This window comes from Aplidium turbinatum, chromosome 13 (genome assembly GCF_918807975.1).
Source record: "Aplidium turbinatum chromosome 13, kaAplTurb1.1, whole genome shotgun sequence".
Classification (NCBI taxonomy): Eukaryota; Metazoa; Chordata; class Ascidiacea; order Aplousobranchia; family Polyclinidae; genus Aplidium; species Aplidium turbinatum.
The window spans coordinates 22,337,836-22,470,778 of NC_137484.1; the positions used below are offsets into that span (position 1 = coordinate 22,337,836).

The window sequence follows — 132,943 nt, forward strand, 5'->3', positions numbered from 1 at the left end:
TCATTTTTGCGTCTAAATCGTAAAGCAAAACTGTGTAAAAGAAGTCTGTAATGAAATATGATATTGTGCACCTACTGCATCTATTGTGTAAGATATTTTCTCTACACTGCGGATAGGGTTGCCAGAGGTTAATATAAAAAAAAGCCCAAGCTTATGCAAAAAGTAGCTCAAAAATAGCCCAATTTTTTGGGGGGTTCTAAAATGGAGCCCAAAGCAAAGAGATTGGCGATTATACAAAATTCTTCCGGAGCGCTTGATCATCAGTCCCAAATTATAAGTATTTTTCCAGTTTTTCACATCTTTCAGACAGATTGGCAACCATGCATTCACTCAACAGTTTGTTAAATTACCGTAACTACAAACAAGTACTGGTACCACACCAAGTAACACAAAAAATGGTTTAATTGCTTTTCGTGATGAGCTAACGCATCAAGAGTGTTCCCCTCAAGACCATCAACACTTTTAATAACCTTCCAAGGTCGATCAACGTAGAAACTATCTTTTCTGTCTGTTTTTTTACTTATATAAATTGTTAAAAAAAAATTCACTAGCCTTTTTTTCTCATCTTTCTACATTTGTAAAAACTTTATTAACGTGTTGCGACCATATGCTGTTATAGTCGTCATTTTATTTACGTTGATTTTATGTAACTTGTGACCTGCTTCACTGCATAATTACATTCAGCGTTTTCTGGTACAGACGTTGGAATTGATTACCACCGCACTGCGCGTGTAATCAATTGAGCGTTCTGTACCACGTTCCTTAGTTGATTGTTTGGCGTTTCTTTCTTACTATATATTGCGTTGCTTTTATACACTGAATCAGTAAGTACAAGACCAGCTCAGTGGCCGAGTGGTTTCGCCTTCGGCTCTGGTGCTGGTAGATCTGAGATCGATTCCAGGTCGGGTCAAACCGAAGACTTTAAAAACGGTACCGATTGTGTTCTATCCTGCATAGCGCAGTGAGAATGAGTCGGGTAATAATGTGATAACATCGTAAACCTGATACAAATTAAAAATAAGCCCTGTCCCTGTCGCTAAAAGACCTTAGCTGTTGTAGAGCGACAATAAATAAAACCATAACATTATTATTATTAGTAAGTACAAGAGGTAAATCGTTTTCTCACTTGGTTGGCTACTATTATTATTGCTTATTTTATATTAAACGTCTGGAAATACAACATATGCCATAACTAATTGTCCTGCTTTGGCATCATGCACGTTATAGCGTCCGTGTTTTGTCTCTTCTACTTTTTTCTAGACCCCTGCTATGTTTGACATAATTATAATTATTGTTTTGCGTTGTAATGATCAGAAATAAAAACAAACTGAACTGAAGTCCACTGCAGGGTTACCAGATACTCAAGCTATAGTAAGGCCAAATTCATTATAAAATAAGGCCAAAAAAGGCCAAATTCTTTATTTAGCCTACTTCTATTAATACAATTTGGGTAGAGAGGTAACTCTTTTAAACCATAAACAGACATAACTAAGCAACAACACTACATTTAACATTATAAAAACAAAAAACAACAAGCGAACGTTTTCGGCTAGTCATATAGCCCTTTTCAAGCCTATAAGAAAAATACATTATTGAAAGAAATGCTAAAGAATCATATAGTATCACAGCAAAAATATGTTTCTTATAGGCTTGAAACAAAAAACAACAAGCAAACGTTTTCGGCTAGTCATATAGCCCTTTTCAAGCCTATAAGAAAAATACATTATTGAAAGAAATGCTAAAGAATCATATAGTATCACAGCAAAAATATTTATATTAATAGTAGTGTTGTTGCTTAGTTATGTCTGTTTATACTTCTATTAAGGCTAAATAAACGCTAACAACTTAATTAAAATATTTTTTTGTAAATGGCATTTAACGATCAAGCATAACAGAAAATAATTTAGCACTGTCAGAGCATAATGGTTCGTTTGCATAATCTGTTTAATAAACAATTACTGTAGTAGCAGAAAAACTAGAAACCATTATCACTTTAATTCATCATCAGCATGCCTTATTAACTGTATACTTACTCATTTTCAATACTTGGAGAATAGGCTATATATACCTTAACCTTTCAAAAAAATGATTAAAATATAACTGTTTCTGATAAAATTTGTTCTTTCTTCTTTCTATTATTATTACTATTACCCTGGTCCCTGGCCTATAATATATAAGTTTTTAGATGGTTTACAGAATCAGTTGCTTACACCTTACTATGCTGTTGGTACTATAATGTACTGACTAAGCTAAGAGACTTCACTAATTAGGCTACTTGGCAATAGTCCCAAAACCCGGTTCAACTCAATTGAACCACCCTGTCCACAGCTAACACATTCTCTACTCTCTATGTCTCTACTTAGTAATTAAAACGGATATAGTTGAGGCTTTAAGTGATACTTTTATTTGCAATTTACTTAAAATAATACCTTCTAAACCGGTCAAATTTGCAGCCATAAAAAGGGCCAAATAAGACCAGATTTTCTGGCCTTATTTGCAACAATTTTTTTAAGCCAACTGCAATTTAAAAAGGCCAGACTTTTGGAATTTGGCCTAAAAAAAGGCCATTTGGCAACCCTGGTCCACTGCATTTTCATGAAAACTTGGATCACTTAAGTTGCCAAAGTTGCCAGATATTAAAGCCTAAACATGCATATTTTTGAAAATTAGCCTCCAAAAACGCTGCTCCTCAATAAAATAACTACGAATTAGGTAAAAATCTCAAACATGATACATTTTTTAGATAAAAAATTATAATATATTTAAAAAAAAAGTAGCCCAATTGGGCGCCAGCCAAAAAAGCGCGCCCAACGCGAATTTTTTGGCGCCTGGAGAAATCAAAAGCAGCCCAATTGGGCATAAAAGCGCCCAATCTGGCAACCCTAACTTCGGAAGTTCTTTGAAGTTCTTTTTATTTATTTTGGGAAATATTTTGGTGATTTCATATGCTCTTACAAAACATTGCGGTTCCAAGCTTTTGTGACGTAACAATGTACTGAAATCATGGCCGTAATTTGCATGACAAGACTGAAATGCGTTGCCGGTTTCATTTTGCTTAGTTGTTATCATTTGTAGATGCACCCAGGGGCGCTGGAAGCGGGGGGCGGAAGCGGATGCCCCCCTGCCCTCAGTTCTGTGGATGGAGGGCAGGGGGGCAATGGTGCCATTTTAAGGTCATATATAACCTATAAGGGACTTCATAAGTAATTCATATGACTATATTCATATGACATAAGTTCTTCATATGACTGGATAAGGGACTTCATACATGTAGTGTATTCTTGGATTTGTCAAAAGCCTTCGATACTGTGGATCATGCTCTACTGTTAAAAAAAATTGAAAACTGTTATGGTATCAGAGGAGTTCCTCTATGTTTATTAAGAAGTTATCTAAATAACCGTTCACAATATACATGCATAAACAATACTATATCTAATCCTGAACATATATTATGCGGAGTCCCACAAGGCTCAATACTTGGACCTTTACTATTTTTACTGTACGTAAACGATATGCCATTGGCTTCTTCTTTTCAAACCACCCTGTTTGCAGATGACACCTTGTTATCCATGTCAGCAAATACACTAAATGATCTCCAAAGTAATGTTAACAAAGAAATTGGCTTCGATACAACAAGCTTTCTTTGAATTATTGTAAAACTATGTATATGCTAATCAAGAAAGGAGGGAATAATATAAATGAAAACTTTGCAATATCTATCAATGGAACCCAAATCGATCGCACAGACAATGTAAAATACTTAGGTGTTATAGTTGATGACAAAATGATATGGACACATCACATAGAAAAACTGACAAAACAATTGCGAAAATCTATTGGTCTTATGTATAAGATTAAGCATTATGTAGATGAAAAAACACTGATGATGTTATACTATGCTCTTATATATACTCATCTTCAATATGGCATCACAAGCTGGGGTACAGCTGACTCTTCCAATCTTAAAATTCTAAACACCTTGCAAAACAATGCACTGAGATGAATAGCCAACTGTGACTACTATACAAAACTTTCCCCCAAATATAAGGAGTTTGATATACTCAAGATAGAGGATATTCATCGACTAGAACTAGCAAAATTTATGTTTAAAATCCACCATAATATATTACCAAATCATTCTGAAAACATGTTCACAAAATCTAAAGACATTCACAAGTATTCAACCAGAAGTGCTAAGAAAGAGTCTATATATATTCAGCAAATAAATTCCAATTCTGGGAAAAAATGCATTAAATATGCTGGAGCAACCTTGTGGAATAATATCCCAAAGCAAATCACAATGTTGTCGTTTTCTTCTTTCAAAAAGGAATATAAAAAACAACTCGTTTCAAATTACTAAAACTGATTTTTGGCATTATTTACATTGTTGGCATTGATAAACTGATTTAGGCTACTAGTTAGGCCTGTCTAAAACGTTTTTTGCCTAGACTGGATAAAGTGCAGGCCTTACTTATTAGAAGAAATGGTGTATTGAAAACGACAATAATAAAACGAAACAAACAGTTGCTTACCGAATTCTTACATATTCCCTAGTCACTCCAAATCTCCAGTTCTCCAGTTTTATAAAACGATGACCACTCCAGTCCATGCCAAAACGTAAAAAGAAAGATCAACTAGCAAAAATTGTTAATGCATGGCCGGGTCACTCAAGCATGAAAATAGAATGGAGCAGAGATACAACAATAATATTAAATGGGCGGGGAATCGTTTCTAACAAGGCCTACTGACCCATTTAAGTGTCATTTTGTGATTAGCCTATATTGTTGCTTTAGGCTACTGTTGTTGATGGCTATTTTTTTTCCTTTTTTGTTGTTGTTGTTGTTTTTCTTCGTGTTTGTTTGTTTTTTCTGTACTATTAATCCAATTATATATTGTATCCAGTAAAACATCCCATGTGGGGACACCTTGACTTAGATAACCGCATGTTTTTTTCGGTGCCTCCATGGTGTAGTTTCCATATAAAAAAAAGCTATTTGTTATATCTCCTGATGTGTACATTGAAAATGAATGTGGAGCTATGCCGAAAATAAACTTGATTGATTGATTGTAAGCTACTGCAAATTTTTCAATACGTTATAACAATTTTAGCTATTAGCTTTAGCCTAATTATAATATTTCATTTCTGCCTCAAAATAATATTCACAACACAAAATTTTGTATCACAGTAGGTAGCCTAATTAGCCTACATCATCATAACATAGCATGATGCCCTCCCGTGCCATTGTTCTTTATATACCGGCACTTCTATCATTACTCGATGATGAGCTGATGGATGAGCATTGAGCATTATTGCTACCGTCTCTTATTTTAAAACTTAAAGAAAATGACCTTTCAGCAACAAAAGTGCCCTTTTTTCATAATCCTGCCCCCCCCCCTCCAGTCAAAAACCGTTCCGGCGTCCCTGGATGCACCTTTAGCTAGTAATAATGCTGCTTGTACTAGCCTACTTTAACTAACATTCTATTGAAAGCTTATGTCCTCAATGTAAGTGACAAAGAAAAGTCTTTGGGATAGTGGTAACACTGTTTTATCGATGTATATTTTAAAATTTTGGGTTTTGCCATCTTTCCCTTTTGTTGGTGTCAAATTCGTATGTTTACTTTGCCGTTCTGTACATGTTTGCGCCAGCAGCAAAAAATAAATTGAATTTGAATTGGATGCCTCAGGAGGCAAGAAAAGCTTTCCAACTAGTGATATCCATTGTCTATTATGGTGTCATCTTGATCTTGTTATGTATTGTCAATTTGTGTATTATATTGTAATCATAGACTCCTTTAGATAATAGCCATATTGTTGAGAAATACATATTATGATGTTTATGTAATAGCATATTTTGTCACAGACTTCTTTCAAACAGTTTTTCTTTACGATTTAGACGCAAAAATGGGCAAAAATGACCAAAATTCTGTGAATTGACCTTAAAATATAATATTTTGACCTTGAAAATGACCACAGATGGTTTGAAAGTAACACTATTGAACTCGCCATCCTCAAAAACCCTAATAGAGAATCCAAGATTGTGTTTCTAGCTTCTCTAGAAGTCATTTCAGCCCAGAACTCAAGTTGATCCTTCAGACTCAAGTTAAAACCCCGAGATCGCAACATTCCAGTCCTTTACTTAAGGAGTTTTTGGTTGCATCTCTACTTCTATAGATCTCAGTTTATGCCGCTCCAAGTCCCTCTGTTGAGTTAGAAAACCGATGTGTTGGTTTGAATAGTTGTCCATGAAATTTTAAGTTGGCTAGGCCTAGCCTATTCTTGATAAAAACCACATTTTTTGCAGCTCCAAACTTTTTTCGGATATTCGCCGTTATCATCTAAGTTGCAGCCAACAACCTCACACCAAAATTGACCAAATGAATTTTAACAAACAAACTTCAAGGATTTCGAGAGCATTCGATCTTTAAAAACATGTCTGATGCCATGATGCTGAAACTTTTCTTTGGTAATCCAGGCTAGACCTACGTCGACTTTATTTTTCTTCAGATCGAGTGCTTGGATTTAGTTTTAAGTCCAAATAATTAAATTTTTGAACATGTTGCCTACAATTTTACTATCACTGCAAGAAACGCAGATTGTAGTTTAGGAAGACGTTTGTATGCTAACAAAGCTTTTATTTTGTTAATGGTCAGTTTTAGTCCATCTTTAGATCTATAGGCCTAATATAATAGAGTTGAGCTTGGAGTGGAGTCGGATTTTGCCCGATTTTCAGTGAATAGAAGGGGTTCAGAGTTTTTTTTTTCACAAAAGTTTCGGAGTGGATTGGATTCGGAATTTGGTTCAAAACCTTTACATTTTAGTGAAATCAAACAACTTCCGTAGCTTATAGTTTTGTGTGTAGAAATAAAAAGTAACTAGCTTAAACAAGAACGGTCCAATTATTTTCGACCTAACAGTAATGCTTATCGATGTGAGCCACTGAAAGCACTTTCGTGCCACCGGCAGGGGCGCCGGAACGACTTTTAACTGGGGGGGCAAGATTACGAAAAAAGGGCACTTTTGTTTACTAAAAGGCCAATTTTTTTCAAGTTTTAAGATAAGATATAGCGACAATGCTAATCTATCAGCTCACTATGTATTGAGTAATGATAGCCTACAAGTGTCCGGTATACAAAGAAGGGCATCATGCTATGTTATAATAATGTAACCTACTGTCAAGCCTTAAAGCAGCCTGCGGCCATGGCTGCTAAGTAGTGCTTGAATGACCGCCGGTGCTTCTGTAGCGATCCATTATTTCAACATATAAGTTTTCCTGCCTTTTACTAAAGTTTCTGTAATTTTCCATGTAAACTGCTCCGGAAGTAAATAAGAAAAAGGGTGTTCCAGACGGTTGTTCGCCTGGTCAAACGTCATGTAGAAACCGTTCGGGTCTACTGAATATTACGTCATGGAAATTCCTAAAACATGAGCCAAAATTGCACCATCGTCCGTAAGATCTGGGTCAAACCTGTTGAAACCGGTTTAAACATGAAATGTTGCGTCGCCTTTGAGTTATCACAAATTTTTCTGATTCATTCTCGAAGTTGTTTGTTGGAAGTCGGTCGCACATTTAACTGGTTTATTTGGTGCTTGCTAGCTGGACAAATTCTCCGTCTTTTATCCAAGTAATCTGTATCGTAGTGACAGTTTTAGAGGTGTAGGCATTGCATACCCATTTCGATAGCCGCGGGCTAATTTTACAGAAATACACTGTTTGAAAAGAAGTTCAAGTGTGTGTTTCTTCGGTCACTATATGCAGACAAACGGATTCGGGAACTTTATGTTACAATTTTCCCACGAAGAGATTATGGTTTACCGCTGTGACCATAAAAAATAAAAGACGAGTTCTTGTCAGTTGGTAGGTCAAGAAGAAATTAAAACATAAAAAATAAAAGACGATTTTTGTCAGTTGGTAGGTCAAGAAGAAATTAAAGCAAAAAATAAAAATAAAAGACGATTTTTGTTAGCTGGTGGGCCAAGAAGCACTTGAAGGCATAAAAATAAACGACGTGTTTGTTGTCAGCTAGTGCAGAAGAACTAATTAGAAGTACAAGAAATAATAAAAGAAGATTTGTTGGTTGGTAGTCTACACTCTTACAGAAGCAAAGAAAAGTAAAGACATTTCTTCTCAGTTTGGTACTGAAGAAAAATAACTTTGACTATCATTGGCAAGAAAGAAGATTAAAAGACAATCCATCTGTGCTTGTAGATTCAAGTGGAAGAATCCAAGCAAGTTTTGTGGACTTTAGGACTTCATACTCGTACAGCTACGGTATCGTGCATTTAAATTCTTTTTTGTATTTTAATGTCTTTGCAGTTAAGTTTTTTATAACTACTGTAGCCTAATAATTTTGTGTGTTTGTGTAACTTAATTTTTTTAATTGTTAAGTTTAGCCCCAACATTTAATATGTCTACACTCGGTGGCGACAAGGACTCGACCGCCGTAGACTCGACTGAGTTTAAGCCTGATGATGTTCTTTGCGGTCGGGCAGGCCATTCTGGGGAGGGACCCATTAACGATGAGGCTAAGTCAGTTCGAGAGGCCCGGCATCTTAGACGGGATATTTTGACTCAAATTGGGAAACTTTCTGTAGCCCTAGGTTCTTTGAGTGATAAGCAGGAACTGTTAATTTTTAGATCTAAGTTATCTACTTTAGAAGAGGAATTACGGCATTTCCATGCTCTTTTGACTAAAATCTTTAACTCTGCGATCTTGGCAGAACTTCGTGATAGGGTAGACCCCGAATTTAACTCGTTAAAAAATAACTTTGAACAAAAAGAAAGTGAGTTCTCAGATATGTTGGATGCTGACATACATCCTGAGGATAGCCCCTCAAATGTAAGCACTAGGATGTCTATGACTTCGTCTCGGATAGTGGCACAAATTAACCTGCAGCTAAGACGAGAGGAGCTCCAGATACAAGCTGAGGCTTAAGTGAGAGCTGCTGAGGCTGCCGCGAGAGCTGAGGCCATTCGAGCTGAGGCTGCCGCGAGAGCTGAGGCCGAAGCGAGAGCTGCTGAGGCCATTCGAGCTGAGGCTGCCGCGAGAGCTGAGGCCGAAGCGAGAGCAGCTGAGGCCGCCGCGAGAGCCGAAGCGAGAGCTGCTGAGTTCGCACTCAAAGACGCTCAGTTGAGGGCTGAACAACGTAAAGAGGTAGTTTTAGCTGAATATCGATCAGAGGTGGGCTCTCGGCGTAGCTCTAAGAAGGGCTCTTCTAGGCATTCCAGAAATGAACATCAATCGCAGTTTAATTTACATAACCTTTTCCAAACGCCCGTTCAACCTGTGAGTGGACCAGGGCAATCCACACGTTTTCCAGCTGTTTCAGGAGGTCTCGGGGCCGCGGCTAAGGGTCTTCCGAATGCTGTAGAGCCAAGGTCTGCGAATTACAACCGAACTCCTCCCCCAGAGCGTACAGGTCACGGGGCCGCCATTAGTAGTAATGCTTTGCCCCCTTCACAGTTTTCTGCGCCGCTAGGTTTTGATCGCCCAGCTACACGTAATTTGGGTGGTTGTGAGAGGCGTATTGCGTCTCCTGATTTCAACGTGTGTGAGGATCGTGGTCGGGCTGTGCATGTGACTGAGCCCACTCAGCCCCTTAAGGGATATAGCTTGTCTTCTCCCGCTAAATCGAGTTCTCAACAGCAGGATTGCTTTTTTGAATACCAAAATAGTAGGACGTTTTTCGATAAGGCGGCCTTGATTGGTTACGATGGTAATAATATGCCATTTATCTTCTTTAAAAATCGTGTTACGGCCTTAATGGCAGCTTCGCCCTTTAAGGGGACTTGTTTGACTTTGTTACAAGCAGCTTGTGTTAGGGCAGCTGCGCAAACGATTGCTAATTTGGTTTCTGACACCCCTGGCTTGTCAGAGGAAGACAGGATAGAAATGTCGTTAGCTCGCTTGTCCCAGCGTTTTGGGGTTCGTGGAGGTCTTTTTGCAGAACCGGAAATTAGAAAGTATCGCTATGGTAGCAAATTGACTTCGACCTCTTCCAGTGATCTGAAAGAGTTTAAAGATGAATTATCGCAGTGTTTGCTTTACGCGCAAGCTTATGGTCAGCGTGACAAATTGGAAGGACGTTTTGTTTTGGATTTGGCTAAGCGACTCCCGTTTGACGCTAAGCAGCGTTATCTTGACGTTTTAGGTGATCAGTATGGTGGCACTAATGAGCCTACTTTTCAGAGTTTGTTCGAATTTGTTGTAGCCTACGGGAGGAAACGCGTAAGTCGACTGATTTTAGCATTATGCTAATGGGCGATTCTGGTGAGTCGCAGCAATTTAAAAAGTTTGGCAAAGGAAAATTGCCTTCATGTCCGGTTAGGCAGACGTCCGTAAAACCCCATGATGATGTGATGTCAGGGAGTTCGCAGTACTCGACTGCTGTTGGCGCACCGCGCGGTGGTGAAGCCAGACGTAAAAACCTACCGGCATGCATTTGTTGTTCGTCACGTGGTCAAGTTGAATATCATTTTTTGTCTAATTGTAAAGAATTTTTGCGCTTGACACCTAAAGATCGGAGAGATGTCATTGTGAAAGCTGGCAAATGCTTGAATTGTTTGCGCCAGCATATGGTTAGGGATTGCGTTCATGCAAATAACTGTCGTAAGTGTGGGCCTAACAACGATAGGAAACACTATTTTCTTCTGCATGATTTTTATGTGACGTCACATGATTCTCTGGATTCTGTTGGGAAAGATGATGCTCGTGCCAGAGTTCCTGTGCGTAATGTTAAGATTGGAAATGTTAAAGCAGCCTTTAACCGCGTTACTGCTGCTCGTGTTTTGAATCCAATGACTGGCAAATCGAAGTTGGTGTATTGTCAGCATGATCCTGGTTCGCAGTTGACGTTTGTTTCGAGTGACTTGGTGTGTGAACTTGATCTTAAACCGTACGATAAAGCGTCGTTTAAAATGGATACCCTGGCTGGTCAGAAAGCTACTTGTGCTGACCTTGTCAAACTCAACATCCAGTCGTTAGAGACAGATGAACTGTTTTGTGATATAACTTCGGTGGTTAACCCAGCTTGGGCTGATGATGTTAAAACTTTACCGCATAAACAAGATTTAAATGGTTTCCGTCATTTTCATGACGTGAATATGTTTCATTTGAATGATTGTAGTACTGTAGATGTACTGATTGGCAACGACAACGCTTATTTGATGTGTGCAAAAAAAGAGCGTGTTGGTGAAAATCGTAGCGAACCGCATGCTTTACTCACTCCTCTCGGTTGGTTGGCTTGTGGTGGTAAGTCACCCTTAGAGGAAAGCGTTGCTAAAGTGTGCAGAGTGCAGACGTCTTCAGAGTCGGATGTCATCTCTGGCTTTCAGCGTAAAATTGAGTCTCGTGATATGGAAATAGCAGACCTGAATAAAGTCATTCAGGATTTGACGTTGCAAAATGAAACCTGTGAATTGTCTCGCAATGATAAGTTGGCTAGAGAACTTGTTGAACCGAATATTGAGTTGAAAGATGGTCGATTTGAGATACCTGTTCCGTTGAAGGAAGATATTGATCTACCTAACAATTTTGTGTTGGCGTCAGATAGAGTTGCTGCTTTAAGGAAGAAAGCTTTAAAACAACCTGAACTTCGTGATTTCCTTACTGACACCATGAAAGATCTTAAATCAAATGGCTATATTGAGCGTACTGGTGAAGCAGGAAATGTCAAGGGATTTGAATGGTATTTACCGTACTTTGTTACCTCACAATTAAAAAAGCGCATTGTTTACGATGGCAAGTCTGAATTCCGAGGAACTTGTGTTAATGATGTAATGTTTTCGGGTCCTGACTTGTTAAACCCTCTGGTAGATGTCTTGGCTAGATTTCGGCTTGGTAGATTTGGTCTCATGGCTGATGTGACTAAATGCTTCTTTCAAATAAAGTTACCTGAGTCGCAAAGGGATTTGTTTCGTATATTGTGGTTTGAAGATGATGACCTTGAAAATGGTAGGATGGTACCATTTCGTTTTTGTGTACACCCTTGGGGAATAAAGAGTAGCCCGTATATCGCTTGCTTGGCTATAAAGAAAATGATCGAGCAGAATCCCAGCAGTGCTGGTGAATTGACTCTCTGCAATATTGCAAATAATATGTACATGGATGATTTTATATTTTCGGCTGATAGCTTAGAGGAAGCTCAGCAAATCACTCATGAATCAATTGCTTTGTTTGATAGCCGTGGGTTTAAACTTGGTAAGTGGAGTGCTAACAAGGAGGCTATGATTGTCTTGTCAAATTTGGATAATGAGATGCTTTCACCTTTGATTCGTGACATTGACTTTCAGACTGAAAATATGACTTTGCCATCAGCGAAGACATTGGGTTGTGTGTGGCAAACCGAGTCTGACGAGATGCGTATCGCATGTTCCTTAAAGCCCTTAGCTAAACACACGCGCCGAAGTATGCTCAGTCAGCTTGGACAAAATTTTGATCCGCTAGGCTTTGGAGCGCCATTTTTTCTAAAAGCACGCCTTATACTTCAGCAATTGGCGATAGACAAGTTTGATTGGGACACCGAGGTCCCTGATAGCTTTGTTAAAGAGTGGGAGTCGTGGCTTCGCTCTTTGGACCTGCTTAAGGATTTTTTGTTACCGAGATGGTATTTTGCAAACTCTGGTGTGTGCAGTCCGGATGATATTGTTTCATATCAATTGCATGGGTTTAGTGATGCTTCGAATCAAGCTTTCTCTTCTGTTGTTTTCTTACGTAGACTGGTTAACGGAGTTCCGAGTGTGTCTTTCGTTCTGGGTAAATCTACCATTGTTGTAAAAAATCAGTTTTCTTGGCCGATAGCTAGGAAAGAGCTTGTTGCCGCTTTGAATACAGCAAGACTCGTGAAGCAGGCCTACGAGGCATTGAAGATGCCCGACTGCCTTAAGTATTTTTGGTGTGATTCTCGTACTGTGTTGCAGTGGGTTAAAAACCCTGATTTACGTTTGAATAAGTTTATTACGCGTCGAGTTGAGCATATTTTATTGTTGTCTGGAGCCCAGGATTGGCGTTTTTGCCCTACCGATATGAACCCAGCTGATGTTGGCACACGGCCAAATCTTATTACAAAGAAAGAATTTCGAGAGTTGTGGTTGAATGGTTCTAGTCTTCTCTATCAGTGTGAAGAAATTCCATCTGTAGAAAACGCCACTCCAGTACCTGTCCATAGCCTATACCTTCGTGACGAAGAGGGGTCGCTCGACGTTGGACAGGGTGGCCTTCACAGATTGATCGAGGCCGCACCTTCTTTGTATGTTATGAAAAAGAGAATCGCTTATTTGGTTGCTTTTGTTGAATTTTTGTGCTGTAAAACGAGAAAGCGTAGCTTTGTGAAGCCAAAACTGGATGCATCTTATCTTAACAGTGCTTCAGAGTTGGCTGTGAAGTTTGTTCAGAAGAGCGTGTATGGCGATGTGGTACATTTAATGACCAAACGATCGCCGGATGCCCTTGAGGAAGTGATAAAGCGAGGTAGTGTTGGCGATTCGCAACGTGAGAAGGAACGCTTGAAAGAATTACGTTCACTTAAAAAGTACAGACCTTGTGTAGATGACGCTGGTGTAATCCGCATTGAAGGGCGCTTAAGTAATTCTCCCGAGATCTCTCTTGAAGCAAAGCATCCGATTGTTTTGCCTTCGAAGCACCCCTTCACTAGGCTTGTTGTACTGTCGCATCATAATGGAAATGCGCACTGTGGAGTTCAGCACACTTTGTTGTCTACGCGACAGAAGTTTTGGATCGCTAATGGTAATGCCTCCGTGAAGAGGTATCTTAATGACTGTGGTGTATGTGCGATTGAGAAAGCACGGCCTATAAGGCAGCTCATGTCTGATTTACCTTTGTCTCGCACAACTGCGCATAGGAAACCCTTTTTTGATTGCGGCTTAGACTATTTTGGACCTTTAACCTTTGTTGAAAGTAGAAGTCACAAAAAAGCTTGGGGACTCTTGTTCACATGTATGGCATCTCGCGCTATTCATGTTGAGCTGGTTACGTCATTGTCGCTGAGTGATTTTTTACTTGCCTTTACAAGGTTTACAGATTTACGTGGGCAGGTTAATGCTATCTATTCCGACAATGGAAGTACCTTTCAGGCAGCATCTAAGAAGTTACCCGAGTTGATAGAATCAGCTGAATTTCACAACGCCCTGAGACAGAGAGAGATAAACTGGGAATTTATACCTCCGTATGCTCCGGCGCAAGGTGGCGCTTGGGAGGCAATGGTTAAACAATTTAAAATTGCATTTTTTTCACATTTTGGACTCTTCAATTCGTAAGCCCAATTTTATTGAACTGCTTACGTACACAGGCAGTGCCGTTCGGATCGTGAACGAACGCCCTTTGGTACCTTTGAGTGACGACCCTAGGGATTTTACTGTCATCACCCCTGCCTCACTTTTGACCCCATACTTAGACCCATACTGTGCTATGGAGCCTGGTCAACTTGTAGTGGTAGGTTCTCTCCAGGACATTGGTAAACGTGGGAAGTATCAACTTGGGAGGGTGCATGAGGTAGTTCCACAAATTAGGAAAGGGAAGCCTGTGGTTCGTAGAGCTAAAGTTGCCGTCTGCAACTATGATGAGAGTACGGGGAAAGTGAAAGTAGACTATGTGTTGAGGGATATTTCGTGCCTCGCCCCCGTAAAGAACACCTAAGTGTTAGGGTTTGAGCCTGGTTTTGTCTGCGGTGGCCGACACTTGTCTGAGCCCAGAACAGTCGGTTATTATCGCAACCATTGTAGATAGCGTCATTTTTTGCGTGTACCTACTACCTATGGTACCAATTTCATGTATCGTCGTGTTTATTCTTATTGCTGTTCATTCTTCGCATGCCCTTTGTATTTGCGTATTAACTTAAACGTGAGTGATTCAAACAATTTGTGTATCATGTGTTTTTATTCATTGGCTCACAATTGTCGTCAATTCTTTTTTAGTTATGCCATGTCAGACTGTCATAACTAGGGGCCGCTATGTTCCAGACGGTTGTTCGCCTGGTCAAACGTCATGTAGAAACCGTTCGGGTCTACTGAATATTACGTCATGGAAATTCCTAAAACATGAGCCAAAATTGCACCATCGTCCGTAAGACCTGGGTCAAACCTGTTGAAACCGGTTTAAACATGAAATGTTGCGTCGCCTTTGAGTTATCACAAATTTTTCTGATTCATTCTCGAAGTTGTTTGTTGGAAGTCGGTCGCACATTTAACTGGTTTATTTGGTGCTTGCTAGCTGGACAAATTCTCCGTCTTTTATCCAAGTAATCTGTATCGTAGTGACAGTTTTAGAGGTGTAGGCATTGCATACCCATTTCGATAGCCGCGGGCTAATTTTACAGAAATACACTGTTTGAAAAGAAGTTCAAGTGTGTGTTTCTTCGGTCACTATATGCAGACAAACGGATTCGGGAACTTTATGTTACAATTTTCCCACGAAGAGATTATGGTTTACCGCTGTGACCAAAGGGAACACAAATAAAATGGTTTGTTCGTCCTTTGACGAGAGCTCTATCAAATCGGACGAGCTCACACGAAACCAGCTCACATCAAACCAGCTCAGTTAGACCAGTTCAGCTCTCAGAAAACATTAAATTGATTGTATGTTTAGTTAAAAATGTAATGATTTGTAATAATGTTTCTCTGTTCCGTAATTTCAATAATGTTTCCCTGTTCTGTAATTTCACTATTCTGTAATGTATAAATTCAAATTGTGTTAGAGACCTACAATATTATATGAACACTAGGGTGGCTCATTTTCCTTGATGTTCTTTAAAATTTTTGTCAGTTTGGAATAATGTTCCATTTTGCTCACTGATATTTGTAAACCAAAAATTTTTGTTGGGTTTTGACCTTTGACCCTGGTTCACCCAAGGAGAAATTCTGAATTTTTCTGAAAAATTACTAAATTTCGAAGTGGTTTAGCAGTATCTGAAGAGAGGATTTCTCAAAATTTGACCACGTGATTTTGACGTCACTTCCTCTGTTAACTTCCACGTGGAACATCTTCATCCTACTCCAAGTCTGAGAGTCACTAATAGTGCATGCTTTTAGTGTCATTTTAGTTGATTTTACAACCTTTTCGCAGTCAGTGAATCTATAACATCGACCAACAAAAAAAATTTGTCACAAAAGATAAGAGTCATTTTAGAGTATTTCAGAGCCCCTGATTCCGAAAATGCACTTAGTTTTTTCGAATTGGCTCTAGTTTTCGAGATATTCGACAATGAAAATATTTTTGAAATCGTTTCTGAAAAGCTTTCAATTGGCAAATTACTTATTTTCAGCCCTGTTTACCATTATGATGTCATAATTGCACTTGTCTAGTTCAATTAGTTCATATTGCACGAAAGTTCAAAACGCAAGCAGAGGTTGAAATGAACTGTGTTTAACGTTAGGGAGACATAAATACTCAATGAAAACAGTTGTGAATCAGTAGGCCTACATCACAAGAAAAATATCCCGAAAGTCATGTGTTTATGAATGCAGCTTCATATTGAAAAGGTAGGCCTACTGAAATGGATACTTGTAGCCTACAAATGAAGTTTTATTCCAAGCCTTTGCTAAGGCCAAGTCTTTGCTGCAAGAAGTTTTTTTCTGGTCTATATAGGCTAAATAAATGGCATATAGGCTAATAAAATATGCCTTTGACAAGTAGGATGCTCTACAAACAACCCAGATATATTTTGCTGCACGAGGCAACGCAGAGGACCAACACATTCTGCGATAGATGCAGCGCTATATAAAAACAAGCATTATTATTATTACTTGGACATGAAGCTGGGTGATCAAGATAAGTCCTGGGTTCCTCCTAAAGTATGCAAACATTGCACTCAAACCCGTTCCTTGGCTCAAGGCTAAGAAGTTCAGAGTGCCATGGCATAAAGAGAGCCGTGGAATCACCATGAAAATTGATATTTCTGCACGGTGAGGATGTTCGAAGGAAGTTGGAACATCATGTTTACATGGAGTGTGCAAGGGAGTCATTGCATGGACGTTGCTATTTCTGTTTTTTGTTTGCCCTCTCTAGTTTCAAGTGGTGATTTGCTTGAAACAATAGGAAAACGGGCATGACTGAGAGTAACCTCAATACCTTCAGTAATGTTTTGGAGCAAGGTCAAGTTTTTTTCTCAAAACCATTTCTACCACCTACTGTAGTAGTTAAAGATTTAGTTATCAAAAGTGGTAGCTGCAATCTTGGCTCCTCATCTCGATCAACATGGCATTCTTGACTCCAAGGCCAAGATTACGTTCTTCCGCAGCAAGAATAAAATTCTAAGTAGCTACTTTATTGAAGAACATAACTTTGTATTCTGTAATTATATAAATGGCCTTCGTACCTTGATGGGGTGTTGCTCAGTAGGCCAATCATAATAAAGAGTTGCGTTTGTTCATCGATAGCTTTGTTTTGTTTGTTTGTCTAGTTTGTTAAGCAAAACAATGTATGCATTTTGTTTGTACTTAGTAGCTTACTTAGTAAGTCTGAGACTGTTGAAATCAACAAATATATTAATGCAAAACGCAAGTTATATATTCTACATCTTGTATCCTCAGGCTTACTTCACATCATATTTTGATTGTTACTAGGCCAGTAAACGTTAAATAGCTGTTTGTTTGGGTTGTAATCAACGTGATTGGTTCCAAATAGCGTTTATACAACTCAGAAATGTGCCTGTTATTACTTCCAGTTTTGTCTATGTAGTAAACGACACGACGTTAAATCTATAGGGGCTCAAAATTGCGAAAAAAATATTTTTGCTGTAACTCAAAAACTAAAGCCAATTCGAGAAAACTTAGTGCATTTTTAAAATCAGGGGCCTCGAAATACCTTAAAATGACTCTCACATGTCTATAAAAAAAGTTTTGTTGGCCTGTGAAAATCGATAAACATCGTCATATGATTCAAGAAACTGAAAGCAGTAGATATTTACTACGTGAAGAGTGCACAAAGAAAATTATATCTGAAATGTGGTAGAATTCAACATTTTGAGAGTAATACATGTGTCAGTGTTCATGGAATTGCTAATTAAACCACTTTGCTTGCTACAAGTTTGTGTTACTGCCTCTTATTGTGTCCATTAAGATGCTAGAGTGCATTAGAAGATAGCGGGTGAGCAATTTCAGGAATAAGTGAAAATTCGATATTTTGAAAAAATTCAAACCAGGTGAACCAGGGTCAAACGTTAATATTTTTTTGTGAAATTTGGTGTAGGAGATACATTTACCAAAAGGAACAATATTCCAAACTGACGAAAAATTTAAAAGAAAAAAAATTTTTTTTCGAGATTTTGCGCCAGCCTAATGAACACCTTCTGATAACTTAAAATTATAATTCGAATAACAATTGTGTGGAAATTAGTTCATGGAGTCAGATAGCTAAATTAGATAGATAGAAATTTCATCAAGCAATTAGACAGCTTTCATCTTAATATTAATTCAACTTATAAACAAACTATCCTTATACGTTAAATATAACCTAAAAAAATATAACCACACTACCTACTCAATCAGCCAAGTTTGGCCGCGGGTCTCTTCTAGCCAATTGTTTAATTTCGCAATAGAATGATCGTGGATTAACTGTCGAAAATATGTAGTATCAAAGAGTGATGCAAAATTAGGTCGGCGCGTTGTAATCACCACTGTTGCATTGTGCGGAAATATTTGTTACGGTATTGATGGAATATATCCATCTGCGATCACCAGCGCTGTAAGTCTTGTTTGTAATTCCCGACGTTTATTTTCACAAAGTCTTAATCCGAAGTGCTAATTTACATCGGCTGGCAATATTGTCGTTTTTATGTCGATTTGATGTTGTCGGACATTGAATCGTTGTTAAAAAGGAGAACTAGGTTAGTTGACATCCCAGGGGAAAACATTTTTTGATCATATTTTGCAAAAATTATGATTCTTTTAGTAATGTCCTTCACATCATTGAAATACTTATTTTATTACCTTGCCGTCATCGTCAACACATGTCGAACGTTGTTTTTCGTTGCTAAACAGAATTCTAGGTGAGTGGCGAACTTCTTTAAAATCAGCCACATTGGAGACACTCGTGCGAGTATCGTTAGATGGTCCCGCAGTAGCCTACTAGATTACAATCCAGATAAAACAGTTATTGCGTGGTGCAACGATTCTATTGTACTTGTAGGACTTCGCCCAGGCCCAGACTTCAACAACGCTATAAGTCATCATTTTAGCATTGTTGCAAGTTTAATTCTATTTTCTTGTGCCATCGTTAATTTTATTTTGTATTTTTGCCTCCAAGCACGCAGATTTGGCCGCCGAGAAGGAGCTTCCTATAGGCCACGACGGCTGCCGGAAAAAAACGAGTTTTAAGGCCTGCAGCCTACTGTGTTGCAAAGTTTTGTGCCGTAAATATTATTTTGGGGCAAGAATGAAAGATTATAACTAGGCTAAAAGCGAATAGCAGAAATTGTTATATTGCAAAATGTGCAGTAGCTTACATGACTTTAAAAGGGCACCATTGCCCCCCCTGCCCCTCCATCTTCAGAAAAATTGAGGACCCCCCACTTCCGGCGCCCCTGGCCACCGGTTGTCTACTATAAAATTGACAATGAGCTTGCATCCCAGATTTCCTGTGCTATTTTTTGGCATTGGCTATTGGTATCACGTTAACTCAGGGTTTGATTTTGAAGTGAAGTGGATTCAAAGTTTAAAATCTTGAAATTTTTCGGAGTCGGATTTGAGTGGAGTTTTGTTTCATAAAGTAAGAGTGAAGTCTGAGTCTCAAAAACCACACTTCGCTCAACACTGTGAGATTGCTTATTTGAAAACATGAAAGCTCATTAATTTTAGCTGCCGTTTTATTTTTGATATGGTGACCAACAGTGACGATCGGTGAGGGAAAGCAAGGAAAGCAGTGCTTACCTTAGCAAAAACTATGCAAAATATAATGACTGAATTCTAGGTTTAACTTATTATTTTTATCAAGTCTATTTTAACTTGAAAATTACTGTATTCGTGACTAGAATTACTCGTAACGCTTGTGAGTTGTCTAAGTCCTCACCAAACCGCATGTCTTGCCTATAAATGCCAATTGACGCAAACGCTTCTGTCAGAAACAATCACTGAGGCTCTAGGTAAGCAACTATCAAACTTGCTTTCCCAGATTCAAAAATGTCAAAAAACGCCTTCGTTTTAACCAATCCTCACCCGTTTTGCAAAACGTCACCAGCTGCTTAGCCAATCAGATGTGTTATGGTTATGGTAGGTTAGTTGTGCTTTCCCAGTGACGTCAATGCGTACATTCGCTAGAGCGACTAGACTAACTCGTCAGAATGGTATCTCGTCACGGTACCCGCACAGCATCATAATGCCAATAAGCTTGTTGCTGTTTTTTGATGTCTCCTTGCCATGTACTTTAGCCTACTGTACTAGCTTTCATAGTCATGCCTTTGCCCTTTTTACAGCGTTGATATGACGTTACTTTGCCAATGAACGTTCAGGTGCGGATGCAATATTTAGTTTGTTAAGCTTCTATACGCAGGAGGCAAACTTATCCAGCTTTTTGTACAAATTGCTTGCGGTTGTAATGTTTAGGCCTAAGTGTTAGTTTTTGTAGTGTAGGCTTAACTGAATATCTGAGAATGAACATTCATGACGAATTAAACATTTAGACAACTATTATTCCATGTCTAACACTGGATTTTGGTCCTGCAATGTTAAAATTAAGATTGTTCATGACCTCTAAACATTAAATGGATGTAGCCTATGATCACGACATAGGCGAAGCACAATTTGACAGATTTTTATTTTTGATTTGTTTTGGAAATGCTCTCAGAGCGCACCAAATTGGAAGTGTTTTTCAAAAATTTCTGTGGGAAGCCCCCCAGACCCCCCGCTGGAAGTGTTGCCTTCAGCAACACGCCATCGGGCTTCGCCCGACGGTTACGTCCTTCGTGCCTACTACCTTGCTGCAGCATATTTCCAAGTTGCTTTCCCAACGGTTTAAGCCACCGAACGTCACTGGTGACCAATATGATATTGTCGGTTACTTGGGCAAGTTAGGCTATAGCCTATATTGTTTGTGATGTGTGAATCACATTTTCAAACTAAAACAAATTTGCGACAACATTTTGCTTGCGATAACCTTGTAGGCTATATTCCGGGAGCTATATTCAAGATAAATGTAGGCTACCACAAAGTCCTCTATCTCATCGGACTACTAGCCTACTTTAAAGTGGTGAGAGAGTTTCCGTGCCCCTGTGACCTCTAGAACTGTAGCCTACTGGCGGGAGCAAACGGTTCCTAGAAGGGTTACCCAAGCCAAATTGGTCGAAAAATGGAGGCTAGACAAAACGTTGTCCAAAGTAGGCTACCCAAGTCCCCAACGGCGGATGAAGTCAACCAAGAACCATGCTCAGCAACTGTGAAAGCTGTAGCATGTCACCAGCTCCAATCGTCTTGGCCTGCCTTGCCATTGGACAAATCTTGTCAAGCTTATGTGTGCGCCATCAATTCTACGTTAATCAACCCTCGCACAGACGTCTTCACAAGACTTTATGGCGAAGGCCGTCATCCTGGAAGTCGAGAGATAACCATCACCACAAAGTCCAAATGACAAATTATCATGTTGCTGATTGCGATTTTGGATATTGAATCCTTTTTAGTGTACCTGTATAATTAGTAGAGTAAAATTTACAGCAATATTGTTTAGAAACCTTGATAGGTGAAAGAAAAAATAGAAACCTTGAAAACCGAATAACCTTGATGGGTGTTTTTTTGCGCGAATACACTGTGATAACACCTTCCCACAATGCATCTTTTTTGTAATACTGCCATTTTTTGTTTCATGAAAACAAAAACAAAAATTTTTCATTTTGATTCAATATACTATTTGTCCCTAAATATTAAGTAGCAAAAATAAAGAAACATTCAGCCAATATTTTTTTATATATTAAAATTAAGAATCTTTTAGTATTTTGATTCTATCAGTATATTGTATATTTGTATATAAACTGAACTGAACTGAAATGTAAGATATTAAGATGTTATCAGGGCTTGAATTTTTTTTATTAATCTGGCAACATCTTTTGCCCTTGCTGCAATTTTGATTTTGCGCCTTCACATTCACAAAAAAACAAGTGATTGACCTAGTTTCATCATATGTTCCACTGCAAGTACACCTGTTGAAGAAGGAAGAAGATATGTCGCGTGGAAGACCGAATATTTCCTTATTTGTTAGAAATATTGCTGATGACGTCAGGTAATAACCATACAATTTGTGGTTAATGTGTTGCTACTGTACGTTTTGTTTCTGCTCTTCTAAAATTAAAAATAATCACACTCTAGCCTACTTTCACTGCTTGCAACCATAAGTTTCTAATCACTGTGCTAACTTTAGCTGCACTGGTATTACTGTTTAATGCAATAAATTTGTCACCACTTAAAATAATTAAAATACAACTACTAAGACAGGGATTAAAGTTTTGCGGTGGCTATTCTTACCGTACCATATATTATGAATATAGCCTCTGAGGCATATTCAAGGGAAACATAACCTCAAAGACCAGTGGCGGCTCGTGAGGTGTGAAAGTGGTGGTGCTGCAGACGAGCTCAGCCCGTCTGCGTCTTTGCCGAAGGCGATTAAAACTGCGGGGGGTCTGGGGGCCTCCCCCAGAAAAATTTGAAAAATGGCACTTACCGTATTTGGTGCATTCTGTGCGCATCTTCAGTTCTAAATTGTAATGAAAAGTCGAGATAAAACTTTTGCGGTTTGAACTTTTTCGTTTTGTTGGTTTCGTTGCTGTGTATTATTTCCACTATATCGTTTCTTTTGTATTAAGACAAGTAAAAATAAATTGAATTGGTGTATTGGCTGCAGCCATTATTGTGACAGAAAGCGTTGCTAAACACTTTTGCAATGTATTGTTCTGCAAGTAAGTTAATATAGGTCGGGGAATCGCCAAACACAAGTAATTAAACTACCGTAAATCGGTTCTAAAAAATAGTTAAAAAAGAACCAAATAACCAAACCCCAAATATGTAGACAAACACCTTTGAAAATGGGCAATTTTTTGAATTTGGCGATAAAATCGCCAATACGGCAACCCTAGGCGCGCAGTTCAAGACAGCGCCAAAACGACGAACGTTAGCATTGCCAGACTGATAAACTATGTCATTGTCACATGACTTTGACTTGGTTTGTTTGCTTTTATGACGCTTGCGCTTCGGTGCACAGAAAATCGCAGCGCCTGACAGAGCGAAATGGGTGCAACCTAGTTCATACCTTGAACCATTCGTACAGTCAGTTCGTACCCTGAAAAGATCGAGAGAAAAAATTAAAAAAAGCCGAAGTCGCTGATCGCAGTTTAATAGCACAAAGCCGAAGTCGCTGATCGGAGTTTCCCCAAACAATTTGAAACAAACTTGAGGGTTAGCAGAAACTGTGGTTAGCGGAAATTGCAAAACTGCGGGAAAATGTTTGTGGAATCAACGAGGGTTAGGGTTAGAGCATAGATTACTCTATGGTTAGAGTTAAGGTAAGCGGAATCTGCGGAAAAATGTTTGCGGAAACTGTGATCAGCGAGGGTTAGAGCATAGATCACTCTACAGGCCTCGAAATTCACGGCGGACACGGCGGTCATGTCCGCCGTCACAGCATGTGATGTCCGCGGGAAGTACCCTCTAGATCAGTCATATTTGTCCGCCGAGAAATATCGCAGAAACTGGCGATACAAATCGTCATTGCATAGCACGAACAACTGTTGCAAGAATATAATTTGCGCTCGGAATGCGAAATTATCGCATTCCAAGCGCGCATCTAGAAAAAGTTAATACTGTATCTCTTAGCTTCCATTCAAGCAGAAAAACTTTCGAATTTTACGTTGCTTCAACGATTGATGACATTGAATCAGCGTAACAGAGGTGAATTTTTAGCTAAGAATTGATGGGAGTACCGGTACTTCTACACTAATCACGCGCAACTTAGTTCAAGTCTTATGTCACAATGTCTGGCTTTGATCTCCGAGTAATATTGATAAGGCAAGGTTGGTTACAAAGTTAGATTATAAGAGTATAGGCTACTACAGCAAGATGCCGCAAAACTTAAGTTTTGGTATTACAGTAAGAATGAAGAGGCCCAGGGAAATTTCTGAAAGTGAGAATGAGGGCGATGAACCTACTACTAGGAATTTTAGTGGTGATAGACGCATATATTAAAGGAACAACGAATCTAAGGATTAGCTCTGTCAAAGATCACAACACATCGTTTACCCCAAGCCATCAATTTCCGGTCATCAAGGCCATCGACAATATGAGTGACAAAAAAAACATCAAAATTAAGAGGTTGTTTGAAATCGCATATTTTATCGCTAAAGAAGAGCTCGCATTTACGCTTTTCCCTCAACTAGCCGGTCTGGAGAAAAGACACGGAATAGATCTCGGTATCACGTATCTTAACGACAAGCAGTGATCTCGTGGAGATTGGCGCACGTCTTTAAAGATCGATGTTATTGAAGCTCTCATCATGCGCATATGTTTGAATGGCCTTGACTGCGCTGATTATAACTCCGAGCCTGCCGTGGTCTCGTGGAATACTGATACTATTTTGGAGCGGCGACCGCATCACGGAGAGGGGAAAATAATTGTGCTTTTTCTAATGTTTTGTTTATTCTTTTCGTCACTTTCGCTCACATGTCACGCAAAAATAAACCTAAAGAAAAAAGCCTAGTGAAACTTTGCACATTAGAAAATAGTAGCGTTACGCGTTAGTGTAGAAGTTTTCCGACTCGTGCCCAGAGCATTGTGACGCAAGAAGCCACACGACCTCGTTCGGTGGAAGTTAATCAGTTATGCGGCGGATTATTTTTTTATTATTTATTTGCATCAGACACAAAAAGTCCATAGAATTTAAGTTTTTAACAATCATCATATTATCATCATCATCATATTTAGTAGCTACACGGCGTCAAGCGCACGTCGTTGGTCTGATAAAAGTCTTTCAGAGTGACTTTGCTGAAATTTTAAAAAGCCTAAACCGTAGCTATGGTTCTCAAATGGCGAAGACTTATCAAGATAAAGAGATTAAGTATGACAATCGACGTTAAAACTGGTGTGTCCGCCGTAAGACTTAATTTGTCCGCCGAGATAGCTGCTCAGACCGGACACGTTTGTCCGCCGTCAACAAAAACGAATTTCGAGGCCTGCTCTATGGTTAAGGTAAAAGTTAGCGGAAACTGCGGAAAAATGTTTGCGGAAACTGCAATCAGCGAGGGTTAGAGCATCGATTACTCTATGGTTAGAGTTAGGGTAAGCGGAAACTGCGGAAAAATGTTTGCGGAAACTGCGATCAGCGAGGGTTAGAGCATAGATTACTCTATGGTTAGGGTAAAAGCGGAAACTGCAGAAAAATGTTTGCGGAAACTGCAATCAGCGAGGGTTAGGGTTAGAGCATAGATTACTCTATGGTTAGAAATTAAAATTAGGGTAAGGGGTAACGGATACTGCGGAAAAAATTTTGTGGAAACTGCGATCAGCGAGGGTTAGGGTTAGAGCATAGATTACTCTATGGTTAGGGTTAGCGGAAACTGCGGAAAAATGTTTGCGGAAACTGCGATCAGCGGACTTCGATTTTGAGCTATTTTTTCTCTCGATCTTTTCAGAGGAAAATTTTAAAGCGATTGCGAAAACTGCGATCAGCGACTTCGGCTTTTTTAGTTTTTTTTTCTCGATCTTTTCATGGTACAAACTAGGTTGCATCCGAGTGAAATCATAGCGGTCAAGCTTGAGTGGAAGTCATGTGACAACGAGGTAGTTTCCCTCTCTGAGAGAAACTTTTTTTCTTTCTCTCTCGCGTTTCCAGTCAACAAAGGGAAAGGTCTGCAAGCCTAAACAAATTTGATAAAAATAATGAAAAATCACGACGTGTTTTCCGGGCAGAATGCGCCCAAAAAATTGGTGGAGCTGCAGCGCCATAGCACCATTACACGAGCCGCCACTGTCAAAGACCATGGCTACCATATATCAGGGTTGTTGGTATTTTACCCGACCCAAAAAAACCCAGGTGGGTTTTTTTAATAAAACCCACTTAAAAAAAAAAAAAAAACACAAAAAAACCCAGAGCATCATATTTGTCCAGTTTTTATTGGAAAATTAAAAAAATTTACAAAAACACTGCAAGGCACTTACAACAAACTTTAAATTGGGACTTAAGGATGTGATTGTGAAGTAATTTCCAAGAATAAATTCAGTGGATATTGCACAGTACACAAAAATCAAGTAATGTCACTTTGTGTATACTACACTAAAACTCATTTATGCAAGAAGGCCTTATAGTTAAATTGGTGAAAGTACTACTCTACTGTAGTCTGTATATATGATGTGAAATGCAATTTAGGAGGCTATTTACCAATTACAGATTCTGGATTCTAACGCATGGCTGTTTCAGAGCATTTGCCTAATTGGCCACGCAATCGCTCAATTGCTGATCCATTACTAACTATATATATATAATATATATATAAATGATAAAAAATATTTAAACATGATGGCATAAATGCTCCTTGCCTTCAAATCTAAACAAATGATGCAATAATGTGATTTCTACCACAGTAGCATCAACTTGGTATAGAAATCAGTGGATGATGCAACATCCAACTTGATCTTGAAACTAATGGATGATGCAACATTCAAGCAACAACAGCCCTAGTGCATTATTTTATTGAGTTATGCAAGCATGTAGGCTACTGTGAGTGAAAGGCACTTCACTCGTAAAAAGTAGTTTTGAGGTAAAATAAGCATGAATCTACCTTTTCTGCATCTTTTTTAAATAAAACCCAAAAAACCCGGGTTTTTTTAAAAAAAACCCGGGCGGGTTGGGCTTTTTTAAAAAAAACCCGGGTTTTTCTCAACCCTGATGTCTACCAGGAAAAGCAAAAAGTTGGGCTGAATACACGGATGCAACCTAGTTCGTACCCTGTTCGTGTTCGTACCCTGAAAAGATCGAGAGAAAATAGAGTAATCTATGCCCTAACCCTCGCTGATCGCAGTTTCCGCTTACCCTAACTCTAACCATTGAGTAATCTATGCTCTCTAACCCTCGCTGATCGCAGTTTCCACAAATATTTTTCCGCAGTTTCCGCTAACCCTAACCCTCGAGTTGTTTGTGGAAACTTTGATTAATGACTTCGGCTTTGTGCTATTAAACTGCGATTAGCGACTTCGGCTTTTTTTATTTTTTTCTCTAACGATCTTTTCAGGGTACGAACTGAGGGTACAAACTGTTCAGGATACGAACTAGGTTGCACCCGAATACACTTCCTAAAAAATTGAATTTTTACTTTTTCAAGAGGAAAGTGCAATTTCCTTTTAATTCTGCTATGTTATAAGTTATTTAAAACGGATGCAACCTAATTCGTACCATGAACAATTCGTACCGTCAGTTCGTACCTTAAAAAGATGAAGAGAAAAAATTAAAAAAGTTGAAGTCGCTGATTGCAATTTGCGCAAACATTTTAAAATTTTCCGCAAACAAAGAAAAACTCTTAGGATCATTACCAGAAATTTTAAAATGTTTGCGGAAACTCCGATCAACCCTAACCCTTTTAAAATGTTTGTGGAAACTCCGATCAACCCCAACCCTTTTAAAATGTTTGCGGAAACTGCGATCAGCGACTTCGGCAAACCCTTAGGATCATTATCAAAAAATTTTAAATGTTTGCGGAAACTGCGGAAAAACGGAAACTGCGATCAGCGACTTCAGCTTTGACTTCTATTTTTTTCTCTTGATCTTTTCAGTTTGTTTGTTTGCGGAAACACCCTAAACCCTAACTCTTTTAAAACGTTTGCGGAAACTCCGATCAACCCTACCTATTTAAAATATTTGCGGAAACTGCGATCAGCGACTTCGGCAAACTCTTAGGATCATTATCGGAAATTTTAAAATGTTTGCGGAAAAACGGAAACTGCGATCAGCGATGTTCTATTTTTTTCTCGGTCCTTTCAGTTTGTTTGTTTGTTTGCGGATACCGATACGTAACCGATACTCCGATACCCGGGTCTGCTACTATTCGGTGAGTCTGATTCGGTGAGTTCCTAACCCTAAAACGGCAATGATAATGAGGCTACGGTACCCGATAATTTAAAAAAAAAATGAAAAAATCCCCTGTTAAGGGATTGGACTCACCGAAACGGGCCATTCCGCCGATACCGGTACCCTAACCCAGGCCTCGAAATTCACGGCGGACACCGCGGACATGTCCGCCGTCACAGCATGTGATGTCCGCGGGAAGTACCCTCTAAATCGGTCATATTTGTCCGCCGAGAAATAACACAGGAACTAGCGATACAGATCGTCACTGCATAGCACGAACAGTTGTTGTGAGAATATAATTTCCCGCGCATCTAGAAAATGTAAATACTGCATCCCTTAGCTTCCATTCAAGCAGGAAAACTTTCGATTTTTACGTTGCTTTAACGATTGATGACATTGAAACAGCGTAACAAAGGTGAATTCTTCGCCACGAATCGATGGGAGTACCGCTACTTTTACACTAATCACGCGCAACGTAGTTCAAGTCTTACGTCACAGTGTCTGGCATTGATCTCCGAGTAATATCATAAGCCAAGGTTGGTTATAAAATTTGTTAAGTTTTGGTATTACAGTTGAAAAAGAAAAGGCCCAGGGAAAACACGCAAAAATACAACACGAAAAATAAATCTAAAGAAAATATCCTAGCGACACTTTGCACAGCAGAAAATAGTAGCGTTAGTGTAAAAGTTTTCCGACTCGTGCCCAGAGCATTGTGACGCAAGAAGCCACACGACCTTGTTCGGTGGAAGTTAATCAGTTATGCGGCGTATAGCAGCTACACGGCGCTTTGACTCTTCAAGCGCACGTCGTTGATCTGATAAAAGCCTTTCCAGAGTGACTTTGCTGAAATTTTAAAAAGCCTTCTAATAGTTCTCAAATGGTGAAGAATTATCAAGATACAGTGATTAAGCATGACGATCGACGCTAAAACTGGTCTGTCCGCCGTGAGACTTGATTTGTCCGCCGAGATAGCTGCTCAGACCGGACACGTTTGTCCGCCGTCAACAAAAACGAATTTCGAGGCCTGCCTAACCCTTTTAAAATGTTTGCGGAAACTGCAATCAGCAACTCCGGCTTTTTTAATTTTTTCTCTCGATCTTTTCAAGGTACGAACTGACGGTACAAATTGTTCATGGTACGAATTAGGTTGGACCCATTTGAAACATTAAGCAAGAGATTTTTTAGTTTGGAAGGATACATGAGTGCATTTTATTTTAGGCCTACTGTGTCTGTCACCCTATAAGTATAAACCAATCTGCTTTATGGGCCAAGTTCCTTACCTTTCACCCTGACAAAGCTATTGATCCAAATTTGGTTTTATTTTGTTTTATTTTTTTTACCTAAACCTTTTTTTTTATTCAGGCCTGAGGATCTTCGACATGAATTCGTGAAATATGGCCCCGTATCTGATGTGTATATTCCTTTAGATTATTATAATAGACGTCCAAGGGGTTTTGCTTATATACAATATCCTTTGTTGTTTCAATATTACACATATCTAACCATACTATAATTTTATGCAGTTTTAAAGTTTTCTGTGGATTCTTAAAGTTAAAGAAAAGTAAAAGATAAAAGAAAAGATTAAAGAAAGAAATAAAGATTAAAGGCAAAGCAAAGAGTTCTTGTTTTTGCTCACTTTCCAAGCCAACTCTCATGTGGTTGTTACTTGGTGAGGCTCATAAAATTACAGTAATTGGTGGCAATCCATCAAACCGCATGCAAAAGTATCCATTGGGTTTAATCACTTAATTTTGATTTTTTTTTAATTAAGTTTATTGCTTAGGAGTTTAGCAATTGATCACTTCCACAGCTATCACCTGTTTGTGTGATAGAGCATATGATTTTTATTTGTATTTTATTCGTATGGTGCTGTTTTGCATTATATGAAAAAAGTGCAAGTAAAAGCATGGCCCAACCTGCCTGATGTGCACTGAAATAATGGTGATAAACACAATCACATGGTGAAAGACACAACACAGTAAGATAAAACGTTTCTGGCTGAAGCGTCAATTATATATATTGGGGGGTGCCATGGGATGCCTAGTTAGCCTCAAAGACAACTCCTGTCTTCCTTACATCAACGCCGTACGTTTGAAGACGTGAGAGATGCTGAAGACGCCTTGCATGCTTTGGACGGAAAATGGATTTGCGGGCGATACATTGAAGTACAATTTGCAGCAGGAGATAGAAAAAGTAAGTTGATTTAAATTTTTAACTACACCACTAACAGATTGATAAATGTCAAGACAAGTTGTTGGTTCTGAATTGGCTTAATGTCAGATTTGCATTTTGCAATCTAATGGTGAAAGATTTTGCTTTCAGTTTTGTTTCTTTCAAGAATTTATGCCATTATCTTAATTGTATCTTATTAAAAATTAAATATATACTTAAATAAATTACTTAAATATATATATATCTTTAATATCAACTTAAGCTTTGTAAATGGAAGATATGGTGTTTAAAAAATGCAAAAGATTGCGCCCATTGAGTTTTTTTTTAAACTTTGGTTCTTGTTTCTTCATATACTTTTTGTTGTTTTATTAGGTAGGTACTGTGTATCTGTTTTAGCCAATCAGCCCCCTTGATAAAACCTCAGACATAAAAGCTGGGTATCATTGTTAACATCAGGTAGTAGTTTAGTACAGCCACCAAAAGAGCGCAAGTCAAGATGGACACTTGGACAGTTTCTTTCTGGCAACAATTTTATTAATTGTTCTGTATCAAGTCAGATTCGGCCCGTATTTCAATGACTCTAGACATACCAAAATCACTCTGACTCCACTCCCTGGTTATATCTTTATGCACTGTGTGGACCCTATTTGAAGAAATGTTACTACGTTGTTTTGAAAATTTGTTAATATGGCGCAGTGAGTGCTACTTGATGCAGTAGAGTGTTTTTCATTTGTTGCAATGTTTTTGCATTGTTGTTTTTTTTTTCAGCCCCAGGGCAGATGAGAAACAAAGATGATTCCCCACCACCACCACGGTATGTGACCATTTTGCTTTTGCTTGAAACATTGTTGCGAGTTGCATGCATTCAATGTTTGTTTGGTACACAATCCATTCTTTATATTCCCATAAAAGTACAGCCTATATTGCCAAATGCTAATTTAGGGTCTCAATAATCATGTGTTAATATGGTGGACATTTTCCACCATAAAGGAATGTTTTTAATACAGCTAAGATCTGAATGCATTATCATCAGACGAACTGAAGTGAATTTTAGTGTCATCCCAACCAGCAAATCAGTCCTTTTCTTCACTGGCTTAACGTCTGCAGACGAATCAATGTAAAGAATTTTGATTCGCTGGCAGGGATTTAAAAAAACAACTTTGGTCTGTTTCATCTTTTTTTGCATCGAAGCCACATTTATTGACTCAAATAATAATGCGTTGCTCCTCAGTGCTTTACAAAGCAGACATTGTCAATGCAGCTGTATAGAGGCGCAACTGAATGCATTATTACCCGAATCCATTCCATTGCTCAGTGCCAAGCAAGAATTAGATTCAGTACCGTTTTTAAAACGTCTTTGGTATGACCCGACACTGCCTGATCGAACTCATGCCTACCGATTCAGAGGTGGGCGCACTAAGTCCCCGCACAGTTATTGATAATTTTGGAAATACAAGCAATCATGATTTGATATACATTGTAAACCTGCTATGATGTTCCAGATATGGCCGATCACACAACAGAAGGTCTTACAGTAGAAGCCCCCGACGTCGGTACACCCGCTCCCGGAGTCGTTCCTATGAACGACGACGATCCCCAAACAAGAGCAGGTCACGGGAGAGGGAATATCACAGACGAAGATCACCTGATAATGGTTATGAACGAAACAGCTCAAAGTATGAAAAGTAAGCCAAGTAGGTTAAGACTTCAACTCGTTGAGTTGGTGCATCACCAAGCCAGCTAACTTCACGAAATCTATGGATTCCCAAAGCAAAAAGAAGTATTAAAAGCAGCTTTGTACCTAGAGATGTGAGTCGTTTTGCAAAAAAAATTATTTTGCACCAACAATCTGTCTAAGATTTCAGTTCTGGGACGAGATTTGTGCTTTTGCTTCCCTGAAATAACCAGACATGGATAGGTTACCAAAGCAAAACTTCGTCATCAAAAATCTTGTTTTGACTTCACCAATGATCCACGAGGATGTTGTACATTGTACTAATAATGTACTTGTACAGTGTCATGGAATAATCAAAGAAATAGAGATGCCACACTAAAGTGACAAACTTAAGTTTATTAAATTTAAATTGAAAGAACTTGGATTTCTTAATTCAGTGTGGTGCCTCACTTTTTTTCGCCGATAGGTTAACTTGTATCAGTCGACTAGACTGCAGATTCACCAATTAGACTTTAAAGAGCATCATAATGATGGCTATCTCTCGTCTTTGAAGATGATGGTCTTGGATTTTCTTTCAGGGTTAATTAATTAATAGCAAAATCCTGTTGACTTCTCGATGGGCCAGTACGCGTTTTCGGGTCAATTAACTTCTAGTAAAAAAAAACTCTGATCTAGGAATTATGGATTAAACAACTGGCAGCGGTACTGGCATAAATGTAATCTGTAAAAGTAAAATGCGGAAAATGTGTCTGGGCAATGCCAAATTTATGTATGGCTTATTGAAAAGTCGCAAAACGTTCGACTGAAACTAATGAATCACGTGACTGTTCAGGTATGATCGCCGAAGTCCTTCCTTCGAACGTGGTTCTTCACCACCTCGGGAATACTCAAGTTACAATCGAAGGTACGTTTTGTTGGCTTCTAACCGAGTTATGTCATTTGAGTCGTTAATGAAATCGCCAACGCACCGGCCTAGTGGTTTATTATCGAATATTTATCTCCAGCTTATCAGCGGTTGTACTCATTACGATTGTTGTCTATCTACGGATTTTTTTCTGTCCACAGTCATTGAAACTGGGTTATGATCACATTCTCTTCATTGCAGGCGCCGGTCAGAGAGCGAATAGAAAGGACCAGACATCAGCAGCTCTGTTAACTTGAACTGTATTTTAACACCAAACTCAAACTTGTCACAACGTTTCTTTGTTTATTGCTTTGTGATGTCACCAAGACGAGGTCGGACCATATTTTCAAAATTTTTCTTGGTTTGGAAGTAGTATCACAGCTTGCAACTTCGTAACATACCACAGCCTGCCGCTTATTACGGCAAAATTATCTGAAACTAGTTGATCCACAATGCAAATGGTCGTTACGTGATTTGATACATAAAAACCCATAAGTAAAGTATCATTATACTCATCTTAATGGTTTAAAAAGTGAACACAAACGAACTTGGTGATTTTATTTAAGTGTTTTACCAGTTGAACATGAACAATTTGCATGCCCTTAACAAAATAATTTTCTGGTTTCATGATTTGATTCAAATTTTGCCAACGTTGGTAGAGGTATGTCATAGCTCCTCGAATATCTGCTTTTGTGCGGTTTGTCAAAAGTGTTCTCACGTTGTCGCTGTGCTATTGCTGGGAAGCAGGGGTGGCACATGGCTTCAAGTCTCAGCTCCTGTGGCGTTTTACTGTTAAACCTGAAGATCCCTTAAGCCGGAGCGAAGATAAGTGCAGACTAGCCAAAGCTTGTTGCTTTCCTGTAGGTTGTTGCTCATAATCGTGCGCGTATTTGTTATCTGCAGACCGCTGCAGCAGATGGAGTGTTTTGATCGGTAGACACCTTAAAGATACAGATTTCCCTATGAAACAACTCACTGCAGCTCTCGTGACCCTTCTAGCAATCAGAGCATTGATTCTTGCTTTGAACTTTTAGTAATTGAAAAAAGCAAAGGAATGGCAGCGGTGGGAATCGAATCTACGTCATCAAAATTACCTCGTGGCTGCTGCAGCCACCTGCAGATTATATATACGCTAACCGTGCATGCTTCGATCTCGACCTTTGTAATAAAAATTTCACGTAGCCACTAAAGTTGTCACGTCCTGTCTTCCATGAGTGCCGAACCAATGTTTTTCAGTGCGCAACTGCGCATCTCAGAAACGTGTAGTTAGTAACGTGCGGTAATAACACGTACAGTTGCGTAATTTGGTAGTGTGGTTTGAATTGAGCTTGATCCCTTCCCCTAAACGAGTGCTTTCCAACCTTTTTCAGTTCGCGACCCACTTTTGATGCAAGTTTTATTTTGCAACCTAAAAATTCTAGTTTTTCCAACAGTGTTTTTTAGCAAATGAAAGGAAACCTCATGCAGGAAAAATGCAATAAAACGATCAAAGTGCCATTCCATCGCTTAATTAGCGAAGTCATTGAAATCTCGATTAAGTCATCAATTAAACTACATCACAATGTCTATTATGACGTAAATGGTTTTGGTGCAGTGATGGGGAATGACACTTCGACCATGAGTTGCCATAGCGTTTTTATCCAGGTGGAAAAAGATATGTTACCACCGCGTCAAACTAATTCTAATCTAGTTTAAATTCTACTCCAGTTTGCGAAAACTTAGCTAGCTCTAATTTTAAGTCTAGTCAGAGGTAGACACCCGCTACTTTTAAAGTAGCGCGCTACCGCTACTTGGGCCAAAGTAGCGCGTGCTAGCGCTACTTTTGTCTAACTCTAAAATTACACTAGGAAACACTCAAGTCCCTGGTGACGCAAAAATGACCTTGAAAACGAATGTTATCATTCGTTTACGCTGTCATTTTAGCGTCGTTATAGAAAACACATTCTAAGGGAAATTTATTGTTACGGTACGCATCTTTCAAAAACACGAGCATTTCAAAATGAGAGTCACTAAGTCCTGCTCGCTTTGGCTTAAAGCACATCTTTTCCAACAGAGAAAAGTCTCTCCACCGCAGCACTGGAAGGAATGGGGGTGTTGTATATTTTAATGAACAGATGTGTTAACTCGGTATTCGAATAGCTCAAGGACTTGCTCCTGTCCGAAAAAAAGGCGTCCACAATATTGTTGCTTCCGTCTTACCGACGCTTCACGGGATGACGCAAACACTCCAAAAAATACATCCTCGGAGTCTCGACTGGTGTTGGTGTCACTTTTCTCAGTATCAACCTGGCTTGATGTCTCCCGCAACAGTCGAATTACATCTGTCTTGACTTTTTCTCGCAGTGCGTCAGCATCATCCGTGGAAACGTAGTGCAGAAATTGTAGCCACGACGTCTTGAAGGAGGAATGAAGACATGATGCCACAACGCATTTTATGTCGTTGAAGTACTTGTTGAATCGAGAAAGAAAAGACCGAAACTAGAAAAGACCGAAACTTTGCAACCAAGCCGATTATATAGCTGCTTGACCGCGCCAGTATTGTAAAAAAACAAGCATTTTTTTCAATTTAAATTAAAAAGTAGCGAGAATGCGACTGAAAAAAAGTAGCGCCTCTTCCGCTACTTTGGAATAAAAATAGCGCCGCTACTTTTACCAAAAAAGTAGCGCGCTACTGCCCACCTCTGAGTCTAGTCTAATTTGTAAAAATTAGAATAGCTGTAGGCTAGATATAATTCTAATCTAATTTCAAACAGCTAAAAAAATCCTAGTTGTCCAACTCACAGTCGTTGAAGCGAAAAAAAGGGCCGAACCTTGACTTAGGCGAATTGGTGTAAAGCTGAAACTTTGCACATTGTTTCTGTTGATTATGTACATTGACCAAAAAAAAATCCCCGTTAAAATCTTTTGGTGAAAAAATGTTATCCACCTTTTTTGAAAATCCGCCATTTTTTTTCAAATTGGCGGATAAATAAAATTTAAATATTTTTCCAAAGTATCGTCATACTACGGCTTCTTTAAAATATGATATTATCATTGTCACGATTAATAAGCAAGTAGGTACTCAATAACAACTATATTTGACTTTAAACGAAGTGACATTAACAAAATATTATATAATAGCCTAGGTACGCTATAATGTATAATAGTTCCAAAAACGATAATTTTGTTCACTTGTAGTCAGGTAAATATAGCCTATGGTTTGACCCCAAAAAATTCCTGCAAAAGGTTTTCCAACGGTTTTTTCTAGTATTTATCATCAAGAATAATATATTAAAAATCTAGGAGAATCAGAGCACCGCAAAGTTGTCATTTTCAAGATGGCCGCCAAAAGAGTATAATGACAATAATTCACCTAATATTCATGCTAGAGCTCTAATTCTGGCGTCTATCCGTAGGTTTAAGGTGGTAAGGAATTCATTAAAACAATTCAAAATGAAATTAACTAATTAGTTTAATGAAAAGACTTATTAAGTTATACGAAACAAAACCAAGAATCGCAGACCACTTATTAAGTTATTTACATTCAGTTGCTTATTCATCCAGTAACGACTGATTGTAGCCTACGTATTGTCACAGGCATCAAGTTGCACTGTCCACATGCTGAGGTACAGGGTAGATTATTCTGCCTACAGCTACATCTGGCAGTGCTACAGGCAGTTGTGCAGTTGCAGTGGATAATCTATAAAGAGGGAATCTGGGTCCGCATTCATGTCCGACTCTGACTCTGTTGTCACAAACTGACTGCCTTCCAGTTTCCAACCCCACTCGCAAGTTTCCATATCACTCTCCTGTCCTAGCCAGACCATTATTTGGTAGTAAACCCTTAGACAGTTGACAGACCCTTTAGACCTGACAGACCCTTTAGACCCTTAGACAATTTTGTTGATGACTCAGTAGGTTGTAGGTGTTCTGGTGTCACAAATGATTGGGAAGAGACGACTTTTTTTCTTAGTACTCTGTAGTGCAATGACGAGAGGAAATCCGTCCGCGTGCCCCCAAAAATCACAGCCATCGCTTGACAATCTTTGTTCACAATGGATGCTGCTGTCTGCTTTGGAAGAAGAAAGTAATTGGCACAGTCTTTCAGAGTAGCATCACCCTTTAGCCTACCAGCTAGTGAAAGACAGATTTTCTTACCCACATCAAAGATTCTTGATGTTGTGTCACATGCAGTGCAGGCATGTAGAAAAAGTAACTGGGAACATAATTCTTCACCCATCACCATTTTCAGTTCGTTTATATGATACACTTTGTCAGCATTTTTCTTGTCGGAACGAAAATATAGATCTTTGTTTGCTTGTTGCGCATAATGAAGAAGCAGGACCAACAGATCTGTGTCTTCTCCAATCAACGTTGTCGAGTGTTACACTGCACTAACAACAGTAGTCTTCGCAATCGGAACATCAGCATCCCCTGGGGCAATGGGGCATTGATCACTTCGCAGCCTTTAGGCTACCCCGAAGTGTTTTACTGATCGATTAGGTCGATCATTTTTTTGTTTGTTCGTGTACATTAACGTTATCTTTGGCCACAACACCATTCACAATATTCCTCAGGGTTTGATCCTGAGAAAAAGGCACATAACCAGCCAGTGATGTCCTCTGCGCTTTATTGGCAAAGCGGAGTTGCATGATTTCAATCCTAGTCTTCTCTGTGATGTTGAGTTGTGATATGTTGTGCCTTAGAATCATACGGTTTGCTTTCTGACCCGGTGTCAAGGCAGCAATCATTCCCATCCCGTGGAAAGTCCCCTTCCTATCCAAGGTGATAATACTATGATCAACATTGTCAGCTGCAAATAACAATCAGCTGCATTCTTTTCAAACCTCAGGACTTCTGCTTAAGAAGAACAATATCCCATATAGTGTAAACTGTAAAGTATCAACAAGAAATCTCGACCTGTACAAATGATGTCCTTGAACAGCAAGACCAATTTGCAATGGTGCAATCACCGCTCGTGGTCTGATGATCTGGTCGGTCGAGTGGTGAGAGCGACAGCTTGGCCAATACTTGCAACCTTTTGCTTTGTGTCTTTTCCTACAAATAAGGAACCCAACAGTGTTCGCAAAGTTTCAGGCAAGTGGGCTGCATTAGAGCAGGACCGAGATTGAGTGCCGGTGGCGTAGCCGAGTGGTGAGAACGTCTGCGAGACTTTTGAAAGGACGTGCGTTCGACACCGCTCCAAAGCACGCGGCTGTGTCTCGGCAAAGACACTTAATGGCAAGTCAAAATAAAGGGAGCAGCTGACTCGAAAACTATATGTCACTTCGCTGCTTCCTATCGTCTTTTGTATCGCATCTGTGATCGCAGTGTTACTGTATGTTATGTATCGCAATGGGCGCACATAAAACACGATTACTATTATTATTATTGAGTGCGTCTATGCTTGGATAGCAGATGGAACATCATGTTTGATGAGCCTTGCCGCAGTTTTAATTATTTCTCTCTTTTGTGACTCTTCATTATCCTCATGCCTTGTTTTTAGGTAGCCTAATGAGATCGGAGGATTTCGGATGTCTTTTCTCTCATAGTGACAATGTCATGAAGGCCCTGACCTTCAGCCATATAAATAGATTCACCGTATACTGTTTCTATAATTGGGTCTTCAGATATTTTGATCCATAAGGAAGGCAATCATCATTTTCTAAAAACTCCTTCATTTTAGATCTGAGGTCTGATATCGTTAACTTTTTTTCGTCATTCTGTTCAAGATGGGAACACATCTTTAGAAATGCGTGGTCCTGTTCCTCATCCTTCGGTCGCCCAGATTTTCGACGTTTTACCTCAGGTACTCTGCCGCATTACAAAGTTACGTTAAATCCATATATAAAATTAACACTACAAGAATGATGGTATAAACCGTCTGCAGCATGCAAATCGCCACCGTAATATTCCATACGACCTTTCACGGCGAATGACCAATCGTCAGAACGTCTCTCACAACACTCTAATAGGCTATAGTCCTTGCAAAAACATCTGTTTTAACAAAACTAAAGCCAGGTCTGTCCGTGAGAACTCGAGTCCCACAAAACAGACAATGAGTCTTAGTGCCGAAATAGACCTTTTGCACATTCAAAATCACCAGAGCGTGACGTTTGAGTTACGCGGAGTCTGAAAGTTCAGAATCGCTTTTTTTCTACGGTTTATGAAGGCGTTTCTTGTTATTGCAAGCAAGCGTGAGGTCGCTGGCTGGTTAAAGTAATTTTTTTGTGTTTATGAATTGTTGTATGTTATCGGTACAGTGGCGTAGCTAGGGGGGGGCGGGGGGGGCGGACCGCCCCGGGCGGCACGTCTGGGGGGCGGCACTTTCAGACAGGACGTTTTTTTTTTTTGTTGATAATGCAAAAGTACACGGAAAATAAAAGCAAACAGAATGGCAACGTTCAAAACAGTGGCGTAGCCAAGGGAGAGGAGGGGTGTGGGGGTTACAACCCCCCTTTGGCACGCATGTGACGTCACTATATTGAGAATGATGCTTTCAGTCTCCATGTCTCTAAAACAAAGTTTGCCTAATTTTAAACGAAACTCCATTAAAAGAGCGAGTTTTGTCAATACCAAACATTCAAATATCTCAGCCAGGAATTAGCAACAAGAAAACATAGAGACTTAGCTTTATTAAGTTACCAAAAAATTCCCAAGAAAACATGATCTTATCCTTTTGCTATGCCACCGGACAGCACCATTTTACAGGAATATTTATACCAGGGGATTTATACCCACATTTTTGTTGAAAATGCTCTCAGAATGCACCAAATCCAAAGTAATTTTTCAAAATTTTCTGGGGGAGGCCCCCCAGACCCCCCGCCGCTGGGTGTCGTCTTGACGAGGACGCCGTCGGGCTTCGCCCGCCGGCCCTTAAAACCCCCTCTTTCAAAATTACTGGCTACGCTACTGGTTCAAAACATACAATAATTCCACTTTAAGTCAATTATAAAAATTTCATTTTCACATGCTTTTACTTGAAGGGGGCGGCAAAATCTGAATCCGCCCCGGGCGGCACATTCCCTAGCTACGCCACTGTATCGGTACACTTCAGTTCTTGTTCGTTTTAATCATCGTGTTGGCTAACAGACTGGGAAAGGCAATTTAGGACGGCCATTGTGGAGCATGTGCATTTTGACCGGGAATTATGGATCACGTCAGTGGTACCTTGTCTTGCAACATTTTATTTTCATTCTGCATAACATAGGCCTATGCAACAAACCAACCACACTTCATTGGTGATGCCAAGCATAGTCACTGGTATTTTCCTGTCAAAGATATGAAATTGACGAATTTTTTTTATGGCCCGCTCTCTACATGAATGCGATGGCGTGCAATACTTCGTGTATTCAAGTTCAACACTTCGTCTTCACTCATTTGAGGCTTACCTAGGAAGGGTGAGATATTTAAATGTAGACCAATACCATGTATGCTAAATCTTTTTCTATAAGAAACCCTTTATCGGCCATAACAGCATCATTGAAGTGCAGTTCATTAGCAGTTATTTTCTGCTTCAAAAGGTGAAAAATCCACTCCTCTGACATATTTCTTTGTCACTTACATTACCAGTGTACAACTGAGATACAAACATAATACCCCCATTTCTTGGATCAACTCCCACTAATCTAATGCCTTTGTAGTGTTCGTACTTTTATAGTTCGAGTACGTTTGCGACTGACGGTGAAGTGATCGAGCATGGTGTTTCGAGACGTAGCCTACTTCAGTGCAGTCGATGACGATCATGGACGGTGCTTGTGTAGCCTATTCCTTTTTGAAGTCTGGCTTCATAGCTGCTATGATAACATCACGATGACGGAATATGTTCAAACTAATCAACCTTAAATACATGAGATGCATTCATGAATGAAAAGTACGGTGTTCAGTACCGTACGAATGCAGAACTAATACCAAACCTTGTGCTTAAGTCTGTATAAAACAAACCCAGGCGAAGCTTCATCAACACCACGAAAAAATCAATCTTCCACCGCTAGTCTATGTAGCCTAGATGCAGTGCTCCTGTATCATTTAGAGGTATTTCGAAAGTAGCATCGTCATCAAGTTCTGCATCAACATTTTGATTTGCATGCTTAGCTTTTGAAGCTGTATATAATACAGGAAATTCTTCCTATCTTTGCCTGGGAAGATCGCTTCCAATACAGTAAAGAACTGGTCGAAGGTTAACACTTCTGTAGCCTAAGTTTACAACTTAAAAAGAGTTTTATTTTCTGGAAAATTATACTGAAACAATGATACACGCCTGTAAAGACCAAAAAACAACAGCTCAAGCAAACGTTAAACAATTTATTCGCCTGCAAACCACGCCACTAACCCTATCACACAGCATTGCAAACAGCGGCTAGTCGTTCATGACTCCAACGTCACGCTCTGTTGGTTTGTTATGCAAAAGGTCTATTGCCATCAAGAATTCGAACACTTCGTTTCCTCGTGACGCAGGACTATACGACAGTCTATGTGTACTTTTCGACCAACTGTCGCAACAGTGTTGTCCCCTTTATTAGTACTGGCAGCATTAATTCCATCAGCACTTTTTTGATGCAGTATACTGGAGGCTTCAGAAGCTTGAATTTTCTTGTCACAAATCGTAATTTCTTTGCAGGTATTTTCCCTGAACCCTTTTCCGTGTATCCGTAAACTTCCTCCGCCAATCACGGTGGACCAAAACTTTGCCAAATGAAATAATTGCAGTATGAAATTTACTTTTAAATGAGCACCAACACTAACTTTATAAAAATTGAATAATTCAGTATTTGTACATCCGCCATTTTGAAAAAAATAGCGGAATTTCGAAAATAACGGATAACTTTTTTTCACCAAAACATTTTCACGGGGATTTTTTTGGTCATTGTACACAATGAACAGAACCAATGTGCAAAATTTCAGCTTTACACCAATTAAGTCAAGGTAAAACCCTTCAACGACTGGACTAACTGTAGTCTTCTCTGGAAAACGCTCTGCTGCAAATATGACCCTTCCTGGATTCAACTTGGAAACCACTTGGCAAAAACTGGCCAGAATAAGCAAAATTTGAAGTTGATAGGCTACAGTAGAACTCGGTAAATCCGGATCTTTGCCTAATCCGGATAAAACTGGAAGTACAAATGAACAAGTCTTGATAGAACCGTCATCGGTTAATCCGGATGGAATTGCCGGTCAAATCGAATCCGGATTAACCGAGTTCTACTTATCACTACTAAGCCTATGGCAAGATAAAATTTTGTTTTTGCAAACCAAATTGCATGCAATGGTAACAATGTGTGTGATTCCAAAAGCGCCGCGAGCGATTGAAAAAACTCTCTGAAAGCAAGTTGCTTGGACTGCAGGAGGACGTTCTAAACTCTAAAGAGACAAAAATTTACGTTATTTTGCATTCAATCAATCTAGAAGTTTGTGTTGTTCCATGCTGCATTTATCATCTTCGGTTACCATCAGCTTAGTGACCTTCGTCTACAGACGTTGTATCAATGTAAAAAATGGTTTGTCGCTTCTACCTTTCTCTAGACCTCTGTTACGTTTGTCATGTATTGTTTTTCGTTGTAAAAACAAAGTAAACTGAATTGAAAAAACGACTGATTTGCTGTCTGGGTTCGACTCTGGTGCTGGTAAATCTGAGATCGATTCCACATCGGGTCATACAGAAGACTTTAAAGCGGTACCGATCGTGTTCTTTCTTGCATAGCCCTAGGAGATGGGAGGGCAAGGGGGGGTCGCTCCCCCGCTAAAAAACGTCGCAACTTTAGGGAACGTTCAAATATTACGTAACACCTTCGAGGGGGAGGGGGGGTTTATGCAAAGCGTTACGTTAGCGTCACATCGGGGGGGAGGGGGTTCAAGCAAAACGTTACATAACGCTTTCGAGTACGGAATGGTAGTTTTTGTGCTGAATTTGTAGTGAAAAAGCGTTACATGGGGGAGGGGGGATTGAAAAAAGCGTTACGTTGGCGTTACATGGGGGAGGGGGGGGGTCAAAAATTCGGAAAAAAAGCGTTACGTAATATTTGAACGTTCCCTTAGGCCAGTGGTTCTTAACCTATGGGTAATTACCCACATGTGGGTAATTTGAAGATAGCAGGTGGGTAATCAGCTGAACCAGAATATATACGGTAGAATTATAGATGTAACAAACAATGTCACAGCTGTAAGTGGTAAAGTTGCTTTATTACTTACACTTTTTTTGATGTTTTGAGTCCCTTCAAAACAACCAAACAAGCACAGTGATATTTTATCTTTTTTAAAATTGTTTCGTCATAGTAATTTATTTTCTCATCATTTTTGTCGCCAGTTTTATGTATTTTATTTTTGTGACATAATAATAAGATTTTTCTTGTATAATCAGTTCAGTTGTTTTATGAGCAAGCTTGATGGCTGCGTTGCTGTTTGAAATAGTATAGCTAAGCGTAAATTTAGAGTTAGTGTTGAGACGAGCGAGCTATATTCTTTTGAAGATGAAAGCTTGGGAAAATTCTGGGAAAAGCATATCCAAAAGTTGCGCAAAAATCACTAACATTGTTGACTATGTAGCCTATATATATTCTACTTATCTCTGTGAATCAGCAATTTCAAGTGTTGTTGCTTTGAAATCAAAATCCTGAAACAAGCTGTTAGATCTGGAGTCAGATTTGAGTTTTGCAGTATCCAAAATCGCACCCAATATTGCGTCGATTGTACACAAAAAACAAGAACAAATGTCTCACTGACGACACTATTGATGTCGTTCTTTGCATTAAATGTTATTTTTGTTAAATAACGCTGCTCTATATTTTTAATACGGCAAAATAGATAAAATCAGATTTTGGGTAAATGGGACTTTGATCTAGACAGAAATGGGTAATAAGGGAAAAAAGGTTAAGAACCCCTGCCTTAGGCAAAAATGTCCAGTAATTTGGGCATCAATCTTATGATGTTTCGACCTCTCACCAGTTTACAAACTTTACATAATTGTTATAATTTATGAGCTACATTGATATTTTCCAATGAATCTAAAATGTGTTATCATCGATTTTTATTAAAACATTGTAAACTGAAAAACCATACCATATAAACTTAATAACCATATAAAACTAAAAATGAGCCGTGTCGCTATACGACTGGAGCAGTTGTAGAGCCACACTAAATAAAATCATAACATTCAGCTTTCGCAACATGCTTTTCTGGACCTGTCTTTCGCTTCTGAAAAATTCAAATTCTCGAGTCGATTGTATTAAATTTTATTCCTTAAAAACACAATATCATTGTTCATCGACCTCGTGACGTCATGGAGGCGAACGCAGGCTGCGCGGGAAAATGGCAGTGATATGGTTCGTTGGCTGCACGCCTGGTGATCAAAAACTATCCAGTAAGCAAATCAATCCTGTTTCACATCGATTTTATGTCAACTAACGTTAAAATAATGTAAAACGAGTTGAATTTGCTACCTGGGTCAATCATATTCCAGACAGCGAAATCCGTCATATTTGTAAAAAGGATTTTGCTGTCTGGAATTCTCGAAACATGGTTGAAATAGCACTCAATTCCTGCATCAAAGCTTTGGGAGAAAAGGGATCCAGTTAATTAGCAGCGTCGCATAAACAGAACAGGGGTTGATGTCACCCCAACAAATGGTGTTAACCCACTTCTATAAAAAGCCCCGAAGTTCCCTACTCCACATAGATTGATGCGTTTGCGTCACTATTAAAAAAACATGGGAGTGGGCAAAAACAAATTCAGAGGGGCACGAGAACTCAGAGACCGATCCATGATGTATTCCGCTCAGAGAAACCAATTTCATATGGAAAGCACAACACAGTGGACGTCATGAATGTAAATCTTTTGATTTGAAGAAAAACACGCAATACCATCTGCTTTGGTGATAAATTCTTGCAAGCGAATCAAACAAATAACTATTTGCATCAGAATTATAGAAGAGCGCCTAAGTACGAGAAAAACATAAATAAAAGAAAATGAAAAAGGTATTTTTTTACTTCATTCCGAATAACTTCTCTACGTCATCGTGACGAATATTTCATTGAGATTCTCAAGTGTCGCTACCTTCTCGCGTACGCAAAAGCTAGCGCGGCAGCCGCTGCGGCTTCAGAGGTGATATTCTGGGGTAGTTGGGGCGATCCTATTAAAAGTCCAGGGTTTCGATAATCAACTTGGGACCCATTAGGTCGGGAGTGAGGGTTCAACATTTCTGGGGTGATCGTGTGTTTGCTGGCTGCAACCGCTTCCTGGTATTGACGCAGTTGCTGCATAGATGCAATCTGCGCGACGTTAAACATATGGAACGCTGACGTCACAGCAGCAGGGTCTGCGGCCAATATCGGATTGGGGTTGGTGATCATAGCGAGACCTCTAGCGGCGACTTCTTGCTGCTCTTGGTGTTGGTTTTGGTGGAAAGAAGATTCGGCCAAATATTGTCGAAGGAACAACTCATGCAGGTCTGGTACTGATCCTGGAGGTAAGGTCATCCCAGGAGGAGCAGGACCACCTGGCGGCAGGGTGGCACCGATGTTTTTCATTCGTTGTAGGATGAACGGGTCAAGTACGGCGGTGGGGCAGTCCTGCTGAACAAAGGGACGATTGTGACTCGACAATGACGAAGGCATTTCTATCGGCCCATGTCCAGTACGGCCACTTGTTGGCTTTTCAGGTAGCGAGGTCGGTGTCTTCACAGCGGGATGTTGAACTCGGCCTAATCTACTGTGAGGATCTTTACCTAATCCCCAACGCCCTTTCTCAGGCTGCTGAGAAGGTTCTTCCTTTCTTGAAGGTAGTGTAGCGTTGCCAGGCAACGAGACGCGGTAAATGTCTTTGTCGTTTTGCGATCGGTACGACCCCTGTCGATGGCTGGGGTGGCTGATGTGGGTCAAGTGGGGCTTTGAATCTATAGTGGAAATCGAGAGGGAATTTCTGGCATCCCTCTCCTCCTTAAGAAGCTGGGGGCGAGGTCCATTCGGCTGAGGAAGTTTATTGTTTGAGGTAAGACGGTCGACGGAAAAAGACGACGAGAACGGTTTACGCTCTTCCGGTTCCACGGGACGTTGCAACATCATCTTGGGAGACCGGGACCTCGCGAGCCGATCGTTTGTGGGAGGAGATCGAGAGTGGTGACTTCCGGTGACAACGACGTCATCAAGCGGTCGTCGTGGGATTCTTTCGTCATAATGACGTCGGTCAGAGTGGGGTTCTTGTTTGACAACCCCGTTCGGGGGAGGATTATTGAGCTGACGCTTCACAGCCTCCCGGTGGGTCTCCAGCATACCATTCGGTCGATAATATCCTTCGCGCGATTTGCTCGCTCCTCTCTCGGAAGGATGGCTTGTCCTGATCGAAGGGGAAGATTGTCTTTGAGATGCAGATAATGCATGAGCCTCTTCCCTGCTTCGCGCGACGCTGTGTGACGTCATTAGAGCGTTTCGTCTCTCAGAGTAAACAGGTTGCCGATCGCCTGTCGATCTGCGGTCACGGTCCAGGTCGCGAGGTGATTGTTCTTTAAGAGAGTAGCGATAATCAGATTGCTTGGGGGGCAAAGGTCGAGATTCAAACACGCTTTTCGCCCCGATGTCCCATTTGCTTCCAGATATCAGAGGAGGAGGTTGGGAGTCTGGGCCGATATGGGTCCTCATTTCCCCACGAGAAGGTTCTTTGTTTTGGAACCGAGATGTGGCTTCATCTGAAGGAATGGACATGAGATTTCTGATGTCGTAACTGCGGTTGCTAGGTGATGGGGTTGTCAGTAACGAGACAGGCCGGGGGCGTTTGGGGCTAATCGGGGAGACATTGCGGTTACGATGGTCCTTGTCGGTGCATAATGGTCGTTTCTGTAAAACAAGTAGTCGATTAGAACGTAGTAGGGTTACTTTGAACGAAAAATATTTCTTCAGAAGCAATAAACAAACAGTAAAGAAAATCCATCAACTTCTAAAAACTATGATTTTTAGTCTGGAATGATGATTGTGTTTCCTTAGGGGTCGTTTCTAAGACAAAACGCAGTATTTAAAACTTGACTGTTACCTGTAACGAAAAGCGATCTGATTGGTCAGAAACTTTGTCGCGACACGCATTACTGCTTTCGGGATTTCGTGCGCTTGACTGATCAAGCGTGTCCAACTTCGGCGTAGATGACTTGGTTGGGACGTATGGAGGTGGAGCCATACTAAGTCTCGGGCTGTGGGTGAATACCGGAAGGATAGGGAGTCTGGGGGCGACCGATGATGGGACAACAACGGGGTGCTTTGGAAGGGCTTGTATGGGTTGGAGAAATCGTTGATGGGTGACTGAATGGCATGCAGAGGGGGATAATAAGGTCAACTTCTCAGCGTGGGAGCCAGTTAGGTCAATGACGTCATGGTTTTGAAAGAATTTTTGACTGGTTGCTTTACTTTTCGTGGGTTTGATCAAATCTTCTCTGCTGCCCTCTAGCGGTACACCGGACTTAGTTCTCTTGTTCGCTAGAAGTTCAATCCGAATGACGCTGTCAGCCAATGACTCCAAGTTCATGATAGACGGCGCCGCTGTAATGATGGCGGCCGATCTATGGACAATAGGATTCGTCGAGAAACCGCTGGAAAAGGACACCGCCTCACCGCTAGGTGGGGTCATCGGAGCCGGAGTTGGTTCAGGAGTGCTTGATACTTTAGTCTCCAAATTAAGGTTCGACTTCAGGTCAGGGGAGCTGGTGGGCTTAGGAGGGTCTGAGGTGGGATCTGGGGTGTTGATTTTGGCCCCATTGTGAAAGTAAGCATCTCCATCAAAAGTCGTTCGCCCGTTTAATGGAGAGTGGTCGGATTGGTTCTGCAAGATAAAAAAGTAGTTGTACTTGACGAAGAGGAGAAATCACCGATTGCACTAAAGACTCCGCAATCAAGGACAGAGCGCTACTACTCGATTACCTTCTGTTTAAAAAAAAACGCTTCAGATGTATTACATCCCAAATAAAGACCATGGTAATGCATAACCCAACTATTGTGCTATTTACGAAATTAAAGTATTCGTTGTGAAGCACTGTACACAAAAGTATGTCAGTAAAACACATCGGCTAGTTAATATTGACACCAAAACATAAGCAAATACAAAACTGTCAAAATATTTCTTACAAGTTTGAACATAATGTTGTTTTTAAAATACGTTTCTCCCCCCCCCCCCTTTATTGAGAACCTAATCTTCGCATTCCCCACAGCTTGGAAATAGGGGACTACCAGGGGTATCAAGTAGGGGACTACCTTGACCTTTTTACCCCTCCCCTTTTTATCATACCCCACACACATACTCGGTTGACCAAACACTACCTCTTGCATGGCTGTTTTTGATGCTTCGTCTGACTCCGACTTCGTTGTCGTGGCATCAGTATCTTTTTTTCTTAAAGTTTTCCTCAAATACTTCTCCAATGGCAGGAGCAGCCTGAAAGAAAAATAAGCAAATCAATTTGACTGCAATTAAACAAATACTTTCTTTGATTCGCTTTGCTTCGACATGACATTCATCATCAGTTCATTTCTTGTGGAGGGGTTGGATACAATGAGACAATTTTCAGTCACGAGCAGTTTTTGAAGACTCTTGATAATTCAACTGTCTCACTTCTTCTGCCATGTCATTACTCGGCGTCATGCGCGTATTCCTCGATCAAAGAGGTTCTCAACTTGAACCGTGGTATGGCAATAAAAGTTGAGAAGTCAGTGTGGGCATTTATTTTGAAAGTTACAGTTAAAGCAAAAGCGCTAACACTTTTACATGTAATGGATAACACTTTTTGTTTAACTTTTGCTAAAGTTTTGATTAATAAGATACACAACATTACATAAAATTGATGTAAATGAAATCAATTCTCACTTTTCAAAATGCTTCCTCGTACATGTAGCCGCACTAGTGCAGGAGGGGTTTCCCCCCATCCGATCATACACGTGTTTCCACAATCTTTTTGCGGTTATCTGAAAGAAACGTCATTGGTGTGAATGACGTGACAATGAGCAAATCAAGGAGCTCACCGCGAAGGAGACGCGAGAATATTCCGCTTGTTTGTAGTTAGTTATATTCAACCAAGCTCATTGGGTTCAAATTATTGCACTTTTCTCATAGAATCGAACATTAACAAAGGGAAAGCGAGAATAATTGTGACACGTTGACAACTCTCAACAGCTTCGAATTGATTTATCAACAAGAAGAACTCACCATTTCGTATCCGCCAAATTCTTGTGAGAGCTTGAAGAATGTCCACAGATCAACTGAAAACAAAAAAAGTTGATGAAGATCAAAAAGTTCTGGATTCGAAACACGCGCGGCGTAGATTCAGTTGAAGCAATGACACAATGACGTGAAGACTGAAGCAATTTTTAAACCAGATTTCACATTTCTTATAATTTCACTGAAATTTTGGGAAAAAGTAAAATCTGAAATAGTCATGGAAGAAAAAATAATTCTAACCATGATTTGCCAAAATAACTTTTAAAAGATTCATCAGCTGCTTTAAACTGAAGGGCGTAGTTGCATCCAAGTTTGCAAAGTTGGATTAAAAATGTTGGAATCCGACTTTTGAGTTACATGAAGAAGAAATTCGAATTTCAGGAAATTTCTTTCGACTATCCCGGACATCAAATTCCGTAATTTTGATGTCTGGGGTCGTTCTGGCTACGTCCTTTTCATAAGGTTTCAATGCAAAAAAGGGAATAAATCTTATTACATTGATTCAACGTCTGCAAACGTTAAAACTGCTGTTCGGGAAATTCTCCAAGCGCTCAGCTAGCATGAGGCGATCACAAGAGGGCGGTATATAATCGAGGAACAATCGTATCGATGCAAACGCGACTGGTGTCAATGTTGGCGGCGATAAATTCCTTTGCACAACCGATCCGTTTATTTCTGACATGGCAACAAGACGTTTGTCGCAAATCCACCGCAAATCTCTTTCCAGTGAATAGAATTAAGAAATATAATTAGAAGTAAAACCTCTTCATAGAACCGTGCAGCGAGTACCAGGACAACGGTGGCCAAAACATGCTTAGAGTTGGATGATTTATATAGAAACCAGTGCAGGTTGTCACGTAGACCCAAACAAAAATCACATTATGGTGTTTATTGAACTTTTTAAGGACGATTTGTACTTGACATTACATGTTAAATGCTTCTAAGATGTGTAAAAATCAAATATAGATTTAAGTATTTGAAAACTGGCAATGAAAGTAAAAAAGATATTTCACAGTTTGTAAACAAACACGAAGCAATACCCATGTACAGCCTGGTACCACTAAAGTCGGCTTATGTCTATTTGATTATTATTGTGCATATAAATATGAGAAGGCCAAAACAGATTTTGTTTAAGTCAAATTTACAATTACTGAGAATTTTAACTATTTTTGCAGCACGGCCTCCACAATATCATCGTGACTGTTAATCTGAGCGACGATCAGCTTCAAATGGGATTTAATTATTTGAATAGCCGTAGCAGGGAGTTGTTTCTTTCAACAAACATTTTGAAACAGCCATGTCCAATTGTCCATTGTCTTAGCGAAATTGTTCGACAGCTGAATATTGTTCCCTTTTATTTGGGAGCAAAATGATTTCAATAAAGTTTTGGACAATAAAATGAAAAACGAAACTAAAGCTTTAGAGGATGCTGAAGTCAATATATTCTGGTCTTGGAGATATTGATTTGAGTTTAATCTTTTTTTATAAGTTTAAGGTTGGAGCGGCGTGCAACAAGTTGAACGGCTTTGAGCCACCAAGGTGCTGTACACTTTGGCGTTTTGCAAACTTTCATCATCATCATGAAGTTCCTTCCTCGGACTGAGGGTTGGAAGCAATGCGCCATTGTTCTCGACCATGAGCTTTTCGTATCGCACATTCATTATTGTGTTTCTTATTGCCGTAATTTTCATGGTCCCATTTTTTAAGTTTGTTCATTTTGTGATGTTTAATGACCAAATCATTCTTGGTCGGCCTTTGATCTTGATTTGCATGGCTTCTTTGCTCATTTATCTACCCTTTTATTTATAATAAATTAATTGTAATAAACTTCGTCGTTCTGTGAGTCCAAAATATTTCAATTTCCTTCCTTTGATTAACTATTTGTAACAAAATTTTATTCGCATAGAATTTGGATAACACTATGCTTGGTCCCTTTCGCTTCCATAAAAAATCAATATTAAAAAAAAACATTTGTAACTTTTATCAAAATGATTTCCTGTTCTAATTTTTTTTGTACTATTTTCCTAAAGATCCAAAAAGAAACGCTTTTCCCGGATCCTTTGCATTTAACAAACAAACCGATGCATTTTTTAAACGATTTAACTGCGACATTTTGTTAGGGGCAAACACATAAACAAACTTTAGGGCAAATATTCGATTGCTGGAATAGACGCTATGCACCCTCAGCTCTGCTTCGAAAGCAAAATTACATTCATAAAAAAGTTATAAGAACATATTGTAGACATAATCTTACGTTTTTTGAATCCAAGTGACGGAATCCGTTCAATTGGTGTGTTTCTCTTCTGCATGAACTGGTGAAGTATATCGAGAAAAGCAGATTTATTCTCCGGCAAATTGCCGTCGCTTAGCTCGCGAAACATATTTTCTTCCGATGTCGACAAATCTATTTCTTTGATGCTTTGGTCATCGACAGTCGACATTATAGCCGAGAAATCGAGAGGAGATGGCGATCGTTGTCCATATGGATCGTTGGAGTTGGAAGCGGAAGATAAAGACTCAGTGGGAGATGATGCTTTGAAGGAATTTGCTGGATGCTCCGAAGGAAGACTGTTGCTTCTGGAGGAACCCGAAGAAGATGTTGATGATGAAGATTCTAAAGAGTTTGATCTCTCAAGAGGAAAGTTAGGTCCTCCCTCTTTATCAGATGAAGATGATGCCTCGGAGTCTTTAACTTTGTGATTCTCCACCAAGCTGTTCTTTATCGCAATGCTAAGTGCGGTGGTTCGATGCCCGACTCGACGTTTCGACTTCCGCTTAGAGAGGGGATTACCCTTTGATGCTCCCGCAGCTTCGGAGTCGTCTGCAACGGAATTGGATCCAACAATGGCTCCTTGATCTGTCACTGGTGACGTGGGTTCGGATTTAGAAGCGGGATCAGGCGTCTCTCTTGAGGTAACCGCGATTGGAGTCGGTGTCCGTGTCGCACCACGACGCAGTCGTTTCGCTGATTTAGCAGTGACCGAGACGAATCTGTTGTCGTACGGAGTCTTCTGCGGTGATTTGCGCTTGCTTCTTCGTCGGCCGCTGCTTCGTCGCGCCGATGATAAGTCGTCGGGATTGAGCTGTAACAAAGAACTTGAATTCAAACCGTGCCTTTTTCTGACACAACTATGACGTCACAAACAGGACAACAACGTGAGAGCAAGCAGATTTTCTGCAGCGACTAAAGTTAATTGAAAGAATGCAAAGCACGAAAGCAGGCCGCGCACATTGTTGCGGGAGACCAAAACTTACGTTTAACCAAAAATTAAACCTTGCTTCGGCCAGCAGAGACTGCTGGAATTTGAAGTTTGTTAGATTAATTTTTACCCTTGTTTATTTATGATTAGCATCAAACATTTCACGGCTATTGATCCCATCACCTCTAACGTTCTAGATTTCTTTAGATTTTTTGTGAAGTGTTTTCAATAAGGATTTATCGTGTGTTGTGCTTGTGCCTAAAAATATAGAATGCCCTCGGTCGAGTTCAAGAGATACAAATCCAGCAAGGAAATAAGTGATTAAGAAACTATCAGTACCCTCTCAAGTACATGTACTCCACACAAAGTGAAAATTACATCACTATTGACTCTTTTTTCAAAGATAGTGTAATGTCTAAAAAAACATTCTTAATAGCGGACAGTGGCCAATGTTTCGATCTTACAGATTCTTCAGCGCAGTGAAATGAAAGTAGAGAGTTGTCTTGAAGTTTCGGATGAGATGATGGTTTTCAAGAGTGATTAATATGCCCAATAAGAATTGATTTAATTCTTAATTCCCGACTACAGCGAAATATAACTTTCCCGCCAATTAGAAGGTGCGATTTTTTTTATCTAAGAAAAGTAAAGTGCGCCCATTTTATATCGATTAATCGCCTGCAAACGTGTCACGGGAGGCTTGGGGGAGGGACAATCGCCCACCCAAAAAATTTATTTTGGCCTCCAAAAAAATATGTTTTAATACTGTTACAACGTTTTAATACCATTGCAATTCATGTGGAATGACGTTTACTCTTCAACAGTTGCTGACAACCACGTAAAATTTTCATTCTAGCTAAGTCACTGTTTTGCTAGCTGGAGAGTCATAACTCATAACTCAGACATTTGAAGTCGATATATTAGCAACATACATCCAAAGAGAATGTGGTAGGCAACACTTGCTTGCGTAAAGAAATCGTTGTTTGGATGAGTCAAATCAAAACAGTTTGCCATATATAAGCGATTGTTTAGTAAACTTTGTTTTTTTAAAGTAAACAAAGCTTAAAATGTGGACCATGGAAAACAACCACGTACATTGTTACTTAACAAGAAATTCAAAAACCAGTTGCTACTTTCTCCTATCGTTAGTGCAGCATCTCGATTTGAAAAATAAAATAAAACTGATAAGATCTTCACGAGGGTGAAAATTTATCACTTATTATCCATTACTTGTGAAAATACCACGTGAAAAGAAATGAAAGATTTTAATGCAATTACAACTTTCCCCAGCACGAAACCAGCTTTACCAGTAGTTTGGAATACAATGCAGCATGTGATTGCTACAGTGCGCAGTCACCCGAAGATACAGTGCGCATGCTACAGTGCGCAGTCACCCGAAGATACAGTGCGCATGCTACAATGCGCAGTCACCCAAAAACCAACAATGTTTTGTTTACGCGCAGGAAGCTCTGACTTGTGGCAACCAAACCAAATTTTAAACAATACTATGCTTGAAAAGTACTGAATTTTGTAGCTTTTTAACGTCAGGTGATAATCGATCCAGTCAGTGAACTCGTATTTTTGTATTGTTTCAACATCTGCAGATGTTTAATTGATGTGAAAATAAACTCATTTGCAGACTGAGATACACCACATAGAAAATTATCACGTTTTTGTTCAATTTTTTTTTTTTAAATTGTAATTTGAATTCTTAAATTTCACATAAAACAAACAAACAAGCTCAAAGATCGATTCCGAATTCTCCTAAGGACAGGCGACTGTTTTTGGCATATCAAACGTCAAAAAACGTTTAACAAATGAAAACGTCCAAGCTTCTGCAAGTTGATATATTTGGAGTAACGAACTGTCTCGATCGCTTATCAGGAAACATGGCCGAGTTTTGAGAAATCGCTAGAGCAAAGTCAATAGTACATACCAGGAAAGGACAGAGCTTGAATGTTCGTGGAATTTGGAGAAAATTTAAAGTCATTTTTTTTAGTTTGAAATTGGTAATATTTTAGTAATCTCTTATGCGAAATTCGTAAGTGGGCCACAAGTCGACTGACTGCAACAAATTGAAAATCGCGTCATGAAGAACAGAAATAAGGTTTGAAAATGAATAAGGAACAATAGGAAAAAAAATCTTGCAAACTCAACAAATAAGTTTGAGTCAATTTCCTTAGCCAGCTGTTCATCTAGTGCAGTGGATGAGAATGGAGGATGATGAGGAAGCATGGAAAAGATCTGCATGATGTGTTTGAAACAGCAACTCTAGCTCAAAGTTTAGCTTCCTATTTACTTCGATTATACATATTGGATACAACAATCATCATCATCACTCGTTTGTCACATGTCAGTAAGACCTGACGTTTATTCCCCCTGGTAGGGGTTTTCTATTTCTGACAACACCCTCACTCTGTTTCGCGGTTGTTGGGAAGAATACCACCCATAACAACCCAGTTTCCTCGCATTGATGTCTTTGCCCTCCAACTATCTACTTCGTTTTAGGCCTCTTAATTTTTTCTCCTGAGCAGAAATCTTTTACAACAGTAGGCTATACGTAAGAAATGAAAATTCATGTTCATTTGTAGCGTTCGTTTGGTTTGGAAGCAAAGTCATGTTGAACCGGTTGCATCATTTAGCGTTGCATTCAAGTTTATGAAGATGTTTGAAAGAAGATAAAGAGTTGAAAGAAGTGAATAATAAACTTTAACAAAACCCACAGTCTCGCCGCTTACAATTATAATGTGATGGAAATGAAAGAAAAACAGAGAACAAAAGAATACAAAGCAACATTTCCAAGGAAATGAGCGGTTAGAACAAAGCCAAGGCTGAAGCTTCTTAGAATAATTTACAAAATCAGCTTCCAAGAAGTTTTACCTCGACCACAATGTATAAAACAAACGATATATACCAATGACGGTCTGAATGTTGATTTTACGTATTTTAATAGGAAAATAACGTTACTTGCTACATGGCCACCTAAAGATACGGCCTGATTTGTCACATTTTGCAGAAATTTCCAGGTTTTTCTAACTTTGGGCGAACGTTTAAATAAATTTTTCTAAAAATTAGATTTTACGCTTTCTTTATTCTTTTCCACAGATGACACAATAGGTTTTAATATCCTCACATGTTGAAAAACAAAGAAAATTTGATTTTGTAAATTTTAGTCAGACTGTTAATTTTCAATAACAGTCTGATTTTGCGTTTTTCAACTTACTTTTTCTCATTTGCTACTGCTTCCCCAAGGCAACAAAAAAGTTTTTAGTCATTAGGAAACCGCAAAAAGTAAAAACATCTAAAAAAATATCAGTCAAGCACTAGCAGTAGCTGTAATCAAAATCTGCAAAATGTGACAAATCAGGCCGCATCTCCAGGTGGCCATGCTTGCTATAAATTTGTGACAAAAAAGTACCTTGACACAGCAGCAAAGGGCCGTTTTATAACTGTGAGGTTGTGTAACAGCCTTTTGCAAGAAAAACGACTGTGAAAGATAGACAACTCAGTACTGGGCATGGTGCAATTTCAACAGCAGAATTTAACAGCTTTTTCAACTCTTTGATTTTCGTGTTAAAATGAAGTTTTGACAGACGTAAATACGCGCCCTTGTGGTACTAACCTCCAAAAACGAGCCATATTGCTGTGTGCCACTCACAATGTGTGCTGAAGAGCATGAAGGTGTGAAAGAACGTATCAGCCTGTCTAGTTTCTACTATCAACAAAATTCTATCAACAAAATTAAAAAAATCAAAAGTAGAATCCCTCATCTCGTGTTTTGTCTCCAACATTAGCACTGAAACCAGTCGGAGGGAAGACTCTGAGTTCAACGCTTTTTATTGTTCCATTTTAGTTGAAAGATTATTCGATCGCTGTCATCGACACACAAACACTAGATATCCAAGAAGACACAGCGACTAAAAATAGAGTTTATGGGTGCGTGCTAGACAAGTGTCAGGTGTGTGTCGTGCATGGGGTGTGGCGGGAAGAAAGGGCGGCCACAACAGAAACAAGAACCAAAAAACGTTGTTGGAACTGATAGACTGGAATTGGCGTCAAATCTAATTACTAAAACCTTAAACTTAACAATGGCATAAGACTTCTGAAAACACGAACTCATTACAAAATGTACGCACAAGTTAAGCACTTTCCACGCAGCAAGATTTTGCTCACGGCAATTATTTTAGGTTATTAATTCAATCCAGTAAGTAGTTTTTTTATGATCTATTAACGTTATGAGAAGAACATCGTTATTGAAGGATTAAAAAAAAGAATATTTTTGTATGTTTGCTATGCACAAGACTACAAGACCTACTACACATAACCTTCTTGTGTGTTTAACATAACGGCTATCACTCTCCTATATCAGCGATAAAGCAGAGGACATTGTCTGTCGTGTTTTGTTGGATTTTGCCCATAGGCAAAGATCAGACCTTGATTTTTAGAAATTCCAAAAACAAAGTTCATTATTTAGACTTCAATTCTCATTATTTAGACTTCAACTATGGCCACCGCATTATTGTGATCACCTTTGTAAAAAATTCAATAATTTTCAAATTAATGAAATATTGTGAAAACAATAAACAGATTAAGAATCATCTACTGTAATAACTCTTCCTGGTATTTAAAGGCAAGAACTTATTCTTAACTTTTAAATTAATGACGCATCAGCAGAAATGGACGCACAATTTTAAACTTTTGGTTTGAACTTTAGTGGTATATTTCTTCATCAATAAACGACTTGCCATTTATCAATGCTGAGTATTCACCTCTAAACACTTTCCACTTGCACCAGTTAGAAAATTTCTGCTTGTTGGCAAACCGCAAGACGCACACAATAAATATTTTCTAAAAGCTTCCGTACGATAGTTTCATAAAATCGGCTTAAATTTTACAGCAAGGAAAAATATATTCAATTCTGCATTTCTTCTTCAAAACAATATGTGGTAGCTTTGTAAAGGGATTCAAGCTATGTCGGCTATCTGGCAACTAATCTAAATATAGTGAAAGTGATGGTAGGTGGTGTTACATAATAAGGAATTAGAGATAAGCGCATCTCGTGCGATAACCTTACAACCCGTGTAATTTACGTTTATACCGTAAGTACATCGCGCTTAGCATGTACCCAACACGCTGCAGAAGATACTTAGTCCAACGAAGATGCTGGAAGCCAACAAAAAACAAGCTGTCAAGTCGAAAACCCTCGATTATCCAATTCAGTCTGAAGCCACTGATTGTCTTGAATCAACTTCGTTGCTTTCGTCGTCGAAATGTTTAGTTTCCAAGAAAAAAAATGTTTCTCATATCTCATTTGGTCTTTATGAAACTCTTCTGTTGTGAATAAATTGATCGGCTCAACCATACCTTGTGGTAAGGCGGCCAGTTGTTTTCCCAGACAAATTTACTTCCGTCAAAAGTAGTCACTCGTTCAACTGCTGTGAGAGTGGCAAAGAAGCGACATGGGAATCGAACCTGGGTCTTTAGAACTGAGGATTTGTTTATGCCCAATTCCCTAATGACTGGCATAGGAGGAAGAATTGTTCAATGTTTTTTTTATTGTGTTCAATGTAAAACCGTGCAGAAGTGGGCCCACTTATACACTTTATTTGTTTTCGGGCAAAAACCTAAGTTGGCCATAAACGCTTTAACTTTAGAGTTTAAATTGGCTTTCTTGTTCTTAAGATACGTGTTGCATGAGCAGTTGTTGGGACGTTCAAAAATACATATTCAAACATGTTTGAGAAAAAGTCATTTAGACGAAAAAATTTGTTGTCTAAATCCATTTTGTTATAAAATTCAAGCAAATTAGTTTCGTTCTGTGCTCAAAGCTAAAGACACAGCAAAGGGCCTCACAACGTGGAATTTGACGTGGGTACTGGGTAGTCTCATTCCAGGTACTTCAAAAATGAAAAATATTTGCAGATTTAATTCCTGATGAGGAACACGTATGTGTCGAAAACGTTTATGTTAGATATTTTGTTTTGTATGTAACACATTATGTTAAACCCGCTAAGGTTACTTTGTTTTGCTTGTCTATGGTTCAAACAAATATTTCGACACAAACGCTCTTACGGAAAATTTGAATTGATTTTGTTGGTTTCAATAGTGAACAGTTGCTTTTAGCCCAAAGAAAGTTTGTTGCAAACACTTTAAACAAACAGTACAAAAAAATTATACTGTATAATACAGTAGATAAGCTATTTTGTATAGATTTGTTGCAATAATGCATGACAACCTTGTAAAGGAAGTAACTAATCCCATTACTAACATCTCTTTATGACGCATAGGAATAGGATATTCATTCAAACATAAAAAACAAAAACAATAATTTTTATAATCAATCCATTAGTTTAATTCACCAATCTAGCGGTAAGTTAAACGTAAAACTATTCATCATTATTTCAAGAGGCTGCTGATGCAGCAAACATTGTCAGTTGCAAGGTAACCTACAATTGCTGAAACATTCGCACAACGTTCGAAAGGTCGTCGGTTCGATACCGAGAGCATGCGCTTGTACCTTGGCAAGGTACGAAATAACGTGCTTGAAGGTGGACACTAAAATTAGCTTCATAACCCTAACGATGCTGTAAGCACATGGCATTAAACAAAATATGACACAAAAATTACCAACCACGATTTAATAAACCGTCAAGATTACCTTGTCCGAAAGAGGGTTAAAGTTCTCGGAGTTTCTGGATCCGGTTCGAATCCCCACTAAAGCACTAGCTTTCCTAACTTGAGTCTTCGCCGTTGGAAAGCTGCTTGGTTTTTTCGCCTTTTTTCGCGGGCGTCCTTTAAACACAGGCGCTGCAAACAATATAATCCTCAATCACCAAATTGTGAACTAAACTGCCAAAGCTAAATATAGAAAAAATGAAGCGGCCGACTGTGGAAAATTAGCAATGATTTTGTTTTCTAACCTAAAACCTTGCACAATAATTCCGCTGTCGGCTAATTCTCAATCTACACATTTCACTATGACGTCATCATGACGTCAACATAAACTATTGTTTCTTCTTTTAGCGCCAAGTGTAAACAGAAATTTTTTCACTGTCGCTTGATTGTTACAGTAACTTATTATGACATCATAGGTGTGTGCCAGAAGAAAACTAACAATACTGGTGAACAACTTGCATTCTCTTGTTACAATCAAGAATTAAATTTATGCGATTCTTTTATGACGACTTGCCTCCCACAGTGCAACGAAATGCGGCCTGCCTAGTTGCTATCTCATATGTGCAATGAAAGGAGTTGGGCATGGCTTTAGGTGTTCTGTTCAAAAAGAAAGAAGTAATGGTGTTCCGAGAATTCGACAATGTCTGTGAGACAAACTCACTACACAGCCAATTATTTTCTCGTCTCAGGCGAGAACGGTTGTTTGCGTAGACTACAACTGCGCAAGGTAGGTTCACTTGGCTGAGCAGCCATAAGCAAACACGACTTTTCTCAAAGAGTAGTGGGTTCAAGTCCAACCACACTTGACATGATGCAGGGCGAAGTTTCGCTTTGACCGCGACCGTCGCTGAAAACAAGCTCAAAAGATTTTTATATCTTCTCGCTAGCGGCGAGATTACGCGATTTTGTGATACTGTATCAATTTTTTTATCTGCAACAGAAAACAGCGACGTGAGATGTTTATTCAAAAATACTCAGCCAACAGGTCAGTTTTTTTACATTGATTCAACATCTGCCGACGTTGAATCAATGTAAAAAAATGACTTTCTGGCTGGATCGAGACGCACTGGTCAAACCTGAATTGAGAGAGTTTTGAAATCAACTTTTGAAAATTGTTTTCACTCAAAGCGATTGGCCGAAAGCAATATTCAAAATTCAGAGCATTCGAGTTAAGTTTTCTAATTGAGATTTCATTTTTTACGCTTCAAAATAGCAACACGAGTATTTTGAACAGTCTTTTATGAGAGTGAAATTTCCTTTTGTTTTGATCAAAAAACTTCGTTTCAATTTCGGCAGTCCAGTCTTGAAAAAAAACAAAAAAACGCTGTTGTCTCGTTGCTTGGAAAACTAAAAACAGCCTCCACAGTCCAGTGCCACTTCTGGTGATTACCCACTTAATGAATGAACGATGCTTGCTGGGAGCGGAATGGCCCGTTTCGGTGAGTCCGATTCGGTGGGTCCGATTCGGTGAATCCGATTCGGTGAATCCGATTCGGTGAATCCGATTCGGTGAGTCCGATCCCTATTCGGTGATTTTTTCAATTTTTTTTAATTATCGGGTACCGTAGCCTAATTATCATTGCCGGTTTAGGGTTAGGGGTTAGAGGTTAGGAACTCACCGAATCGGACTCACCGAATTGGACTCACCGAATAGTAGCAGACCCTGCTGGGAGAGCTTCCCACTCCTTTATGGTTCGTAAAAGTAGTAGGCTATGCCTCTCAATCGATCATAGGCTATTTAGTGCAAAAATTACATCTGGAGAATGATTGCGGTCATTGACCATCTCAAATTCAGAGTAGCCAACAATTGTTAACGAATATGTCACATGCGGTCAAAGATCAACCTTTTTCGATCTTGTCACTGGGAAGTCGTTGCATCCAATAAAGAACATAGTGACGTGTTGATTATGTCTTTATGGCGACACAAACCAATAAAACATAATCGAGATTCCCTTGTAATTAGAAATTAGTAACTTTGCAGGGGTTGAAAACGCCACCAAAGGCCTTTGTCGTGCTTTTTGCAAAGTCAAAACAAAACTATTGGCTGTGAAAATTTATAATTGGCAAAGCTGCATGTGTAGATTCTCCAAACTTTCTGCACACTCATTTCTCAAACAGCAAAATCCGTCATTCTTACATTGATTCAACGTCTGCAGACATTGAATTCACTGACTAGGTTTTGCAGGCGTTGAATCAATGTAAAAATGACAGATTTTGCTGTCTGGGAAGAGGTTGCCCAACAAGTTCCGAGAGAAACGAGTATTGTGTTCATAACGTGATCTCCGTGTTTTCCTAGAATTTATAGCTTTGAGGCTGTCAAATATTTCACTACTTTGAGTCAGGTTACCTTTGTGTGACCTTCACGGATGTAAAATGAGGTAAAATCTTCAAATTATTTGCATTGTCCCACTTCTTTGCCAAGTCAAAAGTCAAAGTGCTCTGCCTCTATTCCAACTGAAAACAATCTCTCCTGCTCTCGTTTTTTCAACGTATGCCGATGTTAAACGAACTTCAACAAGACGTACTTTAATAGTTGGAGTTTTTGCCCCCTTAGGCAGAGAAGAACCAACATAAATTCTGAAACCGGGAAACTAGATCTTATACTTTATCAAAATATGGCACTTGCATTCAAATTGTGCCATAGCTCTGCATTAAACTTGACAGCTCTATGATACGTTGATTGCGCTTGTTCCAGAAGTTTTAAGGCAACGGTAGTTATTTACTTTCTTGTAGACTGAAAAATACTATCCGGTACCTCTGACTAGGCTAAAATACTCTAACCTGCTCTACAAGACTTAATCAGGAAAATTTGCTACTTTTACATTATTCCAGCCGGTTTAGACGTTGATTCAATGTAAAAATAGCAACATTTGTCGGTTGGTGAGGCATGCATGTAGAAATTAAGCGGCCACTTCCGAGTAAGATTGTAATTTTTTTTTATCAATTTGTTGTATAAAATGACAATCTCAATTAAGATGTTGCTCACCGAGTTCTTCACAGATAAGATCGTGCTCAAATAACTGAGGGTAGTCGAATGTGCCTCTGCAGAAGACGAGCCGTGTACGCGGATTATCGCTCGTGTACGCCCCAAGTGTGACCAGTAGATGAGCGGCTCCGGGCCTCGATAACCACTTTTGTTCCGTCCCCTCGATCCGCTTCATAATCGCCATATGCCGACAATACGCCGTTAGACTGAGCATCAAAACTTGAGCCTTGCCACCGCTATGCGAGCAGGTTGAGCACTGATACTGAGAGTCGGGCTCAGATGCGACGTTGCTCCGAGGTACCTCGTTCGAAACCCCATCAGGCTGGTTTTCTTTTGTCGAATTTACTCCGTAAAATTTATGCTGAGAGCACATTCCATTCACTGTACAAAATCAACAAACAAACAAATGATATCTTCTATTCGAATAAGCTATTACAGTAGAATTTGCCTATAGTGACACCTGAAGGGACCGCGGAAAAAGTGTCACCATAACCGAAGTGTCACTATAGCCGAATTCTACTTAACTGTTGCGTATGCAAACGGGACTTTGCAACAGGTGTCTCTATAGGCGAAGTGTCACTATAGCCAAAGTCACTATAGGCGAATTCTACTGTATATGCTATTATTATAATGACATAGATTCTTTTATAAATTGCGATAAGAGATCACACTGTTGCGCACGTGCCTGCATTCGATGAATGCAACTTAGTTGCACTTTCCTTTGACAACGCGCAATTTCGCGTTGTTACTAACTTTTCATAAATAATCATCCTAACTTATTAGAAAAATGTATGTTAAAAAACGTCCTTGTTCATTTTATCGGCTGTGATCAAGTTAGTTTTCATTTCACTGCAAGGCGAGCACATGTAACACTCAGATAGACCACATTCCATATGAACGTGATGGTTTGAAAGTAAATATCATTAAAAATACAACTGAAAGAATTCTTGACATATGGACCTATCCTACAATAACAACAGATAAATTAATCATTAAAAGTTATGGTACGCCTGAGGCTAACATGCGTCCTTTAACAAAAATTTGAATGTAATGAATGACATCATAAGCCTAATTTTATATTCTGAATAGTAAGCAAAATCTATGTGAGTATAATCAAAGTGAAAACTACCTGGTATCAAAGCTTTTCGTTCGCTTTTTACATCAGACATATTGACACATGAGTGCGCCAAAGAGTACCGATGAAGCGGGGTTCTGGCAACCTGGGTCCCACATCCGTTAGGTGGTGTCTGCAGAAGAAAAAACACTTGTTATTGTTCAAATAATATATGTTCTCACTTTTAAATAAATGAAACACTTGAAAGTAGACAAAAAGACTCAACCTAAATCTTCAGACAGCAGATCTAAACTTGGACACTTTGAGTTATAAAAATAAAAATACAAAATATCAGCTGTCATAAAAATATGGGAAATAATTCTTAGTTAGGCCGAATCTTGATTTAATTTAAGCATTAAAAGCGTGAAAAATACATTTATTTCTATCACTTTACCATCCAGCATAAGAGGTTAACAGTCTAAAAAAGATTTCAAAAATAAATCGATTGATTGCTTGAAGACATATACAACTTTATGATAACAATCTATCAATCTTTAGCAAGCACAATCACTTGTCAATGTTGTTTTTGTGTGTGTAACAAAGGTAAGCTGAAACCGTGGCTGAAACCATGGCGCCCTCTAGTAGAGGCCACGTCATCGCGCGTACTTCAAACTGACTGACGGCCTATTCGAAACGTTACTTGGTTCTAATAAATACTGCGGCACCCACCAGCACCAATGGAAGGGGGCTCCCATAATTCCATTCTTTAGGTTCAACAATCCACGATGATAAATCGTTTATCCTCATCACTATCTTCTCCGACACAGCCAGCACTTCGTCCTGGGAAGAAACACAAACATTATGTTGTTAATAATGTAAAAATGAATTAAAAACCTACTATTCGCACATGAAATTGATTTTGATTGTGGGAATGCATTTCATTTGTCATGTTAGTTGTGTTATTACATTCATATACTTTTTGTTTATTCTAAAAATAAAGTTTTTCAAGAAAAACGTCCTTTTTTACGTTATTGGTTTGTGATTAACAGTTTAGCATTCTGCAGTTTCAGAAACCTTGTGAAAAAACAAAGTTGTTATTTTCTTCGTAACCGCAGCCCGTAGTTCGTAGCCGCAAATCGAACACTTTTTGCAAAATATATAAGTTGTTATCTTCTACTATATTTTGCAGAACTTGCGGCTACGAACCGCTTGACTTCGTCGCTGAAAATTCATACTTTTATTTTGGCCATCATGACTTTGCGTTTTACGATCTTCAAACCAATTTGTTGATAAAAAAAAAAGAATTGTCCTTCATTTCACCATGCTTTTCTTTTCTGACAAAAACAATAGAATAGAACAGTACCTCAACGCCATGTTAAAAAATATTATCCCAGACTGATATAACTGGAGTATCAAGTACATGAACGTATTGCGGGTAAAGAAGTCGAAGAGTCATGTTCGCTCTTGGGGCGTTATCTTGGCCATTCGTGAAGGAATTTTTGGCATTTTCGTGTTGAAATGATCGATTTAATAAAAGTTAGGGGAGTGTAAAGTAAACAGATACGATCAAAAGTAAAGAACTTGAAGAAATCCCCATCCAAGTCAACGCATGAAACGGTCGCACTGGTCCACTTTGATACAACAAAGTAGTCAAGTAAAGATGATAATTTTTACTGAGATCTAAAATGGCTATTTGCGACTTTTCAAATATTGATGAAAGATTTCAAAAAAGTATTTTGATGTTCAACCTGCAGATACACAATGAAGGCCAAGACCAACTGGTTCATTAGCTACGCTCCACTGTAGAACAATAAGAATTATCACAATTTATGTTTTATATTTATATGATTCCTACGCCACTGATGGGTAGAAGATGTGGAATCAGAGAAAGTCCCAGAGAGCAAAATCCGTCATTTTTACATTGATTCAACGTTTGCAGACGTTAAATCAATATAAAAATGACAGATTTTGCTGTCTGGGTAATTGCAAATAAAAAAGCAAACAAAATTTCCAATATGCGCCAAACGAGATCAAAATTCAAATGTTTGCTTAAGAAAAACATGGAAAGAAAATAATCTTGAATGGTCAAAGGTCATCCAGCAAAAACAAGTGTGAAAAATCAAGCATAAGTTCAAGAATGTACAAGGTTAGTCCTTTGCACGAAACAAACTTATCTGTTCATGAATAAAACTTACAAGATTTACACCGACGATAATAATAAAGCAGATTTGATATTTTGGTTAAATCAAATCGAAATCCTGTTTTCATGGAACCAATCACCTTACAAAGGAAATTCCGAGAAATGAAAATCGCACATTTTCAGAGAAAAAATTAAGAAATGATTCGTAACATAATGAATTTGAACCTTGGGAGTAACGCCCAACAAAAACAAGACGCCAGAAATAGCGAGAGAACGAGAGTTTATCAAGTTAATCTACTTAAAACAGCAAAATAAACCACAAAGATGAAGAACCCACAAATGTAATCCGAGTTTATTAAAACAAAATCCAATTTACATATTTCAAAGTGCGCGGTTTAAATATTTATTGACTTGATCAATTTATAGATTTTTTAAATGAAACGTCACAAAACAGGGTCGATGAAATACTAAAAATACAAATTAATTTAATCCAACCTCATATAACCCTGCAGTTTGGGTTTAAGACGAAGCGTTTCAGATCGCTAGAAGACAACATTCTTCAGTACAAAATCATTTTATTGACTTCAGCTACCAACAAAATTTCATACTTTAAACCTTGGTACCCAGACCTGTGCTAATGCTAATGGGATTTACTAAGATTTTTGTTTGCAGTAATTTTTTTAAATGTTGTTTCTTGTTCTTTGTGTTGCGCTTTAAAACTTTATAAGAAAATACAAATGTTTGTTCTTGTCAGTTTTTGTGAAAGTTATCGTTTCAAGTTCGACCACAACTTCAATAAAATTACATCTAAAACAAAATCTGGCAACCCTCAAAATCTGGCAACAGTAAAGCTGCGGTCAGTCTGTAGCCTACTAAACCGAAGAGTCGGAGCCATATATTCTACGCCTGACTCCACAGCTCTGGGAAAAATACGATTTTGACAGAAGGGCCTGGTTGTGGCTAGCACGACTAGAAAAGAAAGGATTACACAACTCAGCTATGCTGATAAGCGCCTTGTTTTTGTTTTGATCAGACTATAAAAGGTTTATGAAACACGGAATAACCTTTCAAGCACACCTTAACTTGTAATTAATAACATAAATTCAAATGTCTATCTAGTGTATCTCGTGCATATTGTGCCATGGAATTAACGATTCTGAAAACACGGCAAGTCTTAGTCGTTCGACCACTCAAGTACATCAATGAAGGTTAGATGAGAATTTACGAAATCGCTCAAGAATCGTTTCAACAATGCTAGCTATTGTTTTATTGGAGTCTCAACCACAAACCAACGTTTTCTGACCTGGTGTCTGCCTCGCTAACTTGACGGGTCGTTTTTAATGCTTGATGTAACAATTATACGTGCGCGGTAATAATGTGACAACATAAAAAAACTGTCATGGAGGAGATTCGAACAATCGCCCATCGGTTTAGTCACACTCTCGCAATACTCTTAAAGTGATCACATGAAAGGTTGCTTCTGTCATCTAGCGGCTTGCTCAAAATTAACCACAGATAATAATAACTGCAGCTTGCAAAGAGGGAATGTATTTGCGCAGGTGAGCACTTCAAGAAAATAAACAATTTATATTTAACCTTTTCAAGGCGGATTGTTTTGCAAACGTACGAGCGGAAGTAGCGTAAAAACTATAAAATTTATGGCTGGCACACCAAATTTACTTACCTGTAAACTTTTTTTCTAATTATTTAGTAGTAAAGTGTGGAACATACAGTATGTGTTTCATTAGATTTTCAGGCATGAATCTATCCAGCTCTCTCCGCTATAAAAGCAAAAACTACACGAACAAACAAAACGAATTTTACTTTATGGCTGCTCAATGATCATGTATGACTAAGACAATTTTAAAACCATAAAATTGCAGTTTTTTGGAAAGTATGTTTCACTAAACTAGAAAAATATCAAGTTGGGGTGTATGTATCCCAAACGATTCGAAAGGGTTAAAAGTTTTATTGAGTGACATATCTGGCAATACTTCCGAATTCGATAGCCATAGCCGAGACAGCAATTCAGTTGTTATTTACGTTGAATCAATGTAAGAGACGTTAAATCAATGTAAATAACAGTTGATTTGCTGTTTGGGATGAATAAGTAAAAAACTATAGTCCTATGACAATACAAGACCAATGTATTCACAAATGATGACTCCCCTTCAATTGCCGTGCGTCAATCATTCTTGCCTGGTCCACTTTGCACTCCCAAAGTGATGAAGGGAGTGGGACTGAAGTTATCAGCAACGGCATGAATTGGATATTGCAAGAAGCGAAAACAAAACGAGACACCGGTAATTAAAAACAGACAAGATTCATTTTGCACTTCCCAACTTCCACAATGTGCACTACATCGAGACAATGTTCACGTGCGTCATCTACCGGTTAGCTATAATGCAAAGGTTGTCCGCACAACTAAAAGAGGCGCTACAAACACTGTCGCTGGCGTAACACTTACATACAATTTTGTATCCTCGTGTGACACGAGCTGTGATTGAATGGAAAAATACGTCACAAAGGAGAAACTGTAACCGAAGAAGGAAAGAATAGAAACAATGGGTGTTCGACAAAATATTTATACGTTGTTCAACTAAAACTAAAAACATTTGAAATAGAATAAATTTAGAAAAATCTTACATACTCGTTAATTTCATTTTACAGCACATTTGCGTATATCAGTACTTGTTGTTATTGGTCAGATTCCTATTTACATTTACAGCCGCGCTAACGTTTCGTGAAAACACTGGCATGGAGCATCAGATAAACTATTGTGTTAAGTAGCCCACTGCTATTGCAAGATCACAGCTTAGTGTCAATACGATGGAACTCATCTTCAAGAGCACCTGGTCGGCACCTTTGTTTAAGCAAGATCAGCAGTTAGAAGAACAATATAAAAAAATTCCGTTTTGTTATTAAGCAAAGCTTGATGATTGAATCACAGGAAAAGCAGAAGATTATGATACTTTGATTGAAACACGGCAAGTGCTTCACAGGGAGGGCATTGAATCGCGTAGAGCGTAGAGCGGAAAACCACGAACAACAATCAGAGGCTGATTATACTGCAAGCAATGCTTCATGTGCTGAACTAAACCACACAATAACACAATTAGATGAGATGCGATAAATTATTTATTTCTGTCGGCTAAACTGTAGAACCTTAACACCATTTAGATAGTAACACTGCTGAAGGCTGTCAAAGAACACTACGGATATTGAACAAAGGTTTGAACATAGGCTGCTTAGCAAACCGTTATTACATGACAATTTTGCATGGCAGTCCATGGTTGGTAGCTGTATCAACTTCTTCTAAACCTGGGCGCAACCATAGACCTGTACACAATTTAGAGCAGAAAAGACGAGTGTCGCGTCGCCATGACCACATCAAATGAAATAAAATCAACCAAAGTGAATGACCATGTGAATGACAATCTTGTGTATGCCAGACAGAGCAGATTGCATCAAACGGGAGACAAAATCGATCAAAACTTGGGTTTTGCTCAACCAAGCAACAAATCATATTTAAAGGATAAACAGATAAAGCAGATACAATATTATTCCATTTACCTCTGGCCTGGAACAAGGTAGCAGGACTCCTATGAATAATTGAGCAACAAATGGCCACAATGCATTTGCATACGCAAACGCAATTATTTAGACGTCTATCTGATGCAATTATTCATTCACCAAATAATAAAAACTACAAAATTCACTATCTCTTAACTGGAAGATGAAGTTTTGAAAGTATCAAACTGAATTAAAATAAAAAATTTATGAAAAGTGTAATACATTTACTGGATCACAATCGTTTGTTATAGCAAGTTGTAATCAAAAATACTGTCCTCATTTTGAACAAAATTCTTGTGTCGGTATATTGTGCAACTACTACTTTCAAATCAAGGCCATATTAAGGCAAGATGGTTAAAAGTTTATTTTAAACAGACGGAAAGGCGGGAAAGCTACCTAGACAGCAAAATTGGTCATTTGTGCAGACGTTGAATCAATGCAAAAATGACGAATTTTGTTGCCTGGGTAATCTCGTTTCCACCTTCAGGCATACCATTAATCGTTTGGTCAAGATGCAAAACTTGGTTGCAACGGGAATCGAACTGATGTCCTCTGGAACACCAGTCAGATGTTTTCGTCCAAGGCCTCTGACAGAAATGTTGAAAAAAAAGCTGCCACATTACTCTTTCACATCCTTTACAATGTTATCATCTTTCTCTTTGCCTGCAGCCCGCTACAATATTTCTGTTGTACCCTCTTTTTGTAGGACACACTTTTACCACTACATCAACCCCTGTACACTCTTCTGAAACAGCAAAAAACAAAAAAAAATGCTAATAGAAAAAAACGAAACAGCGACGGAATGCACATCTTCAAAACACCAAGACAACTTGAAAAAAAAAGACAAGACAGATCTCCTTTTAACTTCTTATTGATCAATCCATGTAGTTATGTTGTTGGCTACGTTTCATCCTATGCTTGTAGTTAGAGGAAGGAAGAGAGTAATTGTACTAGACATGATGAATGGTGACACGGACCATGCACGGACGAAACTACAAAGATATAATTTATTATACAAGCAATTTGAGGAACATCGAACATAGGATGGTTCTGTCAAGTGACAAAACACAAAAGAAGAAAGGCATTTTTTAATCACACAGGTTACCAAACACGGCTGTGTAGTTGGCCTGTGCAGAACAAAATTATTGCCATAAACTTATGAACTTTTGAAATTCTTCGTATCGTTTTCACCAAATAAATGTTTTGAGAAGCTTTGCAGTTTAAGGAGGCCAAAACTATCTAACTCCCACAACTTTTGAAGCAACTACAGGGACAGCAAAGTAACCGTTTTTTCATTGATTTAACGTCTGCAGACGTTGAATAAATGTAAAAAGCAATTGATTTGCTTGGTGGAGATGGACCTACCGATGCAGCATAGGCTCACATGCCGTGCAAAGCTAACAGCCAGCTTAAACTTAAACAACTGTTCCCAGACAACAAATCAACAACTTACATCGTAAAAAAAAACGGTTGATTTGCTGTTTGGGTTGTTGTTGTTGTGGTTGAAGTAACAAAATATGACGTTGCAATGATGTAACCACAGATGCTATACTCTCTGCCACAAAACTTGCGCAACGTGTCTGCTTCCAGAGCCGATAAGGCGACGATAATTTTGAGATAAGCTGTGAAAATCCTCCCATAAATTTAAACAATTGGCTCAAACAACGCTCTTGTAACTGTTTTGTTTTTCTGTATAGTTGAAGACGAAATTTCATGTTAACCACTCAACAAGTTCAAAGATAAACCACTGCAAATGGTCAATGATATGAATGACAGATGCAAAAATCATTCTTGACAGAAGTGTTTTTTTACCAACATTGACATAACGAACTAGTTACTGAAAATTTTCGTAAGACAAACCTACATAGAATGACGACGGACCACTGGACCAGTCCAGATTATGACATTAAATAAAACTAAAACAACATCTACCAGGAACTCTCAAATTCGCCTCGTTTCGATAGTAAATTTCCAACGATTCTTTCGATTTTTAAAACGCTAAAACCATTTCGAATTTTTATATTGATTCAACGTCTGCAGACGTGAATCAACGTAAAATTAACTGACTTTGCTGTCTGGGAATGCAGCAAAAAGCAACAGAATCAACAGCTGTATGTCGCTTCCACTCATCAACACGCAACAGAAGCTAAATACCTAATGTAGTATTCCAAAATTTTATTCCCAAAAGAAAAAAAGTGACATTTCATATGAAATGCACGCAGAGAGGGAGCGTTGGTAACAAAATTTCGTAATTAAAAAAACAAAACAAAAACGTTTTCTATTGTACAGAATTTTAAATTCATCAATAACTCAAAAGCACTGCCGTGTGATTTTGTGACACATTTAAAAAAACTAACTTCATTTATTTATGAGAGGGTCAATAAATTAATGCGCTGAATCAAAGAATTAGAGCCAAACTTCTTATCGGGGGAAATCCTTTATTGCGTCTGCTGTTGAGGGCAAGTAAACTGCCGCTGATGTTGCAACACTGGAATAGCAAATCAAAATTCTTTCGAGTCAACAAATAGATTGATTAAATAGCAGGAGTGTGTGTGCGCGCGGGAGGGAGTGTGCGATGCGGTCGACGCAAAATTGGGCTTTCTGACATGAAAGTCAACAAGTTTTATGATCACTTTTACATTTAGTTAACGCTGGTGGGATGTGACCTGATAAACATCTCAGGTAGCAAATTAGTCGCTTTTCGTTGAATCAACGTAAAAAACGACTGATTTGCTGTCTAGTATTCGTTAACATTCGTTCCAGACCTTTCAAATGACGACAAAGTATTTATTACTCAAATAATAGACGCACCTTGAAAAGTCGCTCGAACAGCTAGGAGAATGTCCCACAAATCATTAAACTTCAACAATTTTACAACTGATTTCAGACCTGACAAAAAATAGCTTCATAGTCGAGTTAATTTAAAACGATCGTCGATAACTCCATGAAAAGGTCGATTTAAAAAAAACATGAAATACATTACTTTTATGTTTTCTTAACATCTTGTTATATTATATCGAAAAAAAGAGTTTGAAATTGTAAACTGGGTGAGCATCTTTGTATGACTACCGCGTGTTGAGATTGACACGAGTAAAACCGTTCTTATCTCTCAAGGACCATTCTTTGTGCGAGCAACAAATTCTATTCTCTTTTTTTATCTCAACGCCGCATTGTCGCCTTCATAAACAGACCCAGAGCAGGTTTAAAATAACTCGGCGATTTTCTAAATCCTTGGTCATTAAGACTCACTTGGAATCATAATTTACCTTTCAAAAATATTTTCAATTAAATTCTAGTTTTGCAGCAGTTGGATCTGAATGGAAATATTATAAACCTAAGCAAATACATAATGAAACTAACGCAACCTATTAAATTTTTATGTCCAAATTGTCAAGACTATTTGGCATTTCAGACGTGGCTTCAGCTAATGGCGGCCGTACAATGTCTCTTTTTAATTTTCTAAATCGATTGAATTTATTTTCCGCAAGAAGAACTAAGCTTCTTGCCCTTGTGCAAAGGAGGCGAAATCTTTTAAATTGTTTTATTTGCAAAGAGAAGTAAGTCCAACTTGCAAACTGGATTAGATGCTGGCGACAAGAACGTATCTCAAAGATCGCCTTAATCCTATCAAGTGAGTACCTCATTCGATTATGGCCAAAAGCGATTGCAAATAAAATTGTATAACAGAAAACCTTTCATTGATCTCTTACAAAACAATTGTTGCTTCTTCTTGAACTGATCATAACTTGCCTATTGCCGCCTCTTAACCTTAATCCTTTGTTCAAGATAAATCAAAGCACTGATGGTTAACTTGAATTGTGGTCATGAAAGAAACACCAGAGACAAACAAGTGTGATAAAGTATCTCAAGTAATAGCAGAACATACTTTATTACATTAAGGTCATAAACATCAGAATTACTCGTCAGTGCGGTGGTCGCATCACACCATGATTGGAGCCGCTTTTACTAAAATGAATTTAAAGTAATTTGGTTTTATTTATTGTCGCTCTACAACAGCTCAGGTCTTTTAGTGACAGGACTCATGTTTAATTTTATACAAAGTTCGCGATGCATTGGATTATTACGAAACACAGAGATATTAATCATTTTATCAATTCTTGACCTTTATAATTTTGCATATTTGTAACAGGTTCACTGCGTAGTGCGTATAGTCTGGAAAATTCACTACCTTTTGTAGACCGGCATGAAATTAGAAAAGCATCAAGCTTCCATTAATTATTTAACAGTAATAATAACATAAAGGTCCGACTGTTGAGAATAGAAAAAAAATACAACAGTTGGACCTGAATTGGAAAATTTAAATCATTATTAAAATAAAAGTAAATTTGCATTGATTGAAAGCGTTTGAAAGGGAACGCACACCAAACAATAAAATAATGAGATGAGATGGTTGCTTGGAATTGTACTTTGTAATAAACCTGTGAGTAGGGTGGCTGTTGTAAGCATGTCAATTTATGGTACAATAGAGTAAACTCTGCAAACACACAAATTAATAATTAATTTACATCATGCATTCATATATTCAAAGAAGAACACATTGTGTGTTTACCACCGAAAACAACTTTAGCCTTGATTATAAAAAAGACCTAATAACGTTTTTATGAAACTTGCTTCTCTGTAACTTAATCTGTATAAAAATTGCTTCCTTATAAGGGCATGTCTTCCCCATCAACGAGAATGATATTTAGTTCATTTTGAGCGCGTTAGTCCGCAAGAAATTTTAGTTCCAGTTACAACAGACAATATACAAATACGCCGATGAAAAGGAAAAAGAGATGCGAAAAAAGCAAATACTGTACGTGTTTAACAAACACATGCTTTAGCAATTTTATAGTCACTGACTTTTCAGTTGTGGCTGATTTGTTGGCCTTAAAAATTTCATTTGAATAGGTGTGCAGATTTTTAAATTCTTCAAAATCGGTTCAGATAAAATAACAAAATTAGAACATCCAAAGTATCAATAAGAACTACCGCGGTATAAGAAGCATGTAAATTATTTATATTACAAAAGAAATATCTTACTTAGACAACCTTCTATAGTCATAAACTCATTATGATGAAAGCATCTGTGATTACATAAACAGCAGATTATTTACGGAGGGCAAGCGCATATCGGGTTGCGTTGGGAGTGAGATGAGCAAAAATAATAAAGAAACAAAGGAGCGCTCCTCTGTGAGCAGAGTAATGGAGATTAAAGGTTGAAAAATGTTTACAAGATTTTAGACAGATTCTGTTCGCAAATGCAAATTTAACAGTTTATTTGAATGTTTGTTGAGGAATTGTTCTTTAAAATCTGGATGATCAAGCTCTCAAAACAATCTTTTGCATTAAATTGACATACAACAATGAAAGGAACAGTCCAAATTAAATAATTTTTTATCTAGATTAGAATAACACCAAAAAAAGGGACAGTCATGGGAGTTCTTTTTTTAGTTGCACTTGCACTGATTTGAAATAATAATACTTTCTTGACAATTGACATCAATAAAACAAACAATAAAATTTTGTGCATGAATGTTTACTCTTTTGATTGAGCGTTTTAGCGTACTCATGAAATCGATCACATCTTTGAAATGCAAAGTTGTGGAGAATTTTCTCTGCCTATAAAACGTTGAATGGTAGTTTTATTAACGTTTAATAAATTGAACAAAAATAAATTTGTTTTGAAAACGATGCAAACGTTTTCAGATTGAAAACAAATATTTTAGCTGCGTTTTTAATTGAGGAAAACCACTAAACAACATAAAACAAACGTTCCTTAATTGCCTTAGCGATTTTAATTTCTGCGTGTGCCCATTTAGTGGTGTGTGCCCATTTAGTGGTGTGTGCCGAGAAAACGCACGAATGGGTGTGTGTGTGCGTGCGCAATACGCATGGACACCCAGGGATTTCAACTGAACCATAAAGGAAAGAGTCGATTTCAATACAAATGATTTTCAAATTTCAAAAGGCTACTCCAAAAAGCTAAAAAACGTTAAGAAATGTTATAACTACAGCAACTGAAGACCCCTGCGTTTTAATAGTTCATGCCAAAAAAAATTAAAAAAATTCTAAATCCATACAGCACTTTCGTGTAAGTTTAACAGGTGGTTAATACTTTACAAGAAAATATCACAACAAAGTTCCTGCTTAAAATTTTCACCGTGGACATCACTTCACCATCATTTGAGAACAGAAAAGCATTCAACAGAAAAGTCATGTCACAGCTCAAGAACTATACATACTTCACATTCCAAGGGAGATAAAGTTTTTGTCAGATACAAAAATGCTCAAAAAAAATCATAGAAATTAACTTTTCAGACGCACAAGTCAAAATCAGGTTTAGCTCTTGTCCAGCATGACAATAACAATTTGAAACAATCACTGTTGGATATGTTTACCCACCGCATTCGTGTAAAAGCGGCTTAAAATTTAACTGACTAGCAGTCACAGATTAGACGGATATTTCATTGTATTCAATGGACAGCAATGGACAGTTTATAAAATTTGATTCATAGTTGTGTTGTTTGATGAACAGCGCTTGTAACTATGTGGTCGTTTTATCTTGACACGAATGCTATAAAACCTGGCGCACAGCCACTGTAGTTTATTGTTACAACAGAAATGAATGGAACCTTTTAGCACACCCGGGAAAAGGAAAATGCGTATTTCAACCTGTAACCGATAACTTTTAGTAAGAATTTAGAACATTCCTAAGTATTTTAAATTTGTTTACAACTTTGTTTTACCTTAAACATTTGAAATACTTTTTTTGTTTCTTAAAAACTCAGCGTTTTGTGAATGATCTTGTGCAACAGGCGTGTCCTTTTGTAAGCCGCTTATACAAAGCACTGGCTAACCACAGCGCTCACCGATTAAACCACTCTAACAACTATGATTATCTTGGACGATAAGCAATGATGACGTGGCCGTACGAACTTGATCAGGCGAAGTGAAATCGCGAATGATGTGGGCTCAGTGGCGGATCCAGAGTGGGGCGATCGCCACCCATGAAACACAGAAAAATAACTTTATTCACGGTGTATTAGCAAGGCAAGATTAATGTAGACCTACACATCGTTGTGTTTGATGAAATCGCCCCCCCTTTTAATGCAACCTGCTGAATCCGCCTCTGAGTGAACTCTGGCCTATCTAATGCTAGAGTCATACATTTGCTCCCCGGCACGTACATGGCAAAACTATCAAGCAATATCGAGAATTCATTAAATGATCAAATTATGAATGAACCTTTCAAACTTTAATTCTTACAACATTTGCCACCTTTCTCTCATGCTGAATCGTCGTACAGTGTAGCTGGCATTTGTCTAGGTCTCTAGGATAATATAAGGAAAGGGAATCTTGTCAAGTGATGTGAACAAATTGAGGTCATGAAATACAATTTTAATAGACGGTTTGAACATGTTAATCAGCTCAACGGATCACAACGATCTAGTGCCAAAAAAAGTTGTTTTAGTCCAATCATGGTCCAATCTTAAAGTTACAAAAGACAGCAACGTATCAAAAAACTACAAGTTCCTATTTACATACTGTATCAAAACTACAGGTGAATGGGAACTGGATATAGCACATTCCAATGAAAATGCAGCAGCTTACAGTGAGAAGGCTGCTGTCTGTTGCAAGTCAGAAGGTTGCTGTCTGTTTCAGGTCCATCATCTCATAATTTTGGTTATTTTTAGATCAGAAACTTTTTGATGGTCACGTGCAATAGGCACATGTTGTGATTGGGGAAACGCAACATGATTGATAGATAACGTTAGACAACATCTAATTTGCGTTATGATAATGAATTAGGTGGTTTCATGCCACGAAGGGTTGAACAATGAGAATTTAGAAGATAAATTATTGATAGAGACGGCTATGAACACAAAAAATTAATTACAATGTTTCATAATCAGTGCTGAATTAGCGTTGCTATACCATAGTCAATTTATGGACTCAGGTTATGAAACATTCCTGTTATGGCAGGTGGCTAACTTAAAGCAAGTCTGCTTGTAAATCTACCCAATGTAGACCTGCCCAAACAACAAATCAGTCCTTTTCTACACAGATTTATAGTTTGCAGGCGCTGAATCAATGCGGAAAAGGATACATTTGCTTACTTAGTGGCTGTGTAAAAAGCAAAAGAATAATGTCAGTTATTTTATATTTAAAACACGAAGATGACAAGCCAAACCATAACATCGTGTATTTTTACTGAGGGAGTCAAAATAAAATTTTGCTTCGATTTAAAATTCATTTTTCTAGTTTTCGTTTCATTTTATCAAATAAATAGGTATTTGTGACGTAATCGATAAAGCATTGTTTCAGCAACAAGCACTTCGGATTACTGATCTATGTCGCAGGTTTGACTGAACGCAGTTGATGTGCGATTCTAAGATCGTGAAGTGTCGCGAAAATGTGAAATTCTTAATGTTGCATGAGTCACAGTAATAAAGTAAAAGTTGACATCTTTCAAATTATATGAAAGCTTCTCAGTGTTAACGAGAATGATAGAATGTACAAGAACTCATCACACAGAATTTAACCAAACGAATAAACAACAGTGCTGTAATAAAATCAGCCACATTCGATAACTCAACGTATTACGTATAAGCGTAATCAACACAGCAACGTATTAACTCTGCGCATTAGCTTTTCCTGACTGTAAAGGTGGCTTTCTGATTCAAATAGAAACAATTTAAAAAGAGAAACGTTGATTCTATTTGAATGAGATACTGAAAAAGCCGCCTTTGCGGTGACGAAAGTTTTATATCTATATCCATAAAATTACTGATTCTTTTTACTTGTGACAGTAGTCAGCTGAAAAACCTTCAGTGAAAACAATCTCAATGTTTTTCGGCGGCAACGAGAAGAGATAAAGTTTCTTGAAATCCTCGGTAAGAGGAAAACGAAAGTAAAAAGATTGAGAAGCTTCGGTCGTAAAAGGTTGTGAAGAAATTAATCGCTGCCACCGCGGCGATGCTCTTTTTCTCAATTATGACAATAAGAAGAATGGCCTACATGTTTGCTGGATCAAATGCAATAACTCTGAGTACGTTTAGCCTAGTGATGGAGGTAGATCATAAGCATACGAGTTACACGTCACAGTAACAACCGGCCGGACAACAAACTGAAAAAAAATCAATATAATGTTATCGGGTTTATTGCTTTGCTACAACAAAACTTGCATTCCAACACAAGTTTTCTGTGTTGTAAGAATAGCTGAAAACGAGTGGAATAAATGACCTCAGTCATTGTCACAGTTAATATAAAGAATCTGAATGCGATATTCCATCAAATCAACTGTAACAACCTCATACTTGAACGTAAAGTGAAACCATAAAAAGTTTCAATTATTCAGCACACAAGCATCTTTTGTGACGAGATAATTACACACAGGCAACCGAAACACAGGGTTGTCTGAAGACGACGGCTAATAGTTATACAGCTACAATTTATATTAAATGCCTTGCACTTAACTCTATTTTTGCCTAGTTTAATAACAGCCATGACACAAAAGCAATTGAGAAATCGATTACAGATTTACGAAAGATTACAGTTACGGAAGAAAAACAAACTGCAGAATTTAATGCATAAAAGTTAAATGAAATTTCAAAATTTTGTTTTACAATGAGACAGGGTGTAAACTAATCGAATAAATCAATATCTTGTGAAATGAAACACTCAATAGTTTGTAAAAAGATTGTCTCTCCGTTTAACATATTTAAACTGGTAAAGTTGAGGAAATGAGCAAGACATTAATCGCTGCCAGAAAGAATGGTGAAAATTATCACATGAGTTAATTATTGACAAGTTTTTTACTAAACGGCGTAGTGCAAAAACGTGCAAAACGATGCAAAAGTAACGCACGCGGCTTACTTCAGTCCTCTGCGGTTGGAGATAAATATTTGGTGTTTACATTTTATCTCCAGCGGGCTGACGATTCGTGAAATTGTGATTACACCAAGCAAGAACGGTGACACCAAGTTAGGTAGTTGCAACCCGACAGTAAATACTTCATAGCCACAACAATTGTGACGTCACAATCACAAAACAAAACCTTCATTAACAAAGCTTTGTAAGTTATGGAGTAACATAGAACTTCAGTCGTCTATTTTGTAGTGCCACAACTATTTTAATTAGGCACATTTTAATCGCAACACTGCGCAATCGCCAAAGAATATTATCCAACTGCAGTAAAAGAAAAAGTAATAGAAGTTAAATTTAATTAATCTTTTTACCGCACTAAAACTGCGAACGATCAATTGTGAAATAAACAGCACAACTCAACGTCGGAGACAAAATGAAGTGAACGTAATTCATTCTTGCGGTTGAGTTTAGGATAATCCTACTTCATATGCTCATAGCTTCGCAAACAATATAAAACTTTTCAATTAAATTGCTAAGCGCTTGTGATAGCCCAAAACAAGTTTCATTAATCAATTTAAGTGTTGCAAAGAAGAATTATTTTTACGCTATTTAAGAATCGTTATAACATTAATAAAATAAGGTTAAGTATGTTAGATGTGTAAAAGAGTTACAATAAATCAACCTGTTTGTTGTTGCTTTTACTTTCACTTCCATCAGATGAACGTTGCAACTCGTGCTGGACACGGTAATTGTCCTGATGAACACCCAAACTTTTCAGTATTCAGTGTTTTTTAAATAGGATGGTTGTTAAATTTTGATTGATAAGATCTTTTGAACCTAACATCACAAATTAACTTTGAATATGTTTTCGAGTTGAGGGAATGAAACCGCAAGTTTACTCTACTCCTCCTCTTTGAAGGAGGAAGAGAAACGAAGAAATAAAGAGGAGGAGAAATAGACAAACCAAAGATTAGAAGCTAGTTTTTGGACCCAGATAATCTTGAAAAAGTATTCCAAATTAATTCCAAGGCAATTTCTTCCACGAACAGGCAAGACACAACAACACAGCGGGGTTGAGCATTATGAGAATATATTTTACATATTTAAATTGCTTTTACAGTCGAACGTACAAAAAAGAGAATTCACTCCATAAACATCAAATTTCTTCCTAGATTTACACTTTCTTGATATCATAGTGTTGAATAGTTGTAGAATACAACCTAGACAGCAAAATCCTTCGACGTTGAATCAATGTAAAAATGACGGATTTTGCTTTCTGGGAATGTGTTGTTATGCTCAATTATGCATCATGTTGGCATAAGATGCTGCTAAATGTAAATGGGTTCAGCTTTATGCAATCGACACCTTGTGCCCAGCGACGTGAAATCGTCACGAGTTAGAAAACGCTAAAGGTTTTTGTCCAACGTATTGTGAGCTGGTGCACACGCAATTTTAAATAAGGACCTCCCAGCAGCAGGTCATGAAAAACTAGAAAATCTGAAAAGACTTTAATCCTGATTTGTTTCTGTTGCAACCTTTTTGGTTGATTGAAAAGTAACAGTAGTTTTTGAACAGTAGTTTTAGAACAATCATCCATGCAACATATAATAGGAACATTTGGTCTAATTATTCATCTGAGGCCGTCGATGCCTGGTTCAGGCAAGGCAATTGAAGAAGAAGAAGTTTTTGAAACATCGCTGAAGTTTTATCACTTATTGTTCATTCAAACAGAAATAATAAAACCAAAAAAATCTGGTTGTAGCAATATGCTTGAAATAAATCGAACAAATGTGTAATTAACATATTGAAATCAAAAATCACCTAAAAGCAATTTATTTACAAGCATTTAATGGCATGCTATAAATATCACGAGAAGTCTCTTGTGTGGACCACAAGAATTAATTACTACAGCATGGGAAAGAAAGCATACGTAAATATAACAATAATATTAATATTTTTTGAAAAGAATTTAAATGGTTAATTTGGAGCAATACAATACAGTGAAAGAAACTTTAATTTTTAATGTCAAACCGATTTTTATTATCAAACCGCTGATCAAAAAGGATAATCTTAAAAATTGATTAATTTGTGTTTGGTCATAATTCCTTGCTAATGCAGCACTGTCAGCCAAAATAACAATAATGCGCCATTTCCTGACGGAGCATTCGAGCTGTGACGCGGCCATTTGCATAATTTGAGTCATATCTTTCGCTTCTTGGAGTGTATTAAAGCAGCAAGACACAAACACGTTACAGGAACAAAATCTGTCCATAACTTTATGGCACGGCCTCAGAAAATGGTTTCGATGAAATATTTCAACTAAACAGTCCAGTGATGATGAGCTACGTATAATTTTTATATAAAACCTCAGAAATGTAAATGTTGCTTTTCACGATAAAAAAAGAGAATTTAAAAATAGATTGAAAAACAAGTGAAACACCCAGATGCAACAACATAATGGTAAACAACACTTAAAGTAAATGATATATATTTTAATTCAACCTTAAACATTTTAATCGTACATCAGTAAAAATGTGGTTTGCAGATCAAATTGATGAAACCATATTAAAAACTAATTCTACAATGAGTAGCGACATGAAATTATAAGTTTGGCGCGTATTCATATCGCTAACACAACTGTTTGTTTCTGCAATATTGAGCATATTGCGATAATGATCACAATCTCCCCGTGACAAGAAAGTCAACTTGTAGCGCTTTTTAAGCTGCTTGATAAACACATGACACTTGTTGATGACAGACAACCAAAAGAGTTTAGAAGTCAAGTTTCGTTTTGTTTACTTTCTTCAGCACAGCAACACATTTAAAACAATACTAACATCACTTTTTATGATAAAAAAGATCAGCAGCAAAAGACCGCGGGGAAAAAATGGTCGAGTGTAACTCTCACACAACTTGGTAAAAAAAAAAAAAAATGAACAGGAAGCAAAAATACGACTTTGTGTTTTCATTAAAACTCGTAATTTTTATACCTTGACATCGCAATGTCAACGCTCGTTGCCGATCTTTAAGACAAAGTTGTTGTTTCAAGTTAAGTAGACAAAATATTTGCGGATGTATTTTTTGCTGCAATTGTCAAATAGAAGCTTGCAGCCTTTACGCAACTATTGGGAATGTTGCCGCTGGGCTATCACATCACTCAATTATCTGTGGCAACTTTTTGTTGAATAAACAAACAGACGTTTTCACAGCGATCCATCTAATAAAACCATTACAAAGTCCATCTGCACCTAATATGATCAGGGTCAGAATTGGAAGGGGCCAGGAAAGTCGCTCCGGTGAGATAAATTTCAAAAACTTAGCGGTTTTGTCTGTATTCGAATGAAACTTGAGGCCAGTAGGCTAATCTCAGACAGCTCTCTCTCTCTCTCTGTTGCAACAAATCACCAACAACGCCACAGAAATGGATAGTTACTCCAAGAATTGACTCAGTGAATCAATCAATGAATGAATTGACCGACAAGTGGGAATGAATTGAATTGACAAGAGTGGAATAACTGCACTCAGGCCGCCGATAACGTTATATTTTGCTCTTTATTTTGCAAAAAATAAAAAAGTCTATTTAATTGATTAAAACTAATTAATTAACGAAGATTAACCAAAACAATAACAAAAATATTCAGATTATTCCTGGATACGAGGTTGGCAAGTTGATCTAATTGATATCTTGCCAGGCAATGACAACTCGGGGATCCATAAATCTCGGGAAAAACTTAAGTAGGCACTACAGTTGTAAAATATCAAGCCGAACAAATCTGAACACAGACTGGGTGCAAGAACTGTTTGTTTAACAAAGCTGAAGCACTCTTGTTAAGTGTCTACAATGTAAAACTCTAAATCGATGAGTAAGGTCTGCTGACAAAAAGTAAATTCTTTTAAGAGTTGACGAAGCACCTTATTAAAAATTAATTACAAAAAAGAAAAAACTGGAATATCTTCTGATAAGAGTCAAATTCAAAACAGCACCAACAAAAATGGCTTCTGTGCACGTCTTGTGATGAAATAAACTTTATCAGGCCACAGACAGCGCTTTATAAAATCAGTGCTGACAAAGGACTATAAACGCTGATGCTCTTCTACGTAGTGGCCAGGATTTAGTTCTTACAGCATAGCAATGAGACTATAAATTACAAGTATTGCAAAACAAGAGCAAGTTCTTGATTGGGACAGTTTGTTCTAATTATGCAGAATTTCAGAAAATTTGCAGAAGCGGTTTCCTGAGTACAGATTATTTGTTTAAGTGATAATCTACGAAACACATTGCGAATAGAGAGCCTTATTTTGAGACAATTCAACAATTGTAGGTGCTGAAATAGTTTGATAGTTTGACAAAAGCTTTGCTTTTAATTTGCGTTGAGCTGTTTACACACAGCAAACGCAAAATTAGTCAAAAATTTAGATAGGAGTTGCCACTGCCACGTAGATCAGAATAGCAAAAGCAAAAGAAAACGTGTGATACGTAATAACATGCTCATGCATGCTGGTATGTCCAATTACTCACAAAATACGTGGCACGTCAGAGCAAATGAACAACTGCTGTAACCTTTTCATCAAGGAAGTATTTTTCAAGGCTTGTCGAAACATGTACACAACATCAGTTACGTAAAAAGATCGACTGAATAAATTAACCCGAAAAAATCGAATAACGCATTAGAAAAGCGCCCTTGGTTGATATTGATTTTTTCCCCTTGAATTGGACACAAAAACCCGATTATTGTCAAACAAGAATTGAGTTTGAAGAAAGCTTATTGCAAACTGCCAGTGGTTGCGATAACACGCCAAACTGGCAAGAGTCGGAGTGGGAGCATCACAAGAGAAAGAAGAAACAAAGATTAAAAGGAGCAAAGAGGAAGTAAATACAACATGCGCAGACAAGGATCAAATTTCACCGACACAAACGCGGTGGAAGTTCTGTTGACAAGTTGATTACTTAACGTTTGCTTAAACATTTTTAATCGTTGATTCAACATAAAAGTTGCAGTAACTTTTTAAGCATTCCACTTTCAATTTGCCCCCAATGATGTAGTTGGTCGACAACGACGCTCAATCCTGAAACGTTGGAAATTATTCGGGATCAAATATGAAACCATCAACAAGGCAGGTTGTTTTAGATTAGACTGCTTCATAAAGATCCACTCCAAATTAGGAAATATTTTAATCCCAGAACTGCCAAACCATCTTTAAAGCTTGAATCGTGACAGAAGATCGTGTTTCTACGTAGAAATTTGGACGTATATCTACACTGAGTTTAGTGTGTCAGTATCCCACTAAATTATGCGACAGGTTAGACATGACATTGAGTGACTAGAATTGTAACAATGAACAAACTTCCAGAAAATTAGGGAGTTTTATTTCAGTTACCATTTTCGAGTTTTGATTGAGAACGGTATTTCAAATGGTCTTTTTTAGAGTAGATTAATGCGGTAGTCTCATGCACTGGCGCAGAAAAGCGATTCAGCTATGACTTCATACAACAAACAACATGTGACTTATCAAATAGTCTGTCGAGCGATTTTATTTGTTTAACAGGATGTGACTGTCCCATATAACAAGACTTCAAGATATTAGAAAAGTAGCCGCTTCTACCACACAAAGGGAAACATGAGAGAAAACGTTAGCCCTGAAAAACAAAGTTACACAACTAGGCATTCAGTACATCGTGCGCAAGAAATCATATTTTTTTAAACATGAATCAAGACATTGCCTCTTTACACCTTCAGTTTATTTGATTACAAAACTGCCGCCAGCTTCTGAAATAATTAAGTGGTCGCCAAAAGTTTTAAAAAATAGTTTATTGAGATAAGGTGACTTGCTCATTTCAAGAGAATAACAGAAACAAAGAAAGAGAAATGAGAAGGAGTGTAATTGAACAGTGAAAGATAAATTACCACATGCTTAAATAAAACTAAACGCTGGAAGTAAATAGAGAGGCAATATTAATTCTTCACGAGTATTCATTGTTTCATTACAAATTAAGTCAATTAGCCTTGTCATCAAGACAATGAAATCATCGGAATGGCAAAGTGCATTTTCACCGTAAGAGTTCAAGAAAAATATTCATGCCAAAAAGTTAGAGAATCAAGTTGGCCATGACGAAAACTTAATGACTACACCTAACACCCTACGGCAGTTGTCTGAGGCGACTATGAATATGTAAATAAAATGGAGTACAACTGTACCACAAATTCCATTCCATGTATCACAAAATCCAGACCATTCGTCAAAACAGGGCCATTGCTTTCAACTCACGGTCACTCAAAAATTTAATTCGATTTGGTTTTACGCAAGATACTTTGGTACTAGTGCTTTCAAGATTATACAGATTTATTACACAGATGCTTCAAGATTGCGATGCCAGAAAATTCTTCTGTAAAAATGTTGTGATTTTGTACATTGCTCCGTAAACCAACTTAAACAAGCAACTGATAATTAAACTAACACAAAACTATTCACCCTTTTCTAAGTTACAAATCCCATAATGATGACGACTGGACGCGTTGGTTTAAATATCAGCCTAAATATAAATGTAGCCAGCCACAGCACAAAATGTCAAAGCAATCACAAAAATCGATTAAAAGATTGGATCCCAGACAGCAAATCAACCATTTTTTACATTGATTCAACGTCTGCAGACGTTGAATCAATGTAAAAAACGGTTGATTTGTTGCTTGGGAAGGAACCCACCTCATCCAAAGCAGCAACCCTTGGTTTTAAAAAAACATCTCAATATCATCAAACGTTTAAATAACAACCAAAAGTGACCGCTTTACAAGTAAAGAAATAGGTCTCGTTTACATAAACAATAAACTCTTGGTCTTGATGTCTGAGAAATTGTTACCTTTAGCCGCAGAAGTGGATTTCAGAATTTGGAAAATTAACTCCCTGATCATTTTTAAACTTTCGCAAACGAACAAACCTCACAATAGCACAAATCCTAAACAAGGAGCAATATTCGTCTTTTTCAAGCCGGCCCAACGCTTGCACACGTTGAATCAACATAAAAAGAAGGAATTTTGCTCGCTAGACAACAAGACTGTCGCCATGAAAGTAAGCGTGTTGCAAGGGGGCTGTGACGCTGTCTGCATTTATTTCATGCAATGACGTTTCTTGGAAAGCAACTATGAAATATTGTATTTAAAAGCTTTTCATGTATTTTTGAGATTTCATCTGTTGGTTTGATGGAAGGAAGTTGTTTTCTTTTGGTAAAATAAGATATTCATAAATAACAATATTTTGAAAAAAATGAAACACAAAAGCGCCATTGTGCAAGCACTGGTCTCAGGACACGATTTCATTGTCACTCACAAAGCCTTGGCAGTCACATGCGTCCAACTACCACAATTTGGAAATATGAGTCAACACGTTGGGAATTCCCAGATGTTCCATATACAATTATACATCAGCATACACTTGGTAACTTTATGTCAGTAAGGGACTAGTATAGTTTTCATCACGTCAAACTGTTTTCGATTTCCTTCATAATAAACAATGTCAGTCAAGTTCGAAAACTTGTATAATTTATTGGTAAAGCTTTCTCACCTTAAAAGCGGCTTCTTCAGCATTTTACTCTTAATAAAAAAAAGAAAACTTGAAGAAAAACCGTAAAATTATATTGTCGATAAATAACTTAGTTGATGAACTTTAAATGTTTAAATGTTGTTCATTTCATTTATTTTCGCTTTCTGTACCTTTAGAAAGTCATGCGTCGCATTGTTACTAATTTAATCACGACTTTACCGATATACGACCCTTATCTGTTAATAAGGAAAAGCAGCATAAGCAATCAAGACATCATTAAAACACGTGCTTATTATGTCTTCATGTAATGTCATAAACCACATGGCATACAAGATCCTGAGAATTCGTGTTTCAACTTTGTAACTGCAGCAGAGTTAAGATCTATACAATTCTGATGGTAGCGATTTCATTTACTTGGCATTTTAAAGTCAATAAATTCTATTTGGTGATTCAGTTTCAGTTTTATTAAATACAGAGCAAAGATGTGGATGCAATTACACGGCCAGGGAAAGCCACCTTGGCGAACTCCAATCCATAAGGATTGTGACGTCAGACCTAAACAACTTACAAAATACTTGAACACAATAACGGTTGTGGTTGTCAAAAATAATAATCAAACTTTGTCGATAAAAGACAAGAAGACAATTGAAGTAAAAGATTCTGGACACGTGGATTTAAGTAAGAAATCAATGCTACAAGCACAAGGGAAACAGAAAGTTATTGATCAATTTCCACTGTCAATGTGAAATAATGTACTTTTATCGACGCTTGCTGTTTCTCTAAGCTCTGAAGGTCCTGGAAAACCAAACATTTCCATTAATTCATTTGCGGCGAGTGACAAATCCCATCAGGGCGCGATTACTTAAAACTTGGAATTCTTTGCTCAAGAATAAATTCTAAACAAACCAAAGAGAAGATTTATCAATATCAAATTATTGATTGCTAAAAACACTTGAGCGCGACCTGAGCTCTTTGACTTCGCTTTTGTCTTTATTACGTTGATTTACAATAGAAAGACATAGCAATACAAACTTGTCTTCATTTGGAAAGCACTGATGTGGAAAATATTCAGAAACGCCTTAGTAACTTTCAGCTCCTGACGTGCCCTGAGGGAGGCTACGCATGCAAATCTTTTTCAAAATCAAAATTAAAAACAACAGTGCAGAAAGAAACTAAATCGATATTTTATTTGTCATAAAACACAGAAGTTGTGCTTCTGTGGAAACTAATAAAAATTAATGACCTTGTTTAGAAATAATAAAAAGTTTGAATATTTATCAAGGTCTCGCTGCATGTTTTCCTCGGGGCTACTTTTTCGCTTACATTTGTCAACATGGTTTAAACCCAAATAAACATTATTAACACTTTTTAAAGTCACTTGATATTTTGTGAAAAACCCTTTTTTAGTTGGTGTAAAAGCAAAATTATAACAAAACCTGTAGGAAATTACCAACAACAAGCCAGTCACTGCATTCTTGCTGTGGTCAGTACTTTTGTCAAAATAAACAATGGCCAGAAGCTGGGTACTGTTTCTGGCTCGTTGCCTTTCAACTAAACAGGTTGCAAAAAATTACTTTGATATTTGTTGCCGTCTCGACATCACTCAACGTTGTATAAACGTAACGGCGCATCGGTGTCATACCAAAAATATCACCTTTTTGTGTCCAACTTTGAACCACAAAGCTTGCAACCAGCCAAATAGCAAAGCAACCGTTTTTTACATTGATTCAGCGTCTGCAAAGGTTGAATCAATGTAAAAAAACGACTGATTTGTTGTCTGGGATAAAGTGATCGAAAAAACGCGGCGTACAACTGTCAAGTTCTTTATTCACGAGTGGATTTAGAGGATTAAAACCACTTGAAGCTATTATTGTCTAATTTTGCAAGTTTACGAAATGAAAATCATAAACTTTTACCGTTTGCAACCTTTTCTACACCTTGAATTACTTCGTATCTTTGGACTTGTTTTTCAATTCATTTAAAAAACTTTTGAAACTAAACCGTGTCGCCAGAACAAGAAGCTACACATTTAGTAAAAACCAATTACGCATTCTACAGCACGTGTTTCACTTCAGCCACAACTGGCAAAGTTCACAACATCAAGTTTAACACAACAAACAGAAAAATAATATTCTATCAAAGTTGTACAAATTGAAAATTTCAAACACTTTTATGAGCCTTGAAGAGGGTTAACAAAAAAACTTCACAAATAATCAACTTCTTTTCATAAATCATTAACTAATAATTTCGCTAACCAAAACTCAAACCGTCTCTTCTTTCATTGTTTCAACATCTTTATAACATTTGCCTACAAGCATGGTGTAGCATTGTACACACAGAATAAGAGATAGGGACCTTGGCAAACAAACTATAACATTGATACAACGTAAGCATATCTAAATAAAACGTAAAAACGAGTGGATTTTGTTCTTGTGTAATTAGTTTATCAGCACAGATAATTACCCACGGGTAATGCAGTTGTCAATTACCATGCGGGTGATGCGTTGTGGATAGTTTTCAAACAAAATTACTGAACTTCAATTTGAGCTTGTTCTTACGGTGTATATAAGATGGCGCTAATGCTCAAGTGAAACACAAAACCACAATTTTATTTATAAATTGATTTGTAGATGAAAATGTTTTCAGATAATTTTATCTCCTACTCCTTGTTTTGGTAGACAAGTGAAATAATTTCATTTCCCGCGGCGCATAACACAAACGAAATGGCGGCTAATTGATGTGCGACAATGTAGCAATCTATGCGGCGTAATCGTTGCGGTATTGCTTATTTAAGTTTAAATTTCGACACTCTTATCTCTCTTTTACATTCTATTAGATTTGTTTTACTAATTTTGACATTTTTGTTGTATTTGGTTATATTTGCTTTGAAATGACACACTTTAATAGGACAGTGTCAGAAACAAGACGCAGGGGAGACATAGAAAATTCAATGAATTATTGAGATTGTTTTATGTAGTATGCAGCTGGTCTTTGAAATCTTCTGGCATAATAGTCCAGGTTACAACCACACAGAAATCGCAAACGTTTTATACGCTAAATATCCACCTGGTTCATATCAGGGTTCTTAAAAGTACGTGATTTGAATGTTAATTGTAAATTCAATCGGTGCTTAGAAGACAAAACGCGCCTAGCGAAGGAAATTCCACCTTTACTATTGTTAAGTATTTCTCTTGTAACAAGGCCGATCGTATCAAAGTATTATCTCCTAATCTAGCCGCTATGTGCACAGTCGATGTATTTACATACAGGCAAAGACATCTGATGCCCGATAACAACCAGCAAAGAAGCAGATGTCAAAACCGCAACTCGCAAATCAAAACCTGTGCCACTACAGCAGTATAGTCAAGTTACAGTTACTGAATCCGCTACATCGTTTTAATGTTGGATCACCTCGCGGCAATGCAATTCGTTCATAAAATATTTTCACACATAGTTGTGCAGGAAAAAGCTTAATTAGAGAAGAGCCTTTTGAATAAAACACTGGAAACGGTTCGTATGTAACTAACTAGCGGAAAACGGCTAACACTAAGTTTTGTGATTAGGTTTTAAAACAATGACTTCAATCACATTATAACTAGACGTTTTAATTAACAATTTAATGTGCAAAAAATCTAAAATATCGGAAAACTACATTTGTGTACATAGCACGAGATAGCGCATGACTTATGCTTCAAGCGCCCACATAAAACGTGTTTACACCAGGTTGACCTAATCTTCAACTAATAACTAATAACTTAATGAATTTTGGTTACAAACTTAAAAATTCAAAATTTAAGTCAAAAGATTAACAGAGTATTTCATCATCGTTGTAGTTTATGTCAAGTTGATGTTTGAACCAGGGTGTTTGTATTTTGTATTTTCTGCAAATGAAAGAGAAAGACCAGGCATGCAGCTGTGGTTCGTAAAAGATTGAATAGTCAAAAGAAAACTTTGTTTCGATGTGACAGTTGAATCAAATCATTGCTTTTGGTTTTACTGCTCGAAAGAGAAATTTGGATAATTTTTCTGTCACATGTTCAAGAAGCTTGACTTGCAATAAACAAAGTCCAGCCACCCCTGCACTGAACCAAAACTATAAATACAGTAGTGAGTTGGCGGCGTGGCGTGGCTGCTGTATATGGTAACAGCAAGTTCGGTAATTTCCGCAATATTTTGCAACTCACATAGGCTTTCACTTCCGGGATCAATGCAAAATTCTTGGAAAAATTTACCGACTGGAAGAAATTTGAAGGCGCAAAATAATATCAGTGGTTCCAAAACCAAAACCGAAAACTTTTCTTAGCTTTCGTTAATAACTTCACACTGCTCTTTTTTATTTGTCAAAAAGTCAATCAGACGTGAAGAAAAATTAATAAATCGAAGTCATGTTTGTATAATTAATATGACTGAAATGATGTCTGCAGTCTTAGGTTCTGCTTGAAATCTCTGAGTTCATGTTACTATGCCAGTTCAAATGAATTGTTCAACTGAAGAAAGATTACCATTCATAGCATAATACATAAGTAGGCTGACTACGAACAATAATGTTATCTTCGTTATGGTTTTATTAATTTTCACTCTACAACTACTAAGGTCTTTTAGAGACAGCTCTCATATTTATTTCGTATGAAGTTTATGATGTCATCACATTATTATCCGATTTATTCTCACTGCGTTATGCAAGAAAGAACACAATCGGTACCGATTTCAAAGTTTTCGGTTTGACCCGACCTGGAATCGATCTCAGATCTACCAGCAGTACAGTCGAAGGCGAAACCGCTCGACCACTGAGATGGTAAGTAGGCCTTCAAACAAATCAACTACCAACAAATTAAGCAATCAGCGAATAAAAGCAACCTCCTATAAACGATCAAGTGATTTTAAAGTCTTGCCATGCCCCTCCATGGTTTTCTTAAATACAGGTCTCAGGCCAGGGGGTTGAAGAGACTGGCCCCCCATGACGTACATTTTGTTTGCAACATGTAACCATATCAGGCGTTTGCGATTCATCATCAAATGTGAGAAATGCTGATGCTTAATTAGTAAGCGCACGGCACGAACGGTACAAAACACAGGCTTGTGAAGCAACAATATAAAGCATAACATTATGGATGATTTGTAATGTTAAAAGCTATGGTGTCAGATAGTTTTTTGTGTATTAGCAGGCTTTACCAAAACCATGAAGATATTAAATAGAAAACATCAAGTTGACGTGATCCCCTTAATTTATGTTGCAAGCCACTCGGCGGGTCAACAGCAGCTGACTCGACACATCAATGAAGGAATTCTAACACAAAAACGGCAACGATTCTGTGTAGCAAAAACATCTAAAATCCATTGGTTACGTCACTCAAAAGGGTTGCGTGAAAGGAGAATTTAAAGACTTATTCCTTTTAGCTGTAAAATCCCTGGATAACATGCGGACGACGGTCGTGTTGAAGTTTCGCCTGAGACGCTAAAAAGGTTAGCGCGCACAAAATAATGGCGCATTGCCAAAATATATCGACTTGAGACATGTTTGAAACAACATCCGGGACTGCAGAGGGATTGCATCAGTCACCAGAACAAAGAATAGAAAATTAACGAGAAGACTTTGGAATTTTTTGATCATGCAATTACAGAGTTAGACTCGCGGTCAATAGGCGTCAGACACTTCTGTTAAACATAACACCTGTCCGAAGCAGACAATCGAGTAGTTGATAATATCACGAGTTGTCATGCTGCCAAGCGGGTCGGACAGTATCTTAATTAACAATAATCACTAAATAAGACAAAACAATATTTTTTTATTCAAAGTATGTAATAACTTTACTAGTCATTCCACAAAAATACACAAATGCAGTTAATTGGAACGCAATAGGATTCCACGACAAACAATTAAACATCTATCACAAATATTAAGTCCAACCTACAGTGGCTCAAACAATTACAAACTCAATCGGCCAACACAAACAACTTTTGTTTGTCATAATGGCATTTTACCAATTCCTTTGTATTATGTGTAATCAAACACTGTATGTTTAGCTACCTGTTCAATAATAATGTTGCATTTATGCAGGAACATGTGAATTTTGTAGTCTTGGTTCAACCAATGACAATATTTTAGCAGCGTTGTTGCAAACATTAATATTGACTTGTGAAGGATTGGTTAAAAATTGCTTGAAATAAACACAAACTCTTATTGCAAGCCTCAATGTACTGCTGATGCATGGTGCAACTGCTGCAGTTCAAACTCAAAGTACAAATGTCCAAGAATGGAGCCAACAACAAAATCCGCCATTTTTGCATTGAATCAATGTAAAGACGTTTTGAAAAGACATTTTGCTGTCTGGGTAGTCATCAAGCAGCGCACCTATACATACATGTCATCTGCATATTCAGATAATTTTATCTTTCTCGTGAAACAAGTTTGTTTTTGTCTGCGATGACAAAAATCTGAGATGCTATCACGACAAACCACTTTACGCAGGATCGAAACAACACTCACCAATTAAGCAACCAGCTCTTTTTTATATTGATTCAACGTCTGCAGACGTTGCAAACGTAAAAAGGATTGGCTTACTGGTTGGTTCAAAACAAGAATAAGAAATATTGGCGCTGAACAAGTTTCAATGTTCACAACAGATTTCAACAAAAATGAACTTGAATAATAACGATGCACCAGATAGAAGCAACTGCAAGGCTTATGTTCAGTATTATCAAAAACAGCTGTTTCGTTGGTATATCAGTATCGACAACAGGGAATTCTGCAATCAGCCTTTTTCTAACACTTTTAGCACTTGCAAAGTAGCCAAACGCAAATAATTTGTAAGCGTGAAGCAAAGCAAAACTACGTACAAGTATACTTTACACAGTTTTCCGAAACATGTATGTATTTTATCAATGACAGCTCGTCATCTAACTGTGAGGTTAGTGTTACTATTTCTGAGTAGGCCTAAATGTTCGAGTGCAGAAATGCTTTTAATCAGTGAGAAAGACTATAATTATATTATTAGCTTAAAATATTAGGCGTTTAAAGTTTTAAGAATAGTAAAATTTGAAACATTTTAAGGATTATTTGTGATGCATATATTTTACATCTGCGACAGTTATAAGAAAATAATGCAGAATAATTTTCAAGACACACCAGGCAAAATGTTTGCAAATTACCCCTACGACTACTGCTGTGCAAGGTAGGCCTAATGCTTACTTATTCAAAGTCAAACTACATGTTGTATTATGATTAGATAAACGTACCTTCCCCTGGTGAGACATCCTTCCGGTCGGGGTGGTCTCCGGAAGGTAGTAGAGTCTAGTGGAAGACAGGTCCTGACCGGAGTGCTTATCGTGCCAGAGGAGCTGAAGTTCTCCGATGCAAACTGGGTCCTCAGGGCGGCATTGCACGAAGAAGAACTCGCCGAGAGCCAGAATTCTTTCGTCAGCCGAAAATTCGTCGTTTAACGGCTCGGTGGCATCGTCTGCTTTATCGTCTGACGCTTTTGAGATGCTGTCGTCGTTTTGGTTGTTACGTCGATCCCGCGATCGGCTACGCACGACTACGCTCGACGTGGACACTACCTGACGAGAGTCCGTCGAAATCCGAAACCGAAAAGCTTTGTAGAAGACATACGAACCATGTCGCCCGCAGCTGGCTCCAACCCACTGTGACGTAGTAAGTACACTGTTAGAACGTAATGAAAATATAGTGAACTGTTGTTTCAAATGCAATAAGTTGAAATTTACAACATTTCACATTTATCTACACCAGCAGCAACTGACTTTCTTTTTCTACGTCATTGGATTCTTGGTATCAAATGAAAGTGGTGATCCAAATGTTATTGCATTTCAAAAACAAATAACAAAAAAAGAACAATGTTCAATTTTTAATTTTAATTTCAAGCTTGTCATTGTTCAAAGAGAACACGCAAAAAGCGTAAATGTAAATTCACTATTGGACCAAAAATTAAAAACTGTCTTTAAAGCATTTATAAGCAAGTGGGTGAATTAAATCACACAACGCTTCAACATAACGTCAATAACAGCCTTCTAAATCATCATCATAACAGTAAAACAATTTAGTGATCATGCGTTGCACAGACAAATGACAAAGCAATTCGGCGAATTCCTTCGCCAATCAGCCCTTGGCAACAACATGACAGCTATGCTTCTTTATCTGCGTCTTTGCTAACAATTTAGATCAAGACTGCTCCTTATAAAAACAACTTCAACAAATTGGTCATAAAATTTGAAAAAATGGGACATCGCAGTCAATTGTTGCATTCGATCAAACTCCTACCATACGTCGCAAACAACAACCGCTAAAAACCAAGGATATTTAATCGTATCTACCAACTAGAAGAGCGGCTTGGTGTATTGATTAACAAGACTTGCATGGTGACTGTTATTCCATCTGTGGTATTTTTTGAAACGCATTATCTGTGTGACATTCTTTAGTCGCTTTTAGCGTTTCCTCAGTCATAATGTGTTTATTTAGTACGCTAATTGATGACGACATAAACAAAAGGGTTAAACCACAAGAACTAAATCAAAAATTACTTTCTTTAATTAATTCTATCAACTTTAAATAGCATGTCATTTAACAAATATCATAACTAAAATCTAATTAAGTTTCAAGCTCATGAAGATGCAGTTAAGTACACTGGCGTAAGAGTACATTCGCAAGGCGTCCAATCTGATGCTGCAATTAACTTTTTTTTTTATTTCCAAAACGTACGTAGTAAGATGATTACATCTCGTAATGGCTGAAATGCACCCAAAACAACAACCATTACCACGTAAAATCCATCTTGCCAATAAATCTTACCACGTAAAGTTACCACCATCTTACCATGTAAAGTCCAAATACAAATCGTCGGTTGAATGAAACAACGATAAAGTCGAACAAAAAATATCAAGGAAATTACCTGCGTCATTAAATTGCGCCATTTCGTATTACCAAGCTAACACTGATATCAAAATCGCATCATTTAAATTATGCTGATGACAGTAAAACTATTCAAAATAAAAATTGGAAATTGTCATTCAACCGCCCACGTCTGATCTCAACGTCACGGCTGCTTCACAGAAGACAATGGAGTGGCGTTTAAAGTGCACCCGATGCGAATATGTAACAAAGAAAAGCTTGTAATTGATGTACAACGATCAATTTTATGCCAAGATGATGTTAATTGATGTCCCAAACGCAGAAGATAACTTTAAATTTAATGACATGCAAAAACACAATCAATAAAACACGCTGTTGCATGAAAAAGCCTAATTGCCAATGGTACAGAAGAGACTGGCTCAATTGCTTGCAAGTCGGTAAAACACAGGAAGCATATGCCAGCTGCATACTTCCTCATAGAGGCAGCCCCGTTCAACGATCGTTTAATTTTGCAAGTCATTTTATAGCATCAAAAAGCAACGCTAAAGTTAATAAATACACAGATATGTGTCCAGGACCACTTTCTGTCTTTGAAATGTGATAAAGCAAAGATAATGTAATCACAAATCTGTCAATGTTGCCTTACCGTGGCTGAATCAATCCTTTGAGCGTTTGCTCTTGTGTTAGCAGAGAGAGAACGATTTGTCATTTTCTATTTCTTTTATGTTCTTGATAATTCTCTAACCGTATTGACGATGGCTTTTATTCGGCTCAGTAATTGTTTTCGGAAAGTAAAACTTGAATACACATAAGTTTAATTTAAACAGCATTGGGGTTTTCCATTGTTATTTATTATACTTTTGCTAATCAAAACCGAACAATGTAAGTTTTTGTAACAGTGTAAACAACAAGTCTAAAAAATAAAAATAACAGGTATATACAGCATGCAGTTAGGCAAGTGTAGTAACAGAACAACGTTTAACCGCGCACTTCCAACAGAGGATACAGTAAGATTCACTAAAAACATATTTTCACACATGCTGTTTATGATATCCGTGCTTTTCCGGTAGCCGACAGACTACAGAGTAATATCACTACGCTATGAAACCAGGCTGCTGACAATCTGACATGCAAGAAAACGCTTCTAACTGCTTTGCCTTCAGCTTGAAATAGTAGACAGTTCAACTAGAAAGAATTAAAATTAATATCAAGAAAACTGTGTCATCTTTCAATTAATTAATTCTACAATAATTTTACTTTCACTCTCTAACTCTAACTGATTCATAAAAGATTTAAATCAACTTTACACAAAACTTTTACGACTAAATAGGCTTAACTTAAGCTCTTGAGCCTTTGTTCGCCAGCACCTTAGGCAGCAGAGTATTCAAAATTGTTCACTCTTTGGCGTGGAATGCTAAAAGCTGTGGTAACTAATTACGATTGAATTTCTTCTTTTTTTCCTTAATTAAATTATTCGTCTGCAATATACAAAAATATCTGCCCATACCAGCATAAATAACCCTGAACCAGCAGCGAAATTTGTTGATGTAAAATTAAGTTTCAACCTGAAATTGTAAACTACAAAAGTAACGTCATAATACACCTCTTCCATTCATTGATTCTTCGTCAAAATGCTGATGTGTGACATCACTAAAACACCCATGAAATGTAAGCTTCTCCTCCAAGAGGCTCCGGCTTTGTTTCTTTTTGTTTCTAAACCTTTTCCTTTGCTCCTTCCTTTCTTTCTTTCTGTGGTCTGACGCTTGTCTCAATTTTCGTTTCTTCTCCCGTAATTTACTATTTGAAAAGCAAGAACATAATTACAACATAAGTTATCAATTTAAAGCTTGATGAGATGCGGCTTTGTAATTTTAGTTACATTTGTACACTCACAGTAAAAAAACTTATAGCACTAAACTAAAGCACAGTAGCATAAACAACGTTAAATTATATTAGCGTAAACAAAACCGCTTGGTTGTGTTAAAAACACGACTTTTAAAGCTAGGAAGGTCTTCCATCAAAATCGGTTCTTGCCTTGTGCTTATTAATCAAATTCTTGCAGTCAATTGTGTTTAACCACTAACCCGTACAACGTCCGTTTACCACAGCCGCTCACAGGCTAATTTAAAAGGAAAAAGTCATTCACTAAAGCTGAAAATGTAGCCAACATTTATTGCTGCCTTTTCACCTAGCAGTAGTTCCTTGCGACTTTATTTTAAACTACTGACGCGCAAAAGCTATTACACTTTCCGCTTTGCCTACGAACTGCTGGTTTAATGACCTGCTGCTTGGAATAGTCTGCGTGGCATTGTAACGTAATAATCCCATTTCAATATCTTCCTTCATTAGGTAACAGTAACTGAGTAACAGTCGCCACTTACAACTCAAGTACATCCGATTTTGTTAACTCATAACAAGTACAATTAAGCGCATTTGCTAAACTCAACACACTAAAGATGCAAACAGGTGGTACCATCAACTGAAAAAGATATTTTCTTGGTACGACTGCCAGCACATAGCAAAGCTACAAAAATTTCAGCAACTCTGCTTAAGTTGCTACCTGGTTTGTTATTGGAAGCAGCAATGAGCTGTTTCATTGCAGTATCTCATCCGGTAAATTAGAAGGGTATTCTTTTAAATTTCTGGGAATGTAGTGGCACCTATCAAATATTATCAACAAATCTTCAAACGCATTTACATACTTGATCGTCGCTTCTAGCTCATCAGGTAATTCGCTACTTTGCATTTATCTGATGTATTTACACGTTTACAAAAGATAATAATTCCTCTCGAGATCGTCAGCTGGTTAAAAACACATAGCCTGAAGTGGAAAAGGTTAACTAGAATCATGCCTAAAATATCAACAGCATTGCCAGCGCAAACAGCGGATCTGGCAACACGTTGCTGATAAAGGCCACACCGAAACCTAGTTCTGTATGATGACTAATTTCTTGCCAGAAATGATTCAATTCTTCACTGAGAGGGATATTGAATATTGACTGTATAACAACCAAGTCCTGTTGTTTTGCGTATTACTGTTAGCACAACGTTAATAAATGCAAAAGTTTTGTTAAAAAGATGGTTTTGTTAACCAAGTAAAGGCGATATAGACCAAGTTTTAAAGCATACAGTAAAGTGTGAAGTAATAACCAAATATCTCGAGTGACTTCCTCGCTCGCTTGAGTACGTCATACAAACAACATAAAATTTTAATCGAGTTCTCTGCTATGAGACCAGGCTTGTAAATGCTTGCTCAATGACAGTAACAACTTCTCTGTAACCTGCAAGCTTTGAAAAGAAGGGCAAGGCTGTCTGAGATAATTTGCACTTTGGTGGTTGAAAGATTCTAGACTACTTGCATTCTTAAAACAGTTTTGTGTATGTAAACTTTTGCGTTTCTGCGCAGTTACATTTCATCAATATATCGATTTTTGGCTAAAAGTACATTTTGCCTATTCAGAGAATATGAGCCATTCCATTTTAATAGAAAGCTTACTTACTTTACGTTGCTTACAAACACACAAATTGCTTAAAACATTTGCTTTTTAACTAATTGCTTCAGTCAAAGAAAACGTTACAATAATGACTATTTATAGCAGTAAACCATTGAGAAGCCTGCACATTTTCATGGGCGCTTTATCATCACGTATTAGCCAATCGATATTTGGGACTAAAATTGTAAATTTAAACATAATCATTATAAAATTTGATAAGCAGAGTTTAGAAACATCAGAATTCACAGAATTTTGGTTTTGTTAAACTATTGTTGTGTTTGTACTTTATGGCCTATTATTACACTTCATTATGAAACTGTAATACTGTATATTGTAAATATTGTGATGAATTTGTTTAAATATTATTATCTTTTTTGTCGTATCCAGGCTAACGCCGGTTAGTTGAAGATTTAGATTAAGTGAACTGGAAGGCAAGAAAGTTAATCTTCAAGCCCACTTTCAGAATATAAGAGTTTACAAAAAAATCTTTTCTTTATGCAAGGCATGTATAAGCATGAATTAAATCACCAATGGACATCAAATATTTGCTGAAGTACAGCATACCGTTTTACTGCATCGTTAGATTTCCTCCCGGCATCGTGGCCATTGTTAACCTAATTAACACGATTAATTACTCGCGGTCAGTGCTAATTGTTACGTCAGGGGTGTACACAATAGCGTTAACAGGAGGCCCAGGGGTACACTTGGATCTGAACTTAAGATTGTTTTAGGGCACGAAATTTTTTAGGCCTAAAAACGAAAAACACAGCAAACTTATTGAAGATCGATTGCTTGTCTAGAGATCTTTGGTTTGAACAGTTTCTTATGTTTACGTTCCAGCTCTCAGAACATTTGGAAACGGTTGGCGTTTTATCATTACAAAAGTGATCATAACACTATTAACATTTTTCTATAGTTTACAGTGCTGGATTTTTAGGCTTGCAAAGTAAATTGTGATCGTCGGCTACATTACATTAAAGTACCGTATTAATTATCACCATTGTCATGTACAGCGCCCACGAGCATAGTTTGCAGTGTGGATGTGGCGCTGTATAAATGTTGTTATTTTTACATGGCTGAGTGTTGCGAGCGCCTGCACGACGCTCGAATAGATGTCGTTTCGATACCGTTCTAAGGCACTCGCTTGTGTCTGGTCAAGACACATAATGTTGTGCCAAAACTATGAAAGAAACTGACTTGATGACAAGATGTTGCTGGATCCAGACGTCTGTTGTATCCGCGATTCGTCATCAAAGCGTTCAGTCGCTTTTCATTGAGATAAACGATAAACACCTTGAATAGGATTAGAAAACTAGGTTTAATCAGGTAAATTTTTTATGACTGCATTGGGCAAATGTTGAACAAAAGTGAGACACCTCGAAAGCAATAAAAATGAGCTGATACGCAAAATATAAAAAAAAATTTTCAGCAGCATTAAAGTAATGTATGGTAAAATTTTTGAGGAAATTTGTATTCTACATACCAAAATATTATGAAACCATCGCCCCATTCTTCTTTTGCTACAAAGCGGCTTGTCCATGCAAATTATGACTGCTTTGACTTTATGGTATTTTAGCAACGTTCGAGCATGACATTGATTGTTGTGCTTCTATAATTTGGAAAAGTAAATATTTTGGAAGTTTATTCAAATAAATTTGCAAATTTTCCTCAGAGGAAAAATGAAGAGTTCAAATTAATTATAAAATACAATATCTTGTCTTTGTTTTCTCGAAAGCGAATGCCAGGGTGGAAAAAGATTTGAGAAAAAAGCAACTCCTCTCTAGAGCTGCAAAACTTTATTTCTTTATTATTGAAGTCACGCGAGGACTTCTCTGACTATTTCTCTTAACAAGAGAACAAGTTCCACCGCAAAACATATGCTTGGCCAACCACATGGGCCACTGACAATGCATCCACAATCCGGTGGTGCTAAATTAGCAAAACGTTTAGAAAAATCGCAATACTTGGCTGAAAATGAACCGATCGTGTGCTTATTTTCTTCACAACTTTGTCCCATCCAGAAAATTAGTCTCTATTTACATTAATTCAAAGTGTGCAGACGTTAAATTAATGTAAAAACGGCTCGCTAAGTTGTTTATAGGCCAATGAACTTTCCCTGGAGACGAGTTTTTCTGAGTATTGTATTTCAAGTTGCTGCTGAAGCAGGCTGCAACATTCAGCAAGATACAAAAGGTGCTAGAACAAGAAATAATGGACAAAAGCTTGTCTTTTCCAATGGGTAGAGTGATTTAACGTCTGACGTCAGGCAGAGCTGATTTTAATAGAGGAAAATGCATTTTGTAGTAAATAGTTTGAAAGTTTGTCTAATTTATGACATAATTCCAGATCAACAATTACCGAAGCAGGGTCTTGTATGCCCAATCTAGCCACGGGTTGAATGCGAAACGAAATTTTGTTTCGTTTCGGTTCAAAATTCCTTTATTGTCTTTTTTTTGTTTAAATCATTTTTCATAAAAACAAATTTATGAAAAACAAGATTTTGATAAAATGAAATTTTATAAAAATAAATTGTAAAGCGCCTGAAAAAAAATTCCTTCTTAACAACTTTGCTAGTTGCAGTTTTGTACTTTTATGTATTTTCAAGTCAACCATCGGCAATTAAGTTTCATTTAACACCGACTCCGCCCATGACGTCACTTTCAGTAACAGAATCCTACGATGAAAGCGAATCACCAACAACGAGAAAATAACTGGACCTAACAATTATAGAAAGTCTGGCCAAATTAGTTGGCTGCCTTTGTGAGTCACAATCGACGCGTTCAAGTGACCAGGTCCACTTGTTTTCTAAAGATAACCACCTGAAGAACGGTGACGTCAGTATGTGTCAGGTCACTCTTTGCCATGTCAGCAGTTCTGAAATCGATAAAGCTTCGTAAATAAAATAATTCTCAAGTAGAACCGAAAGAGAAAAAAGTAGGTGATCTCCTCTTATTCCACACATCAATATATTTTTTGTTATTATCATGTCAGGGACGAAAAGACGGTTAAAATCAACTCAGAATATTATAATCATATTCCTCCGCAACCAAACGATATTGAAGCCATAAAAGTGATAACAGAGGCAACAGCAAGCATTAAAGGTTTGTGTCAGATATCTACGTCGTGTAAGATCGAGCATAAAATGCTTTTCAGTTTTCGAAATCTGTTGATCTTATCTGCTTGTGATGGGTAAAATCTGGGCGCATTGTCTGAAAGTAATTAAACTGTTTCGTCATAATGACGTCACATTGTAATATATACACATCAATGAAACATATGACCAACAATCCACCAGAAAAGTTGAAAAAAAACATCTCTTTTGATAAACTGATATACAGCCACAGCAGTTTTCTAACAACGATTGAAATTCCGCCTTCTCGAATTGGCTCTAGTTTTTTGAGCTCATGAATTTGATCACAAAGATCATATTTGGTCAATCTTACTCGAACTCGAACAAACCAAATATCTTGGATCGAAACTGATATTGAGCTTGCCATGCCAGCCTGAAAGGATTGGAGGGATATATACGTTGGGTTTGAGATGGCACAGTTACAAGAGATAGAAAAAAAAATGTCAGTGAAGTTTCGGTTTCAAACGTTGTCCATAGACCAGCGAAATACGTCATTAATTGCTTTTTATAGTATGTAGGTCTTGCCAGGTTGCTAAAGATCTAAATTAAGTTCACGGGAAGGTACGAAAGTCAACTTTCGTGTTCCCCTGTATGCATGTCAATTATCAACATTTTCATTCAACCCAAGCAAGTTCATAAGTTCTTCAGTATTACATTGGCACAGCACCACAGCATGCTTTAGGTAGGTATCGAACCGGTGACCTTTCTAACGTCGATCAAACGTGCTTATCACTCTACCATGCAAATAAAATTGTTGTTTTAATGATAATCAATGAAAAGATTTGCAGGAAAGCAATCGTGTGCATTTAGCGTTTATTGGGTGCCAAAAGCATCATAGTCGTTCTTCAGCGAATGTGAACGCATAAAGCAATGTCATGTCGAGTGAATTTTAGAAAAATCCCAAACGTAAAGTTTCAGATTTCTGTTACAAATGCACCAGTTATGGCAAAATTAAATCAGTGCCAGCCAACCGACAAAACATGAATAGAATTGCTGTCACTTTATTGCGACTTGTGCTTGCTGTCAGCAAGCGAGGGGTTTATTAACCAGTAGTCGCTGCTAATTTAGCACTTCGGAACCAGGCTATCGACTTTGGGTTCATTAAGCGGGTGGGTCTATTAACCGTGTGACTCATAAGCGGGGACTACTGTGTATGTTGTTTTCATTTAGGCTACTTTCCTCGCACTCATACCACTAATATGTAATCCAAGTTTCGCTTTTGGATAATGATGAACCGTGTCTGGTTTCTTGTTGCATTGATTTATACATGTCAGTCTCTGGTTTACAAGTGCACACTTCCTATTGGTTTCACCATTCATAAAATGGTGTTTAAGTTTTTGCTTTTTCACGTCATGACCAAGAAATTCGCACTATTATGCAAATTACGTACAGTAATTAAAATTTACCTTTGAAACGGAGGCTAATATTTTCCTTCGTTGTGCTATTCTATTTTTCGTACAATGGGTATTTGTTTTACGTTCATTTATTTTTCCTTTCTTTTCCAGGGGGAGGATGTGTGACTCTATGTGCCTTGCTATTCAAACAACTATTCATGTAAGCTTAAAACATGAAAAGCTTTTGTTGTCATTGTTACTTTGGCAAGTTGGTGGTTCATTGACTGAACATTTTTAGTCTCTGCTTGTTTTGAATCTCTTAAAGCTTATTCCTACTATCTTCCTCACTTGCAGTAAACGCTGTTTTGAACCAGAAATACAGATCCGGTCATCGAAGTCGACTGTATGAATTTTCTACTTCTTGATTATTTCATCCACTAGGTGCCTCTAAATAGAGCTTTTTTAAAATGACATCTTCTACTGCACACGTTGAGAGTCGAACCATTGTCGCTTGACCTTGCTTGTTTGTTTGCAGGAAAATTGTCGTGTCCGAAACAAACTGAATTTTGACATATTTTTTAGTTTCGTTCAGTTCGGATACAAGATTCTTATTAATATATTTCCTTCATTCCGTTTCCAAATTTAAATATTTTTGTTTCGTTGTCACAACGAAACGAAACTTGTTAGAATCTCAAACGCACAAAGCGCCGAATAATTAATTAAAGATAATTGATTTGAAACAAGCTCTTTAAAAATTTGCTGAGTTTTCAATCCTGAGTGCGAGCAAAATGTTTTGAAACAAAAAAAATTGCAAACCGCTGTCCGACTGTTGTTTCCTGGTAAGTTGGTCAAACATGCAGCATCCGATGGAACGATGGCTGTTATCTAATACACAAGTTCAAAGTAAATTACTGACAGCTACGAATGATCACATAAACATTTTTTTATCAAGATACAAGATGTCAAACCCTCGAAGTGTTTGCATTGATTTTGTTCCTTTTTGTTGAAAATGAACTTTCATCGATTGCCTATTCATGGAGAAGCTTATCATTGATTAAAGTTTAGTGTCAGATACCATTAAAGTTGATTTATTGAAATGTGCAAAACAATAATTTGTAGCTTTAACTTTTTTGTCTCAACCAAACAAATGATAAAAATAACCAATCACGGAATTCCGTTTGCAGTGAGTGATATCAGAAGAATGTAGACAGCTATTTGGTTGTTTTGCTGCTGAAGATACCATGCAAACAACTCAACGACCCTGCATGCTCTGTATGCGGGAGAACTATTCTCACACAACGATCCAATGGCTAAGCAACCTAATGTCGAATATGCTTTTCTCTTTTTACATTCAAAGACATTGAAATAATGTTCCTTTTGAAAAATATTGAACCATTGAAAAACTATTGATCTTATGCTGACATGCAAGCGTCATGCTCCAAAGCACATGTCAATGACAGATCCAGGAATCCTCGGGTGACAATGCAGATTTAACTTTCGAAAGAAAACCAATAAAAATATTAAAGATATACAGTATGTTGTGGGTTTGACACCTGTCAGAAGATATTTCATTTTCTTGATAAAGATATATGTTGTTCGAATTGCTTCATTCTAGTTCGTCTGTGTTTGTTTGTGCACTCGATTTGTTACAATTATTTATCAAGGCAGGTTGTACTGCAGCCTTGTACCGTGAATCAAATAAAATTTACTGATTCGTTGGAATTCTTTAATTTCTTGTTGTTGGAATAGGAATGCTAAAAACAGTCTAGTTACGATAGCGCAGGAACAAACTTACTAAAAAAAGCAAAAATGACAAAACTACAACAGTTTAAGACGTGTAGGTCTACATAAATAGTGCAACCAGGGGCGGATCTAACGGGTGGGCCTGATTGGTACAGGCCCACCCAGATTGACAGTGGGCCCACCCAAAATCAGATTGATGAAAATATAAACATATTAATGTTTAATACTAGAACACCCAAGTGGCACTGAATTGTCTGCGGCATCACTATTTCACAGCATTTGTAAGAGATATTCGGTAACACTAAGTTTTTGTATGCTGGCCGCCGTGGCATTATTGGTGAAGGCCCACCGAGATATTACCTAAGCCCACCCATAAATTACGGTCTGAATCCGCCACTGAGTGCAACCCTAAGAGTGTATAAAATCAGCACGGACACCAAACCTTACAAACCAAGGAAATTGATGATTAATTGAAAACAAGTCAACAATACGACAGTAAATCTTTTTAAGAACAATCACCATATAGAAGCAAAATGGTTGAAACGACTGGTTAATCTAATCAAATAATAAATTTTATTTTGATTATTTTGATTTGCCCAAAATTTAAATACCACAGTTAGCTCATGTTCAGCACACGTTTCGGAAACGATACTATCTTCAACTTCAGTGCTATAAATGTGCTATATACATTTATAGCAATGAAGATGTAGACAGTATCCATAGTTTTCGAAACGTGTGCTGAACATGAGTTTAGTATCTACTGTACATATTGGGCTCTTTATTTTTTGATTAAGTTGCGATACTGTTTTGTTGCTTAAAAGTGTGGTTAAGAGTGTGACAAAAGAAATTTGATTTTCATATTATTGATGCAAGGCTACAGTAGAAACTATCAGTGATTGGAATCTTTATTGTGCTGGGATGACATTGTTTGCAAATAGTCGATAAAAATTAATCACGTTCTTCTGACTTTCAAGCTATTGACAAGGTTCAAAGTAAACACGGATTTGTTGATTCAAACCTCAATGAGTCTGTGTTTGCTTGATCAACCTTTTACTATCGAATCTGTCAATTGACTTTGAGTTTTCAAACATAAAAAGTATTTCAATTAAAGTTTTACCTCATGTCATTTGTTGCTGTTTTTATGTACTGTTTAGGTTTGGAGGTGATAAAAGTACAACTAGATTAAAACTTAAACAAACAGATCCGAAGAATAGGAAAATTCACTTTCCAACTGGAATATTGTTAAACAGAAGTATGGTTTTAGGCCTCAATGGAATGTTCAATTGCTGTGTACTGTGTAGCCTACCTCTAACCTTTGCTTCAATACAATTCACTCCGCTGTACACTGTGCTGCTGAGAGGATAATTTGGGTCCGGTACCAATGAGAAGATAATTTGTTCCCGGTACCAATGAGAGGATAATTTGGGCCCGGTACCAATGAGAAGATAATTTTTCCCGGTACCAATGAGAGGATAATTTGGACCCGGTGCCAATGAGAAGATAATTTGGGCCCGGTACCAATGAGAGGATAATTTGGGCCCGGTATCAATGAGAGGATAATTTGGGCCCCGGTACCAATGAGAGGATAATTTGGGCCCGGTACCAATGAGATATCTAATTTCTAAAACAAGACACTTCTAAAACCAATAAACAAACGGCGATTTTAAAAGCAAACATCTAAGAAAAGAAAAAATACAAATAACCAGGAACTTACTGATAGAAAAACATATATATTTTTCTAAAATCGCTGAAGCTGTCAAACGAATTTGATGCAAACACACTGCAGCAAAAGAATACGTGGTGTTTTTTCATTACTAGCCTTCTAAAATATCATTTCCGAACCGGAACCAGAAATTATAAAAGGAACCAAAAACAAAATGGAACCCAGTCGATGCAACTGACTGATACTCACATGCTTGACGTAACGGTTATAATTTAGTATCAGGTCCCAAACAGCCCCATCAATTGATGAGTCCCACACTTGATCCAAGCATATAGGGGAATGAGAAGGTAAGGTTCTCATTGTAGGCTACTAAGCCTTTGGTACTAATGAGAATAGGGTGGCCAGTTCCTTTCTCTCGGCCGCCTATACTTCAGAAATTACGCCTACCCAAGTTATTACACCCTGGGTAGAGGTGAGCGGTGTTTGTCAACAACCAGCATAAGCCGGGAGTCGAACCAGGATTGCATGATTGGAGAGCGAGCGCCTTACCCGCTGCGCCATCCCATCGCTCTATTAATAACAAGCCAAATAAGAAATCTTTCTGTTTGAGAAGGGAAGTCTTTTCACAATAGCTTTACATAGTGCTTCTGCAGCTGTTGGTTGGATTTAATTTCCAGGAGTTTTACAAATTTCTCATGATAGGAAGTTATTGGTATAACCATAACAAGTTTTTCAGACGAGAAAGAGAGAAAAATAACTTTATTTTCCAACCAAATTCTATGATAGTGAATTCATGACATCCATTATAAAATGAATTCAGGGCGGTTTTTTAACTACTTGTACAAAACACATTTTAAGGCCTCTAACGAGGAAGTTACATAATTTTTTTAGCAATGCCCTTAGTAGTTTTGGGTTTTGATATAATCTACCAATCAAAACCCTCCTATTATAGACTGAGAGGGATAATCAAGCGTGTCCACATTAGCCCTGTTTAATTGCATGTCATCCGCGTATATATATGTAATCATTAGGGCCATTTTTATATGACCTTAAAAAATCAATAATATGACTTTATTTTTTGGAAAATATGACTTTATATGACTTTATGTGAAAATCGTTTATTTTTACATGCGAACAACGTCACTCACCGAACTAAAGAGTAAAACATACGCAACATAACAGTAATACACATCCATTTTTATTTTAAACCACTGTTGTAGTACAGTTTCATGTAGTGTGGAATGTTAGAGTCTTTGAAGTTACGATTTGGACGTAAAAATGACTTTAGTAAGGAAAATGAGCGCTCCACAGACGCTGACGTGGGTTGACACTTCTGCAGTTTTGCATAAAGCGCTGGTGAAATGTCTTGTCTTTGTAGCTCCATAATTTGTTTCACATCGTTTTTGTCTAATCGCTTCTTAATGTAATTTTTGAGCTCAAGCGGATCTTTTCCAAAATCAAGGGCATTTAGATCAGCATGGGCCTCTTTGATGGTGTACGTACAACTTTCCATTTTGAGTATTAAGTTGACCTCAATGTGTGACCTCATAAAATATAGGTCTGTGACTGTAAGTGTTATGTAGGCTAATCCTACAGTTTGCCTTCGTTCAATCAGAAATTGCCTTACTTTCTTAGTGCTTAATTGCTTCACTGCTTAAATTGGTATTTTTTATTTAAAGTATACAACGGTATGACTTTATAACTCAAAAATATGACTATATAACTTAAAAAGCTGATATATGACCTAACCAGGAAAATATGACTTTATATGACTTCATAACTTTTTTAATATACCTCATAGGGATGCGGTTTTTGCGTTAAATTTGATTTCACGACTTACTGATGCATAGAAAAAAATATGACTTTAATGACTTTAAATGGCCCTAGTAATCATCCACAGTGCATTCTTCGTGCAACGGTTTGTGCCAAAATACGAGCGTAGCTAAAAGAGCTAAAGAAGCCTCGCTACCATTGAAGCCTCGTTCCTTTTGAAGCAGATGTTTTATGTCTGACATTGCAAAAAAAAAACTGAGAAAGAATACGTTTGCTTCTTTTCATAAAGGTTGCTTGGGAAAGGGAGAAATTTTGACCCCTTACCCTTAATAGTGGCTGCGTCCCTGACTCCATGTGTCATGTAAAAGAAATAATATGGTGACTTGAATAAAAAAAATGCCATCATGTTTATTGTAACAATTTAATGATGAGAATGTTTTTCTATTGATCTCTAAATCACGCCATTCTTGTAGTGGGCGGAAAAGTTTGAATTAAGGCTTACCAGTAGGCCTACAAGAAAATAATTTGGTTTATTTTATGAATTTATAGTCATTCATAACAGCTAAAAATTTTCGTGATTTTAAAGTTCTAAACTCATGCAAAGTTTTTCTCTTGACAAAACACGCAGTTATAAAAACAAAATTTTGCCATTCTAAGCAACAATGCTTGATTGTACAGTATATCTAAACTGTGGTTCGTGTATTCATTGTTACCATATGTTGCTCTCAGCTTCCGCACAGCAAACATAGGCATGAACGTTATTAGCAAAGGAAAGTGTCGTTTTTATGAAATCTTTGTTGTCCTAACAGAGCAGCAGCGCCTCATCCAATGAAGCGCCGGTTGAAAAGTTTCAATTACTCGGCCAGTAATCTGCTGTTGCTTTGTTTTGTTAAAACGTCAGTTTAGCATCCAGTTGAAGACCTGAAATGAAAAACTATTGAAATCATATTTTGTGAAATTAAGTTATCACCAAAAATATGCTACATGATGGTCAATGCTTGTCCCCGGGCAAATTTGATTTAAAAACGATTCTTTGCTGTAACACACCCTGCTGGTGTTTGCACGGAAGTAAAAGATTAAGCAACGCTGAAAGAACTTTAACTTGCTTTATCTCAAAAGTCGTATTTTGGACTTTAGTGGTTCTACAATTCGGGTCTTTAATTAAGTCGTGTATTTCACTGCTGGTAGGTTCTGGTTCGATTTCAAGTCAGGTCATGGCACATAATTAAAAAACGGTGCTGAATGTGTTCTTTCTTGTGTAAAGCAGTCAAGTTAAACTGAAATAATATAGGTGGTACAAAAGCGCAAGAAAAATGAAAAGTGAAAACAAAATTACAGAAATATCACGGAAAACCTAAAAGCTGTATTTCAACGGTAAAACATAAAGCCACACCTGTGATTATTTCTTCATAGAAAATACAAGTACGATATACGACTCAACCAGGACATCAGTTCTTTTTAAATAGAATTAGTCCATAGAAAATGTAATGAAAAACGAACTAACTTGCTATCTGGGTACTATAGCACTACTTGCTCTGCTATAAGACAGCAAAGTATGTATTCATACTGACGACTACTACATTAAGTATTTATGAACATCTAGAGAGTAGAGATGCAGCATACATGGCTTTACTAAGCAAATCTTAATACCTCAGTGCCTAGATTATGAAATATTAATTAGCACAACTACGAGATGCAAAAGATATTTATATACCTGTGTATGATGATGAATGGAGCTAGCACCACAAAATGAGTTCTCAAGGCCAATGTTTGACCTGAATTAGTTTGGTGTCGTGACCACAAGCATTTGTACTCTTCTACTGAAATTAACGTTTTCTACTGAGAAAAATTGAGTTTTGCATTGATTCAACGCTTGCAGATGTAAAAAGGATCAATTGTGGCAACTGGTTTAGGGAACACCTGACTTTAGGATCACAAATTTAAAAAAATAAGATGGTTGTTTTATAAAATATTTTAAGTTAAATGCCATTATAATAATAGTTCCAAAAGTTAAAAACAACGAGAAAGCTTTCTCAAATATGAAAGGCTTTCTAAAAATTAAACTAAAATAAACGTCTGCTTTTCATTCAGGATTGAGGAAATGAGTTTAGAATAAAAGTGTGTAAAATCATTATTTTTTGTCTTTTTATAAAATCTGTTTGATTTTTCTAAATATTGTCGGAAACATACTTTTGCCAGATGGACATTATTAATTAAAAAAAAAAGATTTAGAACCTTGTTTAGAGTTGATTTAATTACTGCACAGCAGGCTGCGTTGGGTACGATTACTGTATGTAGGCCTAGTCTACTGTATGTTGTAATGCACAACCACAAAAGATTAAAATGTTTCCGTCATACCACTTAACATGCAACTGAGAAAGGAGTTGTTTAGCACTCAGGCGAAGCTTTAAACTTCTCAGACTATTATTAACAGTAATTCCCTTTACGAACGTCTTTATCAGCTGCTAGACTACTTAACTCTGTTTAGTCGTGCAATAAGCTACCAGTGCATTCATCAACAAACAAAGTAGGCTAAAGATCAAAAGAAAAGTCTTCACACCTTTAAAATCTTGCAACGGGCAATCAGTTCCAATCAGCAAATTCAAAGAAGAAGAAGAAAAGTGGGAAAAGCTAAATGGAAAAGGCAATCTGGTACAAGACTCTTACTCAAATAGACGATCCATCTAAAACAGAAGCAATCACTAAGAAAATAAATCCATTGTTTTTTCCAAAAGTCTAAACCTTAAAATCCATTAATTTAATCTATTGGCTATTGCTTTATTTTCATTCTATAGTAGTCTTTATCAGTTAGACGTAATGGACATTGTTGTGTAAGAGAAGGCTAATATTGTCATTTTGTATCCCACTTACAATGTCACCACATTGTCAGTGTCACTCAGATTTAGTTCTTTGATGTGAAAAAAAAAACTCATCAATGATATGATTAAAATCTGTGCTGTGACCCAACCAGAAATAGAATTAACCCCCACCGCAAACATGGGAAGATACTCACCTAACCAGAGCTTACCCGTCCGCCCTTGAGGTATTCAATTGATATCTACTTCTACAACGATTTGTTCACAACAAACAAGTCGTTTTGTTTTCTTCGTCGCCTTCTTTTATTTAAGAACAATGTTGTAAAAGAGTAACCAGATTTCTTGCCTTTAGAAGCAATTACTTCTCTTTGCATCGCCGCGCATACAGAAACAGAACACCGCTACAAATCGCGAATGCAACAAGTCAGCAATGGGAATGCATTATTCGGTTGGATTGTTTTCTTTTATTAAGTTAATATTCGCGGAAAATACGCAGTCATTGTTTACGCAAAGACCTGCAATCTTGAAAGGGCACAATTTTTTGCTGGTCATGTTCTTTTTCGATTCCAACCACTTGCTGCTTTTATTGTAAATATTAAAAGCACAATCTCATTTATTTTTAATATTTCAATTGGAAACATTGAAAATGGTAACCATTGATAATGTCATAAAATTCAACTCAACTTTTAGGCAATTTTCATAACAATTTTCAATTTTTATTTTGCATGTTTACTTGATTTCAGCAACATGGTCCTGTGTTTTGCCATGCTAGACAGGTAGTCACTACCTGGTCTAGCCCCCTGAAAACGTCAGTCGTGTCTGATTAACGAAACGTTGGAATTAAAGTAGATTGTCACCTTATACATCTTGTGATAGTTCAGCTTAATTTGCACCAGTAGAACGCATCATGTTATTTAACTAAATGTCTGGTGAACAGCCTCATTTAATTTTCAGCAAAGTCAATGTTGTTAATTTGCAAAAACATCAAAACCTATTCGTTGACGGTTTAAAGGAGGTTAGAAACAATTTATCTATCAGACAAACATTTTAGGAAATTTAATTTGCAACCAATTCAATTTTACGACGAGATGAAATTTGTTTTTGTATTTATTTTCTAAATGTTTCATACCAATTAGACCGAGTTCAAAGAATTAAAAGACTTCTAAAAAACCTGTTTTCAATAAAATTTTTCATGAATTAAACTTAGGCATGTATAACTGTGTCATTAAACATGATGATCATTTGGCTTGGCACCACAAAGCTTGCAGGGAAAAATTTGGGGCAAAATTTCACCCTTGATTCAAGACCAGACTTCTTGGTGTGTTTCAAATGTCTCTTTGGAAAGCAAGTCACGTGGAACAATCACCACAAATTAACACTTGTATGCGTTGAAGTAACTTTACTTACTCCTACTCTTTTAAGTTTCTTTATTTTACTCATTCTCTCATCAAAGATTATTTTTCGTCACAGTCTAGTAGTTTCTTTGCCACAAGTTTTTGAGAAGTCTTTGACACCGACTATTGAGTTGGATGATATTTTTTAGACTTTTCACATTCAAGAAATTCTTGAAAAAAATTCTGAGAACGACTTGTACCATTTAAAGGCGGTTTCAGAAAGACGAGGCAGCGATTACATTTGAATTTGATAATATTGAATAATTTTATGAAAAACAACAAATTTGTTTTCGCACAATCCTGAAACAGTTCAAATTGATTTCGAGCTGCTAGCAGGTAGCAGCTTACTGTAGACCATCTTTAGTTGAGCTTATTCAAATACAAATAATTCATGTATAGAAATACTACTCGTTTGCATTCATCAAATTAATACTGGCATTTGCTCTATGTTCATAAAAATAATTTTGTTGTTTCAATTTGAACAAGCTTAACTGAAGATGATCTAGCTGCTGGCAGATCGAAATTAATTATTTTAGCTGTTTATGATTGAACTGACTCGTTTGAAAATAAAGTCGTTTGTATTACTAGACATGTAACCGAGTCGTTCTTATCAAGCATTGCTGTGGGTTTGACACATGCGAGAAGATATATTTTTTATTTTAACGAATAATTCGATATATATTTTTTACAGGGCTCGGTATGTTACAATACTTTGCTACTTATATGAAATCTATGTTGGAATTGTTTGCGGATCATTATGACATCACACAATGATGGAGGTGCTATTAAAATATTTAGCCTCGCCTCAACAGGAATAATCACTCAACCGTGAATATGTAAAGCCATCTTTCGACGGGTGATCATGATTCTTTGTGACGTCACAAAGCAAAGAAACAGGAAGAGGAAAATAAAAGAAGTCTGGACTAATTTTAGAAATGTAGTTGTTTGAATGGATTGTGGTGAAGGCAAATTAAGTTTAGCTTTCTGATTGTATCTGGCTTTCTAGCAAAGTTAAAAAATTTTAGCACCAGGCATTTGTGCCGTTAGCAACTACGCTCGATAGCGGGAGGTGCACATCCATCTACAACAAGGGTCTCAAACTTGAATTGCTTTGAAGGCCAAATGAACCTTTGTAAATTAACTCGAGGGCCGCAATACGCAATAAGAATTCACTAAACAAAATAGCACAGTAAAAACGCAATAAAAAAGGTAGGCTAAGAACGCACCAAGAACGTTAGATAGTAAGAAAAAGTAGTAAGAATAAACAGACGGAAAAACATTGTGCAAATGCAAAAAAACGCAAACAAAAAATAAAAAAAGAACACGAATGAAATGATGGACCTGGAGAGTAAAAATCTTGCAATCAACTTTTAAAAAGGGCGGAAGAAACTAAACCCTTGATGAACTGACTTGAGCAAATGCCAAGGTTACTATTTCGATAACGAAACAATAAGTGAAGGGGCAATGTCATGGTGATGCAGCAATACGAATTTCTCGCCTGCAATAAAAGGGCGCGACAGTAGTGCTAAAAAGTCGTGTGAAGTTTGATGGACATTTTCAGATTTTTTGAGCAATTTTATATTGAATTTTACCTTTCTAAATCCATAGCAAAAATATTTAGGCTACTGTAATTGTAAATATTTTTCCAAGTTTAAAAACGGGCGACACCAAAAGTTTTCGCGGGTCGCGTGTTTTGAGACCCTTGATGTACAAGTTATAAAAAAAATGCTAGATTATAAATTTTCGGCAATCCGTTAGAACTATTCCCAAATCTTTTATTTTTGTATTGAAAAAATAAATCTCCGAATGCTTGTTTTAATAATCGGCTTTGTGTTTACACAATTGATTATATTGACACAAAAGCTTTTTCCTGGTCTTTCAAGTATTCAAGTTTACAAAAAATTGCCGAATCTACAAAAGAAAGGTCATTTGATACTCAGAGTGATGGATTCTTCAAATTGGCTGTTTCCTTTTTATCTTCAGGAGCAAATGCTATCTTGGTAGTGGTTTTGAAGAACCACACCTTTTGTGTGTTGGCTCAAAGATATTGTCATATTCTGCCGACAATGAAAGGTGATAATTCGGCTGAATTTTGAATACAGGGTCGATGTTTTCAATAGCAAAAGAATGGTTTTCCAATGTGTTAAAATAACATTTTTTTACGCAACAGATACTAATCACGATAAAATTGTTTGTATGTTATTTTACAGCTGCTTTATTTTTCTTGAGTATAAGTGTTTTGGCTGACAAAACCTTTGATAAGCTATTCCTGGCGGTTTCGCATACTTGTACAGGTTTTGAGTCACTGACGCAAGCCCGATTAGCGAGATTCACAAAGTAAAGTTCTCGCTTGTTGAAATGTTCTTGCCTGTGATTTATTCCATCAACTAGAGGCGCTGAAAGGAGAGTTGTCCTTAAAATGAGTTGCTCAAATGCACACTCCGACAGCCGAACCAGCGTCGCTTGTTCTTGCGGTTATTGACGTGGTCGTTTGACGTGCAGCAACAGACAAACCAAATCTCTTACAACCGTTTTTCTCATTTTACACTTCATTTATTTCCTTCAACTTTTAATATGAAACCAGCCCATATTTGTAGCCTTTGCAAAGTGGTTTATTGCGCCACATCGTGGCCCTAGGAGTGAGATAAAATTTTGGTGAAATTTACTGTATGGTAGGTGCTGGTTCACTATATTGTTAAGATGAAAAATCGACACCGTCTTTTGAAAAGTTAACATATTGAGTTGGAAACATCCGTTTTGATTTATTTTGTCATTCAGATTTAGTTTATTTTTTTGCTGTATCAGTACGACACCGCTTAAACTATCATTAGACCAACCAGACCAGAAAAACAAATACAGTAAATATGGTGCTGGTGCTAGGATGGCAGCGAAAGACCACAGGTTCAACAATATCCTCTGCCGCATTCTCATGGAAAGAATAAGAGAAAACAATGAAGAATACACAATAAGTCGCCATGGTCCAAGCCAGTGTTTCTCAAACTTTTTTTAATAGAGCCCCCCTGGACAACGAACAGAGTATCAAAAGCTCCCTTCGACAAAAAAGTAAAACCAAAAATTAAAGAAAACCTAATTATGACGCCACAAAGTTAGAAGAATGGAATACGCATTTCTGAAACAGTAGGTAAACTCAAAACTCGCTCGATCAAAATACTCTCGGATTGTAAGATCGGATTTGCGTAATCGCAGTGCTTCAAAGTAAGTCATTCGTTACAACCTCAACAAACTTGTAAGGCACTGCGAAGCGACGTTGCCAACATAATTGCCACAATATCCGCCACAGAGCTCTTATGGTCACCGTCTTCTTTTGTATTTCTTTGAAGCGAAACATGACAAAAATGCTTTGCAATCCCTTTCTTATAACTGCCCCGATTTACTCTCACCGCTCCCCAATCGCCCACTTACAACCAGCGTCCCATTCATGGCTGCAAACGCCCCCAGGGGGCCCTGGTGCCCACTTTGGGAACCACTGGTCCAGACTGATGCCTGCTTGGTGATGATATTAATTAATAGACGGGAAGTCATTTAAGATAACTTTTGTGTTTACTTTCAAGATGCCATTAAATGTCTTGATAATGAGATGAGTTTCGAACATTGTACCAGAGCTCTTACCACTCGGCTACGCATCCAGTGCAAATTAATATAAGGCGAGTCTATTATGACAAAACAAACACAACAAAAAGCCAGTTTGTTTCGGTTAGTTTATGAGCCGCAATGACGTACAGACAGGATTGTGGAGTCGGGCGAAAAATATACGACTCCGATTCTTCAACTTATGACTCCGACTTCAGTGTTGATACATTTTGAGGGTTGCCAGATATTATTGAATTTTTGTTTTGTTTGATTTTTCAAAATTTGATTTCACTTGAGTCGCAATCGATATTGAAACAGCGATTTTCACAAAAACTGACAAGAACAAACACTTCTACTTTTTAAGTTTCAGAGCACAATATGAAGAACAAGAAACAAAATTTTGAAAAAAAATGCAAACAAAATGTTTGTTTATTATTTGATATCAAGCAGGAGTCGGAGTCAGCTATTTTTTTGCCGAGTCCGAAACCACAGCCCTGAGTACAGAGCCGCACAGGACTCGAGCTGTGGTGTGGCCAACTCTTGAATAGATGTAAGACTCAGAAGACTTTCAAATATTTTCAAAAACGTGCAAATTGTATTTGGATAAGTTAAGGAGGAAATTTCTGAGGCATCTTTTCGTGAATGATTCTTTTGCCATAGCCTCGTGTTGTTTCCTGACTCCAGCGCGATATATTCTTTACAACCCTCTTGTTCTTCTGCCTGTCAGCAGTCACGATTTTGGATAATTTCATGTGCGAGTACTTTTTTTGAGAAAATGTACCACACGATAGAGATAGAGATTTTTTAGCAAACGTAACTTCATGCAATGCTTCGAGTTCCTCCGAAAGCTAGTGCAAACCGCTATTACCACAGCAAACCCGCAGCATCAGAATAAAACAAGCCGTTTGTATTTATTCTACCCTCTACATTTGTGGAGTATGTAACTTCAGATTGGTGTTAAATGTGGTTACCTTTGTCATTATAACAATCTTTAAATAACAACAGACTTCCATCTCACAAAAAGTATAATTTCAATTTACAGCCAGTAGCGGATCTAGCGAATCCAGAGGGGGGGGAGTCTTGGTCACGTGCTCTATTCAAATCGCAAAAAAAACACGTATATTTTTTTATTTTGCAAGATTTTCTTGCTTGCTTCGCTCGCTCAATTCGACTTTTTTCATTAAATTGGCGACACGCAGGATTTTAGTAGTACTGTAATTAAAGGGTTGACATTTTTTATGTATTTCAAATTAAACGCATTGCTCGCTCAACTAATTAACACCTAATGTGACCTGTTTCAATGTATGATGTATCATGTAAAAAGTTCCTTGTACACGAAGAAAAGTGGGGGCACCTCAGGTGAATTTTTGAAATTTTAATGAAAGACTACACAACACATACAGCCTTCAACATAAATTATTAAAATTCCGTATTGGTTGTAAAAAAAAAAATTAAAACGTAACTCTTATCAATGCACAAATGCTATCCAAATAAAGTATAATTTGTCAAAGTCTTTAGGGAAGACCGTTTCGAATCATTGTATTTAGTAAATCATTTCGATCTTGAGCAGCTCTGATGTTCGTGTGGTGTCACTTCTACCTTTTATGGACATCTGCTGCGTTAGGGAAAGAACTATTTTTCAATATATTAGTCGAAAAGTGATTAACCAATTTTCGTTTTTTGAAAGTTTTGTTGATCGCTTCATCTTTAACAGGTTTATGAAATAAAACCTGAACACTGAAAAGTTTGGGTGTTCATCAGGACAATTATCGTTTCTAGGACTAGTTGCAACGTTCATCTGATGAGATTGAAAGTAAAAATAACAATAAACAGATTGATTTATTGCTTCACTGACGTTTCGCGCACCATGACAATGCGCATCCTCAGAGCGAATAACATACAAAATAAAATTTACAAAGTTATATACTGCAGTGCAATAACTGAAGGCAAGAAAAAATAAAACACACAATTAATCGCAATGCAACTGCTAAGGTTGTTCGGTGCTGCCAGAACTTTCTATTGCTATATTTAACTATGATCCATGTTTACGGTGCCACGATATAATTACTCAACTTATTCTCACTGCGTTATACAACAAATAACAGAATCGGTACTGTTTTCAAAGACTTTAGTATAACTTGGCCTGGAATCGAACTCAGACCTACTGGCATTGGAGTCGATGGAGTGAGAAACAGAGTACACAAGGTTGGTCAATTATGACGCCATAGTTCGCGCTTGATCGCAATTTGATTGGACGGCAAAGAAAAAACAAGAGTGTCTGACGGCACTGGAAAGCATTTGCAAAATTTTGTTAGCCCAGACATTTATAGTTAAATTTTGGGTGCCAATTTTGGAACTATAATCGTTTTTGTTTTTAATTTTTAAATATTGAAAGTATGAGTGAACAAGAAAGTATGAGTGAACAACAAAAAAATTTCGCAAGAAAACTTAATTTTGCTTCAACGTTGATTCAATATAAAAATAACTATCTGGATTCTGGAAGAACAATAAGCTGAAGAAAAATGGCAAAGCAAATTTTTAATTTATAGGTTAAATGTAGATCAGTTAAAATCACAATTTTAGTAGAGAGGTGATATTTCTTTAAACATAGGCAGTTAGAATTAGCTAACCTGTCTACAGTTAAAATTAGTCCGCAAATTCTTTACAGATCAATGATTATGACGTCATCCTAGTCTGCTTAAAGTGCCTCAACCCAGCGAAAATAGTTTTTAGGTTCAAGTTAAATTTAGGCGAGTTAAAAAAGAGGAAAATGTTTTGCATTGTTGGCTTGGCGAGTATTCTAATTGGTCGTTTTGAACCGCAGTGTCACGTGGGTTTTTCATCGACCTGCAGAACATGTCAGTTTGGTTTGTTGTTCAGTAGCTCAAGTAGGAAAATCATCGTTTCGTCGAAGGCAAACGATTTTGAAATGGTTTGTTACAAAAAAACAGGGATATCTAAACAAGGGAAAAAGAAGGCTTTTAATACGTCTGACAATAGGAGGGCTTCTAGGAAGTATCCATTAAATGTACTCTAACTGTCTTCTGTAGCTGACTGTACCAGCTGCACACAACAAAATATTCTGCAATTTTAAAAAGAGCCGTGTGTTCAACCATTCGTTCAACGCGCTGGTAGTGTCGTGAGAAAAAGGCAATCGCTGTGAGCCTTCGTAACTCGTATCGTCTTCTTCAGATATTCCTCCAAAAACAGTTTGATCGATAAAGACCTTCAACAATTTGTTTAAACCTTTAATTGAGTAATTTGATTTGTAGTTTGCAAGGGCAGTTGAAAACAAGTCGAATCAATTCGTGTGAGCAATATTGCAACATACCGTTTCACTCCACTCATTTTTATGGACATCAATTAAACAACGGAATTGTTTTTGGAAAAAAAAAAGAAAAAGAAATTGGCAAGTGAGAACAGTTTAATGAGAAAGGGAATCGACACCCAGGGGCCATGGGAGGATAACTTGGGCCAAGTACAAATGAGACCCTCGGGCCCTAAATCACGACACTTCTACAAACACTATACTATAAACAAAAACACCATATCCAAAAAATACGAGATAGTTTCTTATAGTTCTGGGGCCTTTTGAAAAGGTTGCCGGCCTATAAATCATCCCGGGTCCAAAAGTACCTCCTGAATCCCTTTGTTAACGCTACTATAGGCAAGGGGGTGTGAGTATGTATTCATAAAGCTGGAAGCAGACTGGTTGTTGATGTAATAAAGTTGCAAAAGAAAGTAGCACACAAAGAAATGTTGTTTGTTCACGTATGATCTATAACGGAAGTTAACGTGCAGAAACAGTAGCGTATTTAGGGGGGAGGATAAAGGGAGATGCCCCCCCCCCCCTAATGATCAGGTAAAAAAATACAAATTTTGCAAAAAGAAAAAGTTATGATGCAATGACGAATGTTAGAAGCTGCGTAACTGTGTTGCAAGACTTAATAAGATAATAATTTTTTTTACCAACTTTTTGGCAAGGCTTGCTCAGTTTTTGGCGAAGAATTCCCAATGCCCGGGAGAGCACCTATAGACAACAACATCGACCTAACATTCTAACTTAAACTGTGGAGATTTATTTCAAACGAACAGTTTTTCTTCCTTTCTTGACAATTGCATGGCACAAATTCACGAGAGATTCAATGAGCACTGCTCGCTAGCTTTTAAAGTCAGCACATTTCTGCTTTCATTGATTCATGAAGATGAGGACTGCCCGATCGACGAGATTTTTGACCTCTGCCATGAAATGCTGGATGTTGAACCAAGCAATTGCTTTGCAGCTACTATTGAATTGTAAAGATGGAGAGCGAATTGGCTTGCATTTTCTGTGGATAAACAACCTGCGACTCTTGTGGATGTGTGGCAAGCTGCTGAACACCTCGGCACTTATCCGATTATCCATAAATTACTTCGAATCTTTGCTACGCTTCCAGTTACAACTGCCTCCAATGAGCGATGTTTCAGTTCACTGAAGTAGCCTACCTGAAAAATTATTACCGCACGACCATGACCGAGCCACGTTTAGATGGTCTAGCTCAGACGTATTTAAACAAGGATATTGTATTCGACTATGATGCAGTCATTGATATATTTGCCAAGCGCAGCCATCGCATTAAACTGTAAATTGTCATTGCGAATCGCCGAAAATGTTCAAAAGGTATTCGAGGTCGGAAGGACTAACTTATTCTTTATGTTCTGAAGTGTTTGACATCTTTTGTTGGTTCATTGATTGGAACAGTAACTTACTTCTGCGGATTCGCTCTTGATTTTGGACCCTCCCCCTATCTGACGGTATTCTGACGATTTCAGCTAACCACCTCCCCCGTTCTGACGCATCATATGACATTTTGGTATATCTCCCCCCCCCTAATTAAAGGGTCAAACAAGTCTAATTTTAACTCAATTAGAAAAAATTGAACCAATTAAAAGCCATTTTCACCAAATTTAAGCTTTCTGTGCACTACTGTTCAGACTACCCCTTGTGTACTACCCCCAGACCCCCATTGGCCTCCAGTCGCCGAGTCACAATGTCTTGGGCCTCCCCTAACAAACTTTCTAAATACGCCTCAGTGCAGAAATACGGTCTTCTAATTTGCAAAACATGTTTAATATGACCTAGGGAACACTGTAAATGAACTTTGAAGTTAATGATTGAACCTTGTGCTTTCCACAAGCCTGCAAATAAATTAGTTTGTAAAATGTTGGCTCAGCTTTTCCAGTGCAAGTTGGATGACTGACAAGAAGACAACTTACGCTCAAGAAGAGCGTTTTAATTTAAAGCAATGATTTACATTCCGTGCTGCAACAGCATATACAAAAAATGCGCTTTTATGCTGAATGCAAAGCAGCATTCAAATAAAGAAACTTATCCTTTAAAATTTTCTCTGTCCATCAGTGTGGAAAGAACACCAAACATGGCTCTCAAATATTGAACTGTATCCAGACAATAAAATCCGTTTATGTTGCATTGATTAAAGTTTGCAGATGTTCAAAGTTGTAAAAAGGTAAGATTTTGCAGGGGAAACCCAAACCACAGAAGATGAAAGAGTAAAAATTTTTTCACGCCAAATTGTTTGTTCAACGGAGCGCATTTTCCACACATTGATGATGACGTAATTCTACGGCGTTACAACCCAGCTAAAAAAAAATCGTCGTTTTTCTCTGCAAAAATCAACCAAAAAAGCAACGAATACTTTAATTTGGGAAAAACCCGAGCTACAAATACGGATGCGAAGTCAAAATTTTAGTTCACAAGCTAGTTCAGGTGAGTTAAAGAAACTGAAAATAAGCACAATCTTCTCTTTCAACTTCTGTGAGAGTCTCTTGGGCAAATATTTAAGAACACAATATAGAATATTAAATCCAATTTAGTTAGGCTACTACCGACTAAAAACAAAAACCTGTTTCACTTTATTGAGATCTTAATATTGGTTCTTATGCATTTCAGTATACAATAATGGAACAACCGAGAAAAAAACATATGCATATCAACCAGAGGTGGGGTACAGCAGAATTAGGCCTGGTTACCGCCTACGTTTTGACATAACTGGAAACAGCGGTTACGTCTACGTCTCCATAAAGACAGGAAAAAAGGATATTGCCAACGATTTTCCTGTACGTAATAAACACAGCGTTATTGTGGATGCAGATGGATACATTTTGAATGCAAAATATGGAAGAAAATGGCTCGATGACCAAGGATATAAGCATCCTAAGCCCAAGAGAAGTTGATATGTTGTACGGTAGCGCAGTGAAAACTTTTGCAGAGTGGGTTAGAATTGATTTATTTCTTCAGAATACTGAATCTGTCTACTTTTTGTTAAGAAACTGTATCAGAAATATAATCACTGCTGGGCTCTTTCACAGTCAAACTTCCTCCTTGGCGAAAAAACTCTGACTAGGTCACTGATAACTGTACATATACAGCTATTGTCCGTAACCTATGCACTGTATAATGTAGATAGCCATTACTGGTTACCGCGCGGTAACTTTTTTTACCAATTCATTTCTCTTGCGCCGTTTTCAAAGTCCAGCCAATTTTCGCCTTCCAGGTCCAAATCTAAACATTGAACTTAAAAAAAAAAACATAGCCTGGAGATACACCTAATCAAGTCAAGTTTAAAAAAATTGAGAAAAAAAATGATTCTGGTCACTCCAAAAATGTAAGATTTTCCTAATTGATTAAGAATTAATCCTAACCCATTACCCTAACCCTACTTTTTGAAGAGCTTTTGTGCACCGCAAAAAAAAATTAAAAAAAAAATTGACTTCGATGGGCGTCGAACCGTTGTTCTCAAGATGAAACCACTGAACAAAACATGCTATTTGGATTCATACGGTATTACTACGAACTCTATGCAAAGTAACCGCCAGATAAATTTACCGCGCGCGGTCCCCAATAATGGCTATGCTTACCGAAATATCTAAATGAGACAGAAAGTTCGTGGGAAAAAAATTTCGCAGCCCGGTCATCGAGATTGACAGAATGAAGTTTTCGATTGTTAAAATGTTGTTGGCGGGGAATTATTCCATCTACTAGGTGCCGCTGAATGGAGAGCAGTCCTGAAGCGCACACCCAGAGAACCGAACCAGTGCCTCGTTCATTTCCAAGCCTCGGGTATTGGGTAACTCATTGGTATTTTCCTCTTTTTTTTCTGAGGTTTGAGATTTTATTGATTTTTGCAGGCTGCAATGCATAATCCATACATGCCTCCACGTTAGTGCTTCCTACAAGTATGCGGAACTGCCAGGATTAAGCTCTCAAAGATTTTCTCAGTTCGAAGATAAAGATTTAAAACCAACAAACTGTTCGGTTTTTGACAACTTTTGTTGCCCATAAAAAATATTTTCTTTTATCTAATAAACGAATCACGCGTGAGAACCGTAGGAAGTCAACGTAGGAAGTAGATCAAGAAAGTCGTTTGTTGTTATTATCACAGTAAATTTTATAATAGATAGCCACTTCAATATGACAATTCCTTGAAAGACTCCATGACACCGCCAACCTACCACAACATGTTTAAGTGGGAAGGCACTTTAACATGCAGATATCCAATCCATGGACTTCTGTCCAATACAACCACGAACCAATGAGATGCTACGTTATCTGTCCAATTGTGACCATTCCAGCATTCAGCTAGAGAATTACGGTAGGCACTTTAACATGCAGATATCCAATCCAGCACGAACCAATCAGAAGCTACGCTTTTCATGTCGTCATCAAGATTGCGTTAGGGAAGAATAAAGGAAAAACGCAAATTCTAGCTAAATTAAATCATCGCTTTGCCATCGGTTGGCTTGGCGCATTGGGTTAGGGCGGTAGTAGGCATTACAATGACGTGGGTTTGATTCCCACCTCTGCTATAGCTCTTTTTTCTTCTGTAATTACCAAACAAAGTTTAAAGTAATTATTAATTCTCTGGCTGAATGCTGGAATGGTCACAATAACAGATAACGTAGCATCTCATTGGTTCGTGGTTGGATTAGATACGCGCGTGGATTATTAGAAATCTGCTTGTTAAAGTGCCTACCCGTTTAAGTGACTATACTGTTCAATTGTGACCCTTTTAACATTCAGCCAGAGAGTTGATTCTACTTTGTTTGGCAATTGTAGAAGAAAAAATAGTTATGGTTTGGGTGGGAATCGAACGCACGTCATCGGAACGAACACCACTGCTTTAACCCTATGAGCCAAGCTGTGGACGACGAAACGTTGACTTAATTCATTTTATACCAGAAAAGTTTACATTTTTTCTCTGTTTTTCCTGTAACTTCTGATTGGTCCAATGATTCATTTGTCTTACAAAACTTTTTATATTAGAGTGCCCACCCAAAATTTAAGGCGTGAAAAAGTCGCTGAAGCGTTTAAACGGCGCTTCAAGATAAATTTTGAAATTCTTTAATTTTGCATACTTAATGAGTTGACGTAATCTGTTTAAGAAACACACTCTGCTTTCCGCTGTCTGTATATATTATTTTACATAGGCTTTGCGTGTATATTTTACGTGTATTGCATATTGTATAATTTGTTTGCACTGTCATTGCTTTACAAACAACTTCCAAATAGTTGCAAACATATGCGCGCTTGTCTTGATGGTGAATTGTTTTTCCACCTTGAAAATTGCTTTCGATTTGCCACTAACTATTATTACTAATAATGTTTATGGTTTATTTATTGTCGCTCAACAGTTTACAACAGCTCAGGTCTTTCAGCGACAGGGTTAATTTTTAATTTTATATCAGGTTTACGATGTCATCACATTATTACCCGACTTATTCTCACTGTGTTATGCAAGAAAAAATACAATCGGTACCGTTTTTAAAATCTTCAATTTGTCCTGACCTGGAATCAACCTCAAACGTACCAGCATTATTATTACTGTTCTATAAAACTAAGCAATAAAAGATTCAATCTGATTGGCTGAATCTTCAAGCGGATTGGCAGAATTTTCAATCTGATTGGTTGACGGAAAGGTGGAGCGTTATTGCGTCACGCCATGCTTAAAAACTTTACAAAGACTAAGTTATTGCGTCATATTGCAGTTAATATTGTTGTCAATTGATCTCTTTGTGATGACATAGTGTACGTATTTAGCTTTCACCTGTGTCAAAATTGTTCATGTATTTATTGAATGGAATAATCTTCAATGAGGTGTAATTGTTTGTATTTTTCATATAAAATCGTGGTATCCAATCACAATAAACTAGTCTGTTGAATTGATGTACAACGTGTAACTTTGCATCTGGGATTTTGATCACCTTAACTGACATTTTACTGTATATTAAATTAAAACAGAACTAGCAAAAATTATCACCTGTTTGACTTGGCTGCATAATAAAAAGTGTTTGATGAATTTTTTTAACTGAAGCTGACTTTCTCACTGGTTCATTTAGTGAACTAAACTTAAAGTGCCTCTGACAGGTAAATAAATTCGCTAAATTTACCTAAGATACCAAAAAGATGACACTAATAAACTTCCCTGACCAGCAAATTGTAAAAAATATCAACAGGCTACTAAGTTACACGCTTGCAAACTTTCGTTGACATCGGCGAATCTGGCACTCATTCAATTGCGAAAATAAAAACGGCAACACCGCTGTGACGTCACAGTAAGCGGGAAGGATACATTCTTTCTCTGTGATGACTTGGTAAAGTATGGTACGGCTACTGCAAAACGTGAATGTGTGGGGCTCTGTTGGTCTAAAGCCTGTGCAAATTAAGAATTACCGAAATGAAAAAGTGAACTTATTATTACTATCAGGTTTCGATCAAATAGGTTGAGTTTACTTTTATCAAACAGCATCTCAATTCAATTGAAATTGCAGTTTCATAGGGCTACAATTTTCATACTTTTTTATTTGTCCTAATCTGGCTATAGCCATTTGCAGTGTAACAACAGTATCTCACAAACAGTACCTTTAATTTATGGCTGAGGCAATGCCTACAAATTGCTGTTTATGTGACATTGTCAGTGACAAAGACCGTGTGCTTTCTTTTCCCACTTTCCCACAAAACAAGGTACTGAGAAGAAAATGGTCAAAGTTTTCTTCAAGTGTTCGAAAGTGGGATGGGCCATACAAAACTAGTCGTGTATGTTCACTTCACTGAAGATGATTTTGTTAATACCACTCAAGTAAAAATGCCTACAGGCATGTGTTGAAGTGTATAGTACAAGGTGATGCTCTCGGAAGCAACAATCGGATTGTGATGCCGTCATGCATTGTTTGGCGAATCCGAAACAATTTTCAAGTCCAGATGGCCGTTGCACCGGATTTCAATGGCCAACTGAAGGCACATTATGAGAGAGAGAGAGAGAACTTTTATTTATTTTTGAATAGTGATGATGAATTAAATATGAATGATGATTCGTACGATTTCTTCATTTTTCACTTCAAGTATATTTTAGGTTTTGTAGGAACGTATCCAGTACAGTTTTATTAAACTGCAAAAAACAATAAATCTTTGAAAAAAGCAACCGCTTGTACCAACTCCGACCAAACTGTGATCCACCAATTACATCTAGGAAGCGTTTGTTTCATCCGTTGCTAACGACGTCCACTTAGGATGACGTAATACCACCAAAGTTGTCCCAGAGCAGTGAAATATGGAGTTTCGCCTGTGGTGGCGCTGCGGAGCAGTCGTTTGATTAAATTACGCCCTAACCAGTCGAGCTACGAGGTTAAGATTAAAAAGTTCGCTAAGTGTAATTCTGCGCTAGGAACTGCTTTAAAAAGTTACTATACTTGGATCCAACCTGTCAGGGGCACTTTAAATAGACGAAATTTACTTAAAAGGTTTTTGTGATTTTGTACCAGTGATTTTTCCGTTTAATGATGTTGTAAAAATTCTTGTGCCAACAACAATCGCTGTTTGCAAATAAATCGCACACTTACATTTGAACCGCTCGTGCGCAACTAAAAATCTACACCAGTGGTTCTCAACCTTTTAACAGTGGGGGACCGGCAAAATTTTTAAAAAATGTTGGCGGACCGGCAACCAAAGATTGTAGTGAATAGAATGAATATTTGTAACGTTTTGTTAACCAAAGTTGTCGTTGCGCACCATAATGCAAGGTTTTAGCATAATGATTTGTATTCAGGAAAAAAATTGGAATAAAACGGCAATCAAGTCAACTCAAACAGGAAAATATCAATCCATTTGCATACAAAATCAATGTCAGTGGAAAATTTGTTACTGTTACGCTGCCTGTAGCGGTGTAGCCTATGTGAGGAAAACGAGATATCAAAGAAGTTTCTAAAACACGTATAGCTCTGTTTCGGCATCCAGGCGATTTCTTTGCTTTGTTAGCTAGAGATGAAAAAGAATTGTCGTTTCTAAATAGCTAGATGAAACAATTACCACCAATTCGATTGTTTAACTTTAAAAGTTAGGCACAAATTCGTTTGCAAGAGATAACCAGAAGTGTGACAATGATGTTTTTCGAATCTGGACTGCCAAGTAGAAGCACAACATATTGTAATTCAATCAGACTTTCTTTTTCACGAAAATTAAGGTCGTATGTGTTGACATCATCGATGCATGGATTGTTTATCCAAAAGTTTCCATGTCGAGGATCTTCATGTTACGCAAAACGATCGTCAAAATTGTTAGCCAACTCTTTCAAGTGTTGACTCACAACGCTCAGCACTTCTTTTTACTTTTTTCACCACTCCATTTCAGCAGCATTTTCCACAGCAAATCGGCTTGTCTTCATTCCATTCCGAAGCGCTATTTTCCGCATAGTTTTTGAAAAACAAAATCTTTGCTTTCTCAAACCTCGGTTCTGGCAAATTTCCATTGCAGGCCTGACTTTATCCCGGAACTTCAAATTTATCTAATTCCAAATTTTCGTCTCCAACGACTTTGAATTTTTTTCAAAATCAAGAAGAAATTTCCCCATTTGGTTATGTATTTCTGTGTTTCAAAACTTTTTGAAAACTACACGCAATTTGTCACAAAACATTACCAACGGCACAGAATTAGGTCATCAAAAGTTCACCTTTATTATCAAACAATTTTACGTGGAGATACGTCAGTTTTACAGTTGTGCAGTGTGCATGTTTCACAGTGCGATCACAATTTTACAATATGCTAATAACTCCACATTAAAATAAGCTTTGCAGAAAGTAAGATCTTCTGCGGACCGGCAAAAAAAATTACACGGACCGGCACCGGTCCGTGGACCGGCGTTTGAGAACCACTGATCTATACGGTCCGGTAAATCCAGTAGCGTAGCGTCACTAATTCTTTAGATGTTCACCTTTTTTAGCAAATTTTAGTCTATGTGTATTCAAAATACTCTAAAACCTTGGATATGGTTCAACCGAGTCAGCTATACTTTTTTTTATTTTTATTTTTATTTTATTGCAATTAAATAATATGCTTAAATTTTGTTGAAAAAATGAACACCCAGGCCCAAGCGAACACCCAGGCAAAGCAAAGTGAACACCCAGGCCCAACGAGATCCTGGACGCCGTAGTACAATCTGGACGGAAGTTCGATCCCTACTCTAGTCGGAGAAGTCTACAATTTTCATCAAAGTTGGAAGTTCGATTCTCGCTCAAGACACAAATATACCCACCACATGATCCCAAACAAGGGTGACTCTAATATGGCGCCTTCCATTTTCGTTAGATAGGGGACTTAATGATTTTCAGATCCATACCCAAAACGAACCTAACGACAAGCGTAGGCTATATCATTTTACCGTCTCATGACTCGAGGTGTTTCCTCCGACTACAATGAGAAGCTAAACTGGAGAGCAACTAGTTTTTGGTCTCGTAGTCTAAAAATTATTTTTTCTGGTCTATTTGATAGACTTAAGATAATATAATCGTTTATGCTATACCTGGTGCTCTGTTCCTCAGCGTGACACTGACAAAAAGAGGATAATACTCTTTTCAATGATGTATAGTTGACCAGAAAAAATGATGCCCATGCAAAGCAAAAATGGTTGAGACGAGTCCATGCCTACATCGTTAAAGACAAGCTGGTGCGGCGATGGTAGCTTTGGAGATGGAGCAAAGCCATTTGGTTCTATTCGGTCTTCAAGCTGCTTTTCATTTGTACTTTGCTCAATTAGCCACATATTTTTCGTACATGCAGGTCTGTTGAGAGGCTGGTTTGATCCCGGTACCAATGACATTCCTAGGCCCCAAAAACAAGACACCTCTAAAAAATACCCTATGGAAAAAGTTGATGCAACGTTTCTTTACTTTAAGGGCCTTCTGGAATGGTTTTGGGCCAATAAAGTTATCCAGGACCCGGGTTTAAAAGTATCCCATGGACTTCTCTGTCAATGCTCTTGAGTATATATCAGCTTCGCTGAGCAGACGTTAAGGTGGTGGTACGAATTACGGGTGTTTATATTAGAGTCGACATGGATGTTCGTTTTGAAGAGAATCGACTGTAAAGTGGAAGATGTGGTTTCACAATAGTTGTTCCGGCGGGTCAATTGCCCTCTTGATTTGCAATTTTGTAATTGTGAGGAATTTTGTAACTTGGCTGGCTGATTTAAGTTACGCTGAATTTGCGTTGTTTCTTTGTTCTCCGTGACGTGGCTTGCCTGATGACTAAGACGTTTCACCCTTCATTGTTGCTTTGCCGCGTGCCGGGAGCCGTTGTGTCTGGAGACCATCTACCTTTTTGTGTTAACTCAGTATTGGTAAAGCAAGCGAGAGGAATGCCAGGACAACTTTGCGATAGGTGTGTACTTCGGATTTGAGTTTAATCGTTTTGAAGAATCATAAGTGTGTGCAAAAATCAGGTTTTTATCCCGACTCAATCGATCGATTCAGACTCAATAAATCAAAACACAATGAACGATTGCAAGTATGATTGAGGCAGACAGAGGAGGGATAGTAGGCAAGCAATAAGCTCCTACTCTTGTAACCAGTAGTGATTGTTGACCGAGAGACTGAGCCCACTTTGAGACACACTTTAGAAATAATACTATTAAGTTCACTCATTCAGTCTGATGTGAAATTTGGTTTACACCGTGGTTGTAAAAACTATGTTAGTTTGTGTTTCAGCTGTGAAAACGTAAAGAGAGTTTATCAGACTTGCAAACTGCATGTGATTTTGCAAGCTTCTTAAGCAGCTACTGATCGATCAAAGGGCATGTTTGATGCTCACAGGAAGGGAACTATTAATTTAGGTTACCCGATGGGTACCACGACCACTTTGAGGTTCTGTGTCATACAGTTATTTAAAATATTGCATGCTGGGCCTCGATCGGTTATGTTGGGAGATCTACTCTTTAGTATGTTTAGTTTTAGTAAAATGTAAGTCAGTTTATCAAATGCTTGATAAAGTTTAGGAATACAGCCGAAACCGTTTACTTTTGTTTTCATAAGTATCGTCATAAATACAATGGCGTAGTTTGCTTTCATTTGCTTATGGTTTATCAAACCAACCTCTCTACTAAAATACATTTATGTAATAAGGTTAGTGAAAAATAACTTGTTTCCAAGAGTTGAATGGCAGTCTCGATAACAGTTCAAAAACAGTTAATTTTTGATAAGTATTATGTGTTTGTACCCATCAGGGCCTGGCTGTTAAGCAAACTGGGCAGCGGTCTGAAGTGCAGCCTTCAGACGTGGAAGAACTTGCTTTTTAGTTTGCCAGTTCGGTAACTTTTTGAACTGTTTTTTAAATATAAATATAGTTTCGGGAGAGAGTTTGCTTTCTTGTACCAAAGTCAGGCAAGATCCAGCAATATAGCAGTGTTGAGCATTATAACAATATATTTTACATATTTACAAATGGTTTTAACATTCGAACGTTTTCGGCTTAATTTAAGCTCATCAGGAATCTGAAAATAATTATAAAAATGCAAGAAGTTGAAATTTATTGCATTGTTATAAATATTTTCAGATTCCTGATGAGGGCTTAAATTAAGCCGAAATTCTGTAACGGTAGCCTATTGTTTACAATATTAAAATATCTGACTTGATGCAATAAGTCCTAGTGTTTCTGCTTAAATCAAGGGTTCTCAACCTTTTTCGTTATGTGACCCTAAGATAAAAACAAACTATCTGAACCCCCAGTAAGTTGACACAAAATAAAGGGACAATATTATTGACAAAACTCGTTAAAAATGATGATGCAAAGAAAATTCCATAGATCAATGCTTTTCAACGTGTGGGATGTTATACGCACTTTGTGCTTTTCAATTCGTGAGATGGTACGCACTTGTGCGGATGAAATAAATTCTAATGCGAATGACAAACGTGGTGCGGTGAGACGAGTAAAAATAGCCCATGATTTTTACTTTTCGTTATGTGCAATAACTTAAATAAGCTGTATAGTAATTGGCAATAGCCTTGTGTCTTTGATTCCCTTATGCCAATTCAGTCTTTTCGTGTGGTTCGCCGTTGCAAGGTTGCCAGTTCCGCGGTTTTTCCTGGAAATTGTACTAATTTTGATTTAAAATCAAAGGAAAAATTCAGCAGTCGTCGGTTGCGGGTTTTTGGGCTAGAGTTATGTTTTGGTTGCGGTTTTATAATTTATAATTTAAAAGTGTGCTACTTGTTGAAGTTTATACGAGAAAAGAACGTATAACTTATTGACTATCTTGCAACACGCTTGCGCGTTTTGGTCCAAGTGATTAAGCATGTTTTTAATCTAATAGGTAGCTCGCCCAATGTCGTCAAATTGAATTCGGTCCATGTCTGTATGTTGTCATGCCACCGCCTTGGTGGTCTGCCTCTTTTTCTCTTTCCATTAATTTTACCTGCCATGCAGATTTTGCTGACTCCGTATTTTTGATCCATATCCTTCCATTGTTGTTTCACAAATAAAGAAAATAAATAGCTACAAACTAACTATTTTTGGTTTGTGCGGATGAAAATTTTGCGAAATGAAAAAGTGCGTACCGCTGTTTGAAAGCACTACCCTGGATGATTTTGCACATGCCCTGACAAGACTCGTTCGGCAATTAAAAAATGTGTACTTCTTCTTGTCAAATCTTAATATCTTTCTTGGAGTGATACTTTGCGTGGCTTTATGAGCTTTGCTTTGTTTCACCCCAATGCTTGTGGTTCATTCAAGCAGTATTTCTGTTCACGGTTTTAGGATTAACATTCAACAGCATCAAAATTGAATAATGCCAACGTTTTAGTTTAAGGCTTAAACTTTAAGCGATTACAATGGTTGGAAATCATGTTGATACTTTAAAACCGTTGAAATGCAGCTATTGTTAATGCGTATGATGACACTTAGATTACGATTTTCAAAGATACAACTTTGGTGGACTAATCTAGAGATCTTAGATCAAGGAGATGCGAAACCACATCCGTTCTTGGCTTATTTGCAAGACTATAGAAGGGTTGCAAATAATATAATTAATAATTTTCTGAAGTAGCCTACAAAAAATTGTACTTTTTATGGGTCGTGTGAGAGCAGAAAAGTTGGTTTTTAAGTAATTTAAGTTTTTGTTGTTGTAACTAGGCGTAATAAAATTGTCAGATTGTATGTTAACCCTTCCGATGTTGCAGGAAAAGCGGAGCTGCGGGTCCGGTAATGTAACGGCCCTAGCTGATCTGGAACAGCTTTCCGTGCAAAAGCTTATACGGTCTTGCAATTGCAATCAGCAAGTTCAAATTTGCAGTGTACTTGGGTCGCATAGCAGTTCATGACTATTTGAATTAAACTTTTCACTCCGCACTTCTTTTTCTTATGTTTCAACCGTTATCTAATACAGCAATTTAATGACTAAAGCTTGCATAGGGTGCAAGACAGCTTTGCACCGCTCTGTTCATGCTCAACAACGAGTGGTAATTTCAAATTTAATGCTAAAAATAACTTTGGAAGATTATTAGGTAATGAAGCTAGTTTGAGTAGCCTACTTATAGTGTATACTGTATAGTCATTTACATGATAGGTTGAAAAGAATTACCAAAACAAATTATATCCAAGTTCAAGAAGCGTTTGAAAAAGTAGATAACACTCAGCATAAAAATTGAATAAGGCGTTCATCAGACATTTAGTTCAGTAACATGATGCACTCTTCTGGTGTAAACTAAGTTAAGATTGACGGAATAAACGCAGATTTATCCCCTGAAGCATTTTGTGACAGTTTAGCTAAATTTACACCAGAAGAATGTACGATCTTATTAGGACTTTGAATGTTGTCGATATATCTGATCCA

General features: G+C 37.6%; 2 protein-coding genes across 2 annotated transcripts; one reads left to right on the plus strand and one right to left on the minus strand.

Moving 5' to 3' along the window:
* Positions 1 to 22,060: 22,060 nt before the first annotated feature.
* On the plus strand, positions 22,061 to 33,978 carry LOC145782031 (serine/arginine-rich splicing factor 12-like). The gene is made up of 7 exons (XM_082593759.1): positions 22,061 to 22,220; positions 29,409 to 29,513; positions 30,136 to 30,239; positions 30,987 to 31,032; positions 31,721 to 31,903; positions 32,726 to 32,797; positions 32,999 to 33,978. Exons 1-7 carry the CDS (start codon positions 22,162 to 22,164, stop codon positions 33,018 to 33,020), a joined length of 591 nt encoding a protein of 196 aa, XP_082449885.1. The 5' UTR covers positions 22,061 to 22,161; the 3' UTR covers positions 33,021 to 33,978.
* Positions 33,979 to 43,988: 10,010 nt separating this feature from the next.
* LOC145782295 (uncharacterized) lies at positions 43,989 to 95,665 on the minus strand. Its single transcript, XM_082594082.1, has 12 exons — positions 95,499 to 95,665; positions 93,226 to 93,630; positions 63,600 to 63,710; positions 62,946 to 63,063; positions 61,817 to 62,197; positions 58,814 to 58,962; positions 51,213 to 52,041; positions 48,947 to 48,999; positions 48,608 to 48,705; positions 48,067 to 48,178; positions 46,793 to 47,572; positions 43,989 to 46,599 (listed from the first exon to the last, which is right to left on the minus strand). Exons 1-12 carry the CDS (start codon positions 95,559 to 95,561, stop codon positions 44,821 to 44,823), a joined length of 4,878 nt encoding a protein of 1,625 aa, XP_082450208.1. The 5' UTR covers positions 95,562 to 95,665; the 3' UTR covers positions 43,989 to 44,820.
* Positions 95,666 to 132,943: the final 37,278 nt, after the last annotated feature.

What these genes read in the sequence shown, in the direction of transcription:
- LOC145782295 (XM_082594082.1), bottom strand. Translation starts at nt 95,561, where the DNA reads ATGACAAATCGTTCTCTCTCTGCTAACACAAGAGCAAACGCTCAAAGG. An exon ending in ACGAAAAGCTTTGATACCAG is followed by an intron (nt 62,198 to 62,945) that starts GTAGTTTTCACT and finishes GATTTTGTACAG; the next exon opens with TGAATGGAATGTGCTCTCAG. An exon ending in GTCACTTGGATTCAAAAAAC is followed by an intron (nt 49,000 to 51,212) that starts GTAAGATTATGT and finishes TTTTGTTTTCAG; the next exon opens with TTGATCTGTGGACATTCTTC.
- LOC145782031 (XM_082593759.1), top strand. Translation starts at nt 22,162, where the DNA reads ATGTCGCGTGGAAGACCGAATATTTCCTTATTTGTTAGAAATATTGCT. An exon ending in TGCAGCAGGAGATAGAAAAA is followed by an intron (nt 30,240 to 30,986) that starts GTAAGTTGATTT and finishes TTTTTTTTTCAG; the next exon opens with CCCCAGGGCAGATGAGAAAC. An exon ending in GATTCCCCACCACCACCACG is followed by an intron (nt 31,033 to 31,720) that starts GTATGTGACCAT and finishes ATGATGTTCCAG; the next exon opens with ATATGGCCGATCACACAACA.